The 143,477-nt window shown below is 38.8% G+C and overlaps 9 protein-coding genes and 2 long non-coding RNA genes across 25 annotated transcripts; 5 read left to right on the top strand and 6 right to left on the bottom strand.

The window, feature by feature from the left end:
* Positions 1–18,263: 18,263 nt before the first annotated feature.
* Positions 18,264–21,951, bottom strand: FUS9 (Ubiquitin-conjugating enzyme family protein). 8 transcript variants are annotated; one of them, XR_015206859.1, is made up of 7 exons: positions 21,374–21,611; positions 21,182–21,255; positions 20,704–20,851; positions 20,528–20,621; positions 19,639–20,081; positions 19,168–19,191; positions 18,264–19,051 (listed from the first exon to the last, which is right to left on the bottom strand). XR_015206859.1 is itself a non-coding variant. In XM_086581374.1 (6 exons), the coding sequence occupies exons 1-6, from the start codon at positions 21,567–21,569 to the stop codon at positions 19,045–19,047; spliced, it is 579 nt and encodes a 192-aa protein (XP_086437500.1). In that variant the 5' UTR covers positions 21,570–21,661; the 3' UTR covers positions 18,264–19,044. The 8 variants fall into 8 exon arrangements, 6 of the variants coding, with proteins under 6 accessions (XP_086437500.1, XP_086437502.1, XP_086437499.1 ...); XR_015206858.1 differs by having other exon boundaries at positions 19,132–19,191; XM_086581374.1 differs by lacking the exon at positions 19,639–20,081 and having other exon boundaries at positions 19,132–19,191; positions 21,374–21,661.
* A 20-nt stretch (positions 21,952–21,971) lies between these two features.
* LOC147484751 (glucan endo-1,3-beta-glucosidase 4-like) lies at positions 21,972–25,654 on the bottom strand. 4 transcript variants are annotated; one of them, XM_086581371.1, is made up of 7 exons: positions 25,517–25,567; positions 24,926–25,000; positions 24,353–24,476; positions 23,453–23,835; positions 22,582–23,194; positions 22,471–22,498; positions 21,972–22,359 (listed from the first exon to the last, which is right to left on the bottom strand). In XM_086581371.1, the coding sequence occupies exons 2-7, from the start codon at positions 24,968–24,970 to the stop codon at positions 22,221–22,223; spliced, it is 1,332 nt and encodes a 443-aa protein (XP_086437497.1). In that variant the 5' UTR covers positions 24,971–25,000; positions 25,517–25,567; the 3' UTR covers positions 21,972–22,220. The 4 variants fall into 4 exon arrangements, with proteins under 4 accessions (XP_086437497.1, XP_086437494.1, XP_086437495.1 ...); XM_086581368.1 differs by having other exon boundaries at positions 22,582–23,835; XM_086581369.1 differs by lacking the exon at positions 24,926–25,000 and having other exon boundaries at positions 22,582–23,835; positions 25,517–25,654.
* A 507-nt stretch (positions 25,655–26,161) lies between these two features.
* On the top strand, positions 26,162–28,250 carry LOC147484752 (axoneme-associated protein MST101(2) protein). Of its 2 annotated transcripts, none has more exons than XM_086581379.1 (5): positions 26,162–26,465; positions 26,545–26,637; positions 27,358–27,428; positions 27,521–27,607; positions 27,698–28,250. In XM_086581379.1, exons 1-5 carry the CDS (start codon positions 26,309–26,311, stop codon positions 27,962–27,964), a joined length of 675 nt encoding a protein of 224 aa, XP_086437505.1. In that variant the 5' UTR covers positions 26,162–26,308; the 3' UTR covers positions 27,965–28,250. The 2 variants fall into 2 exon arrangements, with proteins under 2 accessions (XP_086437505.1, XP_086437506.1); XM_086581380.1 differs by having other exon boundaries at positions 27,701–28,250.
* LOC147484753 (uncharacterized) lies at positions 27,983–30,309 on the bottom strand. Its single transcript, XR_015206860.1, has 2 exons — positions 29,884–30,309; positions 27,983–28,513 (listed from the first exon to the last, which is right to left on the bottom strand). It is a non-coding gene; the product is annotated as an uncharacterized LOC147484753 (long non-coding RNA).
* Positions 30,310–52,096: 21,787 nt separating this feature from the next.
* LOC147484754 (uncharacterized) lies at positions 52,097–52,809 on the top strand. Its single transcript, XR_015206455.1, has 2 exons — positions 52,097–52,370; positions 52,517–52,809. It is a non-coding gene; the product is annotated as an uncharacterized LOC147484754 (long non-coding RNA).
* A 1,881-nt stretch (positions 52,810–54,690) lies between these two features.
* Positions 54,691–56,784, top strand: LOC147484755 (protein HSH49-like). Of its 2 annotated transcripts, none has more exons than XM_086578068.1 (4): positions 54,691–54,845; positions 55,857–56,068; positions 56,156–56,210; positions 56,307–56,784. In XM_086578068.1, exons 1-4 carry the CDS (start codon positions 54,812–54,814, stop codon positions 56,411–56,413), a joined length of 408 nt encoding a protein of 135 aa, XP_086434194.1. In that variant the 5' UTR covers positions 54,691–54,811; the 3' UTR covers positions 56,414–56,784. The 2 variants fall into 2 exon arrangements, with proteins under 2 accessions (XP_086434194.1, XP_086434195.1); XM_086578069.1 differs by having other exon boundaries at positions 55,857–55,999.
* A 544-nt stretch (positions 56,785–57,328) lies between these two features.
* LOC147484756 (FBD-associated F-box protein At1g61320-like) lies at positions 57,329–58,457 on the bottom strand. Its single transcript, XM_086579808.1, has 3 exons — positions 58,008–58,457; positions 57,729–57,887; positions 57,329–57,640 (listed from the first exon to the last, which is right to left on the bottom strand). Exons 1-3 carry the CDS (start codon positions 58,455–58,457, stop codon positions 57,329–57,331), a joined length of 921 nt encoding a protein of 306 aa, XP_086435934.1.
* Positions 58,458–70,401: 11,944 nt separating this feature from the next.
* Positions 70,402–74,888, bottom strand: LOC147484757 (putative disease resistance RPP13-like protein 1). 2 transcript variants are annotated; one of them, XM_086576024.1, is made up of 2 exons: positions 71,601–74,888; positions 70,402–70,817 (listed from the first exon to the last, which is right to left on the bottom strand). In XM_086576024.1, exon 1 carries the CDS (start codon positions 74,469–74,471, stop codon positions 71,631–71,633), a length of 2,841 nt encoding a protein of 946 aa, XP_086432150.1. In that variant the 5' UTR covers positions 74,472–74,888; the 3' UTR covers positions 70,402–70,817; positions 71,601–71,630. The 2 variants fall into 2 exon arrangements, with proteins under 2 accessions (XP_086432150.1, XP_086432149.1); XM_086576023.1 differs by having other exon boundaries at positions 70,402–70,820.
* A 559-nt stretch (positions 74,889–75,447) lies between these two features.
* LOC147484758 (uncharacterized) lies at positions 75,448–83,069 on the top strand. Its single transcript, XM_086576022.1, is given in 8 exon segments — positions 75,448–77,702; positions 78,543–79,226; positions 79,756–79,944; positions 80,876–81,137; positions 81,140–81,235; positions 81,888–82,255; positions 82,368–82,604; positions 82,681–83,069. Coding segments are annotated over 8 exon segments (4,167 nt in total). The 5' UTR covers positions 75,448–75,626; the 3' UTR covers positions 82,936–83,069.
* An 11,236-nt stretch (positions 83,070–94,305) lies between these two features.
* Positions 94,306–99,612, bottom strand: LOC147484759 (uncharacterized). Of its 2 annotated transcripts, none has more exons than XM_086578163.1 (9): positions 97,615–99,612; positions 96,762–96,904; positions 96,552–96,666; positions 96,394–96,459; positions 96,207–96,295; positions 95,719–95,809; positions 95,408–95,632; positions 95,175–95,276; positions 94,306–95,054 (listed from the first exon to the last, which is right to left on the bottom strand). In XM_086578163.1, the coding sequence occupies exons 1-9, from the start codon at positions 99,172–99,174 to the stop codon at positions 94,518–94,520; spliced, it is 2,928 nt and encodes a 975-aa protein (XP_086434289.1). In that variant the 5' UTR covers positions 99,175–99,612; the 3' UTR covers positions 94,306–94,517. The 2 variants fall into 2 exon arrangements, with proteins under 2 accessions (XP_086434289.1, XP_086434288.1); XM_086578162.1 differs by having other exon boundaries at positions 96,762–96,922; positions 97,615–99,611.
* A 3,102-nt stretch (positions 99,613–102,714) lies between these two features.
* Positions 102,715–106,355, top strand: LOC147484760 (putative disease resistance RPP13-like protein 1). The gene is made up of 3 exons (XM_086579809.1): positions 102,715–105,329; positions 105,361–105,696; positions 106,216–106,355. Exons 1-2 carry the CDS (start codon positions 102,862–102,864, stop codon positions 105,665–105,667), a joined length of 2,775 nt encoding a protein of 924 aa, XP_086435935.1. The 5' UTR covers positions 102,715–102,861; the 3' UTR covers positions 105,668–105,696; positions 106,216–106,355.
* The last annotated feature ends 37,122 nt before the right edge of the window (positions 106,356–143,477 follow it).

Below are 143,477 nucleotides of genomic sequence, written 5' to 3' on the forward strand. Positions count from 1 at the left end.
CTATGTTTGCGACCCACTCTGGGTAATCGACCTTCTGGATGAAACCTACTTGTTTGAGCTTATCCACCTCATCGTTGATTGCTTTTTGAAAGCGTAACGACAATCTTCTAGGTCGTTGTCGAACTGGTTTAGCACCAGGGTTGACGTTTAATCGGTGACATCCAATGCTAGGGTCGATACCAGGTACGTCGATGTACGACCAAGCGAACACATCTTTATTCATGGACAGAAAATTTACAAGATGAGCCTTAAGTGTGGGGTCGAGGTTGGCTCCCACATAGACGAGCTTAGGGTCGTCTTCGGTTCCCGTGATTCACTTAACGCTCGAGTCGGTGCTTGGTTCTCAGGCGTTCGAAAAGTGCTTGGCCGGATGATTGCACTTTGGCAATGCTGGGCTGGTCTGATAGCTGGTTGGAGTGGCCGTAGGAGGCTGAACGCGTCTTACGGTTACGACAACGAAAGTCGGAAAATGACCGCCATTGCCGCGGACAAATAAATCGGGGGTAGTTCGGCCGCGACTCGGTGGTTGTATGGGATCTGGTGGTGCGAATTCGATACTTTGTTTGCACGTGGCCTTCGCCACTGGGGCGACCTCATGGGTTTGCGCTGCTGGTACGTTTGCTGCTTTGGTAGTGGTCGGGATCGGGGCTGGTGAGCGGAAGTTCTTGTTGGAGCCCCCAGCGTTCTGTCGTGGTGCGCTGGCTCTCACCTCAGCTACTAAGTCTTTGGCCATTGTATAGCTGGTGGGCTCGTTGCTGACGGCAATGGGAGGTTCAAGCGGTCTTGTTTGCTGTGATGATCTGGTTACAATGATGGGCCTCGAGCTGGTTGCTTCGAAGTTCCATCAGTCCCCTTGGGCCAGGAAAACGGATGACTTGGTGCAATGTGGACGGTACGGCCTGCATCTGATGTATCCACCGTCGTCCTAGAATGGCGTTGTAGGACGACTTGGTATCTAGAATGCTGAAACGCGTGTTGAAGCTGACCTTGTCTTCCCTGGAACCCACTGAGACGGGGAGTATGATGTCTCCTATTGGATCGGCCCTGGAGCCATTGAATCCGAAGAGGGGTGCGATGGGGTCTATGAAGACCGATTTTGGCAAGCTCATCTCTTGGATCGTGTGGTAGAACAAAATATCACAAGAGCTGCCGGGATCGATCAAAACTTCGCTTTGACGGTCCGGGGCCTCGATTTTGACGTGGACCACGAGCGCGTCGTTATCGCGGGAGGCAAACCTTGTTGAGGTCGGCCTCCGAGAAGGTGATGTCTCCTATTCCATACGAATCGCTGCGTGTGGCTGGTGCGGCTTGTGATGAGAAGTTGTAAACTTCATGGAGGGCACCTACGCGTCTTCTTTTTTCCCGCGAACTCGAGACGGGATCATCCTGGAGTGTGATCATGTGGATGGTTCTGTCGTGGTCGCGACCTCTTGATGGCTGACGGCGATCTTGGCGGGCCGCGTTCTCCGGAACGCCCCTCGGCTGTGAGAGGCGATTTTGAGACCTCGACGCTCCGTCGGGGTGGGGACCTGCTTCGTATTCTGCGGGCCATGAGTTTGTGGCGCAGATCGCCGTCAGGTATATTGGTGTATTGCTTGATGTGCCCAGCTTCGACCAGGTCTTGCAAGTAATGCTTGAACCCCCAGCATACGTCAGTTTCATGGCAATTGGCTCGATGGAACGCCGTAAAAGTAAAGGCCGGTCCAGGCGATCCTGGTCGCCTTATTATCTCAGTCGGTAGAAAGCTACCGCTTGATCTTCTCTAGTATGTAACTAGGAGATCCGGTGAGCACGGGCGAATTCCGATCATTTCTTGGTTTGGGTCTGGAGGGTTGCCCTTGTTGTCGGGGTCGTTTCCTAGAGGATGATGCTACCTCGTAAACCTCTCCTTCTTCTGCTTCTTCCTCTTCTTGGTTCTGCAGTTGCATAGCCTCTTGCAGCTTGATGTATTTATCAACTCGAAGCGCATACATTTCGCCAGCGTTTTTTTTATCGGTCTTCGGGAGCGATCCGTTAGGGTCGGTTCTTGCGGCGGGCAGCGGTTGTGAAAGCCACCGCGCGAATGATTCCTTGAGGCCGCTCTCCATGTCCGGGGAGTTTGTTTTGAACCGCTTAGGAAGGAGTCAGAGGTTTCTTCCTTGCCAAGAGCGAAGCCGGAAGAGTGAGTTGAGGTCACCCTTCTTACGCCCGTTTGTTATGCGATCGGCTTGCGAACGTCGGTGAGTCGTTCAAGCTTTTTACGGAGTCCGCCTCGGAGGAGAAGAACCAATCGAGAGTGGGCCATCTTTTAGACTTCGCCGGAAACAACCGCGAACGAAGATGGTCGATGCAGTGCTTATTTGTAAAGTGCAAGACTTTGAGCATAACGTGCTATGTCTTTCGCTGCTCGACAAAAGCGGCCGTCGTACATCGAATCGTGGTTGGACAAAGTCCGGAGGAAAGACTTTGTGAAGTACTTCAAAGAAGAAACGGAGATCGCGCGGTATGTTTTCAACATCTTTTGCACTATCCGAGTGGAATCTTTCTTGACCGCATTTTTGTCGAGCCTTTGGTTCAAATTTCGGTGATCCGTTGGATCGACGTTGATGGCGTCGTCATCCGTGGTGACTCCTAGTGGGTTCTCAGGTGTCCACTTGTGCACGGAGTGTGATGTTTTCTTGTCGGAGCTCGACTATTTGCTCGCTCAATCGTGTTCCTAGTTGGCCCCGCTAGATGATGGAGTTGAGCCGAGGCTTGCCATGCTTCGTGGGCTTGAGACTTTTGGTTTCTGGAGTTAGGATTTACTAGGTGGTTTCTCAAGAAATCGAGACCACAGACGGCGCCAATGTAAAGGTGTGATTTGGTTTTCCCTTACAAACAGTCTTTAGAGGACTGGATTAGGTTTTTTGGATGAGACCGAGTTCGACTTAAGAGCTTAACCGCCACGATCTTACTCTGGGTTTCTTAGGGGAGAGTAGAATCAGGTCTGGCGTAGTTCATAGGAGGGGTATTTATAGAGATTGAGAGTGTATCCTTGCTCTCCACGTGTAAAGGATGTCCTAAATGAGGGGTGGAGATTAGGATTGCACGTGAGAACTGTTTTCATAGGTCTGCTGTAATGATGTGGATTGGCAAATGCATACAAGTAGCTTGCGGCCGTGACCAGTGGCTGACGGTCAGGATATGTACAAGTACATCTTTAGTCATGATTGCTTATGGATAGGGGGTCTGCGTCACTTCCTAGCGTAGTTCGCATTATCTCGCTGACCGCCTCAGAAGGCGTTCTAATCGGTTCGCTTAATCACTGCGGTTCATAGGTCGATGTGTTATTTCCACCATGTTAACCGCGTGCTGGTTAGAGAATATCACTCCCCTACAATCAGCTAACGCAAATGACATCTGATATCCAACCTTTAAACCATACATCACGTCAATTTAATAAATATATTTTCCAACCAATCTTTCTTGTTACTTAAAGATCGATAAAGAATCTTTAATCCACCATAAAACCGAATTAAAGAAATCCAACCAAGAAACTATAATATGCTTCTATATATAACCCATCTTCTTGAACACCAAACCTCAACAAAATCAAAAAGATTATTGCTTCTAAGAATGGGTAAGAAAACATATTTCTACAAAAGCAGTTGTCTTTGTTTTGTTTTATTGGTACGAAAGGGTGAGACATTAACAGATGACATGTTTTGAGTATTTAATTCCATTATATTGTTGAAGCTTTGAAGGTTACTTGAATAGACTTTGATAGATTTGATATGGAGAAGAAGAGAGAAATTGGGTTTAGACTGTTGTAAATGTGAGCAATTTCAAGTTTTATTAATTGAGTAGGTCACTTCCAAATCTTCTCCCCAAATTCACGTGTTTTTCATGTGTGTTACTTTGCCACATGTTTTGAATCACACTATGTATAACACCCGTTTTTTTTTTAATATATTTACTAGTACAATAAATAATAAAAATAATAGATAAAAATAAAAAAGATAAATATTAGAAAGAGATAGGGTAAAAATGATAAACCCTATTTTCTATTTTTGGGGTTTTCAAAAAGGGGAAATAAAGATATGAGTTTGAATGGAAAAAGAGTTTTACAGTGAGACAAAAATAAAAATAAGAAAAGAAAAAAGAGTTTTATTGAGAGTAAAAAGAAAAAATTTCAAATGAGGAAAACCATCTTCTTTGCGCAACAGTCAACTTCCGTCTTTCGGATTCTTTTTTTTTCGAAAATCTAGCTGTTCGGTTAACAAACATTGAGTAGTCTGAACATGTTATTTTAAAATTTATTTGATTGCTAATCATATTTGTTAGTGATTTCCTTATTTGATATATTGGAACGTTGTGATGAAAATGTTGATTTGATAAAAAAGATTTAATTGTCATTCATGCAAACTCAAGCCTCGCTTGAGTAGGCATAAATATGGTTCCTCACTTTGGCTCACTGTGGTTAGTAATGGGTATGTTCTCTGTAGTCAATGGTGGGCGGCAGTTATATAAATTTTTGGAAATAGCTTCTAACACAAATCTTTTTTTTTTTTGTTTGTTACACTGTGATGGTGATGAGTATGTTGTATTATTAGATGCCAAATCTTTGTTTAATTTGACTCAACCTAAGTTGGTTATGTCAGCGAATAGAATTTCTATTACAAGGGTTTGGTTTTTGCTCCTGATGGTATTTAGGATTTTGTTTGGTGGTTGGAAGTGTTTTGTGCTTATGAGATGATCTGTATGGGTTTTGTGGGTTGTCGGAGGATGATGGGTAGATGTTGATTGTTGTTTGAGTGTTGTTGAAGCTTTGACAGGATCGTTAATGGCGTCGAACGTGATTTGTGAGGAGTGAGGGAATCAAGATTTGATGGTATAAGCATATTGGGTTTTTAGGGAGGAGTAAAACCGATGGGTTTATAGTGGAGTAGGGTTGGTGGTTGTGGTGGCTAATCCGGTGGTGGGGTGCGCTGGTGAGGAAGAAGAAGACTAGCGAATTTTTTTTTGTTTGGGCCTGGGCCGAAATTAGATTTGTAAGCTTGAGTGTTTTATTTTAGATTTCAAAAAGTTTATTTAGATTGGGCTTGGGAAAGGCTAAAGACTTTTGGCCTTAGTCTTTGGGTTTTTGGTTGGATGAGTTTAGGACTGGTTGACTGTTGTTGACCAGTAAACCCTTTGACTAGTTGACCAGGGTTGACTTTGACTAGTTGACCAAATTTGACATTTAACTTGGTTAAGATTAGGTCTAGGGCTATTAGCGTGCTTGGCTTTAGGCTAAAACTTTATATATATATATATATATATATATATATATATATATATATATATATATATATATATATATATGTGTGTGTGTGTGTGTGTGTGTGTGTGTGTGTGTGTGTGTGTACGTGTATTAACTATTATGTGAAATTTCCTTCTTATTATAATTCTGTTATGATATAATGATGCTATGACACTTAGACATCAGGAAAATTAATTATACGTGTCACCCATATCTTTATAACTCTCCACGCCTCCTGGTTGAAATAAAAAGAAATGTTTAATTATGACTAGTGAAGTCATAGAGGAAACCGCCCTAGAGAGGAACTAAGGTATTCGCCTTACGGGTTGGTTCTATTCCTCGAGTGTATGAGAATGTAGGTATGGATTTCTTGAATGTACGGGAATGACCTGTTAGTTTTATGCCCATAAGAGGCTTGGTTTTATGAGCATTAAAAACCCAGAGATGGCTGTGACTCACAAGTACGAATTTACAAGAGGGATATATGATATTTATGCGAGACAAATAAGTGTAAGAACTACGAAGGTTTGATTCCAATCTTGAAAGATTTGGATACGTAGGCAGCTTTGAGCAAAAGTGCAGCCACCATATTACATATTATATATTAGTTTTAGTGATAACTATATGTGTACAATGTTAGTATTAAATTGTGTACGTGATAGTGGTGGTTTAAAAAGGTATTCATTGAATGTGTCATGAATAACCTGTTGGTGTTATGATAGGTATTCTTTGAATGTGGCGGGAATGACCCAATCATGTATTCATTGAATGTGTCATGAATGACCTGTTAGTGTAATGATAAATGATATTTCCTAATATGCAAGACGAACTATGTGGTATCAATTAGACTTCAATGTCTTAAATGAGGTTTTGATTATGAATGGAAATTTGACTGGTTGAGATAAATCCTTTTATCGTGATATCTAACTCTGTTTTTGCAGGAGGGTAGGATCCGTTAATCTTGTATGCAGGGACGTAAATATCCTACTCTAAGACGACGTGCTAGCTTAAAGGTAAAGTGTATCAAACTCATATTTAAATAAGTTATCATATATGTATTTAATAAGTGGAATGTAAGTGGTATTTATATTGTGAGTTAATGTGGAAAATGGATTATTAGGATTTCGTTTCATTCTGAGTTTTCAGATAATTGAATAGGGTGACAATTGAGATAATTATATCTTGGAAAATTCCATATTTTAAATTTTCTGGAAATTTGGGGTGTGACACTCTGGTAGCCACATCAACGCTAAATTACCGGACAATGTCCTAATTATCAAAGTGCAAACTATTTGATAGTACAATGTAGTATAGTGTTTAAAAAATTGTATAGTAACCAAAGTGCAAAAAAAAAATATAGTACATTGTATACGATGCCTATTAAGTGTATATACTTCAACGGTGAGAATATTAGCACTTTTTTTTTTTTTTTTTTTTTTTTTTTTTTGTAAGAATTATGTGATTTAACCGAATCCCCCAATTTGTGACTCTGCTTTAGAGTAGGACCGTGTTGGACTTTATCTTGATAGGTTTAAATGAAATAGAGCCCATGGAGAAAATGGTTCACTACTTCATTGTTAGTTAGTGTTCCAAAAAACGCTAAGCGGTAGTCGGGCAGTGGGAGAGCGCCTAGGCCTTCTAGGCAGTGCCTAGACGGGCTAGGCGCTAGGCGGTTTTTTTTTCTTAATATATTTTATAATATATATAGTAATACACACCTATACTACAATAAATGAAGAAAATAATTTACCATAACTCAAAAAATAAATATGAACAAAGATACTTATTAAAAAAATGCGTAATAGTTGTAGAATATCGAATTCATATAAAAACATACTCTTTCTTATAGTGACATATAATTTACATTAGACTATAGTCTTTTAAACTCATTCAAATTTTAAGCATGCATGAGCCTTTAATTTTTGACATCTAATCATTAAAAAAAAAAAAAAAACTTGACTGGACCGCCTAGAGGCCGATCAGTCCGTTTAGACCCGTATAATCAGTCTACCGATTTTTTAAATGACTTGGGCCTAAACGAGTCGGTTGTGCACCGCCTAGCACCTAGAGAGTAGAGACCGCCTAGGCGGCTGTCTAGACCGATTTTTAGAACAGTGTTGTTAGTCATAGACAAGGTTTATCACCTCAATTTGGTAAATCTTTCTCAATAAAAAAAAATGGGCTCACATTCGGATGTTCCGCCTGGTCGAGTACTCGAGTACATGGAGGCATGGAGCCAATTGAGCCGAGTTTCGTTTCTCCGTAAAAGCCTATACCAACGGGATCAAAATAGGATTCTGGGGCGATCAGCCCACATTGAGCTGACCGGGCTAAATTTAACATTTGGACGGACCGGGGCAACTGATAAGCTAGTGCAGGTCCAATTGCATATGTCACGTGCTTGGCAAAAGACTAGGAGAATCCTCAATACAGTTTAGGGTTTTTTTATATTTAACAACCCACCCCCAAAAGTATACCCTCTTTTGACTTAACCTCCCCACTTTAAAAATTATTACTGATTGTTTCTCATTCTGTTTTTTGTGTGTGTAACAGACGTTGGTATTGGCAATATTGTTTAAAGTCTACAAAAGACTTAGAGCATCTCTAGGTGGAAGTATCACTTGCACATTTGCCTCCACAATTTGAAATTTCACTAAAAACTATTTCTATGTAGAGGTACATGTGGAGGTATCACCTGTCTAGCCACATTCGTGAATGAAAATTTGCAGTTTTAGATGGGGATGCGGCGCAACAGTGGTAGTGTCACGCGCCATTGCCAATGTCGCGTGTATTTTTTTTTTTTAAACTTTTTTAATTTGGCGCGACATTCCCACTGTCGTGTTTTTTTATTATTATTATTATTATTATTATTATTATTAAACTTTCTTCAACAACTTGGGGAGACATTGGGTGGTAGGTCCTACTCCAAATTTGCAGCTGTTATTTGCCTCCACCTAGAGTTGGTTAAAATTTGCGGATACTTGTCTAAAATTTCAACCTCAAACATGCAGGTGATACTACCACCACCTAGAGATGCTCTTAGGTTAACATGAAAATACTAGGCATTTTTTTTATAAGACATTCTAATCATTGAATCCTTTGCTACTACATTGTTGGGAGATTTCACTAGGAAGTCACACCTCAACCTAGTTACTTTCAATCCCAAATGATTTCTCTTGGAGCTCACACCAAGAAAATCACTCACCCAAGACTTTGGTAGTTATCACAACAAACTCAACAAAGCAAAACCACTAATTTATCATCACACATAATAAGCAAATAATAAATAAGGAAGTAAATACAAAGAGACACAAAGATTTAAGGTGGTTCGGTAAATGTTACATATGTCCACACAAGAGCCGAGTTTCCTTTATAATAAAGATTGGAGAGTTTACAAGAGGTAACTAGAATCAAGAATAAGATGCCTCACTTAAACCCTAGCTCAATAGAGCTCCCACAATTCCCATGAAATGAATCTCTCAAAGTTGTCTCAAAACCCTATTCTATTTCCTTTATATAGGTACACATAGAAAAAGGTGAGAAAATGGGCTTTGGGCCAAAATATCGAAACACTGTCAAAATTTCGGTAGGCATGAGCGTAGGGTGCACCCTGACCAAGGAATGGGCGAGTGCGGGTCGCGCCCCCTTCTTTGCTGACTTCTAGTGAATTCTGCAAGGCATGAGCGCAGGGTGCGCCTCGACCAAGGCTAAGCCGAGCGCAGGTCGCGCTCCCTTCTTTGCTGACTTCCAACAACTTTCTCACAGCATGAGCGCGTGGTGCGCCTTCTACAAGGCCAAGTGGAGCGCAGGGTGTGCCTCCTTCTCCAAACAAAAAGTCGAGAACGCGGCATCGAACACCGGAGCAAAGCTCAACGATTCCACAAACCCAACAATCTCCCACTTGGAACCTTCGAGATTCTGTATGCACATCACATCTCAATTGTAACAACTCAATCCAAATCCAATTTACTAATGAAACACTCGGCTCATCCATCATGGTCTTCAAGCAAGAAGACCCGACGAAGTTGAACACTTCAACTTCATCTTCACAACACCCCTACCATGACATAGACATGTCTCTGTGGTACTCCATGAATAATACAATATCCGTTTCACCGCTTCCCAATGATATTTGCCAAGGTTAGCCATAAACCTCTAGGCAACTCCCACTGGATGGGATATATCCGGGTGTGTGCAAACCATGTACGATCGCGTAGGGGCTTGTTGGAAACCATGCAAGCTCTTTCTCAGCTTGCGTACCATATTCTCTCTATCCTTATGTAGGAAACCCAACAGTTGTCGCGTGCAAATCTCCTCAACATGGTCACAATGGAGGTGAGCAGTTTTCATATCTAACTGCTTAAGATTTAAACCTTCTGCTACAACAATACTAAACACTGACTAAAAAGTATTTGGGGAGAATATCATTGCCATATATCTCTTGGAACTATCATGTTCCTTCTTGACTCGATACACCCATTTGCTATGTAGAGTCATGTCCTTAGGTACTTTGGCCAACTCCCAAGTGACACTAAAGAGGAGAGACTTCGTCTCATCATGCATAACAAGCTCCCACTAGCTAGCATCACCAACCTCCAATGCCGCATCATAACAATGAGGTTCACCATCATCAGTAAATAAATAGGTGGAGGGAGGATACTTCATGCTCGGTACAGTTTGCCTGGATAACCTCCTCAGGGCACGAGGTGGAGATGGACTTGGTGGCATAGTCTCTTCACCCGAGTCACTACTATCATTATATGACTGTGGAACTTCCACAACACAATGACTCATATCAGAGCCTTCCAACTCAACATACTCAGTGTCACAATCTGTAACCAGCTCCGCGGGCTGTGCTTATTTTTTGTCCATGTACAAAACCGTCTCACTGAACAAGGCATCTCTGTTTCGAATAATTTTCCGGTTTTGGTCATCCCAAAAATGATAACCAAGATCATCATCGCCATATTCAATGAAGGTACACTTGACATTAAGCTTACTCCTAGCTTGGTCACTAGTGTGCACATAGGACTCACACCCAAACACTCTCAAATGTGAAAGGTTCATATCCTTCCTGCTCCACACTTCCTCTAGAATCCTGAAATCCAAAGGTACTGACGGTCCTCAGTTGATCAGGTAAGCTCCTGTGCTAACACTCTCTGCCCAGAATTGCTCAGGCAAGCCTGCTAGTGTACGCATACACTTAGTCCTATCTGTCAGTGTTCTAATCATCCGCTTTGCGACCCCATTCTCCTGAAGTATCCCTCGCAAAGACTTTTCCATCTTGATGCCACTGTTAGCACAATAATTCTCAAAACCTGGATCAACATACTCTCCACAATTATCAGATCTCAGCTTCTTCACATTGAAGCATGTCTCATTCTCAACCATGGTCTTCCACATCTTAAACACTTCCAATACCTTGGACTTGTGTCTCAAGAAATAGACCCACACCTTCCTAGTATGGTCATCAATAAAAGTTACAAAATATAACTTTCCGCCAAGTGAAGAGACATTAGCTGGCCCCCAGACATTTGTATGAATCAACTCACCCTTCTTAGCTTTCAGAGTTTGACCCATCTCCTGAAAACTCACCCTTCTCTGCTTTTCAAATATGCAATTCTCGCAGAAATCAAAGTCCGTCGACTCTAACGGGAGTTTACCAGTGGAGTGAAGGACTTGCATTTCTTTCTCACTCATATGACCAAGTCTGCGGTGCCAAATATTTGGATCCGTTTTGCCATTTGCCATGGCATTCGACCCACACCCGTGTGTGGTAATGTAGAGAGTACCATCCTTGTCACCTTTAGCGACTATTAGAGAACCCTTAGAGACTTTCCAAGTATCCCTCGTGAAGATTGTAACAAATCCTTCACCAGCCAATTGACCCACCAAAATCAAATTATTTCTCAAATTCGGAACGTGTCGAACATCCCTCAATAACCATGTCCTGTCTTTCAACTTGACATGGACATCACCTTTGCCAACAATGGCACAAGATTGGTCATCACCAAGAAAGACCTTTCCACGGTCACCTTTGGTGTAGTTCTCAAAGAACTCTAGACTTGAGGCCACATGGAATGATGCGCCGGAATCTAAAACCCAAGACTCCTTATTGTTCTCCATCGAACATATCAAAGCATCATCTTCCACTTCAACTACATTAGCTTCTTGATTCTTCTTGTAGTTGTCATTCCTTAGTGCTTGGCATCGGTTACTATAGTGGCCAGGCAAACCACAATTGTACCATACAATGATACTATCATCTCTAGGCTCATCGCTAGGGGCATGAGAGTTCATTCTCCCCTTTCTATTTCTCGGTCTACCACGACCCTTGTGCACATGCATCCCTTTGCTCTCGGTACTCAAAGCCGAACCCGATGTCGAGGCCCCATTCGAACTCCTTTGAATTTCCTCCGCTAGTATCATACTAACAATATCGTCGAATTTCAACTTATTCATTCCCGCCAAGTCACTAATAGCCGCAACCGTAGCCTTCCAACTTGGAGGCAGTTGTCCTATTAACACCAACGCTCTCACTTTATCACTAAATGTAATCTCAACTGACTCCAATTGGTCTTTCGTTTGGTTGAATTCATTTAAGTGGTCCTTGAAGGAATCATTCTCCGACATTCTCATGGAGAAGAGCTTGGTAATCAAATATATCTTGTTCGCGGCCAAATGTTGCTCATACATGCATGAGAGTGCCTTCATGAGAGACACCGCCGTCTTCACATTTTTAATATTGAAGGCCACTGACTTTGAGAGACTCAATTGAATTGTCGCCAATGCTTTTCTATCTAGCAAATCCCATTCACTTTGCATGTAACTCGCTGGCTTCTCTCCCATCAAAGGTTCCATCAAATCTTTTTGATAGAGCATGTCCTCAATTTGCATCTTCCAATAGCCGAAGTTTGTACCATCAAACTTCTTTATCTTGTAGCTTTATTTCTTTGTCGGTCGTCATGAATTCCAATGAACCAAAACAACGGTGGAGACCCTCTCAGAGGAATTTCTACAAACATCTAGCTTCCAATGCTAAAGGTGGAGTCTTTTCCTCACACACAATGTATACACTGATTCAGGAACCAAGCTCCGATACCACTTGTTGGGAGATTTCACTAGGAAGTCACACCTCAACCTAGTTACTTTCAATCCCAAATGATTTCTCTTGGAGCTCACACCAAGGAAATCACCCACCCAAGACTTTGGTAGTTATCACAACAAACTCAACAAAGCAAAACCACTAATTTATCTTCACACAAAACAAGCAAACAATAAATAAGGAAGTAAATGTAAAGAGACACAAAGATTTAAGGTGGTTCGGTAAATGTTACCTACGTCCACACAAGAGCCAAGTTTCCTTTATAGTAAAGATTGGAGAGTTTACAAGAGGTAACTAGAATCAAGAATAAGATGCCTCACTCAAACCCTAGCTCAATAGAGCTCCTACAATTATCATAAAATGAATCTCTCAAAGTTGTTTCAAAACCCTATTCTATTTCCTTTCTATAGGAACACATAGAAAAAGGTGAAAAAATGGGCTTTAGGCTGAAATATCGAAAAACTGTCAAAATTTCGGTAGGCATGAGCGCAAGGTGCGCCCTAACCAAGGTATGGGCGAGCACAGGTCGTGCCCCCTTCTTTGCTGACTTCTAGTGAATTCTGCAAGGCATGAGCACAGGGTGCGTATCACAGCCCGAATTTTCTAAACAATTACAAAGTGAATATTTGAAATATAAATATCTCAAACATCACTCGGTTCAATTGTCTAACCCAGGCTATGACGGGGTGGATACAACACATGTCAAAACCTAAAACCCACATCATACAAGAATCAACTTAAATTAAAATAATCCCAACAATTTTCCACCATCACTTTATTAAGCTATCTCCCGTCCAAACAAAACATCAAACAGATTCTCTAAATAATAGTCCTCACTACCATGTTCTCATGTCATGCCGAAAATATAAACTACGTTATTACATCCTTTCAATAAGAATCAGACCTAATAAAAGAACTAACGGACTGCTCTAGGCAAGAATCCAAATCACATGCCCCGGTTCCACTGCCTTCCACCTATGTTCCCAAGAACACACCCACATTGCCAAAACAAAGCAAACATGGGTCAGCAAAATGGAATTTGTTGGTATGAGTAGACTAACCATATATAAACATTTCCAATCTTTACTTATCCAACTAACACCTTAAATATATCATAATATAATCATTCTTAGCTTGGAAGACAGGTAGTTCCGTCATTTCAACCGGTATAGTTTCTTCCCAAGCAAGACTCCGATCCCATCTTATTAACTCGTTATAATAACTTATTTTACTAACTAAGTAATTGAATTAAAACTTACCGATATCCACTGCTATATAAGGGTAGGACCGCGTCCCTGCACAAAATATTATTAAGTCATACCCTCCTGCAAAAGAAAGTTAGAAATTTTATATAACATATGTAGATATCCTATAGGTATTCAAATGTAAGCCCAAACACACTCGCATAATCAAATTAATTTCTCTTCTCAATTAATCAATTACTTTTCTTATACACCAACCTTTTAGTACCTACTCTACGATTTGCACTCCACACATTTGCCAAATCACACATTCCTGTGTGTCTCTCTCCCACCGAATACCACAATATCATAACCACCTCTGGGCTTTCATACACATATATATTTCACAGCCTCCTTGGGCACAAAACTCAGGTCATTCATGGCATATTCAATGAATACCTTAGGTCATTCCCGCCACATTCAAGGAATACTTATCATATCACTAACGGGCCATTCATAGCACATTCAATGAATGCCCTGGGTCATTCCTGCCACATTCAAGGAATACCCAACCCTACATTCCCGTACACTCAAGGAATACAACTAACCCGCAGGGCGAATACCTTAGTTCCTCTTTAGGGGGTCCAAAACAACTGGGTCATTCATGGCACATTCAATGAATACCCAGGTCATTCATGGCACATCAATGAATACCCATATATAACGCTAACGGGCCATTTATGGCACATTCAATAAATGCCCACCTAACATATGACATCATCAGTCATAAAACTCAATTCCAAAACTTGAGGCGTGGAGAGTTCTAAAAGGGTGCGGTAAATTTGTTTACGCATTATTGAACTTTATTGTATATATTATTTCAGAGAACTAAGGAGTATCTTGTTTCTTGTATTTTTGGTTTACGCGTTATTAATTTCATGGATGTATAAGTGTCATAACGTTGTGTATCATAAAAGACTGACATATCACAGAGTAGTAAATACACGTACACAAGTATATTTAAAAAGGTCTTAGCCTAAAGTCAAGCATGCTAATAATCCTAGACCTATCCTAATAGACCGAATCATAATCCGAGGTAAAAGTCAATTTTTAGGTCAATGGTCAAAGTCAACAAAGTCAACCTGCCAATTGTCAACAACAATCAACCGGCCAGTCAGCGAATCAACCAGACCTAAACTCCTCTAACCCAAAAGCCCAGAGACTAAGGCCCAAAGTCTAAACTAAAGTCCAAAAATGAAAATCTAAAGTTTAAAACATCTAAGCCCACATGCCATATTCCGGCCCAAGCCAAAAAAACTAAAAAGAAAACAACAACATGTTTTCTTTTCCTTCTTCCTCCTCCCTTCACCAGCACCTCCACCACCTATGCAGCCACCACCGGCCATCTATATCCAATATGAACCCAGCGGTTTGGTTCCTGGAGAAAAACCCCATGTACCTATACCAACAATTCGTGATTCCCTTATACTGTGAAAAATCGCTTTTTACGCCATTAACACTCTGTAAAGCTTCTATCGTCCCCTCTCCAGCACCCAATCAACCACCAACAATCCACCTCAACCCAACAACAATCTCACAACCAAATTCAAACAAAAACAATAATTCAAACAACACCAAAACTCAGGACGCCATTACTGCTCTGCAAAATCTTCAACAGCCCCATCTCACGACACCAACAACCATCAACCACCGTCAATACAATCAATAAGACGCATAGATACTTATCTAGTTCCACCAAGACATTTACAGTAATCATAAACAATTTATGTATTCATTTTATTTCAAAGGATTGGGGCAGATGTTCTGTAGACAATTTCGAACCAATGAAAACAATAGTTAAACCACATAATTTTGAATGGAAAATTTATCATGTGAACCCAATAGGTATTCTCCAATCTCTCCACATACATACAGGGTGAGTAAACACAGAAACTTAACATGAGCAGTAAAGCAGAAAACTGATAGCATTATAACTTTGTCGGTAAATCCAAAACATACTGTAAAAGTAATAAGAGTAAGAAATTTCATGTTTAAATGAATTGAGGTATTCTCTACTCACTTGTAGCGCGCTCCAACTATCAGCTAGGTCTCAAAAAAACTTCCTTTTCTGTTGTCAGTAAAACTCCCTTTTTTTCTTTCCTTTCTATAAAACTCTCGTTGTGTTTTTCCCCAAAAACTCTACGTGAGAATACTATATTTTTTTTTTTATATTTTTAAAACCTCCCCGAAAAACAAGGGTTGAAACTTATCTATTTACTTATGGGACTTTTATCCTTAAGCTGATAGTTATCATATCTTTGGCTTTATCTATTATTATTATTATTATAGGAAAACAAATAAAAAATACGAGGTGTTATAGTGCGCCTCGACCAAGGCTAAGCCGAGCGCAGGTTGCGCTCTTTCTTCGCTGACTTCCAGCAACTTTCTCGCAGCACGAGCGCGTAGTGCGTCTTCTACAAGGCCAAGTGGAGCGCAGGTGCGCCTCCTTCTCCAAACAGAAAGTCGAGAACGCGGCATCGGACACCGGAGCAAAGATCTACGGTTCCACAAACCCAACATACATACTTACAGAGTTTCAGTGGATATAGAAGCGAATCTTGTGAAGCGTAACAGATTAATAGGGTTGATTAGTTCTTCATTTGGCAATGCTAAAATCTTCTTTTGAACTTAAGTTCAAAACAGGGGACTGCTTAACGAATTTCAGCAGTTCTATATATGGCGCATATCATGAGATTATCGTATGAGTTTTAGTGTAAAGATCTTCACGAGATCTTCCGACAATTCGACACCAATGGTTGGAATCCAAGCTTATGGCCGAACTACAGTATGTTAGTGCTTTATGCGTGAGTGATTGCCTTGTAGAGTTATATTAGCTCATTTGGACACTCAGAATTCCACCTAAACTTAACCATACGTGCTAACAAACAAAATCATGGTTAAACCTTCTAGACGCACGACAAGGAGAATTTTGGCACGCCTCCTTGGTCTAATTAAGTTGGCCGCCTTCTCTTTCTCTAACCAAAAAACAAAAATCCAAGTTTGTATATAAACAAAACGTTCATCAATTCACACACTTCATCTCTACAATTGAGAGTCAGAAATAGAGAGTGTGTGCATATTAGTGTCTCCACTCACCAGCCGTAGCTATATAGTACTGAATTTTGATCTTCAAGAAGTATCAATAACATCATGGACAGCAGTAGATCAACTTCCAGGTTTGGAAACAGGTGTTTAACGATGGCGAAACAACAGAGGGCAAGATTTTATATACTCCGTCGTTGTATTGCAATGCTTCTTTGTTGGCAAGCGCATGCAATTCGTGATTGATCATTGATCATCAAACCACCTCCCTCTCTCTCTCTCTCTTTCTCCATATAACTTCTCTTGATTTGTACATATGTATCAATGAAGAGTTTTGACTCTTTGCTTCTAAATGATATCGGTTATTAACGTATATATTTTCTTCGAATGGTACTATGCAATACTCTGATCATCAAATTGTTTAATTTCGTTAGTGAGAATTGTATTTCTTTCAAGGCTATGGTGATAAAAGTTCATTGCTCAGAATCTCAGATTGTTTCCTCAGTTTCTAAGTTGGTCAACGACACTATTATGTAGAAAAACATGCACTGTTCAAAATCTCAAACGTTAAAATCCGGCATATATTGAACTGGATAGTATGAACGTGCATAAATTGAGAAAAGAGAGTTTACAATTTGCACACTGTTCAAATCTCAAAACCTTGAGATCTCGGCATATATTGAAGTATTAGCGAGCGATAACGAATTATCATGCCGATTTCTCAGATTCCAGCGGATAACATAATATATTTTGGCGGAGTCCCGACATCATAGGTTTCTATTTAATACTTCGAAATTGGAATAGGAGCGCACCTTCCCCAAGAGAAAAACAAAGAGGGAAGAAATGGAGATGGAGGTAGATAAGTTAGTAGCAGACTTTGGCGGACTATGTGATGACATTGATGCTACCGTGTGCGAGATTTTTTTTTTTTTTTTTTGGCAAACTTGTTTTGAATGAGATCAATAACTCTTTGATGCTGGCGGGTTCGAACCCCAGACTTATGGTATAATCACCCAAAGATTTTACCAACTTTGCTAGTCGATGCATGCGTGAGAGAGTTTGTATGAAGTGTGAAACATGAGGGAGGAGAAATAAAATCCGGTGAACATAAGAAAATTATTTTCTCTTTACTAGATGACCAATTTTGATTTGTGGTCGCTAGAGTTCTTAGGCTCCTCCACCAATGGTTTGCTTCTCCTTGTACGTTATGAAGCAAGCGGTCAGTTCATCGCACTTCCTCTACTTGATATCAACTGCGAAGGTATTCGTATTGGCATTGCTTTTAACAGTATATCAAATCCTCACTTCGATGTGATATGCATCAATTGGTGGGGTAAAGTGTCTACAAGATTTATGGACTGTTCACTCTTTTCTTTTGAAAACCAGGAATGGAGAAAACATCGAAGATTTATGGACTGAGTTCTTTCCTAAGAAAAGACTTTTTCAAGCTCATTAAATTGCCAAGAATACCCGAAGATGATTGGTATGCTGAATATAGTGCGTATTTGTGGCATTCTGGACATTTGCATTTTTGTAATAGCAGCTGGGATGAAATTTCCATATGGGCTTATGTCAACGACAATGATATTGCTGCAGTAACAGAAGATGATCAAGATGCTGATGAAAAGTGGCAGTTAAAACAGACAGTGAACTTTGATACCGTGCGGGATCAACATCCTGAGATTTTAAAAAATACTTCTAAATTGAAGCCTTGTGCTTTCGACGAAGGCCTACACATCTTGTACTTCGAAGGATGGTCTCTTCTTTCTACGAGACTCGAAGTTGGAAGAAAGTGTGGACTTCAGAATTCTTAGATCGTAAGTCCAAGCCCTTCACGGTCTACCCATTCGTCACCAACTCGGTAGATTTGCATTCAATATGTAAACACGAATCGAGTATTAGTATACATATACACTAGGCATAACTGCATAAGCACTAATATATAAGGGTGGAATTCGAGCTAAACAAGCCGAGCTTTACAATACTCAAGCTCGGCTCGCTAATTACACGAGCTTTAAATTGAACTCGAGCTTGGCTCATATAGTTAAACGAGTGAGCTCGAGCCGAGCTTAAACGAGCCAAGCCCAAGCCGAGCTCCGAGCCCTCGGTTATTTTACACTATAAATATGCTATTTGAACTAAACGAACCGAGCTTCATCAAGCTCATTTGTTACACGAGCTTTTATTTGAGCTCGAGCTCGGCTCATATAGTAAACGAGCAAGCTCGAGCCGAGCTTAAACGAGCCAAGCCCAAGCCGAGCTCCGAGCCCTCGGCTCAAATTCCACCCTTACTAATATATCGATTGTCACAGAAAAAGCTTAGGGATTTTGGTAGTAGTACCCCACCTCTACCAAACCATTTTTTTACCCACTGCTAACTTACCCAAGCCCACGATTCATCCTCTGTTAAGCACGAATATGGTTCTTTAAAAACAAACCAATATGGTTCTTTGAATGAAGTTGGAAGTAAATAAAAAACATACACCACAAAAAGACCAGACCGGTGATGAGTTACATACTTCGAAAACAGGTTCTGGCAATACCTATGTCAAAATGCAACACAATCTCAATAAATGGATGGAAAATACCAGATGTGAAATTAAACACAAAATGATAAAGTAAACAGCATTGAGAGTCATGCATAAATGGTCTTAAAGTACTTTCTGCAAAAGTTCGGAGAATGAAATGTGTTCTGTATTCTAACCCATTGAGACTCCAGATGTACTTCTGAATTAACAATTCCAAACTAAAGACCAAGATGCATATATATCCCCAATAAGACATACATAGCTTAAACATATAGAAGGAACTAATTGCCACCTTTCTACTACGAAAATGCAGATAACAATGATTGCATCAGAAGGAGAAAACCATAATAAGAAAAGGTTAGGCTTTCCTAATATTAGATCCTACATCTGTCCTGGAGTCCCAAATGAGAGTTGTGTTTCATTTTTGAGTATACGGTTCAAATTTTGGACACAATGATTCACCTTGCCCTTGAGCTTATCTGCCTCTGCACCCTCTTGCTTGCTTTGTTGAAATTGTGAGGGGGAGTGCCGCCACTCATTACCTAAGTCTTTGCTTCTCCATTGCACCGAGTTCGCTCAACTTCTGCACGTGTATTCAATCTACTTTTTTCCCTCTTCTTCCGGGTGAAGCTGTTATTATGGACTGTTGACTCACTCTTTCAGGCATCGATAGGTTTCCCTGTACTCTTTGACATGCCAAGATCATAATGCCAATTTACATGAATTGCACTCATTCACCATTCTGGATGGTTCTTACAGAATTTTACCATGTTATCTGCTCACTTATCAGGCTTAGAGAAAACAAAGCTGAAGATGAAAAATTAAGATTGCTTACAGTAAAGAATGTGGCAATCAGAATTTGATTAGCACTTAATCAATATCTGATACTCGAAATCCTGGAATGTCTGTTTCAGGTAGTTCGTCATGTTGAAAAGATCAACTCATTCTAGATGTTATCTGATCAATTAATATTGCCAAACACCTTTGAATACTATAGTCAGCCACTTAATTAAGTTTCATTAAGTTAGAATCGAAAATTGGTAAATGCTTGCAACATGTGGGATCACTGCCTCTAGTCTGATGTCACCCTCTTTATAAGCAGATTATATGTAAATTCCATCATATACCAACACTGTTTATTCTATGAAAATCACAGGCTTTGAATTACATTTATCATCTCCACACGATGCGTAGAACCATTGGCAGGACACAATATATCGCAGAGAAATACTTGGACAAAAATTATTCCTATTGAAACAGGACTCAACTATATACGTACATGGTTATTTCCCAAAACTAATGGTCGTAGTTTTGCTCTATTGAGTCTTTTAATTCATCTATCAGAACTTACCTAGCAAACCGCAGGGTCCACTCTGCAGCTATTTCATCGTGCTTAGCTCTGTTTTCCATATATAAGTGAGCAACGCCTGGGGTAAGTGGGTTATCTACAAAAAAGATAAATTACCATTACGATTCGAGAACATCCACAAGGAACATATTACAAATAAACATAACATAAACACCTACATGGTTCAGGATTGGTGATAATTGATCTGATTGCAAGTAGCACCTTGGATATTGTTAGAGCAGGACTCCAACTGTCTTTCAACATCTCCAAACTAATGTTGCCATTTAAATCAACATTGCAGTGATATATCCTAGTTTTAAAAACCACCTGCAGTGACTCACATCAACTGTCATTATACAAACAATTTATAGAAAAACACAGCACCACAGCAGGAGCAGAATGTAGTCCTCTGTGCACGTATAGTATTATTATAACCTAGTATACTCTACACAACGTCAACGTTATGGTCAAAACTGTACCAACTATTTGCATCTATAAAGCCAACTCCTCTAATAGTACAATTACCAGAATCAGCATCTTGAGTAGCTACATGTATTTTGAGTAATAAGGACATCAACTGTCATTACCCAACCAAAACAAAATAATAGAATGATTGAGCAATGTTGATAAATCACAAGACCAGAAAAATAGGTATACCTTGGGAGGTTTGAATGGATAATCACTTGGAAATGTGATATCAAGAAAGAAGACACCACCTTCATAAGGTGATCCTACAACGACAAAATTATATGTTAAGTTATATCCAAAGTCTCATAACGTATTCTGTCATCTCATCTGTTAAATTAAAAAAACTGATATTAAGTAGACATAAAATTAGTGAGTTAGTACCTGAAGGCCCCATGATGATGGCAATCCAGTTGTAGAGATTATCACCTTTAGGACCAGCAGAACAATCAGAAGGTGGGTAAGAGTTAAATTCAGACATCTCTTTTTGTATTCTTTTACCAGATGATGATACTGATGTTGTTGCTGACCATGATCTTCCTCCTACTATTCCTCCACTTGATGATGATATGTTCATCATGCTTGCTATCCTTGGGTATATTGGACGGATATTTATAACCGATAACTCCAGTGGGCCGTGTTATTGGGACCAGGATAGGCCCAAATTAGCTCGAAAGTTCTGGAAAGTTCGGTTGGTACATTTTAACTTTTATTTTGTTGGAGGTATGTAAAAGCATTATAATTCTCAGAAACAGGTAGATGTTAACGCATCTTAGATTCTTTAGATGGCTTTGTTTTGACACACTTCCAATCACTTCCTGTATCCAGTATACCTTTTATATGATATATAAAATTATAAATCACGAAATGTAACCACACTAGCAGATTCTTTATACCAGTGCATAACATGATACCGGAGAAGGAAGATCTAGGGAAACAAATTTAAGAAAAAGAAAAAAAGAGCCAATAAGCTGACACTTGATTGAACGCCCAGCATAAAAGGGACTTTGGGAAGTTTGATTCATTTGAAGTGTGTACAAATTACAGGTTGGGTGTTGTACAAAAAATCATCGATCAGAAATCAATCATGATAGACAGGGAATGAAGAACAAACAAATGAAGATTTTGGCACAGGCTACATCATTCATTTCTTGGGTGTTTCTCTTACTCTATACATGACTCGCATCACCAAGGCTCTGCCTTAATTGTTAAACCTTGGTCTGACTTTCTTTTAGAGTTGGCCAAAAGCAAGAAGAATGGCAGGAAACAGAAACACAGTCCACGAAGTTCGCTGCACCAGGCCCTTACTACTGGGGCTAGTTGGTCCGAATGCTGTAGGAGATGGCATGATCATTCCACCCGTCCCAGAACTGTTTCAAAAGATGAAATGTTTATGATTATGAATAAGAACAACTGAAGTATCAAGTAGGAATTTATCAATTGAAGGGAAAAAAATGTAAACAAGAAAATGAGTAACTCACCTTCCAGCAAAAAGGCATGAACCATGGCCTGTATGATAATCAAAATACACAAGTTTCAGTGTGCATAAAAAAAGGTTGGAAAAGAAGGGAAAAGAAAAAGGATGAACTTACTTGGATTAGCGGTTGTAGTTGTTGCTGTGCCATCAAAGTTACAGGTCCCGCCAGTGCTCTGTGCTCTATGAAAATAATCATTGAATGCATAAGAAGAATGGTTGTAGATATCGTTAGGTTCAAAACATGGCTGCCCATCTTGAATGGCACTGCAATTCGCCTGCCCTTGCCCACAAGCCCAATCCAGACCAGCCTTTAACGCAGTGGGATCTGCACCCGGTTTTGCCACACAGAACACCCCATTCCCAGATGAGTTAACTGTAGTTCCATCTGACGTACTTAAACTCAGTGGATATACAGAACTTCCATTTGTAAAAATCACACCCCAATGCTGCTCCGAAATGGGTCCCGGGTTCTTATCCTCGTTAAACAACTCATAGATGTAGGCGCTGATTGGTATTTGTGGCTGGCTCGGGGGGCCTGAACCATTGAGCACCCTCTTGATAAGGTTGTTGTTATAGGTTTCCGCATTGTCCACTGTAGCATCCGGCTCATTGCCTCCACCAAGCCAGGGCCAACCAGTTTCTGTCACAATAACAGGAATCCCTGAAACATTGAGGGCTTCCATGGAGTAAAAGGCAGCATCAACCATGGCGTCAAACATGCTAGCATACTGAAAAAGAGTGTTGGAATCAACTATCTGTTGGTTCTTCGGTAGTGTCTTAAAAAGAGCATAATCAATTGGGAAAAGGCCATTTCCTTCAACATAATCATAATAGGGGTATGCATTTAACATGTAAAATGATCCTGTGCTCTCCAGAAATTGGAGTAACTGGTACATGGTTGAGTTCCATGTCGAATTGAAGGAGGCGGTGGAAGGAGGGAAAGATTTAGGAATCACATCCATGGACTGAGGACTAGAAACTTTCACCTGGAAATTGAGGTTGGAAGCTACAAGAGCTCGATGTATGTAGTTCATAGCGGGAACCAGAACCGGAGCTGCATTTGGAATTGTAGTCAATACTTCACTGCCAACAGCAATGGCAGTTATATTGGTCTGAGGAACATAAGCAGCAACATTTTTTGTGACCCATGCTGCTGCTTTTGACGGGGATTGTCCAATCCCTAACACTTCTTCATTAGTGACACCCACCATAACCTCAATACTAGTGTTCGCAAGAGCATTAAGCATACCACGATCTGCATCAAAGAGCCTGACATGACTGATCTGATTAGCTTTCAGGACTGCTACAACCTCCACTGGTGATGGTAAGTTGGTGACATCGGTGCCAATATTTACTCCCACAAATGCACCTGCCAGTTAAAACCATGTTTGATTAAAAGTGCAGTAGAATAATGGGAACAGAAAGCAAAAATATAACAGTAAAAGTTAAAGAATAAATGATTAAAAGGGACATGGTTACATCACTGGTAAACTGATTTTCAACCAAAAGCTATACGCTGAAGCTGCATATTCTTGCAATTAAATGAATTTTAATCTGTATATGAAAAGTGTGTTGCACCACAAGTCCACAAGGCACAGCTTAGTAACTAAGAAAACAAGCACGACATGTAAGTCTGGATATGTTAATTTGGTTCTTTCTTTCAATTAAAAGTTTACACAACTAAAGCAAGGTTCAACATTGCTGAACTGCCAACTAATTATACAATGCTTACTTTCCTAGATACTAGTTACAGCTCTGATAATTGTTCACCTTGCCAAAAATTGTAAAAGACCGCATTTCTAGTACAATGGCAATATACACAACTGACCATATTCAACCAGGACATGAGAGTATAACTCAGTCAACACAACTACACAAGGATATACCTGAGGCATGGGAGAACATAAAAAGTAGGAGCAGTAATAATATTCTCCGCCAGTCTTCAGGCATCATTTGGCCGGCCAAGATACAACTGAGAAATTTGCAACTTGCCTTCACCGTTATATATAACTGGGGGAAAAAAGATGAACTTTTCAGATTTAACTAACATAAGAAATAAATACAGTAACATAGTTTAGTGCTGATAGTAAAGATTTAACTTTGAAAGCTGATAGTGAGTGATATCTGAAGATATGATATTAGACACTAGAGAAGTGAATCTACCGCTCTCTAAAACAGTAAAACAATGTAGAGATGATACTTGTCATGTGAATGTGAGTGTCCTGATGCACAGATGCTTGAACACAAGATTAAGTTAGTGTACATGGAGAAGCTGGTCCTACGTGTCAGCACATACTTAAACGTGGTAATTATACAATTTATGAAAGATGGTTTGAAAACAGCATTATAAACTGTGTTGGTCATAGAGTTTAGACAATTGATCTAGATATTTCCGGAGAATTCCGTTTCTATTTTATGGATTCATTTCAACAATGATCACCATTTTAAAACCTATTTACCTCACTATATATGAGGCTGAGTACAAACAAATGCGCATGTGTCATAGAGCAGCTCTAATGTCTTCAGTCTTCATACTGAATATATCACCACATTATCAGCCAACATTCATTCTTTGGTCATCCCAGTACACAAAAAGAAAAAAGAGAAAACATTGATAAGACAGATGGTTTAAGTGTTAAACTAGAGGCAACATTGTAATGTGCAAAATTCGGAGCCTAATTAAAGCTTATATAAATTGTATATCCCTCTAGCTTAGGATTTATTAACTGAAGCTAGTGTTATAGAAGAGGGTAACTTCTGAACACTTCATCAAACTTTTCAATAGCTAAATAGCTAGTTGTACTCCACATTTTCAGTTTTCTTGCTCAAAGTATAGCTAAAGATCACATTTTTCTCCTAAAAACAAGCAACAAACCCTTTTACCCAGAGAATACATAGTACATGACCCAAGCTTCAGTTCAAATCAGAACTAGAAATCCAACTAAACACAACAACCAATGGTACAAAAACCAACTACAATAGAAACACAAAACTAAATTACCCATATCATTAAAACTCAAAATACCCAAATCTAGAAAACAAAAACATACCTGATCCAACTTCCTTATGCAAACTCAGCTATATCAAGAGTTCAAATCTTGATACACTCCCTTCAAGCATTCATCACTACTTCAGCCAAAAGGAATCAAACCCAGCTCCTCTGAAAGCAGAAAATCTCCTTTTAAACCACCAAAGATGCCCACAGAAAAGCAGCTGCAGTGCCTCACACGTGGATGGAAATGGAGTATGAACAGCTCAAGTAGCTTATTCAGCTAAACTTCATAAAACCCAATGCTGGAAACTCTGGAAGTCATTAAATGACGCTAAGTTAATAATTATACTACTCTCTCTCTCTCTGTTAAACCCAACTTAATTTTCCATCTAAAAACCATGTTAGTAAAACCTCTGACATATTTGCTTTGTTATTTGTATTAGAGTGGACTACCACAGTTCATGTATGTTCCAGTACGCAAATCTATTTTTTAAGATTTTGTACATGTCCTCGAATCTATCGAATCTTGTCAGTGTTTAGACATGGGTTTATTAAAACTACTTTTTAAAGTAGTTTTGTTTTTATTTTGACTGCATATGTAAGTGAGATTTATTGACAGGGTTTAAGCACACTTAAGAATCTTCTTAGTGTGGTCACTTTAATTGCTGATGAAAAAGTCATCTGAAAAACAGTTCACCCAACACGCACCCACCACAAGTGTACCACATGCAAAAGACAAATATTTCATTACCTGAAATATCGTATAAATGCCAATTCGAAATGTTTATGTCGGCATTATAATAATAAAATCTTTTTACCAAAACCCAAGAAGGCTAGAACATAAAAAAAAATGGAGATTCCTCAACAGAAGAAGAGATTTCATTCTCGGCCAAACCGAAATCAAATTGATAACGAAGATAGTGTACAGGCTCCTATATGCAAAAGATTCAATTCTGATGAAGGGTGTCGTTTTGGTTCCAATTGCATATTCCAACATGATTTAGCTGGTAATTTTACATCTAGGCTTTGAAAAGATTGCTTTTTTATTTGTTCCTATGTTAATTTTTTTGTTGTATATTTGTTCAGAGGTGAAAGGAAAGAAGAAGACAATGGGTGAAGAAGTTATTCAAGTCAATGAACTTGATATAAGGAAGTTATTAAAGGATATTGAGTTATTGGGTAAGTTATCAATCATTCAATCTCCTTTTAAGAATTTCTAGATGGTTATTGTTAGGTCCAACGAATAGGTTGTTTTGTTGATTCCGGTAGCTCCAATGTTAAATTTTAAATTTTAGTATAATTTTTTTTATACTATAGCCCCATGTCCCCAGCCATCGTTTGAAGGATAACAGTCTCCAAAGAAGGTTCATCATACCTAATAGGCCTATAGTCTTAAGAAATACTAACTACCCTGTCAGCTGAATAACTCATACCTACGTTTTAATAGGGTCTTGCTCTAGTTATCTTGTTATTTAAAAGCAGATGTGCTGCCAAAAATCGTTTATGCTTTGTGTTACCCTGTTCTTACACAAGGCTGGAGACCTAAACCTCTAAGACAAATTGTCTCTGATCTATTCTAGTGATTTTTTTTTTTTTGTTGTAAATATTAATCCATGTAATGCTTGTCCTAGTCTTAAGGACTAAGGCATTTGTTGATATTTATTTAATCACCTCTGCACTCTAGGCATGACATGTTGAGCAGAGGACTGTACTTACCTGGACTAGTTTTATTCTTGGAACTGTTTCATTTTTCTTTAGATGTTGGTCACCCATGTTGTGATTTTATGTTACTCACGCATTAGATGTAATGTGACCATACTATCTTGAATATGACTAGTTTGAGGCTTGGAACTGTTTTATTTTTCTTTTGCTGTTTGGTCATATGTGTTGTGATTTTAGGTTCCTCACGCATGACATGGAAGGAGAAGAAAGCGTTGGAGAACAAGAAGGTAGTTTCCTTAGGTGGAAAGGTAAAATGTTTGTACCCTCATTCACTATGATTCTATTTCAACATGCAATTAAGGCGATCTGAAATTCCAAGTTCTGCTCAATTTTTGTGCAGCCGCCTAAGCAGCATAGGATTCCATTAAGTGTGGCAAGAGTAACCATGAAGAAACAAAAAGGAAAAGAGCAGAAATTGTTACAAGAGGTGATTTGCTCATTTTTCTTGAGATGTGTCTGACATTTTGTTGCCAATCTTAAACTTGGAACTGTTTTCTGAGTTCATTCTTTGATCTAGCAGGAGATGCTCCTTGGACGTTCTGGGGGAAGGGTTGCAAGTAGTTCTAACAAAGTTGTAGATAAGCGGAAGACAGAGGACAAGGTTCTCAGAGCAAGTGAGGGCTACTTCTCAAAAGGTGTCCTAGATGTGAAGCATCTACTGCAACACGACAAGATTAGAGATAATGAAAGCAATACACGGAAAATGGGTGCGGGGAAGAAGAAAAAGGGAGGTAAAAAGAAAGGCCAAACTAAGGGTAAGAAGGGTGGCAGAAAGCGCCATTAGGGAATTTGTAAGAATTAATGTCTACTTTAGTAGATTTTGAGCTAAACTAAGGAAGAAAATGAATCAGAATTTTACATCCAGGTTTTGAGTTCCCTTATATAATTATATCAGCATATGATAGAAACTCCTATCAAACTTCTTCCTGGATTGTAGAGTTTCCACATCTTGAGCATTGCATACCCAGAGTAGAAATGAAATGAACTTGCTAGCGGCTTTAAAGGATAATTGAACAGATAGGATTGTGTGATCAATTTTGTTTTATCCGATGCACCGAATATTTTGGTTATTATTGTTTGTTTATTTGTTATTGTTATTTGTAGTTTATTTATTTTCCCGACTCCCTGAGCAACGAGGCATTGCGTGAAATACTGAAATGTGAATGGTATCCTCCAGTGGCTAAGAGTTTCGTGGAGAAAAATAGAATATTCACGTGATAAGGCCTCTCTTACAACCCGTTTATCGATTACAAGTGTCTGCGTGACTGGGTTTGCCAATGTATTCCATCTTCATCTTTTAACTCTTTTGCCAATGCATTCCATCTATCTTTTACTGTAGATGTTCTTCATTGTCTGTGAAAATGATGCCCAAACCCTCCCACTAACAAAAGTTAAAAACCTCAATAAAAGAACATTGATGGAAACCCAACTAATCATAATTTAATTGAATTTAATTGCACATGTAGGGCGTTCAGGGTACTCAACATCACTAAAACTAGAATATAATTATATTGTTCGTTAGTTATGGTATACGCTTTTGTGTGATCTTCTGAGACTTCGAAAAGGGAGGGTTTAGTACATCTGTGATCTTTACATGTGTATCATGAGTTTCATACTTAATCCCACTTTGCAATCATAAGATATTTGTGGTTAGTTAATTCATGGGTTATTTAGGATTAGTTGGACCATCTAGATGAGCCAATTCCTACTTTCCCCATACTAGATGGCTAAAAAGGGTCTCTTCAAGAACACATGGCATGAGATATTATATGGTCTATGCCTCTATAAATAAGTTTCCTTGGGTCGTATTAAGTATAAATGAGTCTTGACATAGTTTGTCTGATATCATTATTTTCAAAAACAAATGTTCATGTTTTAATGAGTTGTTAGTTTTTTTCTGATTTTAAAACAAGCTTTAGATTAAAACGCACAGTCAAACCACGAGTTGCCCGAAACAAAACACTTCAAGATGTTTTGCATGGGGTGGGGGTCTATTCTAATTGTTTCATGTTACGATGGCAGGGGTATGTGGTACTTAACTGAAGGATAATTTATTCATAGCCAAAATTTAAGGTAAAGGGGAATTTTGGACCATCTATGTTCTTGAGTTCCTGACTGATCCCACATGGATGGAAAAAAATGGCATAGCAAAAGTACTTCAAGATGTTATTGCATGAGATATTATATGGTCTATGCCTCTATAAATAAGTTTCCTTGGGTCGTATTAAGTATAAATGAGTCTTCATGGAGTTAGTTTGTCTGATATTAGTTAGATTTTCAAAGATCATGATCACTTATGTATTTGCATCATGAGTTGTTAGTTACTTTTTTCTGATCACTAAAACAAGCTGTAGATTATCACACGCACACGCACACGCACGACGGCACGAAACAAAACACTTCAAGATTCTTTTGCATGAGATCTTATATGGTCTATGCCTCTATAAATAAGTTTCATGTTCACGATGGCAGAGGGTATGTGGTAACTAACTGAAGGATAGATATAGAGAGCGCACCAAAACTGTAATCCTAAAGCTAGAATTTTGGTCTCTCCTTGCCTTGACCACCTTACATGTAAGCGAAAAAAATGGCATAGCAAAAGTACGTTGGAAATAGTTTACTTCAATTACATCTTTGGTCTCAGCTGACTGTATTATTGAGGTGAGTAAGATCTTACAAACACTGTCGAACTCGGGATATTACCTGACTTTGTTTGGTGCGACATTATTGGCTTATGGCACAATTGGCTTGCTCGAAATGACAACCGGTTCAAAGGTAAGATGCAACTGCCTAGATGTATGTGTAACTATCAAAAGCAATGAAGCTTGCTCAAGATATGTTGGACTATCATTTGCAAGAGTACAGTTCGGTGAGGCTAAAGCTCAGGTGAACATTGCATGGAAGCAGCCTCCATACGGCTGGTTCAAACTCAATATAGATCGATCTTCTTTAGGCAACCCAAGTCCGACAGGTGCGGGATTTATAATTAGAGATGATAGTGGCATTTTCATGTGTGGCGTTGCATGTCCAATAGCTTTTGCTTCGGCTATGATGGCTGAATTTATGGCTTTGAGATGGGGCCTTCAAACTTTGGTTGCAATAGGAATCTCTCCGGTGGTAATTGAGATGGACTCTTTATCCATGTTATTCCAATTGTTGAATAGCGAAAATCATTTGAATTGGTTCCGAACAATGTTCTAGACATTATGGAGGACATTCGAAAGCTACTTCTACTTATTCAACCACCACACAAGATTAAAAGGACATATCGAGAAGGAAATAAAGCAACAGATGCCCTAGCTAATTATGCTGCTCAAATGACAAATGACATCCAACATTCATTGGAACTCTCCCCAGACATCAGGTCATTCTCAAGTAGCACGAACTTTAAGTTTTCGATCACCTAGCTTATCTTTCCAATGGTGGTTTGTCACTTTGATCCGGACTTAATTTTCTTGGTGCCCATTCAAAAATGTAATGACATCCGTGAGATTAAAACAAATATGGTTTACGTCATTCAGGGCTGTCCGTGTTTTAATAAGGCTATGTAGTCTAAGCCCTTGCATAGCCTCCAAAATAAAGCAAAACAAAAGGCCCATTTAGCTATAAAAACCCTGCTATAGTGTTAAAAGTCCATTTCCGGATAAAGAAAAAGGAAATAAAGGCCTGATTTTGTGGACCTTGCATTGGGCCCATTGGAACTCAGGGCCGACCCTGCGTTTAGTGCAACAGTAAAGCAATGAAAGGGATCGATATCCTTTAAAAAAAAAAAAAAACTTCTCTAATTAATTTATTTAGACAGCACGTACCCATGGATTATACTCTTTCTCGTGCATAGACTAGCTAGTAAGCTTTGGAGCATAACTGCAGTCTTCCATTTCTCAATCAACATAATGTTCAAATAATCAAATGTCTTGTGTAAATTTCTCATACAACGTTAATCCAATTCATGTTTGTATATTGTTGATAAATTAGAGAGAGATTTGAGAATATTTACTTGATTGATTTCTAAGGAGATTACAATTGTTTATATAGAGATTACAAGGTTCTAAAATAGGAACAAAAACAAATGGTGCGGTGGATTTCCAAATAGGACACGAGGCGCGGGTGTGCTCTAATTGTGCTTGGAATAGAGCGCGTGCATGCTATGCATTATGACGTGAAAAACAACTTATAATACTCCCCCTCAAGTTGGAAAGTGAATGTTAAGAACTCCCAACTTGCGAATTAATCTCAGAAAGGTGTCATTGCCGAGAGATTTAGTGAAGGCGTCAGCCACCTAGTCTGAGGATGGAACGAACGTAGAAGATAGTAACTTGGCATGTATCTTATCGCATAAGAAATGACATTCCAATTCGATGTGCTTCGTTCGTTCATGAAAAATTGGATTTTGAGAGAGATGGAGGGCAGCTTGATTGTCACAGAACATGTTCATCGGAGAAGGATGAAAGATGCCTAAGTCAGAGAGAAGATATTTCAACCATTGAAGTTCACATGCCAGGGTAGCCATGGAACGATATTCAACTTCAGCAGAAGAACGAGATATAGTGCTTTGTTTCTTCGTTTTCCAGGATATAGGGCTAGAACCAAGAAAAATGCAATAACCACTAGTAGAATGACGAGTGACAGGGCAGCCAACCCAATCAGAGTCACAGAAACCAGAGATGTGTAAAGAATTATTAGCGGATAAGAGAATCCCTTTGTTGATCAAACCTTTAAGGTAGCGGAGTATACGATGAGCAACATCTAGATGTGGAGTCTGTGGGGACTGTATGAAATGACTAAGATAATTAATAGAATAAGTGATATATGAACGTGTAACTGTGAGATATAAGAGACGCCCAATCAAGCAACGATAGACAGTAGGATAGATCCTTAAGTAATGTGCCATTATTGGTATGGAGGTTGATGTTTTGTTCCATAGGGAACTCAGAAATACAACCACCAGTGGTACCACAATAAGACAGAATGTCCAAAAAACATTTGCGCTGTGTAAGAAATAATCCTTCTTTGGAACGAGCCACCTCAATACCCAAGAAATATTTGAGATGTCCCAAGTCCTTGATAAAGAACTTTGCTTCTAAAAAATGCTTCAAGTTCTGAATGAGAGATGGATTGTTGTCTGTGATCAGAATCTCGTCCACATAAACAAGGACAAATGTAGAATTAGAACCACAAATATTAGTGAATAGAGAATAATCAAACTTAGACTGATTGAAGCCGGTAGTGATAAGAGTGGTAGATAGTTTGGCAAACCATTGCCGAGAAGCCTACTTGAGTCCATATATGGACTTATTGAGCCGACAGATCCTGTGCTCCCCCTGTTTGGCGAATCCAGGAGATATAGACAGTTTCATCCAAATCGCCTTGGAGAAAGGCATTGTGGACATCCAACTAATGAATAAACCAATGTCTGATAGTAGCAATGGAGAGAAGTAATCGAACAGTGACTAGTTTAGCAACGGGTGCAAAAGTGTCATGATAGTCTTGGCCTTCAATCTGATTGTAACCCTTGGCAACACGACGAGCTTTGTAATGTTCAATAGAACCATCTGAATGATATTTAATCTTGAAAACTCATTTACAACCAATAGGTTTATGATATGAAGATAACGGAACAAGAATCCATGTATTATTCTGTTATAAAGCTGCAATTTCAGCAGCCATAGCAGCTTTCCATTCTAAAATTTTGACAGCTTGAGAAAAAGATGTAGGAACAACTGAATAAGACACTTTAGACAAAAAAACTTTATGACAAGTAGAAATATTAATGTCAGAAACATAGAAAGCCATAGGGTATGGAGTGGAAGACCGTGTTACCTTAGAGTCCGATTAGATGAGGTTGGCCGAACGAGATACTATAGGTGCCTTGATGAGAGTAGGATAGTGATAATCTTTAATGAGAAGTGGTAGGGGTTTTCGCACTCTAGTAGATCGAGGTGAGGTAGGAGGATTGGGGTGTGGTGGCTGAGGGCGTTCCAAAATTGCGGGTGACGGAGCTATGGGAGTGGGAAGATTGTTAGGGTAGGAGGGCGCGGGCGCGCTCTGTTTGTACTGAAGCGAGGGTGTGCACGCTCTATCTACTGGTAGATTGTGAAGAGGGGGGCGGGCGCTTCGATTTGTCTTTGGATCGAGGCTTGAGGCTGGCGCTCCGTTTATTAGAAGATTGTGAAGAGGGAGCGGGGCGCTCAATTTGTCTTGGGATAGGGCTGGGCCCTCGGCCCATTGAAATTACATGAGAGGATTGAATGTCGAAAGTTTCATTGTCTGGGATGGGTAAGGGATAAACTGGCAGATGTGATGGTGGGGAAGATAAATGTTGATAGGGGAATACATTCTCATGGAAAATCATGTCAAGGGAAATATAAATTTTCTTGGAAAATAAATCATATATGCGATAGCCTTTCTGAGCATAAGGATAACCAATGAAGATGTCATGTTTCCTGCGGTGATCAAACTTATTTTTAATGGAAGTATTGTGAGCAAAACATAAACAACCAAAAACACGAAGATGGGCAAGAGTGGGAGGTGTTGTAAATAAAAGCTCATGAGGTGATTTGTCATTTAACAAGGTGCTAGTAATTTTGTTAAAGAGATAGCCTGCGGTGAGAATGCATTCACCCAGAAGGATAATGGGAGATGAGCTTGAAAACGTAACGCGCGTGCAACGTTGAGTAAGTGGCGATGTTTTCTTTCAACAATAGTGTTTTGTTGGGGAGTAGCAACTCAACTATGTTGGTGGATTACCCCATGTTTTGAAAAAAATTGTTACATGTTATGGGATATAAATTCGAACCCATTGTCGGATCGAAGGACTTGGATTTCATGAAAATGGTCATCAATTTTGCTATGGCCAGATATGAGTGAATGGATTGTAAAATGAAATTGAGTATGAACCATGACAAAAAAAGATTGTAAATGCATGACAGTTTCAGATTTGACAGTCATAAGATAAATCCATGTAGCACGACTAAAATCATCGACAATAATTAGAAAAAACGAGCATTGGAATAGGATGGTAAATGAAAAGGACCCCAAATGTCACAATGAATCATTTGGAAAGGTCTAATAGTCTTTATTGTACTATGAGAAAAAGATAACCGTGTTTGCTTAGCTTGCGGACATATATTGCAAGGAACATTATTGGAACTAGAAATGAAAGGAAACAACTTAGCTAAAATCTGCAAAGGCATGGAAAAGAGATGTCCTAAGCGATAATGCAATAAATTATTAGTGGTGGAGTTGTGGGATGAGCAAACGGGAGCTAGTTGGAGATGGTAGAGTCCCCCCATTAAGCCGTCCCAATCCATTCTTCTTCTTCAATAACTGGTCTTGAAAAAGGCAAGAATCATTAGTGGACGTGACAGAGATAGGGTGAGATTTGACTAGTTCACTAATGGAAAACAAGTTAAAATGAAAGGTAGGAACAAACAGAACGTTGTCAAGATGCAATAGAGGAAAGAGAATAACATTACCAACATGAGTAATTAAATGGTCTGTGCCATCCGAAAGTTTAAGAGTAGAATGTGTTAAACAAGTATGATAATGAGAAAACAGATGTAATGATGAACAAACATGATTAGTAGCACCAGAGTCAATGATCCATATGGATTTAGAAAAACATGAGAGAGATATACCTATCAGGTTTGCTTGTGAAGAGGTACTACTTGAATCAAGCAAACTGAGAAGTTGGTTGTATTGTTCTGTAGAGAAAACAGGAGAATTAGAGTTAGTAGCAACAGAATTGGCCTGTTGAGCAGGCTTGGGTGGATAACCGTGTAGTTTGTAATAGGTACCAATATGATGTCCAACTTGGTTACAGTGGTTGTAGAATGGACGAGCGCGTTCGCGCTCTGGTTGCCCTGTATCTGAGGGAGCGCGCGCTCGAGGCTATTGTGAACCAATGTTTTGCTGTGGAGGTTTAGACGGGCCTGATTTAGAAGAAGAAGCCCAGTTAGTCTTTTGAAAGTGGGTACTCAAGGTAGCAGCGTCTGGAGCAGAAGGAAGAGATAGTGCATGAATCTCTTGTTGCTTATCTTCCTGTCGGAATAAAGAATAAATCTTGGATATATGAGGAAAAAGATCCATTAAGAGAATTTGATTGTGAATGGATTGAAAATGAGCATCTAGGCCTTGCATGAATTTTATAGAATGACCATCTTCAATCTCTTTGGCAAAAATAGATGCATGACCACAAGTACAAACAAGCATAGTAGACAAAGAACTTAATTCATCCCATAAAGATTTAGGTAAAGTGAAGTAAACAGATACCGGGCGATTGTCTTGTTTGATAAGAGTGACAGAATCCTTTAGTTGAAAGACCTTGGGTGCATTAGTTTGTGAAAAACGGTCACCTAGATAATCCTTCCAGATTTCAGATGCAGAGTTGGCATGGAGGATGCTTCCACAGATATCTGGAGTAACAGAATTGAGAATCCATAAAGCAACGAGGTCATCACATCGCAACCACTTGGATTTTTCTTTGGGAGTAGTGGGAGAGGTGACAGAGCCATTGACAAAACCAAACTTATTCTTTGCTCAAAGGGCTCTAGAAATAGAACATAACCAAGTCGAATAATTGTCACCTAATAACAGAGGAGAGACGAGAATAGCCGTGGGACTATCTGAATGGTGGACAAAGAAAGGATCATCGGAACCTGGAGGAGAGTCATTATTGGTGTGTGAGGCATCGGCCATTTAGAATTGAGAGGAGGCAGAAGCTTAGAGTGGTTATGGTTAGCGTTTGGATCGAAATTAGGCTGATACCATGATAAATTAGAGAGAGAGATTTGAGAATATTTACTTGATTGATTTCTAAGGAGATTACAATTGTTTATATAGAGATTACAAGGTTCTAAAATAGGAACAAAAACAAACGGTGCGGTGGACTTCCAAATAGGACACGAGGCAAGGGCGCGCACTCTAATTGTGCTTGGAATAGAGCGCGTGCGTGCTCTGCATTATGACTTGAAGAACAACTTCTAACAATTGTAGAGGAGTGATATTTTGGCACTACTAAAAAAAAGACTTATGATGACGGCTTTTAGCGGTCATGAAACAGGTTTAATGACATTTTTTCATTTAAAAAACAACTGTCATTATAGAGCCCGTCATAAAAGTTAACAAAAAGCGTCATAAAGTTGATGACGGTTTTGGAAAAGCTAACATCAAAACTCAAACTTAATATGACAAAAATTCATTTATAAATGTCATAACTGGATCATTTTGCATGACATGTTTTACTTAACCGTCATAGTTTATTAGAAAAAGCGTCAAGAACTAAACCTTCGTTTATGATTGTTTTTATTTAAGTGTCACCCTGAGAAACAAAAGTGTCAAGAAATTAACACTAGAAGCTGCCAAGAATTGTCATGTAACATGACAGTTCTTTGGAAGCCACCATAACATTTTTCTTGTTTTTTTCCCCTTGTAAATCTGAAAATTCCTGTAAATTTGAAATTCCTGTAAACCAATACATTCAGACACCTGACAACTGGAGTCATTACGGAAACAAGAATCATACTTTTATTACCAACATAAATCATTCCAAGAACTTGTTCATATTACATAATTTATTCACGAAGAAAAAAATTAAATAACTCAAGCACTTGATTTAAAATCAAGTCTCATAATCTAACAACAATGCAATTTACATAACCCATCCAATAAATTGCTAATCAACCGATCCATCTAAAACAAACTTAATTGAGCTATCGTGTTATCTCATTTATAACCTAAAAAACAATATGAAGAAGAATGTGTTAGTTTAATTTATTTAATAAGTAAACTAAAAATTTAATCATATAACGACTTTACACAATATTAAAAAAAAATACACAAACAATGTGTTAGCACAAGTCAATAACTACTAAACGAAAGAGATACGATCAAGTATGATAGAGAAATAAAAGTTTAAAGAAATAACCCCACTTAAGAAGACTGGGATCATTCAAATATTGCAAATTTCAAACTAAAGCTTGCGCCTCCCAACTTGAAACCCTCCCTGTTCATTCCTAAGAGCATTAGCTATGCTAACTACTATGTCCAAGACTAATCGGGGCTTATAAATAATAACTAATCAGGCTACACCAAGCATATAGGCTTTTTTTAGTAGTGAAAAGACAAGATAAATGAAAACATGTGTCATAATATGTCATTTTTTTAGTAGTGAAAAGAAACCCAATAATGGTATAGTTCACAAAAAAAATTCACAATGATAATCTCAAAATGGAAGTACTAGGTGATTAAACTTCTACCACTACGCAAGAACTTCCTTATCAATGACATATGAAAGCAAGAACCATTTATGCTATTGTACACTAGATGAGCATTAAGTTACAATTAACACGAGAATGTAAAAAAGAAGATTATATAGTAAGAGAAACCCTTTATGAGCAACTACAACAAAGGCTCACATTGTTTGAAGGTGAGTCAGCTGATCACCTGTACATGTTGAAAGTGTGCAAACTACACATAATAGCCATTTATTTACATCAAAAACTCTAATTAATCTCGTACTATCCATTTCCCTACAAAAAAAATGTTGCAGTCCAAAACCATTAATATATATTCATTCCAAGAAATAATAAACATATAACAATACCACTTACAAAGAGATAACAACACCTTCAGCAGAGCATCCAACCATTTTCCAAGTACACGGATAAACCGAATTAATACCCCCACACATCTAGAACATGCAATTGACTAATAACTCTCCTAAGGCATAATATCATCCATAATGGTTCTTCATTACACAGAATGAACATCACACTGAAGATTCAAGACATATAAATTCATTACATGTTGGTGACTATTATAATATCTGGTTTGAAATTATAACCAAAACCAAAATTGCCCAACTAGATTTATCACAAATAAGGATTAAAAAGGAAATGATATACAAACCTGCTGACGCAAGAAAGACGAGCGATGTCACAAAGAGATAAGAGTTTGAAGAGACAGCAGATGATTTCATCTGGAAGAACTTGTGAGTATCATGTTTGCAATCTTTTTACCGAACTTATGATTTGTCTACGCGTCTATTTTTAAGCTTTCCTCTCAAGTCGACATACTTGGGGCTTTAAGCCCTTCTTTCTTGTGAACTTGTGACCAAGCTTTTAAAAGATTAATTTCTTTTAGAAATTTAATCAAACAGTTGGCATTCATTTTCATGAAGACTTTTTAGAAATCAAAGCTACCAATTGAAATAAAAACATACAACCTTAATTCGAACTTGATGATAAATTGAGAGAGTGATAACCGATGCTACTCCTTGGTTTTGCTTAAACTTCTACTTTTCCAAATCCAGAAACACCAGTGTTCTAGTTTTTCCCTCTCCTCATCAAGCTTTGCTTCCAAAATATAATAACAATATTAGAGATCATCAAATTTACGCACGGTCAGTAAAACTAAATTCATTAAAGGGGGAAATCAAAAAAACCATGCCAATTAGCAGGAAATGAAATGAAAAGGGTTAGAGAAATTAAGACATATATGGAGGCATACCTTGATCGATCCAAAGCCTTCCACTGCTATCGTTTCAATCTGTCAAAAACCCGAACAAAAATTCAGTACTGATAAGTGATAACCAATTAAAACCAGAATTTGAGAGAAAAGGAGGCGCCTTTTCTCCATGGCCAGATGAGAGGAAAAAAAAAGATTCATCGAGAAGGAAATGGTGACATTCTAAGAAGAAAACGAGGCGCCTTTTTTTTTCTAGTGAAAAATAAGAATATGAAAAAGAAAACTCACTTGTTCGCATTATAAGTCAGGGAAACATAGAGCCCTTGACGCTTTTTCTCTTTTTTTGGTTTACTACTTTTGTTTTTGGTGAGACATGCTCGAGTCTAGATCGAGCCTTGAGTTGTTGACGCTTCAATTAAACACACCAGCAACCCGTAAGTTTTTCACTTTTTCTTCTTGGGTATTTCTCTTCTTGCCTTGACCACTCTTGACGCTTGACTATAAAATAGAAGCACTAATTTAAGGGTCCCTGAATAAAATGTTAATCAACAAATTGTATTGACGGTTTAGGAACTATTGGAGTTATCGATTGTGCTAGAACCGTCAAAATAATTCTTGATGGGTCTATCTTACTCTCATAAAAATAGAACTATATCAGTTGATGGTTTTGCCAAGTACGTCATAAATTATTATGACACCTGTCTTGGTTATGTCAAAAATGGACAAAACCGTCAAGAAATTTTATTTTAAGTACTTTGATTTATTATATTGGTGACTTGACTGTTTTAGGAAACCCGTCAACAAATTACAAAATTTTCTTGACATTTGTGTTATACGCGACATAATGTTGCAACAACCGTCATAAAACCATCATATTTTCTTGACGCTTGTGTTATACGTGACATAATATTGCAACAACCATCATAAAACCATCATATTTTCTTGACACTTATGTTATACTTGACATAATGTTGCAACAACCGTTATAAATTTTTACCAAAATACCTATCTTGACGGTTTTCAATGTCTTTTTTTTAGAATAAAATTTTCAATAAAACCGTCAAGATAAATGAAAATCATGCATCATAATATGTCTTTTTTTCAGTAGTGTGGGTTTCTACGATATGATGTTGTGGATGGTTGGGCCGGGAATGGCTGCACTCTTTCTTAGGACAAGAGTTGCCTACGTATCAAGTTCCTTGGGTCAAACTTGAACCAACTCTTACGTAGTTCATCTCTCTTTACTTATAGATGTTTGAGCTGACATTCCTTATTTGCTCCAGGCCGTTGTCGACTATAGATCTATATTTTGTGCTATCTTGATAATTCGTCATTACTCCTAATGTTACAAAGTAAATGTCTCCTTGATTGGTATGTTGACTGAGCTCCAGGATCACAGTAGATCATTTACTTCCATATATGGTTGTATTTGATATTTGGGACGACCTAAGTCTGGGTTGTTGTTACGTCCTGATCGATGGCTTGGTACGAGCTAGTGAAGTACTATCTGGTGTGTGGACATGTGTGCTGTAGTGATATAAATGTAGAATGGAGGGTACTTACACAGCCCCCTTTATTTTATTTGTTCTTTGGACAGCTGTGGTGTGAGAAGAAAAGATAAAGTAAAGCTTTCAAACACGTGTCATACAGCTGGTTCGTTTGAATGCTTCTGGAAAATGTGCGGGAACTGTTAGATTTGGTCCATGGGCCCAAATCGCGGCGTGAGATTTGTGCCACTGAAGGGTTTTTGCGTGTGAAGACTTCTCATTTCTCATTCTATCAACACAAGTGAAAAAGTAGAGAAAAAGAAAACCAAAAATTCTTCGGCTTTTCGTCTTCAGGTGCGTTCTTTCAATCTAAAAATTTGATCTTTTATTTCCTTTTTGCTTTCGTAATGTCTATTACCAGTGATAGTTTGAGTAGGAAAGTTAAGTTGGATCAGTGGAGAGAGAGAACTGTGAGTGATGAAGATGGTGGTGTTAGGGCTCAAAGTGGAGGTTAAGCTTCATCGTCTTTCTCATTGGAGACAATGGCTGAAGAGGCGGGGACTAGGTTGGTAGGTTGTACAGGTGCTTTGAGAGAGGAGTTTGGTTGGGTAGACTCCGACCTGACTGTCTACGATCTAGGTGGAGAGTGGAGAGAGGAATATGTTTGGAAAGGATTACGTTCCTCGGGATGGGGGTGTTGTGATTTGTTATGGTCAGTTGAAAGCTGGGCTGAGGTTGTCGTTCTCCCGGCTTATTGTAGAGGTTTTGAATTTTTGTTAAAAAGCCCTTTGTCAGTTCGTAGGGAATGTTGAAGGGTTTTCTATGTGTTGGATTTGTTGAATGAGAGGGGTTATAACATCTATTTATCAGATATGCTAGAGCATTTCTCTATGAAGAGGTCGTTTGTAATGAACTTTAGTTTGCAAGTGGTGAAGGGGAAATCTGCTGTGATTGTGGGGGTGAGTAAAGAGGATTGGGGGCGTAGGCCGTTATTGGTTGTGGGTAATTATAGTCCTTCTGACTGGGCGTTGGATAATTGCACTATAAAGTGGGATGGTAGGTCGTGGTGTATGTATGGTAGTTGATATCTTGAACATTCTGACCACTTTATTTTGTTTTTGCAGAGGTTGCTATTCGTGGGCGTACGAGTGCCGGGCTATACAAAAGTTTGCTTGTTTGAGTTGGGAGGAGAAATGAGCTGTCTTGGGGGAGGTTGCATAATCTGGTTGTAAAACAGCGGTCGGGTTTGTCATTTCGTTCACATTTCAATAAAATTGCAAAATATTTCATCTCAATGATTTTAATTGGGCCTGTTGTTTGATAAATTCATTTTATTCTTCCTAGAACTCATAGACAAGTCTAATAGAAGAAAACTTGATCCCTAACATGTAGGGCTCATCTCTAAGCTCAAACATGCTAGCAAGTGGAACCAAAGCAATGACTTATCTCTAAGCTTATCACTTTGATCCCTAACTAGACACTACACCAACTATCATTTTGGGATATGATGTAGGTCTAGTTGTTCTTCCTAAACAACTTACCAAACCAACAACGAAGATTTTCCCTCATATGAGTTTTATTAACTCCCCAAACGAATATAATTCTCACTTTCGAGGTGAGTTTACGCTCCGAGATCACATAACTAAAGTTTTATTCTAATTAAGAAAATAAAACTGAATTAAAAACATTTTAATTAAAAACTGGAAATTAAATTCTTCATTACAGGAAAGCAGTAAACTACTCTACTCCTCTTGATGGAATGCTAACCATTCCATCGGAAAAACTAAAACTAGACCCTTCTATTTATAGTTGAATGGGCCTGGCCGCGGATCGAATCTCGAAATCTGATCCAACGATCTGAGATTTGATCACTATTCAACTTTTTGACTTTAAGGAATAGTAATCACTATTTGACACTATTCAACATTATTTGACACTATTTGAACTATTCATCTTTTGACTTTACAAAAAATTAAATAATAAAAAATCTAAAATATCTACGCCGTCTTGATGAATAGTGACGTGCTTGGCTTTATCTCTGATTTCAAACCATACGTCCATTTTGTAAAAACAATATACCGTTGTGTAGAGTTTTTCGCTACTGATCATTTTGATAGGTCATATGCTTCAATCGGAGTTAGGAGGCGGAAGATATCACCATTTGAACTTTCTCGATTTTGGAATTTGTTACAAGTCGGTTTGACCAAGTTTTGACCCAAACATGACTCCTTTGGCTAGCTCGGGAACTCAAGTTTGGATTCTTCAACTTGTTTCATGGTTCTCACGAGTCCATGAGCTTTCTTTGGCAGATTGGAGCTTTAAATGAGTTGATCTTGAAGATTTCAAGTCAAGCTTTATTCGTCAGTATTTCATAAATAAAACGCAGAGGTTACGTGTGTATTTTATCATTTTATTTATCCGAAACACAGGAAAACATGAAAATACAATTAATTTACATTTATTAAACACATAATTGACCCAAATATAATGTCTCTGCGGGGTTTAAAACACAATTTTGGGTACTTATCATTGCACATTACTTCAAGAAGTGCGGAGGAGAGAAGATCAACCGGAAGAAGGTTGAGCAAAAGAAGATAGCCCGAAAGCTAGTGTTTGATATCTCTGATTCTAGCTCAGACATTGAGATGGAGAGAGAGCGCCAAAGGAGAGAACCTGTTTCTAGAGTGAGAATGGTTGGAGGAGGCTCTGGTAGCCATCTTGTGTCCCGATGACCTAAGAGGGGGTGAAAGTGAGATGGGAAGTTGTGGTGGTGGGAGTTCGATCTGGGGGTGTTGGTGATGCTCCCGCTCCCTTTCGCAGGCCTCAGCTGAAAAGGCGTTCTGAGGTGGTTGAGACTGAGGGGGCGAAGAGGACCCGAACTGAGTCTGAAGAACGACCTGCTATGGTGGAAGGCTTCATCAGGTCGGGCTCCTTTGAAAAGGATGAATCTGAAGGAGCTGGCGGTGGATGTTGGGGTGGCTGATGCCCGGGGCAAGAAGAAGGCTAGTGAGACTGAGCCAACTGCCCAGAAGTGCAAGGGGTCGGGGAATGTGGCCCCAGGTGACAAGAGTGGTGATTCTGACGTTCTGGATAGAACGGTCACCTACTACGACCTCGTGAGTGGGTTGACGAAGCTAGTGAAGAATAGGGACTGCAGTTTCAAGTATTCACTAGTTGCGAATAGGCTGCTGGAGAGTATTACCCTGGATGGTGATAGGCACCAGCTGGAGACTGGGAAGGATTTGGAGGCGAACCTGAAAGATATGGATCGCTCCATCTGCTTTGTAAGTGTCCTTCCGATCTAAGCTTTTATTTTATGCTTTGATTTATTACTTTTTTTTTTCTTTGTTGGTTGTCAGGTCTTGGCCATGTATAGGAAGCTGAGGGAGATGACAACTATCTCCTACCTATACAAGAAGGAGATGGAAGTTGCCAAGAAGGCCTATGCTTTGGCCGTACAAAGAGAGGTGGGGCCGGGTTTGAAGTGGGAGGGGGTTTTGGGGCTCGGTGGGGGGAGTTGGCTGGGTGGGTGGCCTTGTTGCGGTGTCTCTTGACGAGGGTGGAGGTAGGGCATTGGGTTCTTTGAGTGCAAAAATCGCATGGTCATTCTTTGGCGAACTTCGGAATGAATCAACGACACAGTAGACTTGGTAGAGAGTGGTGATGTCTACGTTCTGGTGGATGATTAGATGGAGCTAGAACGTAAGTACAAAATCCTCAAGAGATCAGTTGAAAGTGGGGCTGCAATAGTAACTGTGGAAAGTACTATTGCAGATGCTAACGTAGATGATCGATCTACCCGGCCGGTGGAGTCTTTGCTCCTATTTTGCTCGACCAATGAAGATCTTTGCCTGTGAAGTCTTGAATGCAAATGGTGGTCCAGCTAGTAGCTCTGTTAGTGAAGAGGACTGCTAACTGGATCCCTTGAATGTGGAGAATCTTCCTTGCATCAACTGATTGTGCTCTTTTTGTAATGGATGAAGTGTTTGAACAATATTTTCTTTTTGCTGTTGATACTGATATTTTTATTTTTGATGGAGATGCTGAGGTCGTTTTCTCGGGATAACCTGGGGGCCTCTAGCATCTAACCAAATTTGTAAGAATTAAAAAATATTTAAATTACTTACCTGTGTACGACCTGATAGATGTGCGTAGTTGGCACCTAGGTTTCCTTGTGTCCTTAGGTGTGTGTATTGATTGAGTGGTTCCTTTTGGGGAAACTTCTTATTGATTATGGACTTATAATTAGCCTTTGAGTGGTAATTATAGTTGAGTCAAACTTAACCCTCTCAAAGGCCTTAAGTTGACTAGTGGTCCTTTTGGGGGTACCTTGGATTGTATTTGATTGATAATTAGCTTTTGCGTGGCAATTACAGTTGAATCATTTTAAACCCTGGCATTGGTATTAAGTTGATTTGCGATCCTTTTAGGGGACCGTGGATTGAATTTGACTGATAATTAATCACTGTGTGGTAATTATAGTTGAGTTATGCTCAACTCTGGCGTTGGTGGTAGGTCAGCCATTTTGATACTTTAAATCGGGCAACGATTGCAAGATGCGTGGTACTTATGTAATGCAAGGATAACATATATACGCAAAATGTTGATAAAATTTTATTCAATTGATTGATACATCCGGATCTGACTTATTGGTAAAATGCTTTAAGTAGAAAGATTCCAAGGTCGGGAAGCACATCGGGTGAGTTTTGATCCGATGAGCTCCATTTCCAACGACTTTGTGAATTATGTATGGGCCTTCCCAAGTTGGGTCAAGCTTGGCTGGTGCTAAGGTCTTTTTAAGGACTAGGTCGCCAGCTTAAAAAGATCTTGGGATGACCTTCTTGTTGTAAGATCGTTAGATTGTTTGGTGGTACCGAGCTAGGGATATTGTAGTTGTTTCCCTTCGTTCTTCTAGGAGGTCGACTTCTTTGGCTAAGATGTTGTCATTTACTCCTGATTCGACGATGTCAGAATGTGTGGTTGTAATTGTAAGCTCTGAGGGTATGACTGTTTCTATTCCGAAGCAAAGTGTGAAAGGAGACTCGTTGGTACTAGCTCGGGCTATTGTTCTGTATGCCCATAAGATGTTCTCGAGTTATTCTGGCCATTGGCTTTTTTTGCTCTCCAATTTCTTTTGGAGATTTTCTTTGATGGATTTGTTTGCAGCCTCTGCTTGGCCATTACTTTGTGCATATCTAGGTGTAGAAAATGCTTGGGTGATGCGCTATTTTTGTAGGAATGCCTTGACTTGTGTACCCGCAAATTGGGTTTCGTTGTCCATGACGAGGGTGTGGGGTAGACCAAATATTGTGATGATATTAGTCCATATGAAGTTGATGACGTGGACTTCCTTGACTTGAATGAGTGATATTGCTTCAACCCATTTGGTGAAGTAATCTGTGGCTGCAAGGACGTATTTGAGTCCTGTTTTCTTTTGTGGGATAAATGGTCCTATGATGTCTAGCCCCCACATATGGAAAGACAAGGAGCTGGCCATGTTGATCAATTCCTGTGCCGGACTTAGATGGTTGTGGCCAAATGTTTGACATTGGTGGCATTTAAGAACATACTTCTTTGCCTCAATATGCATGCCTGACCAATAATACCCTTGGGCGATTGCTTTATGAGCCAGAGATTTTGCCCCTGCATGGTTGCCACATTCGCCTTTGTGAATTTTGTCAAAGATGAGTTGGTCTTCGCGTGGAGTTATACACCTTAGGTGGTCCTCCTGCGGATTTATGGAACAATTATCTGTTGATCACGGTGTATCTGGGGGCTCGAAATTGTATGGCACGAGCATTCCTTACTTCGGCTGGGCGCTCGCTATGTAAGATAAATTTCAGGAATGGGCCTATCCAAGATTGAGTGATCTCTTCTTCAGATGAGGGTTGGAAGTCCGTGAGGCTGTTGATGTTTTCTAGTTGGTAGGCGGGCCTCTCTAGGATGTCAATTTAGACTGTGCTGGGACATACATCTTGCGTTTTCGAGGCTAAGAAAGCCAGGCTATTTGCATGCCTGTTATCCTCTCAAGGACTGTGTTCCAAGGAGAATGTTGTGAACGAGCTGATGATATCATTGACGACCTGGGCGTACTTGGCTAAGTTTGTTCTATTTGTCACATATTCTTTGGTGATCTGTTTGACAATTAGTTGTGAGTCACTGTAAGCTTTGAGATTTTGGACTTGTATTTGTTGTGTCATAAGGAGGCCTGTGATTAATGTTTCATATTCCACTGCGTTATTGGATGTTGCGAAATTGATCTTGATTGACTTTTGTAACTGGGTTCCTTCTAGTGAAGTTAACATAGCCCCCAGTCCACTACTGTTATTGTTACACGCTCCATCTATGTAGAGGTGTCATGTGTCTGGGGTGGTTGGTTGATGGAGTGAAGTGATGGACTCGAGTTCCCAGTTGACATCTTCGACGAGGAAGTCAGGAAGAAAATCAGTAACAACCTGACCTTTGCGAGACGTTCAGGGAACAAAGTTGATGTGATGCTAATGTAACACTAAGTGCATGTGTTAGCTCACAAACAATCAACTAATCGTTCTTTAACCAAGAAACGACGGAATAATTTTAATAAAATCACTGAATGAAATCGTCACAATTATCCTCAGCCTTTAAATAGGTGTCCTACCCTAAAATAAACAAGCGGTGAAGCCACCTAACCAATCCTACCAAAAATTAAATGAAACAAACGACTGTTCTCATAAAGCCCAAAGAAAAGCCCAGAGCGCGTGTGCGCTTGTAAGAAGGGTAACACTGAGCGCATGCGCCCTCGTACTACTATAACAGCCTCTAGCCCGGAGCGCGTGCGCGCTTGTCAAAAGGGTAACACTGAGCGCGTGTGCCCTCTTACTACTATTAACAGCCTCTCAAACTTTCACGACACCATCATATTCATCAAGGTATTTTTCAGCATTATGAATCTGCACTGTATCAGATGTTTTTCGAGTTTTTCAGCCTATTTGGCCATGCGGGCTGTTTTGTTGTTAGAACTCAAAACCTGTTTGATGGGTACATCTGTTATGACCTTGATGCTATAAGCCTGGAAGTAAGGTCAAAACTTGCAAGCAGAATATAACAAAGATAGCATTGTTTTCTCAATTGGAGAGTAATGCTTTTCTAAATCTTCCAATGTCTTGCTAGTGAAATAAACTGGTTTTTTGATTCCCTCACTTTCGCGAAAGAGGACCGAGCTGATGGCAAAGTCGGTAGTTGCAAGATAAAACCCCAGTGTTTCTCCTTCATTTGGTTTGGACAGGACGGGCGGAGTTGATAGGTAAGCCTTCAGGTCGTTGAAAGCTTTGTGGCATTCATCTGTCCATGTGAATGTTACGCCCTTCTTGAGTATTTGCAGGAATGGTCTACATTTGTCAGATGCACGTGAGATGAATATGTTGAGGGCTAAAACCATGCCAGACAGTTTGTGAATTTGTTGCTTGGAAGTTGGTTCTGGCATTTCTAGGAGAGCTCGTATTTGCTCGGGGTTTGCTTCAATGCGTCTTTGTAAGACGAGGTATCCCAGGAATTTCCCTGAGACTACCCCAAATACACACTTTGCTGGGTTGAGCTTCATCTTGTTTTGGTGTAATCTTTCAAAGGCTTCTTGTAGGTGAGAAATGTGATCGCCAGCCTTTTCGCTTTTGACTACCATATCGTCTATATAGACTTCCATGGTGTCACCCATCAAGTCTTTGAACATTTTCGTGACAAGTCTTTGGTAGATCGCACTGGCGTTCTTCAAGCTGAACGGTAGGACGTTGTAGCAGAACGTTCCTTGTTCGATTATAAATGACGTCTTCTCCTGGTCTTCTTCTGCAAGTGGTATCTAATTGTATCCACTATATGCGTCCATAAATGATAGAAGTTCATGTTCGCAAGTCTGATCTACCAGTATGTCAATCATTGGTAGGGGGAAGCTGTCATTTGGGCAATACTTGTTGACATTAGTGAAGTCTATGCAAAGTCGTACCTGACCAATTTTTTTAGGAACGGCTACAATGTTAGCTAGCCAGGTCGGGTACGCGACTTCTCTGATGAATTCAATATTTTTGAGCTTTTCTATCTCTTCGTTGATGGCTTTTTGAAATTTGAATTGAGTGCTAGTTTTCTAGGTCGTTGTTTGATAAGCTTTACAGTTGGATCTATATTTAATTTATGGCAAGCGACCTGAGGGTCGATTCCTGACATATCGATATACGACAAAACAAAAACATATTTATTGAGAGATAAAAATTTGACAAGTTATTTCTTGAGCTTGGGGTCTAAATCATCCCTTACATAAACAAATTTTGGGTCATCATTTGTGCCCAAATTGATTTTTTTTTCCTAGTTCAATTTGCGTTTGTTTTTCCTTGAGGTTGTTTGTTGCCAATGTTGGAGGGTTGGAAGCTTGAGGATCTTGCGGCTTTGGGATTTCTTTTGTTTGGACGACCTGAGTTTTGGTCGTGGTTGTTGCGCTGACTTGATTGCATCGATGAGCTTCTAGTTGGTTGCTTTTGAGCTCCATGATGCCTCGGGGTCCGGGGAACTGTAGGACTTGGTGTAAGGTTGATGGAACTGCTTGGATCTTGTGAATCCACCTGCGTCCTAAGATGGCAGCACGTGTAGAATGACTTGACATCAATCACGCTAAAACGTGTTGAAGTCTTGACCATGTTCTCTTTTTCTCCAATGGAGGCTGGTAGGATGACGTCTCAAATGGTATATGTGTGGTCTCTATTAAACCCGTAGAGTGGTGCATTTGACTCTATCATCACCGAGTTTGATAGGTGCATATCTTTGTAAGTTTGGTAGAAGAGGATATCGCAGGAGCTGCCTGGATCGATTATGACCTATTTAACTGTCCATCCGTTGATCTTGACGTGCACTACCAGGGCATCATTGTAGGGTAGGCCCTTGTTAGCAATTCACCGAATTATTTGCGAATAATTCGCGAATCAAATTTTTGAAGGGTAAAACGTATAATACTTCCGAATGTTTGAAAGATTCGCAATAATTCATGATTTTTTGCCTTGAAACGAATAATACGAAGTTTTGCTGAATTTTTCAAAAATTCGGCTCCAAAAAAAAAAAAAAAAATGAAAATTCGGTTGCGTTTTTGTTATTTTTTATATACTTTATGTCCTCACTCTTACTTTAAGTCCCTCACTCTTACATTTTTAGTGATAAATTAATCCAAAAGCTTTGCTTTTATACTTTTTGGACAATATTTAAATTGTCATGTCATGGTGTGTGTATATTTTGAAATTTGAACGGTAATTTCAATCTAAGAACAAATAAATGAAAGTACCTATGTGGACCATTCAATTGGTTTTAATATTTTTGCTAAATTGTTTAGATATGTTTGTTATGTTGTAAAGAATGACAACTATTATTAATATTTACTAACATAATATTATGAATTTTTGACTTCCGAATTTTTGCAACCAAACGTTTAAAATGTGTATTAATTAAACACCGCATAATTGTCGTATTACAAATTTTTGACCGTATCGTTTTTTTGAATCACCGAATAATTCACGAATTATTCCCATACCGAATTGTTGCCGTATCCCGAATTGCTAATAAGGGGATAGGCACACCTTGTCAAGATCTTCCTCGGTAAATGATATGGAGGTCGTAGCTTGAGAGCTTGTAGGAGTGATTACTTCAGCTTTGTGTGAGAGGTGGTAGATTTCTTGCAGCGCTCCTATACGCCTGCGCTTTTCACAACCTGAGGTTTCGTTGTTGGAGGTGTCTGTAATCATGTGGATTACCTTTTTCTCATCGTGATCAGAGGAATGTTGTCTCCTATTGTGCCTCGACCGACCTGGAGATTTAGATTGTCGTGCTGTTATGCTTTTGCTCTTTCTGCGAGTAGGTCGTTCATGGCTCTGACTCCTGCTTCTATTGCGTTTGGCATTCAACCTATGCCTGAGGTCGCTTTCTGGTAGGAACTCTTTCAGCTTTCCATCTTCGACTAAGTCTTGGAGGTAGTGTTTGAGACTCCAACATTCATCCGTGTTATGGTGGTGGAGTTTGTGGAAGTGGCAGTATGGACGTCCTGGTATTGCTATCACCTTGTTGATGTTTGGCTTAAAGTAAGGTATTGTATATATCTTTTTCAGGATATTACTTGGCGTCCTGCAGAAGTTGGAGAATTCTCTTTTGGTGTATGAGGGATTGTGGGAGTTGTTGCCCTTGTTGTTGTTGCCTGAGTACTGATTGCTTTCTTTGGGTTCCCGCTTGTTGCTTATTGTGAGGACTTCTTTGTCTTTGCGCTGGGCCATCCATTTTTCGTACTTCATGCACTTGTCAACTCTGTGGTACAGCCGTACATGTCGTCTAGGCGTTCTGGCTTGTTGCACATGAGAGACCCTGCTAGATCGGAGTCGTCTAGGAGTGCGTTGGTGAACGCAGAAATTGCGAAACTATCCTTGAGACCTGGCTCCATTGATAGGAGTTATTTCTTGAAATGTCCTAGGAAAGCGTGGATAGTTTCGCCGTGTGCTTGCTTCAGCTGGAACAGCGAATCTAGGTCGGCCTATTTTTTCCTATTGTGGACAAACTCTGCTGCCAATATTTCGGCCAGCTTGTCGAAGTTGTTGATTGAATCAGGAGTGAGCATGTAGAACTAGTCTAATGCTCCATCCTTCAAGCTGGCGGGAAAGGGTTTGCACTTTAGGTAGTCATAGTCTGGAGCACTGTAAAGCGCAAGGATCTGGCTAAAGCGAGCTATGTGCTGGCCTGGACATGAGCTACCGTCGTACAACAGGAACTTTGGTTGGATGAAGTCAGTGGGAGGCTGCTTGTCCCTAACTTCTGTGGTGAATGGTGACGCCTTGTATGATTGGAGCATCTTCTGAACGATTTGGGCTGCGTTGGTTTTTCGTCTGTTTTGTCCAGTCGTTGGGTGAGGTCATCAAGGCGTTGATTAGTGGTTGTTGTGAGGGCTGTGACCGCATTGTTGTCGATAGCGTTTGGAGTCATGTTGTTGGTGTTGGAAGTGGTTTGCTCGCACATAACTTGGTTATCTTGCTGGAGCGTGGTGAATGACTCGTGGAGGAACTTGACTTGGTCTACTAGAGCTTGAAGCTGTGCTTCCATGGTGGTTTTCTGACCAGCTTTGTGGGCTTGAGAAAATAGTGTGTGTGTGTGTGTGTGTGTGTGTGTGTGTGTGTGTGTGTGTGTGTGTGTGTTTTCCTCAAAGAAGCGAACCATCAGACAACGCCAATGTAGAGGAGTGATATTTTGGGTCTACGACCTGATGTTGTGGATGGTTGGGAATGACTGCACTCTTTCTTGGGACAAGAGTTGCCTATGTATCAAGTTCCTTGGGTCAAACTTGAATCAACTCTTACGTATGTAGTTCATCTCTCTCTACTTATAGATGTTTGAGCTGACTTTCTTTATTTGCTCCAGGCCGTTGTCGAGTGTAGATCCATATTTTGTGCTATCTTGATAATTCGTCATTACTCTTGATGTTACAAAGTAAATGTCTTCTTGATTGGTGCGTTGACTGAGCTCTAGGATTGCGGTAGATCATTTGCTTCTATATATGGCTGTATCTGATATTTGAGAGTTTGGATCGTTGTTACGTTCTGATGGCTTGGTACGAGCTGGTGAAGTACAACTTGGTGTGTGGACACGTGTATTGTAGTGATATATAGTGATATAAATGTACAACGGAGGGTACTTAAACATATTGTTAGAATTTGTTGTTTATTCTAAATTTAGGCAGAGTAGGATTGTTCTTGTTTGGTTATGAGAGGGATCCTTGACACAGTGACCAATGTGCTGGGATCCTAGGACTTGGGCAGTGCATATATAGAATAAGGGATCCCATAAAATAATTGCCGTCTTGAAGGTAAACAATCATTGTTCATACAATTACGACACGTTTAATGTACGCCATGGTTTTTTTTAGCACACAATAATATGCAGTTTGAATAAAGTGAATATGATACTGACCCTCCACTAAGCACTACAAAGTAATAAAAACCACAAATAATTGAGTCTTGCAGAATCCCGTCCTATTTATAGCCACATTCGGGTGTGGTTTTAGTATGATCTGGTGAGAAATACTTAGAGTTGGACCAGAAGCTTGCAAATAATCAAGGAAGTGAGGCTTATAAGAGAAGTGATTCTCTCTTATAAGGCTTTCATGGCTCAATCAACTATATTAATGTTAAAAAACATGTTTCCAAAGTCCTACTTGAGAACCATGCAACAATTCCAGCAAATCTTTCTTGTGTAAGTACCTACGTATAATTATTTCGAAAACATACTACCTTTTTCATCTCTTTTTTTTCGAAAGAAAATAGGCATCGACCCTGAGAATAAAATCAACCACCATATGTTGATGTAGTAAGAACTAACTCATTGTTATTTTATGACAGAAAAACAGTTGCATCAGAAGCACAAGCAGAACCATTGAGACAGAAGGAGAAGAACAAGAGGCCTGGTGTTCGTACAGGACAACCTCCCAAACACAACAACACTCCTACTGTAGAACTCAATGACCACAGCCCTGCTTTTGCTAGCTACAAAACAGGGGATGAGATTGGTGCTGTGCAGAAAAATCAGTAGATGTGTGGATGATGAGAAAGCATATATATAGTTGGTTAATTATCTTGGTTGTGTTAATTATATATAGACTATAAAGTGTGAGTGAATTCCATGATCTGTTTGAGTGAATTCCATGATCTGTTTGAAAAGAAAGTGATAGTTTGGCTTTGTTTTACCAATTGGCTTAAGTGTTGAAGCTTTTTTATATGGATTACATACAGCTTGAAATATATGTGGTTGGTTATTAATGTATGGGTGATAAGTTTGTATCTTTATTGCATGTCAAGACGTCAAGTAAAATAGGATATCCAATTTTTATAGATTTTTTTGTCATTCGCAACAATATCTATTTCCTTGTCAATGAGATTCTCATTGGGTGGTTGGACACTGGACAAGTTGTAATTTTAAGTTCAAAAATTTAGACCCAAACACATAGATTGACCAATAATTTCGGTTTTAAGCAGGATTGACAAATAATTATGGTTTTAGGACAAAAATGGGCTTATATCAGCATCTATTATTAATAATTTCGCTTTCGGGCTGACGTCAGCAAGTTATTTTTTATTAATACCAATTATAACCTTCTCTGATATACATGCAAACACCACTATACATATATGATATGCACTCCATGTGAATATCAATATGCACACACCATTATGCATGTGTATAATACACATGCAAATATCATTATGCATGTGTATATATGCATAATATCTGGCGTAAAAATATTATTACAATTGTGTATATATCACACATGCACACATATATCGGGTGTGTAATAAATATGCAAATACTACTACCACACATGCACACACCATTATGCATGTGTCCAACTAAACATGCAAACACCAATATGCATGTATAATATGCACTGCATGTGTCCAACAAACATATTAGTTTTAGTGCTCAGGCATTATTGCCGTCATTTTGTCGTTGATTGTCATCACTTTCTTCACCATTATCGTCTTCTTCTTCATGCTCATCATCAGTTTCATAATTCATAACTTCTCTTGACGTGTCATCATTATTCAAAACACTATGTGCATGACAATAATCATCATTCGGAGCACACTTCAACTCTGCACAGTGAGTTATTTCTCCACTATTATAGCAACATCGTAGACTCGGATCTATGTCTTCTTCATTTTGTTCTCTAGAAATTTTGGGTTTCAACTTCCTCCGACGATACATCTACACCAACAAACAATAATACGATACAAATGATTGAAAACTTCTCGAAAATTAATCAACTTTTTTAATGTAATAACCCTAAAAAATTTGTGATACTTCATTCGCTAATTCCACACAAATACAACACACATGCAAATAAATTTATGCATGCGTATTAGAACATGCAAACAACTTTATGCACGTAAATTCGTTGCTCAAATTAGTTGTAAATAAAAATAAAAATTTAATAACAACATGTCAATTACATACATATTTACATACAATAAAAATATAGATAAGATAAATCGTAAAAGCTAGGGTTTTACCTTTAATGGTAATTCATCTTTTTCATTGTATGCATTTTCATTTCTTCCCAAATCTTCATCATTATGTTGATCCGAACTTCTCATTCTCAAATAATTGTTAGAAATTAAGGCTTTCAAATTTCTTAAATTAACAAAGGTGGATGGTGAGATGATGTTCTAATAAAAATCTACAAAACTAACAATGGTGGCTTTTGAACTTTCATTCACTGAAGAAGAAACAAAAGAGTTTCCAACTGGTTCAAAAGAGGTTCAAAAGCAATAAAGGGTAATACCGTCTTTGCAACCGGTTTGTCCTGGAGCTTTAATTATTTGGGGAACCAAACTAGAAGCGAAATTAAAAAGCAATTTTGTCCTGCAGGCCCGTTTTCTGTTTTAAGTTTTGTGAATGGGAACTGCTGAATTGCCCATGGATAGTATTGAGTTAGGCCCAAGAAAGAAGGACTGCGGACTCCTGATGGAATTTGGATATAACTTAAGCCCAAGACTTATAACGTTCCTCACTCTTTCCCTCCATTTACAAAAAAAAAAGAAAAAAAGAAGCTGTGTTATCGTTTCACACATCACAATTTTTCTCCAGTTTCGTTTTTCAAGAAAATTCAACACCAAATTTTCTGATAACCATTAAAAATGAAAGGAGACCAGAATTGCATGGTATATATTGGTAAGAGTTTCATTTCCTCTTTTCTTGTATTCATCATCCTTAGTGGTTAGTGTTAATCTTTATAGTTTATAGCTTCATGTTGATGTTGATCAATGATCATTATGACTATCTGTGATTCTTGATACTTTTTATCATGTTAATATCGAGCATTAGATACTTGTACGAGTCATTTATTATGATTTCTTGATTTCGTTTCTGTTTTAGATTAAAATCTTGATACGATTTCCATCGTTATTATGATGTGAGTGACGATTTTTTGGCAAATGTTTTTCAGTTTCAAGACAATAATTCCACCCATATTGACATGTTAATCAGCACACCACCTTGCTACATGCCTACATGCATATCTATCTGATTAAGTTTTCAGTCCTGCATAATGTCTTTTGAAACTATGTTGCCAGGATCAGGTTGAACAACTAATCTCAAGATTCTCTCATCCCACAAATGGTGATTGGGAATTCACTTGTGTATAACGTCAATTCTATGATTCAAACCTCTTCATATCAAATACATGGTAGCAGCAAGGATTTCTTACCCAAAAAAAAAAAAAAAAAAAAATCTTTGAAATTCCTCTGTTCTTGATTTTTTTTCCCTCTTTTTAAGACTGATCATACGCTTCTGTATTGCTATGTTCATCGCCATCATCGCTAGATTCTCACACCATATCTTCTCTAAACATTACATTTAAAGGATAAATCTGCCTTTTAAGTTCTGCTGGTAGGTTCCTGTTGTTATAATTTTAACTCCTACGGATGAATTCATTGTTAGCTTGGTGTACTTCTGCTTTCATTTCCTGATCTGCCAAAGAAATGTTGCACAGTACATATCTTCTGCATTCTCCTTGTCCAGTAGTCTCTAACATTGCTAGAAATTATTTAATGATTTTCGGACTCTGTATGATAAATTAGCCTTCCAAGATGCTAGATGCTAATCATGCTATTCTCTTCGTCGTATCACTAATGTGATAATTGTTTGATCTAAAAGTTTACTTTGCCTTTATGCCTTCTACAGGTAACATAGATGACCATGTGCCAGAGAAAGTTCTGTACGAAATTCTTATCCAGGCTGGTCCTATACTCGACTTCAGCTTTCCTGTCAATCAGCAGACAAAGAAGTCGAAAGGATATGCTTTTGTTGCATATAAGAGCTCTGAGGTTGCAGATTATGCTGTTAGGCTATTCTATAATACTGTCGTTCTATATGGAAAGTGTCTAAAATTTGAAGTACGTCGTTAATTGTTTCAGAAATTTCTCTGTAATATTTTGTTGCGTTAATTTCAAATATCATCTGATCAAGTTTTTCATTTACAGCTCAATAAAAACACAATGGCCTTGTCTGAATCACCTATCCTTCCTCTGACTGAAGGTATAATAACCTCTTTTGATGCAATTAACTACAAAAGGCAATGCATTAAGGAATGACAATATGTGAAATATCAACTCTGGATGTTTTCTTTTTCAGATATGGAGGCTAATTTTACAATGAAGGATATCCGAGATACATTAGCCGAGATTGAACTGTTGCTAAAGAAAGCAAGGCGTATGCTGCAAATGCTGATGCAGAGATAAACATGATACAGAGTAGAGTTTCAGATGAATGGAGTACCCTCACGCTTCTCAAACATGAAATTTATGGTATATACTTCTATAGTTATAGGTCTCTACATCAGTTTTAGATAGCTATTTGACTAGCCAATACCACCTGATGAAGTAAGTCAGTTCTTCCTCAATATAGTTAAACATGTAAGTTGACAATAGTTAGCAAATACACAGTCGACCTTAATCTTGTTTCTGGGTGTAGTGTGTGTTTTCAGACTATCATGTCTATTGGACCTAGCTCCTTCTGTATCTCATAGTGAGGGAAAATGAAAAAAACAATATGAAATAAAATGATGAAAGCACCACTACATGTAGGTATCAATGCTAAAATGGTTTTGCTCTATGTTTCTTGTAGAGAATAGAGATCCAATTAGAAAAGATGTCTTGTATTGATGATTGGAAGTCATTTTTGCGAGTCTGCTCCCTTGGTTTTTGTCACTGTCTCCTTATTGAATCTTTGATACCTACATGTTGTGCGACCCATCGTCAAGTTAGAATACTAAAGTAATAGGAATACTGCACTCAACTTTTAAAACAAATAAATGTCATGTATCTAAACGTCTAGTTTATATTTAAGATTAACAGAGTTTCAAGTTTAGACTAGTTGAATGGAAAAGGAAAAAAACTAGTGAAAAATCGATGCCAAACAAGATTCAGAATCCAGTGAAGAATCTTTTAGTTTGACCGTGGTAGGTGTTAGCAAAACCAGATTTAAAATGGTCCAATCAATGCCTTTGTTACGCATAACTTGCTAGAGAGAGGCCTTAGTATATACATGACGCGATGCTTCACCTTATAACAAAGGATTGATATAGATGACTCAGTTAGATTTACAAATCGTTCATAATAAAATGCTAGCTAGCGAAGGAAATACGTTTCTTGCCCTCAAAAGTATTTGAGCCGTAGACCATTCTCCATGATAATTTTGGCAGAAGATGATCCTTTAGGTAACCGTTGCAGTAACTCATACTCCCCTGTCGTGCAAGCCATCATCGAGTACAAGAATAACTCTTCAAGAACAATAGCCTTATCGAACAAAACTTTTATGAGCATCATTTCTTCAGCTCGACCTGAGAACCCGTTCAGTCTAACAGTTTTAAGGTTATACAGCAAAAAACCATGACGTAGTCTCCCTTGCACACACTCTTTTTCCATAAATTCAGAAATCCATGCACCATGTAGACAAGGGAACCGAACCTGTAAAACAATCAACAACTTCATTATGAGTACACATAAAAAAAAAAAAGTTTGATAAGAAGATAAAAAAGAAAAAAGCCTCACATACATCAATTGTAACATTCTCCAGCACAGGACAACCACTGAAAAAATTGACGATGGCATATAATGTCAAGTTATCAATTATTTTGCCATCCAACTTAAATTGCTTGAGATTCTTGAAGACAATCGGTTCCCCTCTTTGCAAGTAGCACTCAGCATATATCAACTGCAGCAAGTACAAACAAGAATTAGTCAAATGCAATAATGAGGACAAGGTTTTATACAATACCTCAAACTATTATATTAAGCACGAAGCAGAAATATGCAGATGATTATGGAAACATACCTGAGGGAAATTAGAACCCACTGACAAAAACTGGACATGTGAAAAGCTTACAATAGACGGTCTCAAATCCTTGATAACTTGTTGTACAGGCTGAGTCCCTCTAACAAAACTTGCCAACGAAATATCAACAGTCACTAAGGAGGGAGCATTATCTACAAGCAACTTCTGGAGATAACCACTACATTGAATGTATCGAAGATTAGGAGCATTAGAAATTTCAACATGCTCTATACCCGAAACAGAAAGATTCCGAAGTGAGGGAATAGTCTTAACCTTGAGACACTTAATGAATTTACAGTCTAACAATCCTAACCTTTGAAGACAAGGACAGTTGGAGAGTAGTGAGTAAAGTGTACTGCAATCTTCTACTTTTGCGCGATTTAGATAAAGAATCTTAAGAGTAGGAAATCCCTTGAAATCTGAAGGAGGACTAAATATGCAACTTTTCATCCTCAAAATTTGTATTGATTGGCAAAGCAACAACGACAAAGGAATTTTTAAATATTCATTATGTTCTAACTCGATCGTGACATTGAGTTGTTGAACGTTCCTTTGTGCAGCAAAATCGATCCAAGCCTCAATGTGTTTTGATGGATTTATTTGTAAGTTTAAATTGATATGAAGCCGATGTAATTGTTTCGGCTTGTAAAGATTAATGCACCGGTTGATAGCTGAAACTTCATAGTATCCTTGATAAGAGCTATAGTTATTGGAATTAAAGTGGAAATCTAGATTTGGATTGAAGGTCCATTGATATCTCCATCTTTTAGAGAGCACACTTGTTTTAATAGAATCTCTCATGGATAGAAAAGATAATATATGGTGTTTGATTTCTTCGGGTAATTGACTGATATGGTCCATTGCCATTTTGAGTACTTGGAACTCCACGAACTTAAGAAAAGGTTTTTAAACTTACCAAGAAGAACAATATTTATCTTACCAAAACAGAGAAGAACAATAAGTTGTCTTACCAAGAAGAGGGAACCAACCGCTCTGCAGCTAGAGTACACCACGAATTAGGATTACAATTCGAATTTGTGATCCTTTTATACTAGGCATGATTTGTTAATATTCACACCCGTACAATATCTAAGGGCTCCTTTTTTATGTCTTCTTTTTAAAAGGGTTAACGAATATTACCCCCTACTAGACGAGCCAATTAAGATTTTCCCCCACTAGAAAATTAGGGTCTCCCCCCATACACACAAAAAAAACACGGTCAACCTAAGTTGACTTTTTTTTTTGTGTGTACTTAGGAGAGAGATCCTAATTTCCCCATCTAGTAAGGGGGAGATCCTAATTGGCTCATCTAGTGGGTGGGGTGGTAATACTAGTTAACCCTTCTTTTTATGTTAAATGAAAATTAAAAATTATTTTGTTGATAAATAGTTGAATTACATAGAGGTACAAACAGGGGCGGACCCAGCATTTCAACTCTCTCCGGGCTAAATAACGATAGCCAGAGTCTTAAACACAAAAAATAATAGATACATTCCAAAAAAACAACTGAAACACCAGAATTCACAAGTAGCCAAATATATATACTAATTCATCAAAATATCTGGTCAAGTTTGACTACAAATCTATTTAAAAAGCAAAACTACTTAAACGGCGTAACCCCAGATCACGTACCAAAGAACTAGTAACACCGGTTTTGCTAGATTCAATCCCTTGAAATTTGGGACAAACTTGTTTAATGGGTTCAATCCCTTGAGGATTGGGACAAAGTTGTTCAATAGGCTCAACTCTTTGGAGCTTTGAACGACCTTGATCATCTTTTTCAATAGTTCTAGCAACATTAGATGTCTCGGTTTCTTTTGGTTAAAAGAATGAATCTATCTTTTGCACTCCATTTGACATTTTAGACCTCTTAAACATTAAAATAAAAAAGTAAATAAACTCACACATTTATCTATAAACTCACACACTTCGATTCTAACAAGCACCAAAATTCAAATCTAAATAAGAAAAACAGTATATCTCGAACGACGACACATTAACACATAACATACAAAATTTCACAACCAGCGAACCATATCAACATTTCAATTTTCACATATCTAAAACCTACATTCCACCAAATCAAACAATGCAATTTTAAAAAAATAGCCAAAATCATTTCTTTCCACAATTTCACAAATCCACAGTAAGCAAACTAGCTTACACTAAAAAAACTCACCTCTTAAAACTTTATGCTTCTTCCTCAGTTAACTGACAACCAAACAAATAAACAACACTTTACTAATCTTATCAAATGGCTGCAAATAATCAAAACCAAAAACCAATTAACCATCAACATTTCATATTTTAAAAAACAAATGAAAAAAAATAAAAATAACATATATAATAAATTACCCGAGGAGAACGAATAGTAGAATGAGTGAAGAACGTGGATTATAATTAAGCAATTAGAATTATTAGTGAGGAATGAAGAATCAAGAGATATCGTCGGGTTGTTCGTTTGTTTATCGACTGTATTTCTATTCTTTTGTTTGTCGCTAGTTTCTTCTGTTTATCGTTGGGCTGGGCTTTAGATACATTGTACATACTAATTTTTTTTTTTACCCAAATGGACCTGGGCTGAAGCCTGGTGCAGCCCTCTCCTAGGTCCGCCCCTAGGTACAAAGAGGAGAAGCGCAAATTAAAAGAGCATGTACTATCCGTATACTCTGAAAAAGGCCCAAAATATCTCTGAGATTTCCGAGATATCGCCGATATATCTTGTTTTTTTGGGTACACGAGATGGAAATATTCGATATATCTCCACCGAATATTGAACCTTGTTTTTGCCGATATATATCACAATTTTTTATTTTTGATATATCGATATAAATTGTTGACTTTGACCGATTTTTATTAATATATCAACAATATTTCCGATATAATCGATGATATTTCCAATATAAATTACAATACTTTTGATATATCGATATACAAAACAAAATTTTGACTGGTCAACAAAAAAAATAAACAAGAAATAAGCCAAAAGGCCCTAATTCTAGTTTTTATCACTAATAAAACCAGCCGGATTTACAAATCATTGGTTAGGACAAGTTAGACGTCATAATCACTAATAAAACTGGTTTTTGGTTTTTAATCATTCAAAAGGACAAGTCCATGTGACTTGACTTTTTTTTAATCCAATTATACCCTTCTATGTTTCGTAGTATATAAGTCATTCATTTGAACTAGAAACAGAAAAATTGGAAAAACCATCGAGCGAAGCAAAAAGGAAACACAAGATTGATCATTTTCGATTGAAGATTAAAGCTGAATCTAGAGATTCTACATTTCATTTGATTCGATTTGAAGGTTTGTCTCAACTTTATTATTCAAATCGAAATTGATTCGATTCGATGTTTGTTTTAATTCATTTTATTTGTTTGTTGAATTAGAAGGTTTTTTTACTGTTTGTTTTTGTTAACTATCTTATTATTAATATGTTTATTTTGATTCGATTCGATGTTTTTTTTGTTCAATTCATCATGGATCTAACTTTTTGAGTATGCACTACCAACTGTGCATACCACATTTTTTTAATGATGTGGTTGGTTGATTTTGCAGTGCTATGGATTTAGTGTGGTGGGTGTTTTTTGTTATAAAGGTGGTTCGTTGCACATTCGTATTGGGTTGGAAACTTGTTTGGATGATCTTAAACGTGAATTGAGTGACAAGTGGTATGATTTGGGTTCGAATTCCTTTCATTTGTCTTTTTTCCGCGATGGCAATGACAACATGATTGAGACCGATGCAGAGATACATTCTTTGGCATGTTATTGCTTTGCGAAGAAAGAGTTAACTGTGGAGGTTAAAGTTGCTTGTAGCGTGCTTACTCTTGGTTGTAGTGTTCCTGCTCTTGCTTGTAGTAGTTATGCTCCAGGTGAATCTAGTAGCTCAAATTCGTTGGTGGTTGGTGCTTGTGGGAATGACGAGTATAAGACAATTGCTTGGGTGTATAATTTCAGTGGGGGTGTTGGGCAGAGGTTTGAATTAGGTGTGGCTGAATTTCGTTTGAAAGTTCTCGAGTTTTCTATTGCCACTGGATATAAGTATAAGTTCACTAAGAATGACGAGTGTAGAGTTACAGCTATTTGTGGGAAGTGATTGGAGACAAATTGTTTATGGTTAATCCATACCTCGGATAATTTTGGTGCATTTGCAATTAGGAAAATAAATCCTATTCATACTTGCGGGTTTGCGTGTAAAGACTATAATAATCCTCCAATGACTAGTAATCTTGTGAAGAGTTTGATTATGGATTCTGTAAGTGATACACCTTCAATATTGGTGAGGACGATAATTCATTACTTTAAAAAGGAGTATGGGTTGACTGTGAAGAAACATGTTGCCTATATGGGGAAACAATTGGCTTTAAAAGAGTTATATGGTGAGGAATGTATTTCTTACCACCAGTTGGTCTGGTATACAGAGGAGTTGACGAGAAGACACCCTGGAAATTGTGTTGATCTACAAATAAATAAAGAGACATGTAAGTTTGAGAAGGGTATTCATAGCCTTTGAGGCTTGCATTCATGGACTCAAGTATTGTCGTCCTATGGTGTATTTAGACGGAACATTCCTGAGTACAAAGTACAAAGGTTGCTTGATGGTGGCAACTGCGAAGAACGGCGATCAAGGTCAACATTTGCTATTTTAGTTCAATTGTTTTCCTTCTTGTTTACTGTCTGGGGTAAGGTATGCACATATGTCTGTGCACACCTTAACATTTTACTGTAAAAGTTGATACTGTGTTCTTTTATTTATTTAGGTTTATATCGTCTGGCCATGGGTGTAGTTGATGGTGAAGATGAGGCTAACTGGTATTGGTTTCTTGATAAGTTTAAAGGGGCTTTTGGATACTAGAGGAGGTATACATTTTTAAGCAATCGACACCATGGGTTGCTTGTTAACATTCCACTAGTTTTCCTAGGTTCGTATCATAGCTTCTGTCTTTGGCACTTGAAGAACAACTTGAGAGCTGCTTTGTCAAAGACTGATTCAGTTAGTAGACACTTAGTCAAGTTATTCTCCGATTGTGCATATGCTCCCACACACGACAAGTTTCAAGAGAAAATGATTAAGCTCCGGACAATTGGTGGTGATCAAGTGGATAGATTTTTAGCTAGAGTTCCTTTGGAGAACTGGGCAAATTCATGTTTTCGCGGTTCAAGATATGGGGAGATGTGCTCTTCACTAGCAGAGTGTTTCAATAGTTGGGTAAAAGACGAGCGTTTTCTCCCCATCACCTCCATGTTAGATCAAATTAGAAAGAAAATAATGAGTATGGCGACTGAACGAAGGAAGGATTCTAAGGGTTGGGCTACCATTCTTTGTCCTCAAATGGAACTGAAGTTAGCCGAGAGGATTGAGAAAGCACGGTCTTTGGATGTGATAAGGTTTGATGATTATGTGTTCCAAGTGATATCCAAGAATAGTGAGTATCGTGTTGACTTGATATCTAGATATTGCACTTGTAATAATTGGAAGATAGACGGTTTCCCTTGTATTCATGCAATTGCATCCATCTTGTGCAGTGGGGAATTTGTTTATGGCTATATTGATATTGCTTTCCACACCTCGTCATTTTATAATTGCTACTCTCACGGTATTAGTGCTATAGATAACCATGAAATGCCAAAGAAGATCCCCGACTTCTTTCAAGTGCTGCCACCAGATGTCAAGAGGGGTCCTGGCAGACCATGTTCTAAGAGAATTAAGAATACGGGTGCAATGTGCAACAAGCGTCATAAGTGCCGAAAATGTCATTCGACGGACCACCACAATCGCAAGACTTGCACTAGGGAAAAGAATGAAGACCAAAGGAATGAGGGGCAGTGGAATGAGGGGGAAAGGAGTGAGGCATTCTGATGTTGCAATTTTTTTTTTCCAATGTCAGTAAACATAGAGGAAGTTGCACATACATTCAAGTAAACATACATGATTCTCTATTGGATATTTTGTCAGAATTTAATAAAAGTTTATTTTAGTTTGTTGGTTCCATTTTTTTGTTTACGTATCTATCTTAGAATTTCATCTCCTGTCAGTCCATATTATTTTTGTATGTGAGAGGGTATGCGCAGTTTTCAGTGCACACTTGAAGGGGTATGCATGGACTTTAGTGCATACCCTCTTTTGGGTGTGCACTGATAGTTTTTGCCTTTTGGTGGTGGTAGTTCATCAACAAAAACTAATTGTCAACTACCACAATACATACACACAACCATCTCAAGCTGCATTGAAGCAAATCCATGAGGAGAGACAAGTAGTGTGGTTGAAACATTACCAGTTAATTCAGAAACAATGTATCCTCGTGACCGACATGGTATGCACCGAGATTTTTTTTTGTTTGTTTTGTACAAAACCACAACATGTAGACTTGGTTAATGCACAATTAATACTTATACTATATTCAATTGCATGAATTAAATTCATTAAAAGAAAAATATATAATGGAAACTAAAGATTGTAACATTCATTAAAAAAAGTACTTGTTTTCAACTTAAATTCATTATCCAACAAAAACATACATCAGTGGCACTTGAAAGTTGCAACTAACAATTTCATCCATTCGGCCAACATACATTTCCACAATCAAATTCACGTGTTCATTATCAAATTTCGCTTTACATTTTTGTTCTTTTTTTCTTTTCTTCATTTCTTCTTCTTCCACTCTTTCAACCTCCGACAAGAGTTGTTCCTCAAACTCTTTATTACAATAGGATTCCATTGTCTGTTGTGATAGCAAATTCCAGCTTCTTGGAGGGTCATTGAGTAAGTGGACTGCAAAGTCACCTCGCATCCAAAGTGCGTCTTCTCGGGTGAATTCTTTGAAATGATTAGGCTTACCTTTCACTACATATTCCATCAACATGCATACATACAATCCACAATCAGTCCTGCATTGCATTATAGAGAAAAAAATGTTATAATTTATAACAAAATAATAGTCAAAGAATGGTTTTCAAAAGATGCTAATTTCATGGATTATGAAAGTACTTACGCTGTTTCTTATTGAGGACAATCACCAGTGGCTATTTTATTTTCTTTAATGAGCTGAGCCATCACATTCCCCTCCCTTTGAATACGCTCATTAATGGTTTCTATTAGTTTCCCTTTCTGTTTTGCAACAAGTAATTTTGTTAGTTTTCAAACAATATGCTAGCGTTGTATATAGATGACAAGTCAAATTAATTGTTTCTTTTCGCATGTGTTTTGTAACTTACCAGCACTCTTGCAACTTTTCTTGTTTTGTTGTCTATGGCACCTGTCCTAGCAGAGTAAAAAATACTCCATTCACCTGATGCTCCTCTTGAGAATTCTAGGAGTAGCATTGTCCAATGGTTGTCAACATTTAATGGGATGCTAATGTAATCGACATCAAGCTCGATGGTGGTAATTATTTGCTTTAGATTGCTCTCTCCACCATTTTCTAGACTTTGCTGCTAAAGACATGTATATATGCATTATAATCATAATCAGATTGTGTTAAACCAAGTATGTTGTAAAATTTTAAAACAAAGTTTGGAGTCATTACCAAGGTGAGAGCAGATAAGATGCATGCCTCTGATTTTTCATCCACCTCTTTTTCAAGTTGCACTTTCCACCAATCAATTATTTGATATAATTAGTTTCAAGTTATAAAATATAAGTTACAATTGATACTATAATTTATTAGATGACTGTGCATCTTGTAGTATGCACTGATAACTGTGCATACCATGCTTTTTTCAACTCAGAAGAAAATAACAATCTGTAGTATGCACTGATAACTGTGCATACCAAGATTTTCTTTCAACTTTACCAAATGTAATACTCTAGCCTTATAAATACTCGATCTTCAATCATAAACAACTAGTATGTACATATAATATATAATTGACTTAAAACAACACAATCTTTCGAAATATTACTTGATAATCGATATCTTTCTCAAATAGGAGATCTACAATAAGGGACCCTGATATGAGCAAATCATCATTTTGCTATGTTGTAGTTCTGCAAAAGAATTAAAATTATGGAAATAAATACAAGCTAAAACAATAATAAGTTTTTGTTCATTTTAAGAATAAGAAAGTTGTAAAAGTTAGAGTATTTTAAGACTTACCCTTTTTCTCCATATTGGAAGAAATCCTTCACTGCCTTTTGTTGTCACTCTTCGAATTTAGGTAATATTTGGTTTCCCTCCAGCTTTGGTAGTGGCTCTCTGTCCCGATTATCGTCATCTGCTATTTTTCCTTTTGAATTTTTTGTTCTCTTTTTGCGATAATACATGATGTAGTATGGGTTCTTCATTGCTGCATTTCGTTTTTTACTTTTTATTCTCATTACAAATGAGTTGGGCACAATTTTTTTACTCTCATTTCCTCCTTTTTGAGCTTGTTCTTCCTTCGCAGCTTCATTAGCTTCCTCTTCATTTCTTTCATCAGTTTGTTGGATCAACTGCTTCACCATTTGTGAAACTATTTTCACATTTTTGCCATCATTTCCTTGTTTTTATTTTTCATTTTCAGCTTGTTCTGACTCTAGAAGCAACATAGGTCTGTCGTCTATTGCAAATCCCAATCCTCCACCTTCTTCCTCAAATTCTTGCTCATAGGATTTTATTTTTTCTTTCATTACATCCCTTTCAATCTCTAAAGTCTTTACCAATGACTTGTACCTTTGGATTTCTTCCTTCAAAACCTCATTTTTAACCTCCAATGCATGGATTCTATTTGACTCCCCGTCACTGATTTTTCTTTTCAGCTCGTTGTTTTCTTTCTCTAAGAGCTCAATCTCTCTCATAACTGCCTGAGTGTTATCAATCACCTCCAATGCATGGATTCTATTTGACTCCCCCTCATTGATTTTTCTTTTCAGCTCGTTGTTTTCTTTCTCTAAGAGCTCAACCTCTCTTATAACTGCCTGAGTGTTATCAACCACCTCCAATGCATGGATTCTATTCAACTCCCCCTCACTGATTTTTCTTTTCAGCTCGTTGTTTTCTCTCTCTAAGAGCTCAACCTCTCTCATAACGCCTGAGTGTTATCAACCACCTCCAATGCATGGATTCTATTCAACTCCCCCTAACTGATTTTTCTTTTCAGCTCATTGTTTTCTTTTTCTAAGAGCTCAACCTCTCTCATAACTGCCTGAGTGTTATCAACCACCTCCAATGCATGGATTTTATTCAACTCCCCCTCACTGATTTTTCTTTTCAGCTCGTTGTTTTCTTTCTCTAAGAGCTCAACCTCTCTCATAACTGCCTGAGTGTTATCAACCACCTCCAATGCATGGATTCTATTCGACTCCCCCTTAATGAGTTTTCTTTTTAGCTCATTATTTTCTCTCTCTAAGAGCTCAATCTCTCTCATAACTGCTCGAGTGTTATCAACATCTTCAAACACTTCACTTTGTTCTCCTCCATCCTTTTCATACTGCTTTACTTTCAACAATAACTGCTCAGTTTTAGATTTTCCCACCAATTGAACAATAACCTGTAACACGATTTACATTAATTAGTGAAAACTAATAATCCTTATGGTATGCATAGATGACAAGCAGTAACTTAGTAGTGTGCACAAATGTCAAGTGCATACTCTTGCGGTATGCACAAAAGTCGGTGCATACCACTGGATTACCCTAAAATAAATAGTAACTTATGGGGTGGTGTGTGTGCACAGATGTATGTGCATGCCCGAAAGTCTTTGAAAACTAAACAAGCAAGTATTTAAGTGGCTTATAAGCAAAAGGGTTAGTTGTGATAAAATAATTGCAATACGTACCTTGTCTCCCTCCAATGAGTTTAGAGGGAACTTTTTCAAAGCCTTATCTAGTATGTGCAGATCCCACCTTGCACAACTCGGCGTTACCTCTTCTTGGCCTTTAACTTTCCCTACTAGTTTGGTGTGCTCTCACAGCCAAAACTGTAATGTCCACAACAAAAACTAAATTAGCAAATGAAGTAAACACAAAATATGTTGCAAGGAGTATATAAACAGAAGAAACTAAATTTTGTTTTTACCAAAAGTAGTAAAGTACATCCACTAAATGCCCTCTGCACATTATACTCATTTACCACTTGATGCTTCAATTCCTCCAAAACTGCTCGTGCCCAACAAAACTTGTTCATAATTCTAAAATCTTCCACACACTCAACTAAGTATTTGGAGACCCTATAGCTTGAATTAGCGAAGAGGATGGTAGTAATAACATATAAGGAAACAAGCCTAGCAAAGTCATCATGCCTATGTGCATCTGTGCTCACCAATGTTTGTTTAATGCCTGCTAGAATGTGTTTGGATTTTACTTCTTTTACTCCACGAAAATACTTTAACATGAACCTCGACTGCATGTTTGTCTTCAAGTGTTGATGATTACAACTCGGCTCTAGGAATCTCTGTCCTTGAGGCAGCCCAAGAATCAAAATTGTATCCTTTAAAGTCAAACTAATCTTCTTTCCTCCAATATCAAATGCATCATCATCTAGGGTGTAGGTTCTAAGGATACTAAATATCTGTTAGGAGGACTTTTAAGTACTTCCTTTGACAATTTTTCCACTGTAGAATGCGGTAAAGATATTCCAAAATGGCGTTTCTCCATTAACATCACGTATTCCTCTGTAATCTGTGGCCTATTTTCTTCAATTAGTTTATACATCCATTTGAAACTGCTTCTGCATTGTGGCGGCTTTGCCTTAGGCTTTTTCTTCTCGAGCACCAAAACTTCTTCCTCTTTTTCTGTTCTCTTATTCCTTTTGTTGCGAACCGGTTTTGTCTTCTTCCTATTGTTGCCACTAGATTCCATCTTCTTCCTTTTGTTCTTTAACTTCTCCATCATGTTTTTCCTTTTAAGTTCCTACATAAGTATTGAAGAAGCATTTATTTAAAAATTGTAAGCAAAACAATATTATAAATCTGATGTATGCACTCATAAATGTGCATATATACCATGATTTTTTCAACTGAGCAAAATAACAATACAAATCTATAGTATGCACTGATAACTGTGCATACTATGAATTTTTTAACTGAGCAAAATAGCAATGCAAATCTATGGTATGCACTGATAACTATGCATACCGTAAAATTTTCAACTGAACAAAATAACAATACAAATCTATATAGAACACATGCAGATTTGGTGCGCACGGTTGTTAGTGCATACCAAAATTCGGGTGTTCACGAATTTAGGTATGCACAACAGTGCGTGCATACCCAAAATTGTCACAAGAACACATGAAACAATTTAATTTTGATGTATATCAAAACGAAATGAAAAATTGAGATGCAAATTTGTTACCGCGAGTGTTTCTTCACTCTCAATTTCTTCATCATCATCATCCTGAAAACCTTCTTCCACTTCATCAAATTCACTCTCTTCATCGTCATTTTCTGTGTCATCTTCACTTCCAGCATCTTCGTCATCTTCTTCGCCTTCTAAATTTTCTACAAATTGTGTGAAATGTTCAGCATAATAAGCTTTACCTTCCAGCACAGTAAACTTACATGAATCTATTCTACAAGCTTTCTCATTATCTTTAGTTTCTTCTTCATTGATCTCTTCTTGTTCTTCTTCTTCACCAAAAAAATGACCAAAAATTACTTTTGATTCCACATTGTGAGAAAGTTCTTCAATTCCGTCATCATTAGCACATTCAATCTTCTCACTTTTAGATGAAGAAATTGATATCTTCGAGTTCAATTGTGGGTTTTTAAATTTGGGGAAAGTTTTTTCGGTATTTTCAGTCGCACTCTCGAATTTGGGTTTGGGGTTTTGTTTTGGGATATTTTGTGGTATATGAATAGGGATAGAATCGTATTTTTGGAGAATTGTGGGGCAATTTGAGTCATTCAATTCCAAAGTCAACTATTGTCCTAAATAGTGTTTTTGAAATTACAGTGGCCTTTTGGGTTTATTATTTCGGAATTTTGTCATTTTCAGTTTTGTCCCCAAAAATAAATATCTCCAATATATCTCGTTTTCTTGGGTACACAATATATTGTGCGAATTTGATATTTTGGTCTTTGCTCTAAACTGATGTTCATTCACTCAGTCTACAAGGCTATCTAGAAGCATTTAAGGTTTTTCCCTTTTCCATTTATTTGGTTGGTTTCTATTGACGTTTATGCTTAATTTACTCTTACACAGTTCACATATTTGGTTTAAAATTTAAATTCGAGATAATACGAGGTTAATGCAGATAGAGAACAATGAAAAATATTGATAAGATAGAAACAAGTTGCAGGGAATCCTTTAAGTTGAAGTTGAAGTTGAAGTCTTCTCTAGCAAGACTGTGTGCCGAAGTGCGGTCCTGTCTTGTGCAGTGATTGGTGCGACTCTTGAGTCCTATGGACCCTCTCCCCTTAAGTTCAGAATAGTATCAATGTGTTAGGATTGCAAATGTAGAACTGGCTAAAAGAGAACAGTCTATCTAGCGCTTATGGTCATAGAAATGATAACCACATGAGTATGAGAATCTGAAGATTACATAGACATAACAAAAAATTGCTTAAAAGTAGAATATTAAATAGAAGAAAGTAGCTAAATTCAACAAAATTGGTTGCAACCATTAATTTTTCCTAGTGTGGACGATGTAGTCAGCTGAACGAACATGGAATGATATTCAAATCACTGCTCAGTCTGAGGATCAAAATGACACAACAAAGAGAGCTAAAATGTTCAACATACTTCACTGCAACCTTTTGATTATTCACGTTCTAAAATCTATAATAAATCGAGTGAGATAGACTCCAGAACACTTCCTTCCTCTGCAGATCCAAGTCCACACAGCATGCCATCAAGCTCATAATACGCACAATGCTCTGGTTCCTACTACATTGGGAAAAAGAATATGTAAAACAATGTAGAAATTAATAACGAAAAAGCCAGATTATGCTTACCAACTGTAATTTGCCAACCCTGCATCCAACACGCCATGATTTTAAAATTTAGAAGTACTACTGATATACTTTACTGGAAATAACTTACAACCTCAACAACAAGATGGATGAATGGTTATAATAATACACTTGGCTGCCACCTTGAGACAATGTCCTTTTCAGGTCAAGACATGCTCGCTTGACGTGTGCAACTTTGTTTTCTTCAATTGTGAAAGCCAAGAAAAATTGGCTGGTTTGGAAGTTGAGAATGGCTTATTATAGCAAATTACACCCACTTCTACTCCATCGGCATAGAGTGAATGTTGAATCAGGGTCGACGTGACATCATAAATGGTCTATATAAGCAAATATGGATAGTAGGGCTAACTATTTTGACCCAGAACAGAAAATTCAGTTTCATGTGAAGCAGACTTCCTGAAGTTTTTAAGCTCTTAGCGTTTTTAAGTTGATGATGAAGGTGGACTCTGCTGCTTTATAACAAAATTGTATGTAAATCCAGGAGCAACCCTGTGCTCTGTTGCAATCCAACTATCGATATCTGGACACCATTCTAACATCATGAATTGCAATTGAATCGATACATGATCAGCATGCCAGTTATAGAGCCATATGTCCGCTTAGACAGGCCGTTAATAATTCAAATTGCATAAACTAACATGCAGATCTCATAATGAACAATGCATAATTTAAAAGCTGTAGTAAGTTGTAATACCTTTCAAACTCAAAGTCCTCCATTTCATTACTATATGTCACCAATCTCTCTGTAGGGAATGTGCTTTATCTTCTCCCAGTCTTGTCCTCCATCTCTTCTGCATCGATCTTCCAGCAAGGGACATTCCGTAATAATCAGGGTTTCGATTGAACTTGATAGCCCTTCATCCGGCATGAAAGGAAGCTTAGTGCAACTTTCAATTTCCAATTTCTTTAGGGATCGAAGATAATGAAGTGATGGTAGCATAACCATCTGAGGACATTCGATAATGATAAGTTTGCAGAGGCTTTCCATGTCCTTGTTACACAGTCCAACCCAACGTTCCAACTTGGGCATTTCACAAATTTCTAGAGTCTCCAGCGATTGAAATCCCACATCACAACCAATAAATGTTTCACCAATCACTGTCAACTCGAGCATTCCAACAATTTTGAGGAACTTCAGCTTTGGAAGTTTGCCAAGAGGAGGGAGAAGACCACATTTTTCACAATCGTACAAGGAAATACTCGTAAGTTTGGAAAACGATGGATCACTCACCCATGTTGGAAACATTCTACCACCATACCTTCTCAAAGTTAGCTCTTTCAAGCTTCCACAAGGTTTAAGCTCCTTAAGAACATGCTCGCTATTGCCATCAGCAGTAGAGGTCCATTGCAATTCCAAGATGTCGAGATACTCCTTGTCTGCCAATTTGGCTTCCACAGCTTCTTCGATGTTGTTCACCTTCTCGAGCTGTTTAATGCAAAGTGATCCTCGAATGCTATTCATGTCCTTCAATTCCATCAGTTGTCCTCTCTCTGGACCAACAATAAATTCCCTTACTGTTTGAAGACCAGTTAACTTTCCAATTCCAAACGGCATGGAAGTTAACTTACTGTTCCCGCCCAGCTCAAGATGTTGTAGGCTTTTAAGCCTACCTATGCTCTTTGGTAAACATAGAAGCTTTAAACAGTTTCTAAGTCTTAATGTCTGCAAAATACAGAGTTCTTTCACATTTTCGGGTAACCATTTGATGAATGTATAGGACAAGTCAAGAAAACGAAGATGTTTCAAATTACCAATATCTCCTGCCAACTCCTCAATATGAGTACCGCTCAAATCCAACAGGCGCAGACGTTCCAATTTCAAGAATAGATCATTTGGGACTTCTCTGATGGGGGACTTATATTTAGCTAATAGTAGAAAGGTTCGTAAACCCTTACAGCCATATGAAACCTTAAATGTCGTCGTCCGGGTAAATTCACAAACTAGTGATAAATGTCTTGTTGCTTCATCGATTCCCGGGTCATTGATCTTCTCCATCCTTAAGAACTTCTTGCCAGAAACTGTTTGAGCAAACTCACGCACTGCATCATGCATGTAGTACTTTCCACCTATCACTTGGAAAAATGAGTTCCTCCATAAGTGATCAAAGTAATCACTTCCTGCGTCTTGTATCATTTTCCTTTCTCCTTCAGGTATGATGAACCCTTCCCCCATCCACATTTGGACTATTTTATCCCTCTCAAAGTCATAATTTTGAGGAAACAATGAACAATATGCAAAACACTGCCTCAAATGTGAAGGCAGAGGATGATATCCACTTCTAAGATCCGGAACTATAAAGTCCCATATCTTGCTTTGCAGAATTTTGTTCCACTCATTTTCATCTACTCCGACGGAATGTAGAAGGGCTCCTAGAGTCTTGGCTGCCAAAGGTAACCCCTTGCACTTCATTGCTATTTTAATCCCAATTTCGTTTAATTCTGGAACTGTATTTAGATCCGTGTTCCCAAGTGCTTCTTCTTTCAACAATGACCAACAATCTCCGTCCAACAAACACTGCAAATGATATGGCTTCCCTGCACTGACCAACTTCGAAACCTCAAGACTTCTAGTGGTTACGATGATTTTGCTTCCTTTCAGTCCATGCCGCAAGGGTTGAAGCAGGAGCTCCCAATCATTCTGTTTCTCAATCCGCAAATCATCCAACACAAGCAGGAATTTCTTATTTTGAAGTAAACTTTTCAGTTTAACTTGAAGGGAATCTAAACTCAAGAGAGCCTCAGCACTTTCGCCATTGGCGGCAGCTTCAATCATAGACCTTGTAAGCTTCATGACATCAAAATCCTCGGTAACAGATATCCACATTTTCAAATTGAAATGTGCTTGCTGCTTAGGGGAAAAAGGAAACAAGTTGAAAATTTTCTTTGTCCGTTGATGATAGACATAGTCGTGGTTGTACAGGAGCTGAGCGAGTGTCGTCTTCCCAACGCCTGCCATACCAACAATAGGAACAACAGAGACAACATCATTTCCCTTCCTAGATGATTCCTCTGACGGCGACGAAGCAAGTAATATCTGTTCTACATTACTCTTGTCAGCCTCCCTACCGAAAACACGGGATTCATCAACAAAAGAAGTGGTCTGGAGCTTATACTTTACTGTATCATGACGGGTTCTGCGTTGTGATAATTCCCCCAACTCCCCCAATAAACCTTCCAATTTAGCTTGAATATTACTCAAGTTAGGCGCTGAGCTACATTTAAAGAGTGATGAGAGCAACTTGGTTACCTGATCCTGATTCTTCTTAAGCTTCCCTCCCTCCAACTTGAGAATTTTAATTGCAATCTCATCTACTAAGTCATCTGCATCATATGCCACTTGTTCAAGATCTTGCAGCAAACCTTTCCATTCCATGTCACTTAATAACTGCTTCTCCTCTGCTTCATGGATCAAGAATTGGACTCTTTTCAAAGTCCTTTCTAGCTTTTTCAGCTTATCATCAAATTCTCCAATTGATTTATACACTGATATCCCCAAGTCAGCCAACTTTTCAAGCAGGACTTGAAGAGATGCAGATACAAACGAAGCAAAGAACCAATACACCATGGTGTCTTTGTTGTTGCAGCCCTGAAGGCCGGATGCTACTTAGTCCAGTTGGCTGCAATAGCCCATTTTCTGGTGGTCATAGAGCTTTTGGTTGGTGATGTATGGTGATAGGAGTGCATCACTATATATATATATATATATATATATATATATATACCATTGACTGACTTTTGATAATGATTAAGAATATGATCCGACGGTCTAACCCAAGGAGAGGGGAGGGTGAGGTAAATAAAAACATTTTGCAATTAGGAGAGATACCAAAAAACACTAAATATTTGAACCAAACCAACACCAAACAATTTTGCAAAACCATACGACTTATCTAAAGCTGGCGAGAGAGATTTGATACAACACTAAAAAAACACAAGTGTTTGCAACATAAGTGTTTTTTTGGTATTTTCATCAATATGTGTCTCTCTCATGAAAAAACACCAAATTATTAAAAATTTGGTATCTGATGCTTAGGATAGCGTTTCTCCTAAAATGCCCTAAGCAACGCACAATGACCATTAAAATATATGGGGACGTGTATCTCAATACAAATCCACCAATACCAGTTTGTGTTGTTGCTTTTTTATAGAATAAAAATGTGTGTTGTTGACAGAGACGTGCACCCCGGACTTGAATAATACCCTCAGGAGTCGGGTCGGCCGGTCGGGTTCGGGGACATAAATATTTGACACATAATTTGACTCGCGGCTCTGATAGGCCTCCACTCCTTTCACCTAAGATTAACATATTCGAGTGTTGATATATATATCTGGAATCTAGAGTTTGGACAGGAGAAGTGAATATTGATTGGAGGAGGAAAAGGAGATTAGGCGAAAAAGAAAAAAATATTGAAGGAAAAGAAGATGGTGGGATCCCAAAAAAGAGTCGGCTTGGCTGTAGCCGTTTTCTATCGTGTTGGTTGTCCTCATGGCCGAACCCCTTAATAGAACGAAAGGGCGAATTGGACTTGAATTAGAATATAGTCTAAAACCAGTTATCAAAAAAAAATAGTAGTCTAAAACTTTAAGGAACATGGAAATATGCTTTTCCTTGTTGCTACTTCTGACCGCACATCTCTCAAGACTTGTAACTTGTCAACTTGTCTACTATATCTTACATTCTTACCAAACCATTAGTCTTTATCATCATCTCAAAATTTGAATGGAAAGTAATATGCCAGAGATGTCTATGCTGGACTTGGCTGAACAAGTAGTTGTTGAAGATAACAAGGATGATACAGATATGGAAATTGTATATGATTCCTGGGACATGCTTCATAGCATGTGGAAAGCACTTGTTTCAGATAAATCTCTTGATGGTGAAGTTATGTGGAGTTGTATTAAATTCTGCTACTTGTTTCCAAAAACTCATGAGTTCAACAAGGATGATATAATTCAGCTTTGGATTGCCGAAGGTTTTATTCCAGTTACCCACATAAGATTAGAGACTACAGCTGGTCTTTATATCGAAGCTTTACAAGAACTGTCTATTTTTCAGTTCTCGTTTCTTGCTTCGACTGGCGAACCAAGGTACAAACTCAACCCCTCTATTGTTGATCTCTTTGAAGAGCGGCACTCAGCACTCGATGAATATTATAGAGTAGATGATGGTGGAAATTCTTGTATTTCGGAGAATACTCTGCATTCTTCGTTTCGTGATAGTATTGATCCAGTCACTCTTAAAGACTTGTTCCAAGCTAAGAGTTTATGCAGTCTGATGATACTCCATCAACAAGGATCCCACATTGAACAAGTCCCTCGCGACCTTTTTTTAAGCCTACGGTCATTAAGGGTACTTGATTTTAGTCACACAGGAATTACCGAATTGCCGAGCACGATACGTTATTTGAAAGAGCTTAGATATCTCAATCTTTCTGGGACTCATATACAGGCATTGCCTAACTCACTGTGTAGCCTTTCCCAAATGCAAACTCTGAAACTCAGAAATTGTGTCAAGCTTGTAAGTTTACCCAAATGCATAAGGAAACTTATAAACTTACGACATCTAGAAGCTGATGTAGCATCTCTAATGGTTTCAATGCCACCGGGACTTGGAGATTTAACTGAGTTACAAACACTACCTGCCTTTGTTGTTGGTAAAGAGAATGGATGTCACATAACTGAGTTGCAGCACATGGTGAACGTTCACGGAACGCTTCACATTTTCAGGCTCGAAAACGTATTTAGCTTTGAGGATGCCAAGGAAGCAGCTTTAGATCAATTGAAATATATACAGAAGTTGGAGTTACAATGGTCTGAGTTACACGATGGACATGAGATCCTTGAGAATCTCCGACCTCATATTGAACTTGAAGAGTTGCAGATAGTAGGCTATGGAGACGCTAACTTTCCGACTTGGATTGGTGACCCCATTTTCTCCAAACTTACAACCATTACTATACATGATTGTAGAAAGTGTGAACTACTTTCACCGTTAGGGAAGCTGCCTCTCCTGAAAGCTCTATCCGTAAGTAAAATGCATGAAGTTAAAGTAATTAATCATCAGTTTTGTGGTAGAGACATGGATAATGAAAGTCTGGACTTAGAGAGACTCGATCGTGGAACTGTATATGAGAATCTAAGTAGCTATAAAGCATTTACGAGGTTAGAGAGCCTCACACTTAATGAAATCCCGAAGTTAGAGAAATGGACTGGAGTGGTAGTAGGTGACTTCCCTCAGTTACAGAAATTGAACATTTTTGATTGCTCTAAGCTTATCACTCTTCCACAACTCTCACTCCTTAGTTCCCTCAAGAAATTAGAGATTAGACTGTGTCCTTCACTTGAATCATTCCCAATGAAAGGACTGCCGAATTCGCTTCAACATCTTGTGATCATAGACTGTCCATTGCTAAAAGAGTTCTGCCAAAAGGAACAAGAAGAACAATGGAGAAAGCTTGTACATATTCCCAATGTATGTGTTGATTATCTACAAATTTCTGCGTTAAGACATTCAGAATTTCTACAAAAAGTGTCAGCCCAGCGGTTGGGAAATGAGCTAGCCAAGCCTTCTGAGACTGAGTCAGCTCAGTTGTCTGAGATAGAGTCGGCGCAAGCATTGGAAATTGAGCCAGGTCAGCCTTCTGAAACTGAATCAACTAAGTTATCCGAGGTTGTGTTGCTGCAGAGGTTGGAGATTGAGACAACTCAGCTTTCCAAGACTAAACCAAATCAGCAATCGGAGATTGAGTCAGCTCAATCTAGCCACAACATGAGCCAACTTTCTACCAAAGAAAGAGTAAGATTGTATAACTCATTACTTCCTTTCTTGTGAAGGCATTGCTATCATCATCTCTATGTTTTACGATAGGGAGATTTCTTTGTAGTTTGGTGTTTTTCTTTACCAAACTGCAAACCTTGAAAAAAAAATGAGGACTAGTGAATCTTTCATTTTTACTTTCCTATGTCCCCACAACAGTGCTAAATATCTATAACTTGTATAATCTGTTCACTGATGTTGTGCCCACCCCATATGTCGGTAGGCAAATGCCTACCTTGTCTGTGACCTGCGATCCCGCTGAGGGGATGTGTTGTCGGACTTCTCTCCACCCCCATACATGTGCGGTAAGGGTGTGAACCTAGTACCTACCATCTGTTTTACTCATGATCCGGTTGCTATACATTGTTCGGGTTTCTGGAGTCATTTTTTGTCCATAATCCCTTATACAGAGCGTCATCGTGGTTTACTAATAGGAATCCTGTTATCCTAGTGTAACACCATGAGATCTAGATATATGGTAAGTCGGTAATACTACCATTCTTGAAGCCTCAGGTGTTCGTGGGTGAGGACAACCCAATTAACTTGATACTTTCAATGACTACCATTAAAAAAATCGAAGGTGTGCCTGATAATAGCCATCCGTGATCCATCAGACTCTTCATATAAAACATATTCGCCAATACCAATTAGTGTTCCCCCCTCCCTTAAAGTTCTCTATAGATTAATTACTGGTGTCTGGGAGTATAGTGTTGGTTATTGATATATAAGTAGTTGGCTTTAATTTTATACAAAATTTTGATCTGCCATTTGATGTGGATTAATTCTGGATTGCCCGTTTACCAATTTCTTTGATTATAGAGTTGGCTATCTCAGTGGCACCGATTGTACAAGTTCTTGAAGAAGGCACAATCCAAATTGCGGTTTGCACAGATGAGAAAGGCGCAAACTTCTGTATCAACGGGAGTCAAGAAGCTGTCCATACCATGTTGGAAGCCTGCTGTGGAGGGTGAAGAAGGTAATTTGAAAAGCAGATACGACATTGGCCGAGTTGACGGGCTGCTTTGCCATAAGGATTTGGGGGATGATAATAAGGTAGAATCACCTATGACAGTTACTCGAGCCAACAACTTGTTGGAGGATCAAAGCCAAGTTGAGTCAGGACCTTTGAGTTTAGAATTTTCGGCGAGCATGTCAGCACAGCGGTTAGAGACTGAGCCAGCCAAGCCTTCTGAGATTGAATCAACTAAGATGTTCGAGATTCTACCCGCTCAGCCTTTGGGAATCGAATTAGCTAAGCGATCCGAGATTGAGTCAGCACTGGTGTTGGAGGCTGAGCCTGCTCAGCCATCCAATACTGAATCACCTTCTCGGCATAGATTAGCTCAGCCTTCTGAGATTGAGTCAGCTCAATCTAGCCACAGCATGAGCCATGTTTCCATTACTGAATCAGATCAGCCTTCCAAGACTAAATCAGCTATGCACTCCGAGATTGAGTCAGTTCAATCTAGCCATGACATGAGCCAGATTTCTACAAATGAAAGGGTACGCTTGTCTAACTCATGAATTCTGTCTTATAGAGTTATTTTATTGCATTACATTCAGTAGTCTATTATTCCTCCGCTCTCTTAGACGAGGACGCAAAAAGGGTCCCTCAAGGGGGCGTCTGGGGATCTTAAGGTGATGAAAGGTGGGTTACCATCCTCTCAAGCCAAAAGAAAGATTGTTATCATAATTATTAAGTTTTATGATAGTAAGTTTTATTTGTCTGTGTTTTGTTGTTTTGTTATCATAATTATTATGTTCCTCTGAACGCAAAAGCATTGTTCTCATAATTACAGATATACTTAACTATTTGACTTATCCAAAAAAGAAACAAATGATAGTAAGTTTTAAGTTGTTTGTGTTTTTCTTTACCTACTCATAAGTCTTGGGTAAACGTTGCTACTTAAACAGAGAAAATGCAGTTTCAATTAAAAAAAAAAAAAAAACTGAAATGCTTTTGGGACATTGTTCAGTAGATAACCATGGCTATATTTCTGAGTGGAAACATTGTAAATATCTGTTGAAGCAGCCTGATAAAGATGCAGCTGTGCCTACATTTGGCGAGTGGGATGAGACTAATCCGGCATCAGATGATGGATTCACTGTCATCTTCAACAAAATAAGGGAGGAGAAACTGACTGGATCAACAAATGCAGTAGCCGAGCGAGACGAGCAGTTTTACTCTGTCGAACACAAGCAAGATAACAACAATTCAACGGTATGAAGGTTACTTTGCTCTTTCATGTGTTTTCAAAGTGACTCAATAAGAAAGCCCAGTACGGATGGAAAAAAAAAATCCCTAGGGTACCTTCGTTCTTTTGTTTGTCTGACTCTCTGTCAACACGCCAGGCCAGTTGCTCTCTAGCCGAACCTAGAAGCTTTTTATTTAATAGTATATATAGATTTCTACAACGTATATGGTCTGTTGACGAGTATCTACCCGCCCTGGTAGGTAAGTCCCTAACTGCCTAACATGTTTGTGACCCGTGATCCCGCTGAGGGGAGTGCTTTTTGACTTTGCCCTGTGTGTGATAAGGGTTCTATGTGACCCATGCATGATCCAGTTTGTATAACATTGTTGGAAGTTTTCTCAGCATGAGACTTTTAGTAAATTGACGTAGATTTCAGATCATGAGATCGCTGGAAGCCTGGAACAACAAAAAATATATGCAGAGCAACCTCTAAGATATTACTAGTGTATCCAACAAACTGTCATTTCATCATACGCACTAAACCCTGTAATGCGTAACTAAGTAGTATGATGCGAAATTAGAGTGTAATACAGTTTCAGGAAGATGATCCAACATTGTTCAAACATCAGATCTTATGGGCTTTATATGAAAATTAAATTAACAGATGATACGTATATTTAAAAGTTTGAATTGCACAGCAAATAATACTTGACAATGTAATCATTCGATGTATCATTAAAAGCATCATCATATGCATGATGATAGCCATCGACTAGACTCTTCATACAGTGAAGTTTTTGCACACACCCAATTTTTTTTTCTTTGAAGATATCCAAAGAGTAGTGGTGTCTGTGTTGGCTACCGGTATATATAGTTTCAGGAAACATGATAGTAGTTTGCTTTAAATTTAAACAAGAGCTGGATCTGAAATTGGGTGTTGATTTTACTTTGGATCAGCGGTCCAATTGGAATTGTGCATGGATGAGAGAGGCGAAAACTTCGGTATCATCTGGAATCAAGAAGAAGATCATACCATGTTGTATGCTTGCTGAAGGTTATTATTCTAATAGCAGATACAGCAGTGGCCGAGTTGACAAGTTGCTGTGGTCTATGGATTTGGGGCATCATTTTAATGGAGAATTCTCTATGGCAGTTACTCAAGCCAATAACTTGCTGGAGGATCAAAGCCAAGTCGAGTCAGGACCTTTGGGTTCAATGAATTGAGCCCATGAGGAACATTTGTGGGGATCTATGATGGACATGGAGGACCGGAGGCTGCCCGCTTCATAAACGATCATTTGTTCAACAATCTCAAGAGTATGTTATTCCTCCAATCACTTCCTGATGAAGTATGTACTTTGATGAAGTACTTGTTACTACACTTGATCTAGTATTAGTTCAATAAACAACTCACTGCATTAGTATGACCACCTAATCGAGCCTTATTCAACCAATTGAGTTACAGTTGGGAATACTTCTTCATGTTCATGAACATCTTGTTAAGTGATGTATGTATAGGCAATGATAACCCTTCCAGATTATTTGGTCCAGAATGTGATGGCGCTGGTAGATTACATGCTTATTCCATAAAACTGAGCATCTTCCTTGTACATGTTATATATATTTTACTTCCGTTCATGTCTTTTTCAGTCTTTCCCATTGCGTTTCCAGAACCGTCAAGACGTTTAAGCTGTACATCAATACGTACAAGTCTATCTCCTTAGCCAATGACTATAAAGCTTTCCTTTTAATTTGGTTAACTGAAAATGAGGAAAAATTATCACTACGTACATATGGATACTATCCAAGAAAAGAACTCAATCTTAAAACTTGTAAAACTCTCATACTAATTTTGGCTGGACAATCACTTTACTCTATGCTCTATCTTGTTATTTTGGTATTTGTTTCAGTATCAATAGTTAGGAGCTCTGCTAGCTGTCTTAACAATTTAACAATTTATATGGTGCAGAATCCACATCGAATCATCGCAATATGTCAGCTGACGTTATCCGTGAAGCATATTCTGCAACAGAAGAGGAATTCCTGTGTCTTGTACAGAAAGAGTGGCTCATTAAGCCACAAATGGCAGCAGTGGGCTCATGCTGTTTGGTAGGGATCGTATGTGCTGGAACACTATATATTGCAAACGTCGGGAACTCTAGGGTGGTTTTAGGGAGATCAGAAAAGGCAAGCATGGATGTTACTGCTATCCAGTTGTCAACAGAGCATGATGCAAGTATTGAATCTATTAGAGAGGAGTTGCGCTCACTGCATCCTCATGATTCACAGATAGTTGTTTTAACACACACAGTTTGGCGTGTAAAGGGTATAATAAAGGTGATATCTCTTCTTATTTTTTATCCAATATTTCAATCTAGCTTCTAATGAATTCTTAATCATCATTAGCCATAATCTCAATGAAAGGTTACTGAATCTCTGATTCTTGCAGATTTCAAGATCCATTGGTGATGCTTATCTGAAGAGGGCAGAATTCAACAGAGAGCCTCTGTATCGGAAGTTTAAATTACGTGAACCCTTCCAGACACCAATCCTTAGTTCTGAACCATCAGTCTTAGTCCAGAAACTCCATCCCCAGGATCAATTCCTTATATTTGCGTCTGATGGTCTATGGGAGCATCTTAGCAATGAACAGGCAGTCAAAATTGTCCACCGTCATCCACGTAAAGTAATATTACTATCTCTTGTTACTGTTTTTTCATGTTGTCGATTTGACTATTCTTATTGAGATTCATATTCTGTAGGGGATAGCAAGGAGACTTATTCAGGCGGCATTGCAAGAGGTGGCTAAGAAAAGAGAGATGAAATACTCAGATTTGAAAAAGATTGGACGAGGCGTGAGAAGACATTTTCATGACGATATTACCGTTATAGTTTTGTTCCTGGATTCTATCCCGTCAAGTACAAGCTCCTCCTACCATAGTTCCAACATTTCAATTAGAGGAGGTGGAAAGTGGTCCGAACTTGGATTGGAACAACCTAGTAAATTAAAACATTGAACAATACTTTGGTAGTTTTTGACACGTCAGATTCAGTTGTAACTAACTCTAACAGATTCAGTTATTTAGTTGTATAACTAGCCCTGAAGACTCTAGTATATAATTATAATCATATTTTTGATTTTGAGTCCTCATCTCATTATGGTATCACAGCTTGAGATGCTCTAATGGCGATCCACTGTTAAAGAAATTCTTCAATTCCAAATCAAATCTCATTTTCATCTTTTGATTCTTCTTTGAATCTCAATCTTACTGTGTTTGGTTAGTTCGTCTTTGAATCTTGTTCTTAAAATCACTCACAATCTCCATTAATGGAAACTTCAGACACTCAATCTTCAAATAATCACACAGTGACATCAATTAATATCACACATTTCATTCCTATTAAGCTTACAAATGACAATTTCCTTCTCTGGAAATCTCTGTTTCTTCCAATTCTTCCAAGCAACAACTTACTTGGATTTGTTGATGGTTCAAATGTTTGTCCCCAAATGTGTTTAATTGATGATTCTGGAAATGAAACTATCAATCCATTGTATCTTTCTTGGCAAAAGAGTGATCAGACATTACTTATATCTGAAAATCTTCTACCATATGTTATTGGCTCCTCAACTGCTCGACAGCTTTGGTTGGTTCTTGAACGAAGATTCTCATATATCTCAACTTAAGAACAAGTTACAAGCTCTTAAGAAAGGTTCATCTACCATGTCAGATTACTTACAGCAAGTAAAGCAAATCTCAGATAACCTGATGGCAGCTGGAGTTATTACTTCTGACAGTGATTTGGTAGATCAAGTTCTTCGTGGACTAACTCATGAATATGACTCTTTCTGTACTTCTATAAGATTGAGAACTGAAGATGTTTCTTTTGATGAACATTAATGGTTGTTGTTAAGTGAAGAGATAAACATTATTGATAGACAAAGGGTGATGCTTGATTCTTCCTCCCAAGCATTTGCAATGAATTTTAACAATTCAAGTTTCAATACTGCAAGTTATAATGCTGGTCGTGGAAGAGGCTCTTCTAACAGAGGAAGAGGAAGGAACTTTAATAATTCAGGAAGAGGCTCAAATTCTGGAAGAGGTTTTAATCCTATGCAAGGGTCTGGCTCAAATTCTAGTTCAAGTGGTTGCTTTCATTCAGTCTATGCCACAAGGGCTGAAGCAGGAGCTCCCAATCATTCTGTCTCTCAATCCACAAATCATCCAACACAAGCAGAAATTTCTTATTTTGAAGTAAACTTTTCAGTTTAACTTGAAGGGAATCTAAACAGCCTTAGCACTTTCGCCATTGGCCGCAGCCTCAATCATAGACCTTGTAAACTTCATGACATCAAAATCCTCAGTAACAAATCCACATTTTCAAATTGAAATGTGCTTGCTGCTTAGGGGAAAAAGGAAACAAGTTGAAAATCTTCTTTGTCCGTTGATGATAGACATAGTCGTGGTTGTACAGGAGCTGAGTGAGTGTTGTCTTCCCATCGCCTGCCATACTAACAATAGGAACAACAGAGACAACATCATTTCCCTTCCTAGATGATTCCTCTGACGACGACGAAGCAAGTAATATATGTTCTACATTACTCTTGTCAGCCTCCTTACGGAAAACACGGGATTCATCAACAAAAGAAGTGGTTGTGTATTTCTAAATACTAGTGTGTGTGTGCAAAGTGGAGGAGATGAACAAAGAGAGCTCTCTCTACTTCAGTGCATAGAAGATAGTCCCACATTGGTTATCCACCACTAGCAAGTGAAGTATAAGAGACATTCCTCTACCATAAGGGCGTGCCGTTAGGGTACAAATGTTTTTGTGTGAGGAAGGAGGACTCACCCAAAGCCACACGCGCGCGCCCCCATAGAGTGACTTCAATAGAACAAAACCTAGCCTAATACGCGCCTTGGTTGTTCCTTGTTACTGATGTCCTTGTCTCTTTATTGTTTTGTAAATCAATACCCTCAGTTTTCAAATCATTAATTAGCACATGAAAATCATGGATTTGAGACGTTACATCTCTATCCTCTCTCATCTTGAACTTTACAAAAGTCCCAACAATATATTTCTGAGTACCAGCATCCTCTATTATGTATTTTTTTGTTCAAACTCTCCCATATAGCATGTGCATTCTTATTTGAACAATAAATATCAAAAATTTCATTGGACAAGGTACTCAAAATAACATGACGACATACCTTATTCCCATTGAGCCAAGCAGTGTGATTTCTTTCTAAATCATTAGAACCCTCCATGGGTGTTATATCAGTGAGATATTTTGCATAGTTGAGTACATCTAGGGCTGTGAACACCCTTTCTCTCCCTCGCTTGAAGTGTGAACCGTTGAAGGATTCAATCTTTGATACATTGGGCTATTTGCGAGCATTCAGTAGAGGTGCAGCATCTCTCATAGTCGAAGTAACTTTCATGACTCCATAATTGGTTTCTTTGTTCGGCGTGTCTGTTGGTGTAGACATCTTGATTCTTTCCTTAAGATTGTTAGATGCGAATAAAGAAAACAATAAAGAGATAAGGACAGCAGTAACAGGGAACAACCAAGGCGCGTATTAGGCTGTCCTTAAGGAAAGATTAAGCAAGTAAGTAGAAGCAGATTCATTCGTATTACTAATAATGTTGTCAAGTACATTCAACATGAAAAGACTACTGTTATTACAATAACCTTTCCCAACAAAACTCTCATTCTTACTTAGAACGAACTTGTCACTCTCAAAAGTTACCTTGACGCCAGCTTTTCCAAGTAATGACATAGAAATCAAATTCTGATGAATCTCAAGAACATGAAGAACATTACTAAGTGAAAGGGTTTTCCTGAAGTTAACTTCAAAAAAATCTTGCTTGTTCCCTCAATAGGAACATACCTTGAGTCACCCATATAGACCTTATCATCTTTCACTAGTATGTAGTCTAAGAAGGCTTCAACATCACCACAGACGTGGCGGGTGGCACCAGAATCTAGTACCCAGTTCTTCTTCCCAGTGGCCAGAACACTTGTGACACTACAGCAGCAATTATATAATCTCCCTCAACTAAATTAGCATTGGGAAGATCATCAGTGTCTTTAATTTCTTGTGCCTGCACTGAAAAGCCCTATGTCCAGGTTTACCACAAACATAACAATTTCCATTGCCAGTACCACTCCTTTTAAAAGAAGTGTCTTGACCTTGAAATTCTTATTTTTGTTGTACTTTAGCTTTTTAGAGGTTTTGTTGGATTTGCTGGGATTACCTTCAACGATATTGGCTTAGGAATGGAATTTCTTAGACAACACCTCATCCCGAGTCTTGTTCTTTTCCTCTATGTGAATGTGAATGATCACATCCTCAAGAGTCATCTGTTTATGCTCATAATAGTGCTGCATATAGATTTTTAGTAGTAAAATCTGATAATAACCTTGTCGATGCTAACACTATTATAGAGAGTAAAAATGTTTATTTCTTTGAGAATATGTTTCCTTTGAAAACTGGCATTGAAAGGTTGATTGCTCCTAGTGAACAACAATCAACAGATCCTGAAATTTCTGAACAAGAAATTCGAAAGAGTAAAAGAGATAGAAAATTCACCAATTTTGGTGATGACTTTTACATGTTTCTTCTTGATGATGATCCTGTGACGTATAATGAGGCAATCAGTTCTCGAGATGCACCTTTCTGGAAAGATGTTATAAACTCATAACTAGATTCGATTATATCTAATCATACATGGGAGATAGTTGATCTACCTCCTGGGGCGAAACCTATACGTTACAAGTGGATCTTCAAAAAGAAACTGAAGCTAGATGGTTCCATTGATAAATACAAGGCTAGACTAGTAGTCAAGGAATTCTCCCAGAAAAAAGGCATTGACTATTTTGATACTTATGTTCCTGTAACTAGGATTTCTTTTATAAGAGTTCTAATGGCTCTAGCTGCTATTCATAATTTATTTATTCATCAAATGGATGTAAAAACTGCATTTTTGAATAGTCATTTTGATGAAGAAATATATATGATGCAACCTGAGGGTACTATAGTACCAGGGAGTGAGCACAAAGTATGCAAATTAGTTAAGTCTTTATATGGGTTGAAACAAACGGCAAAACAATGGCATGAAAAGTTTGACAATGTCATGATGTCCAATGGATATCAAATAAATGATGCTGATAAATGTATTTACTTTAAATCTTTTGATGTTAATACATATGTGATTATCTGTCTGTATGTGGATGACATGTTAATTATGAGTCCTAGCCTTGATGTTGTGAGAAACACCAAGATGTTCTTATCCTCCCAATTTGAAATGAAGGATTTGGGAGAAGTTGATGTGATTCTTGGAATCAAAATCATCAGAAACAGTGATGACTATACGCTTTCACAAAAACATTATGTTAAGGAGTTTTTGAAGAAGTTTAACTGTTATGATAATAAGCCTGTGTCGACACCTTATGAGGCAAGTAGTGAATTTCAGAAAAATTATCAACATAGTGTCCTTCAGTCTAAATATGCCCAAATTATTGGTAGTCTCATGTATTTGATGAATTGCACTAGACCTGACATTGCTTGTGCAGTTAGCAGGCTAAGCAGATACACTCATTGTCCTAACAAGGAACATTAGAGTGCGTTAGAGAGACTAGCCAAGTACTTGAGAGGAACAATGAATTATAGCATATGGTTTAGACAAACTCCACCTGTGATAGAGGATTATTGTGAGGCAAACTAGATATCTGATTCTCATGATATCAAGTCCACTAGTGGTTATATATTCACCCTTGGTGGAGGTGCAGTTGCTTGGAAATCTTCTAAGCAGACCTTGATAGCTCGTTCAACAATGGAGTCCGAGCTTATTACTTTAGATAAAGCGAGTGCTGAGGCTGAGTGGCTTAGAAATTAACATCTTAGCAGATCTTCCTACTGGTACAAAACCGTCTCCAGCTGTACCTATGCATTGTGACTGTCAGGCCGCAATAGCAAAGACATAGAGTAAATTGTATAAGGGGAAAAGCAGGTATATCTGTCTAAGACTACAGTCTATAAAGCAGCTGCTGGAATCTGGAGTTGTGGCTCTAGATTATGTGAGGTCAGAGTTAAATTTGGCCGATCCTCTTACCAAACCGCTTCACAAGAGGAAAGTGGTTGAAACGTCGAGGGGGATGAGACTTTTTGCCTAAGATAGAGGGCGACACTGATAGCAACCACCTATGTGATTGGAGATCCCATGAAGTAGGTTCAAAGGGAAAAACAAGTCACCTAGTCGCTCTGGTATGCTATCGTCCTTTTTGAGACGTCCCACCCTATGACTAGATAGTATTTTTGTATACTTTGTATAACTTGAATTGCAATGAGTAAGGATGAGTTATTTTACTCTTATTGGAATCCATAGTCCATTTTATAATGAGATAGTGTATTTTAACTGCAATGTACACTTGATGGATATCCACCTATATGAATGTAGAACTGGGTCGGTTCTTATGGATATTTAGGCTTGTATCCTAGAGCATTCATGAAACACAGGTAGCGCAGGGGCAAAAAAACGCAACACCGTAGAACATGCATATAATGAAAGAGCAGTGTAGGTGCATGTGATCTATTTTACTACAAGGGAATGTTGGTTCAAAGATTTTTTTAATCCACTACTTTCACGTATTATAAGACATGTTACCCTATGACTGGTTCAAGCCCGTAAAACACTAATATCTTATGTATTGTTTTTTCGATTCTCTCTGGCATTTCGTTAATAACCCATTTCTTTTGTAATATCCTATTCCAAAATAGTGGGGGACTTTTAGTAGTATTTTAAAATAGTGGGGGATTGTTGGAATCTCTTGTGTATTTCTAAATACTAGTGTGTGTGTGCAAAGTGGAGGAGATGAACAAAGAGTGTTCTCTCCACTTTAGTGCATAGAAGATAGTCCCACATTGGTTATCCACCACTAGCAAGTGAAGTATACCGAGTCGGTCGGCTCGGGCTCAGGCTTACTGTTGTGTCTAGTGGGTAGTGGATTAATCAAGACCGACTGCCTATGACCGCGTCCATAGAGGAACTGACTTCAATAGAACAAAACCCATCAAGAGAGACAAAATGACCTGTCCTATTCTTCTTCTCTTTAGCACACCATTGAATCCTATGAGGAAGACGTCACTGCTGTCTTTCTGCACCACTAAAAGGGGCGAAATCTTTCCTTAAAGACAGCCACATCACGACACGTTCTGCATTGTGATAACTCCCCCAATAAATCGTCCAATTTAGCTTGAATATTACTCAAGTTAGGCGCTGAGCTACATTTAAATAGTGATGAGAGCAACTTGGCTACCTGATCCTGATTCTTCTTAAGCTTCCCACCCTCCAACTTCAGAATTTTAATTGCAATCTCATCTACTAAGTCATTTGCATCATATGCTACTTGTTCAAGATCTTGCAGCAAACATTTCCATTCCATGTCACTTAATAACTGCTTCTCCTCTACTTCATGGATCAAGAATTGGACTCTTTTCAAAGTCCTTTCTAGCTGTTGTGAATCTATGAATGCGGAAACAACGTTACCCACAACAAACGGATCAATCCTATACAAAGATTGATCCTTCTTACTAGACAAGACTTCAACACCCTCCAAGTATTATCCCAACACTTCTCATTGACAATTTAACAAGCATATAAAGTAAAAGATAATAATGCAAAAGAGAATCAACTACAAGACAAGGATATATCGTGGTTCGGCAATTTGCCTACGTCCACACTGGCGAGATCCAAGCTTTACTAGATATCCGGAGTAACAGATTACAAGACCTCTCAATTCACTCACAAAGAATGAACACTCAACTCACTAAGAATTTCTCTCTTACAATCTCTCTCTTTCTTTCTTTTTGGTTTCAGCACGAAATTCACCGTTTCGGAATTTTTTCTGAAATAGTATAAAATAGGTTTTTTATGTAGAAACCTAACCTTTCCAAAACCAAGAAAGAGAGAGATTATAAGAGAACCTTGCTTGAAAGAGCGAGATGTTTGTTGTCTAATGCCAGTCTAGGCAAAGAGTATTGGGCAGATGCAGTGTCCATGGCGTGTTACCTGTATAATAGGTCACCAGTTCCAGCTATAGATTGCAAGACACCTTATGAGGTGTGGTCAGGTAACCCAGCTGATTATAGTAATTTGTGAGTGTTTGGATTGACTGCTTACTACCATGTGAGGGAGAGCAAGCTAGATCCTAGAGCTAAGAAAGTCATATTCTTAGGCTTCACAAATGGGGTAAAGGGATACAGATTGTGGTGTCTAGAAGACCACAAGTTCCTTGTCAGCAGAGATGTTACGTTTGATAAGACTTCCGTGTTATCTTTCAGTAAGCCGGAAAGAGCTGGGCAGAATGGTGAGTCTATAGAAGTTCAAGCCACTGAGCTTGAGTTGTCCGATGCAAAGAGATGTTGGTTTGGTTCATGATGAGGTACCAAATCATGGAACCACACAAACAACGAGGAAGAAGAGCAAGAGCATCCGCGAACTTGTATTGGCTGACCCTAGGCCAAAGAGACAAGTTAAAGAAGTGCACAAGTATGGGAACGAGAAGCCGGTGAAACACTATGGTTAGGTGGATTTAGTGGCATATGCACTGAATATTGAAGATGATGAGCCAGATAGTTTCAAGGAAGCTGTTAGAGATGCTCATTACAGAGATTGGTTGGTTGCTATGCAACAAGAGATGGAGTCTCTTGATAAAAATCACACATGGGACCTAGTTTAATTGCCAAAGGGCAAAAGGACTATCGGCAGTAAATGAGTGTTCAGAAAGAAAGAGGTCCTTCCTAAGTCCGACAGTACTGGGTACAAGGCAAGAGTAGTAGCAAAGGGTTTCTCACAGAAGGAAGGAGTCGACTACAATGAGGTATTTTCCCCGGTGGTCAAACATACTTCCATTCGTGTGTTATTGAGTTTAGTTGCTCAAGCCGACTTGGATTTAGAGCAACTTGATGTGAAAACTGCTTTCTTGCATGGGGACTTGGAGGAAGAGATTTTATATGAGACAACCTGAAGGGTTTGTTGTTCTTGAGAAAGAAGATCATGTATGCAAATTGAATCGGTCATTTGTATGGGTTAAAGCAACCTGTGCAATGGTACAAGCTTTGACACATTCATGATGCAACATGAGTACACCCGAAGTAAGTATGATAGCCGTGGTCTACTTTAGAAGGCTTTCGTGGTAATGACTTCATCTATCTCTGGTTTATGTGGATGACATGCTTATTGCTTCCAAAAGCATGGTGGAGATAGACAAGTTGAAATCTCAACTTAGCTTTGAGTTTGAGATGAAAGACTTAGGTAGAGCCAAGAAGATCTTGGGCATGGAGATTGACAGAGATAGGAAGAAGCGACGGATAGTTGTATCTCGGAAGAAATACCTTCAGAAAGTAATTTCACGATTTGGTATGGAGAATGCAAAGTCGGTTTCTACACTTTTAGCTGGGCATTTTAGGCTTTCAACTAAGTTCTCTCCTAGTTCGGTGGAGGAACAAAAGCATATGGCTAATGTTCCTTATGCAAGTGTCGTGGGTAGTTTGATGCATGCTATGGTGTGCACGCCTTACACATTTCAAGCGCGATTAGTGTTGTAGCGGTATATGGCAAATCACAGGGAAGCGACATTGGGAGGCGATGAAATGGGTACTAAGGTACTTGAAGGGTACCTTGGATGTGGGATTAGCTTATGGTGGAGGCACTTGTTATGTCGGTGGGTTTGTGGATTCCGATTATGCGGTGATCTAGATAGAGCGACGATCGACTCTTTGGTTATGTGTTTATGATACATGGTGCACGGTTAGTTGGAGGTCTATGCTTACATACTCTGATTACTCTATCTACTGAGGCAGAGTATATGGCAGTGAAAGAGGCACTATGGCTTCGAGGTCTTCTAGATGATATGAGTATTGAGCAGAACAGAGTTGTTTTGTATTGTGATAGTCAAAGTGCTATTCATTTAGATAAGAACCAAGTTCATCATGCTCGGACAAAACATATTGATGTCCGTTATCACTTTATACGGGATGTCGTTGAGGATGGTGATGTAACACTTGAGAAAGTGGACACCCATGACAATCCTGCTGATATGCTGACTAAGGTTGTCACCGGAGTTAAGTTCCAACACTGTTTGGACTTGCTCCAAATCCTACATGCTTGATAGAGCCCTTTGTGGGCATGGCCGCTTGGCGCTTGACGTGAGTCTTCCTTCTGCCGGATGTGTTCCTACCGGATGTGTTATTCTTTGGATGTGTTGGCTTGGTTTTATATGTTAAAACCTCACCGAGGTGGAGAATGTAGAGAAAAAGGGAATTTTTTCTCTTTTTACGTTTTGAGCGACTGGCGCCTCGGATGGGCGACCCGCTTTAACCTCCAGTGTTTTGAGCGCACTCAAGGCTCTCAGATGGCGCGACCAGCTTCACCGATTTCAAGATCTAAATTCACCGTTTTCGAATTTTTTCCAAATAGTATAAATATAGGTTCGTAGAAACCTAACTTTTCCAAAACCAAGAAAGAGAGATTATAAGAGAAAGCAATGCCGTGTGAGTTGAGTGTTCATTCTTTGTGAGTGAATTGAGAGACTTGTAATCTGTTACTCTCGGACATCTAGTAAAGCTTGGAACTCAAGTAGGTGTGGACGAGGCAAATTGTCGAACCACGATATATCCTTGTCTTGTAGTTGGTTTCTTTTTGCATTAATTGTTTTACCTTATATGCTTGTTATTTGATATTGAGAAGTGTTGGGATATTGCTTGGAGGGTGTTGAAGTCTTGTCTATTGAGAATGATCGATCCTTGTGTTGGATTGATCCGTTTGTTGTGGGTAACGTTGTTTCCGCACTCATAAAATCACAACACTAGCTTTTTCAGGTTATCATCAAATTCTCGAATTGACTTGTATACTGATATCCCCAAGTTAGTCAACTTTTCAAGCAGGACTTGAAGAGATGCAGATACAAACGAAGCAAAGAACCAATACACCATGGTGTCTTTGTTGTTGCACCCCTGAAGGCCGGATGCTACTTAGTCCCGTTGCCTGCAAGAGCCCATTTTCTGGTGGTCAAAGAGCTTTTGGTTGGTGATGTATGGTGATAGGAGTAGCATCACTCAAAATATATATCCACCTGACTTTTGATAATGATTAAGAATATCCTAGTTTCCAACCAAGGAGGGTGGAAGGTGAGGTAAAAACATTGTGTCACACAACTCATCTGGAATTACAGCACAGAGTGTGGAGAATATAAGCAACACGCAACTCATCTGGAATTACAGATTTACAGCACAGGGTCCCCACCTAGGAGTTAGTTATTTCGACTCACTACATGAACAATTACATGAGTTACGTTAGATTTGCATTAAAATACAAGCAGGATGCAGGATGTATCTCAATACAAATCAACCAATACCAGTTAGTAGGTCCGTTTGTATTTGTCAAGTGTGTTGCCTTCTCAGTAGTCGGTGTAGCACGCACCCCAATAATCTATACTACTTATTAAGGGAAAGCCTTAAAATGCGGCTATTTACCAATATATCCCCATACTTTTAATGCTAAAAATAAAATGTAAAGGGTAAATTAGACATTCCCACTTTAAAATCAGTTACACGCACAAAGAAGCAATCAATGGTAAACAACCCCCCTCCCCCCAAAGAAAAAATCATAAGTCAACAATATCGGCTGAAAGTTAATCTGTTTGTCGATTCACAAGTTTCTGCTTACTGGGTTTGCCAGTGTATTCAATCTTTATCTTTTAACTCTACCGCAGATTTTCTTCGGTGTCTGTGAAAATGATGCTCAACCCTCCCACTAACAAAAGTTAGTAATTGAACATTGATGAAAAGCCAACTAGTCATATTTTAATTGCACATGTAGGGCGTTCAGATTAGATACCAACATCACTAAAACTAGAATGTAATTGTTCGTTAGTTATTGCATATAAGCTTTTGTTTCTTCTGAAGACTTCGAAAAGGGAAGGTTTGGTACATCTGTGATCTGTACATGTGTATCATGAGTTTTGTAGTGAAGCCCACTTTGCAATCAAATGATATCTACGTAGTTGAATCATTCATAGTGTGATTTAAGGAGGCGGGGAAGTTGTACTCCTAATGGAACATGTTCCCTAGTTCCTACTGATACCACATAGATGGAAAAGAGCGGAAGAGAAGTCTCAAAGATTTTTTTATTGGTTATCAAACGTAAAAGTACATTCCTTGAGTCTAAAGTTTAAATGAGTCTTGATGGAAATGGTTTGTCTGATATCGGTTAGATTTTCAAAGATCGTGATCAATTATGTATTTGAATCTTGAGTTGTTAGTTACGTTTTTCTGATCACTAAAACAAGCCTGTAGATTGTCATACGCACACGGCACACACACAAAACAAAACACTTCAAGATGTTGTTGCATGAGATCTCATATGGCCTATGCCTCTATAAATATGTTTCATGTTGAGGAAAGATGGCAGAGAGTCTGTGGTAACTAACAGAAGGATAGTAATGGAGACACATCCAAAACTGTATTTTCACTATTTTGGTCTCTCCTCGCCTTACGCCCTTACATCATTACATGTAAGAAAAAATAATTGGGCAGTAATTTTACAAGCTTACTTGATTTAATAATCTTAATTGGAAATTTGAAGGCTTATCCCTCACACACCCGATTCGGGGTCCAGCTCCAGTTGCCCAATTGCGTGACAACTGCTTTCCTAATTGATAAGATACCATACCTTTCTCTGAAATAGGAATCAATTCCTGAAGGCTTATGTATTCTTTGTCCTCACGTTCCCCACCAAACAATTTACGCTTAGAAACCATATAATCCTTGTCTTCCTCTCCATCAAGTGAGTCGGTTTCATAACCCTCAGCAAGTTGAGATTCCTGCGAGTTAAGCTTGTTGCCTTTTTTGGCATAATTGACTGACCCTTTGAGTATATCAACAGCCTCGGGGTCCATTTTTAGTACTTTGGGCTTGCGTAAAAAAGCTTTGGGCTTTGCTCTTGCCCGGGTTACTTTTTTGGGCTTTGCTCTTGCCTGTTCGGTCTTTATATTACGGGCACTGATATCCTCTGCCTCCAAAACTGTCTCACCAGCATTTTTGCTTGATCTTTCTTGATCCTCATTACTGGGACTTATCTGAGTAACACGAAAGAGAAAAGTTTGCATCAATGCTGTACTTTACTACACTTCATTTTTGCCATACAGAATTTACTGTCTGATCTATAAATTGTAGAAACAAACTTCACGTTTCCTTACCCTGACATCAGTAAGATCAATATTGTGTTCCTTCAAAAAAGTAATGAATTCTTGAAAGTTTTGTTCTGTTGGGCGATAATGTCCACTGTGAGGCCAGACTGCCTGTTTCAATTAAGGAAACAAAGAATATATATATATTTAACAGTCTACAACGTGCACAGTAAAGCCGCTAAGGCAATTAGCATATGATAATGAAGAGTTTAATCAAAACACATTTGAGTTTTATTATATACCTTTAAGACACCATTTTCAACTACCAATTTCCCAGCTGCTGATGTTGCTCCTCCAGCTAAAAAACTTGAATGTTGAAAAATACCTTTTCTCTTCCGCCCAACATACAAAGTTTTGGATGTGCTGAGAACAAACATCCATTTGGCATCCATAGTGTCAAGTGGTTCTCCGCCTTGCTTGTAGAATTTTCCATCTTCAACTGTAACTTCATAAGCTTTCCTTTCTATCTGCAAGATGCACCAAATTTAAAATAAGTATGCATTCCTTCACTTTGAGAAACGAAAGAGTGCTTACTGAATCATATAAGACTCACCGGGTCAAGATACTTAATGCATTGTTCTATGAGCCTTGATCGAGGACATTCATCAACAAGATTGACTTCCTTCCCATCTCCAATATCTAACCTGAACTTATCATATAGCAAGTATGAAAGTGACCTTGCTGCAAATAAAGGGACCATGCTGCAAATCTATTTCTTACATTGATATTGTATGATCAGATTTTCCCACTTCTGGTGTCCTAAGCCTCTCTCTCACTCTTTTTTTCTCCTCTTCTTTCTTCTTCTTTTTTCTCTCACCTCTTTTCTCTTTATACTCCATAACTGCTAACCGTTTCTAGATTCCACGATCTCCACCTCTCCCTTCCCATGATTGCTAACCGTCCACTACTGCCTCAAGTGTCGCGGCCTGTATCCTATGCTCTCACTCTCTGGTGCCTTAAGTTACCTCGGTCTTTGGGACATGTCATCCTCATGGTCATGAATTTGGTAGATACAGATATGAAAGTGGTTATTAAACTTACCAATAAAAGAAGGGCTGTTGACTCTCAGAACGAAGCCAAGTAAGATAATAGTATTGAAGATTATGTCCGTAACAATGCCGTGGATCAATCTGTTAACAACAACAACAACAATAGACTCTAAAATCAACCCATGAACAACAATATAAATAAGTAAAACAGAACATCCGTCCATGAAACTGAAACTTACAGCCTCAAGCCAATGTTGTAGAGCAAGTTTTTGAGCTTTTTCATCCTTTGATAAGCCTATACCGACCTGCAATAAAAAGAAACGGTTCAGGATGTTGGACATGTTGAATATAGCAAATTATATTAGCAGAAGCCATACAAATTTGCTTAGAGGTTTACCCGAGACGCTCTGGTTCTTGCCCTCGACCAACGAGAAACAGAAGTTTCAGTGTTTTCAATGTCAAAGAAAGATAGAGAACTCCTTTTCAGCTCAGCACAGTCCAACAATTTTGACCTATGACATACAAAACTGCTCATTAAAATTTCAATAAACAAGGAAAGTAATGTATACAAATGCTAAACAAGTGGTGAGATTGTGAGAATACACACCACTGTTGCTCCACAAGAACTGCAAAGTCCGCTAGCTTCCTTCTGGTTCTGAAGCTTTTGTAAACTTTCTGCAATAGAAGTGCAGCTTCATATTCCACCTTCAAGGATCCTTCGGATGATGGAGTTGGTACTAATTTTAAAGCCTGCCCATGTTGAGAACTCTGCTTAAACAGAGAAGAGACATATTAAAAAAGGTAAAAAGTATCCAAATCACTTGAACTAGAATAATTAAGGTAACCATACATATCCATTCTCTCACTTGTGAAAATGATAACCATACATAGTATTAGGTTCAGATCATGTCTGTCGACTAAAAATTCCCCTTGCCTTCTGGCACTAATGACTGCTAGGCACGCTCATAAAAATCAGGGGCATATGGCACACCCGTGTTTTGACACTTAACATTTTCGCCCTTTGAATTCCAATAATACCAAATTTCTTTAACCAGGCCCGTAGAGAAGATATTACAATTCTTCAAAGTTTTAGCAAAAATGAAATTACAAATTCCCCTTCTCACATCAAGACAATGCATTATTTGAGAAAAAAAAAAACCAACCACCACTTATCCATAGTCCAAACCATCTCCTCAGGGGAAGGATATAGGCAATCCTTTAGAACCACTCCCATAGTCCCATGTACACTCCCGTGTAAAAGGTCTACCTACCACATGAGTTAAGGGTAAAGATGATTCAGGAAGAAAAGGTGTATGAATTTAATAAGTTGTACAGATTAGTATTCTCATAGCTTTTTCACAGGGTTCGGAGCTCAAATATATATAGGAATAATCTCACAATGTACATTAAATAATAACAAATGATGTAGAAGGGATAAGCGTTGAGTTAGATGAACGTACTCTTCCATGTGCAGAAAGATCGCGTATGTCGTAGCTAGACTGAGCTGACTCAATACCAACATATGATGATTGAGTCGACGGGATCTCAGACAGCTGAGTTTTCTTTTTCTCTCGTTCTTCTTTTTCAAGAAATCCTAAACTTCTGACCCCAAGAAAATGTTGGTAATCAATCCATATATGGCGAATAAGTTCAACCTTGCCGCATTGATGTCCTTCTTCCTTGAGGCACCATTCTTTTAGTAATGGACAGTCTATGATAACAAGGTAATGTAGCGAATTTGGTAGTCCATCCTTTGGGTATGATTTAAGTAATGGACAGAGTCTAACCTCTAATGTTTGAAGTGAATTGAGGAGTGAAAGTTGTGGAAGAGCTACAAGCTCAGAACAACCAAATATATTGAGCTTTTGTAAGTGAGGGAAGTCACCTTCCACCATTCCAGTCCATGTCTTCAACTTTGGCAGTCCATTAAGTGTGAGGCTCTCCAACTTCGGAAATGCCTTAAACGCGTCATCAGCACTTAAATCCTCATAAGGCGTTCCAAGATCAAGCTTCCGTAAGTATTCCATACTTTCTAATTCCAAGTCTCTGCCACAAAAGCGATGATCAATGATCTCAACTTCATGCATTTCGCTTATGGAGATAGACTTAAGGAAAGGCAGCTTCCCTAATGGTGAAAGGAGACCACACTTTCTGCAATCATGGAGAGTAATTGAGAAAAGTTTGGAGAAATTGGGGTCCCCGATCCAACTAGGAAACTTGGCATCACCGTAGCCTACTATCTGCAACTCTTTGAGTTTTGTATGAGGTTGGAGACTCTGAAGGATCTCAAATCCATCTTGTAACTCAGTCCATTGCAACTCCAACTTGTCCAGATAGTATTTTCGACCCAAATCCGCTTTCTTAGCCTCCTCCGAGCAAGATACATTCTCAAGCCTTAAAATGTGAAAATCTCCATGAAGGTTCACCATATGCTCTAATTCTGTCAAGTGGCACCCATTCTCCTTACCAACAACAAAAGCAGGCAATGTTTGTAACTCAGTCAAATCCCCGAGTCCCGGTGGCATTGAAACCAATAGACGTGCTACATCGACATCCAGATGTCGTAGGTTTGCCAACTTCCGCATGCCTTTCGGTAAATCAACAAGCTTGAAGCAACCGTTGAGTTTCAAAGTTTGCAATTCGTGAAGGCTACACAGTGACTTTGGCAATGTTGTTACTGGAGTCCCCGAGAGATTAAGATATCTCAAACCTTTCAAATTCCTTACCGAGCTCGGCAGCTCCATGATGATTGTGTGACTAAAATCAAGAACCCTTAACAATCGTAATTTTAGAAAAAGATCTTGAGGGAGTTTGTCAAAGTGGGATCCATCCTCATGGAATATCATTAGAGTGCATAGATTTGTAGCTTGGTACAAATCATTAAGAGTCAACGGATCAATACTATCGCGACACGAAGAATGAAGAATGGAGAGTTTTCTCAGAAATATAAGAATTTTCATCGCCAACTCTAAAGTACTCATCCTCATGCCGATCAGAAAAGAAATAAACAACGGATTCATTCAGTTTGTACTTTGGTCCACCATTCACGTACTGAAAAACAGTCATTCTTCGAAACGTCTCAAATAAGACAGCAGCAGTGATTTCAAGTTTTTGATGGGTCTCGTTCTCGAGTGGAATAAAGCCTTGAGCTATCCATAGCTGGATTATTTCATCCATGCAGAATTCATAATCTTTTGGAAACAAGTAGCAAAACTGAAAACACATCCTCGTACATTTCTCATTAATAAATTTCTTATCTAAAAGGTTTGCTTCCCACATGCTTTTAAACATGTCCCAACTACTATTGTACTCACCAGAATCTGGGTTAGCCTCCCCTGCCCTTGTTATGCCTGCCATATCAGTTTCGCTCAAGGAAGGCACTGTTTACTTTCCCTCAAGTCGATGGAAATCTTATTATGATCGGGTTTGGGACGTGTGGTCTGAATTCTGGCTTTTTTTTAGCAATTATTTAAGTTTGGAGGACAGTGACACCTTTCTTTCCTCTAAGTTTTACGAAAGGAAAAGAGTTTAAAATTGACCAACCACTCATTTTACCGTGGAGAGCCAAGTAGCAGTCTAGCTCTAGCACTATCCTAGCTAAAACTTAGTGCCCTAAACCCGAATTTATCAAACAAAAAATAAAATAACAATGACAAAAAATTAATTATTTGTCATTCAGACAGGTATTGTGGTGGGCAGTAATTATTTTTAAAACTGGTTATCAATAAAATTTTCACTTATTAAAAAATAATTAATTAAATCTTTTCAATGGTTGACAGAAAATGTGGAAAAAAATGCCTTTTTTTCTTGAGTTTGAAATCTTATAGCCATTTGGTGAATTAAAGAAATGTGAAAAATTAAAAAACAATAGGCATTCTTAGAATTTGAATTTTTAGATCCATTTGGTGAATTCAAGAAAGTTGCAAAATGGAAAACAAATTCTTTAGGTATCTGTCAAATAGGGAAAGCAACTTCTGAAGAAAAAAAAAAAAAAAAAATGTTTTCTTCCTCTATTGTTTTGACCAAAGTTTGTAAACTTTTTCCAACAAAAATAGAAAACAACCAGCACAATCCACAAATCAATTGATTTCACCTCAAGATAATCTCAAGTTTTTAATTTCATTCTCATTGATGTATAGTAGTTGATGACATGTCATCTAGCGTTAGACGCGATATAAAAGTTTGATGGAACATAAAAGAAATTAATTTTAATTGATACTGATGAATAATTACAGTTTTCATCATAGAAACTAAGGTACCCTGGAAGCTATTTATATAGAAAAACCTTCTTAAACACCTAAAAACACTTTCTTAACCTATCTACATCATAATATTAATCTTCTAAAACTATTATAATTTATAAATTAGACAGCAATTTTTATTCGTGAACTAAAACTTACAAACGACCGAGTATTTACAAATTGAAAAAAAAAATGGCATTCATATAAAAGTGGAGATATGTGTAGTTGGGCCAGTCTACATGTATCTCGAGGTTTCATGGCATATATCTTACTATATTAGAAAAATATAGGGTGTGAAGAATAGTGGTTTTGTGTCACAGGGGTAAATAAATAATTTTGTTTAATACTTTATTATTTTTTGTTAAAAACAGACTTAGAATTTTGAATATAGTTTATTTTGTCATTTTGTAAGATGATTGTCATTGATGTAATTTTGATAGCCCAGGTCACCACTAGTTTGTGCTTCCGCTGTTTGTTGTATTGGTGGCCGGCTTGTTGATTCAAGATAAACTTTAATTGGAGAACCAGTGTTACTTGATCACAAATGCAATTCGGCCAAGAACTCAACTAAGAATATAAATAAAGAGCTAGAAGATAAAAATACTAACTAACAAAGGCCAACTCATAATTTACAATGGAAAGCAAAGATTCAAGTTTAATAACTCAAAATCTTACAAAATCCAATAACCCAACCCTATCAAATTTCAACAAATAACCAAAAAGTCCAGCTTCAATCTTTATCAATCAATCACAAATATCAATAAATCATGTTTGGAGCATGTCTTCTCAATTCAATTTTACAAGATCCGAAAAAATCGGGTTATTGCCGGAGAATTTCATGAATGGTTAAAAAAAAGACTTTGCAACTCATCCGGATGGAGATGGAGGGAAAATAGAAGGGGGCTGATTGCTATTTGGAAAAGTTATTGAGCAAAGAGTCACAATTTGACTTTGTCAAAAAAACAGGCTTGCACGTCATTTGGTAGAATTTGCTGGTGCATGTTCTTAGGCTGAGTCCAATGGCTCATCATCCCTTTAAAAGTAGTGTTAAAGTCAATAAAGTAGAAATTTAAAAGTAGAAATTTAAAATCGATAAAGTAAAATTTAAAGTCGATAAAGTAGAGTTAAAGTCAACATATTTTATTTTCTATTCATTTTACTCTCTATATATATAGAGTAAAATGTAGATAGAAGAGAAAAATTCTTTTCAGATATATACATAGAAAAATAATGATAGAGAGAAAAATATGTTGATTTTAAATTTCTATTTTGTTGACTTTAACTCTACTTTATTGACTTTAACACTACTTTTAAAGGGATAGGGAGCCATTGGACTCAGCCTTAGTACGCATAGTATTACTCCATATACATGATGCTAGTATTATTAATACACATTGGAGGTTGAACCGTTGATAAAAGTATTCACGTAGGAGTGAACAGAGGAGTGATATTTGGCTCCTAGTGATATTCCCTCCAACCTATCCCAATCAAGAAGCAACACCTGTTAATTTTATTGGAATCCAGCTGATAATATATTTTTTTAGATTTGCACTTTTAATTTTACTCTTAGAATATTGGTCAACAATTCTTTTTTTAGTTTCTTTATTTAATTAAAAAATTCAATAATTATCATTTGAGCAGACTAGTTTGATGCATGTGGTGACGCACATGTTTTTATACCCAAACTAAATAATTGAAGACAGCATGATACTATTGTAAATATAGAAAAATACCATGAGCAAATCCGTTTGACTAAGAGTTACAAATCACAGGATAAACAAATATTATAGTACTGTTGAGGGACTGTAGCTCAGGATCGGAAATTTTAAATTAGTAAAAGATTTATGGGAAATTATTCTATTCATGAGTCGGCGAAGATGAAAAAAACACATTTGAAGTATCATTTATTGTTTTTTTCAACAAATATTTAAGATTTTATCTTTAAAATTTAACGAGGGCAAATTGGTAAGTTTAGGAAAAATGCGGTTATTGGTAGTTGGATTTCGAAATATTATAGCCATGTATTGCTTTTTGATTGGGCTTGGAGCCCTGGTAGGAAATATCACTAGGAGCAAAAAAAATCACTCTGAAAAGAGGACTTTTCTATATCCACAATCCACTTACACGATTTGCATTTTGCACCAGCCATTTAGGCATTTGGTAAGAACTCAGGGCCGGCCCTGACACTAAATGTGTGTAAGAGTGTAAGACTGTAGAGACTCATTGGTTGGATTTTGTTAATTCTTATCAAAGACTTAAGAGAAGCTGTAGAGACAAGTTGACTTTCAGTCTTTAATTTCACTGATGCTTCTCATATCTCAATTCCAAACAAGCCAAAAGCTGTTTGAGTAGATGCTAATCACCTTATCACCATTCACCACCAGAAAATGGGCTATTGCAGCCAAAATGGAGTAAGCTTGCCTTTAGTTTAGGCTTGAGAGAAGAAGGGGCGAGGGGATAGAAAACATGGTGTATTGGTTCCTTGGCTCCCTTGTGTCTGCATCTCTTCAGGTCCTTCTTGAAAAGTTGACTAATGGGGGAATATCAGTATATAAATCCATTGGCGACGTTGATGGTAAGCTGAAAAAGCTGGAGAGGACTTTGAAAAGAGTCCAATTCTTGATCCGTGAAGCAGAGGACAAGCAGTTACTAAGTGACATGAACTGGAAAGATTTGCTGCGAGACCTTGAAGAAGTAGCATATATTGCAGATGACTTGATTGATGAGATTGAAATTAAAGTTTTCAAACTAGAAGGTACGCAAGATCAGGTACGCAAGTTGCTATTGTCTTTCTATAAACGTACCTCAGCACCAAACATTAATGACATTCAAGATAGATTGGATAATCTTTTGCTGGAAGTGGGAGCTCTATTGCAAAATAGGTGTCGTAACGTGATAGAAAGTGATCTGCAAACTAGTTCAATCGTAGATGAATCCCGAGTTTTCGGTAGGGAGATTGATAAGTGTAATGTAATAAATATGATACTTGCTTCTTCGTCAAAGGAATCATCCAAGCAAGGAAATGGTGTTGTTGTCATTCCCATTGTGGGTATGGCAGGTGTTGGGAAGACCACACTCGCTCAGCTTGTGTACAACCATGACTACCCAGGGACAAAGAAGCTTCTCAACTTTTTACCCTTTTCAGGCAAGAAGGCTCATTTCGATTTGAAAATGTGGGTTTCTGTCAGTGAAGATTTTGATGTCGTAAGGCTTACAAGGCGTATCATTGATGAGGCTTCCAATGGGGAAAATACTTGTGAAGTCTTGAGTTTGAATTCCCTTCAGGTTAAACTCAAAGCAATTGTGCGAGATAAGAAATTTCTACTGGTGTTTGATGACTTGCGGAATGAAAAGCCAAATGAGTGGGACCGCCTTCTTATACCATTGAAGTATGGATTAAATGGAAGTAAAATTGTCATAACCACAAGAAGTTTTGGGGTTTCAAAACTTGTCAGTGCAGCTCAACCTTATCATTTGCAGTGCTTGTTGTCGGAAGACTGTTGGTCAGTGCTCAAAGAAGAAGCCCTTGGAAACACCGATTTGGACACAGTTCCAGAATTGAAAGAGATTGGGATCAACATAGCAGTGAAATGTAAGGGGTTACCTTTGGCAGCCAAGACTGTTGGAAGGTTATTACATTCTATCGGAGTTGATGAAAACGAGTGGAATAAAATTTTGGAAAACAAGATATGGGACTTAGTAGTTTCAGAGCTAAGAACGGGTTATCATCCTCTGCCTGCACATGTGAGGCAGTGTTTTGCATATTGTTCCCTGTTTCCGCAAAATTATGAATTTGAGAAGGATAAAACAGTTCAAATGTGGATGGGCGAAGGGTTCTTAGTACCTGGTGAAGAAAGAAAAATTATAGAAGACATGGGGAATGATAACTTTGATCACTTATGGCAGAAGTCGTTTTTCCAAATGGTAGGTGGAAAGTATTACATGCACGATGCAGTTCGCCAATTGGCTCAATCCGTTTCTGGAAATAAGTTCATCAGGATGGAGAGGACCAATGACTCGTGCATCCATGAAACTACTCGACATTTATCACTTGCTTGTGAAATTATCCAGACAACGACTTGTGAGGCTTCCTATATCTGTAAGGCTTTACGAACCTTTCTGCTATCAGGTAAATATAGACCTCCCATCAAAGAAGTTCCAAATGATCTATTCCTAAGATTGGTACGCTTGCGAGTGTTGGATTTGAGTGGTACTCATATTGAAGAGTTGACAGGGAGTATTGGAAATTTGAAACATCTTCGTTTTCTGGACTTATCCAATACGCTTCTGAAATGGTTGCCCGAAACTGTGAAAGAACTCTGTATTTTGCAAACATTAAGACTTCAGAATTGTTTAATGCTTCTTTATTTACCAAAAAGCACAGGTAGGCTTAAAAGTCTACAACATCTTGAGCTCGGCGGGAGCAGCAAGTTGACTTCTATGCCGCCTGGAATTGGAAAGTTAACTGGTCTTCAAACAGTAAGGGAATTTGTTGTTGGTTCAGAGAGGGGCCAACTGATGGAACTAAAGGACATGAACAATATTCGAGGATCACTTTGCATTAAACAGCTCGAGAAGGTAAACAACCCAGAAGAAGCTATGGGTGCCAAATTAGCAGACAAGGAGTACCTTGACGTCTTGGACTTGCAATGGACCTCTACTGCTGATGCACGCAATAACAAACATATTCTTGATAAGCTTAGACCTCATGAAACACTGAAAATTTTCAGCTTGAGAAGGTATGGTGGTAAAATGTTTCCGGCGTGGGTGAGTGATCCTTCGTTCTCTAAACTTACGAGTATTTGCATGTATGAGTGTGAAAACTGTGTTCTTCTTCCCCCTCTTGGCAAACTTCCAGATCTCAGATCCCTCAAAATTATTGGAATGCTTCATTTGATAATGGTGGATGAAACATTTATTGGTCTTGATATAGGGTTCGACGCTGGAGACTCTAGAATTTAGTGAAATGCCTAGACTGGAAAGTTGGGTTGGAATTCGTGACAATGACATGGCAAGCCTTCGTGAACTTACCATTTCCGAATGTCCTAAGATGGTTACTCTACCATCACTTCATTATCTTCGGTCCTTAAAGAAACTGGAATTTGACAACTGCCCTCAACTTCCATCGTTTCCAGAGGGCGGACTATCAAGTTCAATTGAGTGTCTGATTATTACGGAATGTGACTTGCTGGAAGATCGATGCAGAAGAGATGGAGGACAAGACTGGATGAAGATAGAGCACATTCCTTGCATAGAAATCGGTGACATATAGTAAGAGAAGTGGAGGCCTACGTCTTAGAGGTATCAAAACTGGCTACTTCTTTGAAACTATGTGTGCAATCTATTATTTTGGAATCTGCATAAAAGATGGTCTACGCAATTCGAATCTTTTTAACGTTCTAATGAAAACAAATGTATTAGCTAACCAAGAAGGGTTCCCAGAAGACACAAGGGCACACCACAAAAAACTTGCTAATAAGCCAATTTTTCTGTTCACTTGGGCAATTAGGAAAACAAAGCAGGCCTCCTAAAGATGCACACATCAAGGAGGCCATGTCTTGACCTGAAAATGGAAATGTCTCAAGCTTTGTGGTGTGGCCAAAGCGTATCCATATAATGATATATTTGTTCAACTAGCTGTAAAGATTGTAAACTATTTCCAGATAAGTATTTCAACAGTAAAAGTCTAAAGATTTTATTCTCTAATTGTGTGTTTGATGCAGGATTGGCCAATCATAGCTTGTAAGCATAATCCCCCTTTTGTTATTTATCATTTATTCTAATATCTCTGTTTTATTTCTTTTTTTTTTTCCAACGTAGGAGGAACCAGCTCTCACTATTCAAAGCACCACATACAATCATGGCTTGTTGTGGATTCGATCTCCCGAGAAAAGAAATGATCTGAAGTCTAGTCACTCGATTTATCAGTTCTTTCAGATTAGAAATTGTCAGAAGGCTGTAGTCAATTATGTTAAACATTAGTTATTTTTGTTAATCGATCTTCAGACTGAGGATGACTAATCCGAATAATGGTCTATGTTAATTTGGTTCCCTGGGAAAAAAATAAATAAAAAGTTGGGATCAAATACGTTGAGGCTTTGCTGGTTAGTTTGTGTGGAGTTAATAACTTAATATATCATACAAAGGGACTGAAGGGGATTTCACCAAACGTCTTAGTTTATTTTTAACTTATTAAGCTAATTTTACTTTTTTGGTTTCATCTTCAGATGGATAGTAAGTTGTTTATTTGCTTCTCATAATACTTTATGCAACTTTATATGGAGATATGTCTACCCAGAATAAAGTCACATTGGTTTTTCAGTACGATAATTCCATTTTTAACACGGAACACAATGAAGCTCAAAAAACTGCATTAGTGTTAGACAAACAAAGTTCCTGTAACAAGTCTTTATGGACCAGGTGGAGGCGGTTGGGTCTACTCAAAATGGAGCATCAACAAGAGTCTTTGGACTAGGTTCCCTTCAGAGTAGATGAGCCTTCAGGCTAGCTAGGGCCTTTCAATATAACTGGTGTGGGTCTACCTTAACCCTCTAAATATTTTTTTAAAAAAAACAAAAACAAAAACAAAAAAAACAAGGTTCCTGTTAGTCAGTTACGCCACACCGTCTCCCCCTTCTACACAGTTATACATGTCCACCTCAAAACCTAGTGGAAACTGTGTGATATTCCTGATTTCCTTCTATGTTCTATACGACTATACCATCCTTCATAGGAAAATAAAAATAAAAATCAATAACACTTTGAACTTGCTTAATTTAGACACTTCACCAGAAAACTTGGAAATTACCCGCCCATGTGCTGGTAGGTACTAACGACCTAACATGTCTGTGACCCACGATCCAGTATTTTTGGACTTTGTCCTGTGTCTACTATCAATAATTCAATACTGTTTTCAACAAGCTGTTTACATTTCATCATAAGCACTAAACCCTGTAATACGTAATTTAGTAGTAAGATGCGAAATTAGAGTGTAAATGTGTAATACAGTTTCAGGAACATGAGATCTTATGGACTTTCATTAAAAATTAATACTTTAGCAGTATATATTAAAACAAACAGAACATATTGGGCGGTATATGTATAATTACATACACAGAACATCAAATAATACTTCACAATGTAATCATTCGACGTATCACTAAAAAGCATCAGCATATGCATGATGATAGCCATCACGCGACCAGACTATTCATACAGTGAAGTCATTTGTGGTGTTGCTGCCCACTTCATAAACGAACATATGTTCAAGTGTTCAAGTGTTCAAGTGTTCAACAATGTCGAGTACGTTCGTTCTCCAATCACTTCCTGATGAATTTTGTATTTTGATGAAATATTTGTTACTACACTTGATCTAGTATTAGCTCAATAAACAACTCACTGCACAGTATGGCCACGTAATCGAACCTTATTACACCAGTTGAGTTACAGTTGGGAATACTTCTTCATATATGTTCATGAACATCTTGTTAAGTGTATTATAAATCAGTGCTGTAAGTATAGGCAATGATAACCCTTCCAGATTGTTTGGTCCAGAATGTGATGGGCGCTGGTAGATTACATGCTGCTTATTCCATAAAACTGAGCGGCCACGTAATCGAACCTTATTACACCAGTTGAGTTACAGTTGGGAATACTTCTTCATATATGTTCATGAACATCTTGTTAAGTGTATTATAAATCAGTGCTGTAAGTATAGGCAATGATAACCCTTCCAGATTGTTTGGTCCAGAATGTGATGGGCGCTGGTAGATTACATGCTGCTTATTCCATAAAACTGAGCGTCTTCCTTGTTTATGTCATTTTCAGTCTGTCCCTTTGCGTTTCCAGAACCTTCAAGACGTTTAAGTTGTACATCAATACCAGTCTATCTCCTTAGCCAATGACTAAAGCTTTGCTTTTAATCTTGTTAACTGAAAATGAGGAAAAATTATCACTACCATACGTACATATGGATACTGTCCAAGAAAAACAACTCAATCTTAAAACATGTAAGACTCTCATACTAGTTTTGGCTGGACAATCACTTTATTACTCTATGCTCTATCTTGTTATTTCTGTATTTGTTTCAGTATCAATAGTTAGGAGCTCTGCTAGCTGTCTTAACAATTTAACAATGTATATGGCCCAGAATCCACATCGAATAATTGGAATATGTCGGTCGACGTTATCCGTGAAGCATATTCTGCAACAGATCGAAGAGGAATTCCTGTGTCTTGTACAGAAAGAGTGGCTCATTAAGCCACAAATGCCAACAGTGGGATCGTGCTGTTTGGTAGGGATCATATGTGCTGGAACACTATATATTGCAAACGTTGGGAAGTCTAGGGTGGTTTTAGGGAGATCAGAAAAGGCAAGCATGGATGTTACTGCTATTCAGTTGTCAGCTGAGCATGATGCAAGTATATATTGAATCTGTAAGAGAGGAGCTGCGCTCACTGCATCCTCATGATTCAGAGAGTTGTTTAAAAACGGCGGAGTATGGCGTGTAAAGAGTATAATAAAGGGGATGTTTTCATCAGATTTGTTTCTGATATCTCTTCTTAGTTTTTATCCAGTACTTTAATCTAGCTTCTAATGAATTGAATTCTTAATCATCATTAGCCGTAATCTCAATGAAAGGCTCCTGAATCTCTAATTCTTGCAGACTTCAAGATCCACTGGTGATGCTTATCTGAAGAGGACAGAATTCAACAGAGAGCCTCTGTATCAGAAGTTTCAATTGCGTGAACGAGAAACCAATCCTTAGTTCTGAACCATCAGTCTTAGTCAGAAACTACATCTGTAAAGGAGCGTTCTGGTTTGCTCTTAATTACTGTAGAAAAGAGGAGGAAGGGTTTGGTTTTTTGGTTAAACCGAGGTCGCTGATGAGAGAGCTGCCTACGTATCTTCTCTAGATTTCTTGTGAGAGAAGAATCAGGTCTGACGTAGTTCCATTAGGTGGTATTTATAGACTTAAGGGAGTGTAGATCTTTTGGACACGTGTACCCTCGTGTACAAATGTAGGGTGGAGATTACGAACGTGTGTTGAGTAAACATTATTAGGAGTTGTACGCTGATTGGGAGTGGATGAGGTAGCCCGTATTTCCCGGTGATGGGATGTAAAGGTAAGATTTTGGTGATGATTACATATGGTGGGGTGTGTTTTTATCCGAGGCGTTCAGTCTCCAGTCTTCTGCCCGTCTTGCGATGTCTTTGGCTAGATTTAAGCGTACCACCTATACGGAAGGAGCTGCTCACAGGCCGGTCTTGGAGGTCGATGTCTTGAGTTCGCTTATGCTTCGCGCGTGTGCAACTGCTCACAGATCGGTCTTGGAGGTCAATGTCTTGAGTTCGCTTATGCTTCGCGTGTGTGCTGTTCCTTACTGGGGATATTGCTCCCCCACACAGCCCCCTCTCAGTAGATTGGTTGTGTCCTTGGAAGCGATCTGCTGAGAGAAGAACGGAAGTTTGTGCGGAGCATGAGCGAGCTATGGTGAATGCTCTAACTGAGGGGCCGCTAGGTTTGAACCTTGTAGTATGATGGTTTGGCGGGAAAGAAGAGTTAGCCTGTGGCTGGCACGTGACAGAATCGTAGCAGTTGGAAAGGAATCGTGTCGCCGCGTTATTCGGAACTTTTGAAAAGACAGGTCCCTAGACACGTGTGTGGGCTAGATCATAGGCTGTAATCATAACTTCTTGGTAACTGAACAGGCGGTTATGCAAAATCAAATTTGGGATAACCAAAAAGGCATTTCCAGCTTCCTTCTTCCACAAAAATGCAAGCTAGGGTTCTTCAGGTGAGTGCTTCTGTTACTGTTACCTTTTCCTTTTCACTTTGCTTTCTTCTCGTTCCAGTGCGATTTGTTAAGTTGGTAGGGCAGTGTTAGGTTGTAGGGTTTAAGCTTGAGTAATCTGATAAAAAAGGAAACGGTACAATGTCTGACTCTGATGATACTCGCTCGGAAGAGGTTCGGGAGATTTCACTAAGCTGTGGGGAGTATGAAGATGATAATGAAGAATCGTTGAGTGTTGGTGTTCGGACTGAGTTGGATGAGGAAGTTAGGGTAGATGAGGGTAATAGTCGATCTGGGTAAGAAGGTGACGTGGTAGTACGTCGGGTCGAGGGGGGATGACGTCAGCAAGTGAGTTACCCCTGAGAGCGATAGATCATCATGCTGCGAGCTCGTTTCCCGAACTGAGGGCAGCTTATGGGATCAATGTTCCCGACCTGGAAATATACGAACCCAGGCTGAGTGAAAACGTCCGTAGCGAGGGGTACAGGCCGCCGAATGGTGGAATAATCATCTGTGAAGGTCAGCTGAGAGCGTACATGCAAATACCGTTCTCGAAACTGGTTTGTGACTTCTTGAGTCATTGTGGGAAGTCTCCTTGTCAGTTTGTTGGTAACACTTGGCGACTATTTAGGGTGTTCGACCTGTTGAATGCGAGTGGGGAGTACCACATAGGGATATCCGACATAATAGAGCATTACGTAATGAGGCGATCTGGTAACCTGAACTTTAGCTTGCAGACCATGACGACGCGTTCTGCTGTGATCGATGGTGTAAGCAATGAGGCCTAGACAAAGAGGCCGTTGCTACTAGTTGGCAACTACTGTGCTAGTGGATGTAGGTTGCAAACTAGGATTTGTAACATATCCGGTGGGTAGGAGTGTCTTTCTTTTGTCGCTTTACTGGGTGATCGACTGTTGTTCTAACTGGCCCATCTCTTTGTTTTGTTTGCAGACTTTCCTATGAGGACGCGAACTGATCGTGGGGAGATAGAGAAGTTCGCGCGGTTGAGCCGAGAACAAAAACGAGCTAAGCTTCCCGAATTTGCTCATTTCTTTGAGGAAAAAGGAGTACCTGCGATCTGGGAAAAAAGAAAGGTTCAAAAAGAGCGAGCTCGGGGTCGGACAAAGCGAGTGGTGATGGATAAGCGTACAAGTGACTTGATAACACGGGAAGACCAAGACCGGGCGCGTGGCGTCTCGAGGCGACCCACTGGAGGTGGTGCTACAGGGGCTGGTGGTTCGAGCTTCCGTCCTGAAGGGCTAACAATTGACGCTCCTGTTGAGCTGGAGACGGTGGTCTTCAATGCTCGTGTAAGGGGCAGGTCGAAGAAGAGAAGAGCTGAAGTGGCTGAGCCAGATGGCGCTCGAGTTGCGAAAGTGGTGCGACATGCCCTTGGGGAGAGTTCTAGTGGAGGGGGCGGTGCTAGCGGTGGTCAAGCATGTGCTGTGGTTAGTCGCCGGAGTCGGGCGCGACTGGAGCAGGTCATGGATTTGGCCACCTTTGGTGCGGGGTCTAGTCCGTCTCAACAAGGGCGAGAACCCAGTCCGCTGGCGAAAGCGAAGGCTCCCCGCAAAGCGAGTGGGAAAGTTGTTATGGGCGCTGATGAGTTAGAGGCCCAGTTTGTGTACTTGGATGACAACGGAGCGCAGCGAACTGTAAAGCGAACTGATTGCAGCTTCAGGTCGAGTAAGGTATCGGCTTGTCTGCTGGAACAGATCGCTCTGGACGGCAACCGTAAGGAACTTGATGAAAGAGGGCTGGCTGATAACCTAAGGCGGATGGAAGTCGCGCAATGTCTGGTACGTGGGTTTATCTCCCTTTGATATATCTTGTTTACTTGTGTTCGCTGTTGTGACTTGGTTATATATGTGTGCTACTGCAGCTTGTTAGTGGGTTTCAGAAGTTGAAAGAGATCGCTCAGTTCGCAGAAGCGGATAGAGAATCTGTGGTGAAGCTATCAGAGGAGCTGAAAAATGTGCAAGATGCCGCTAAAATGGAGCGTGAGGAGCTTGAGGATCTAAGGAAGGCACATCAAGCTCTGAATCTGGCGAAGATGCTGAAAGATACCGAAGCGGAAGATCTGAGGCAAAAACTACAAGGAGCTGAAGGGAACGTCCTGGCAGCGACTGTGGAAATTGGAACGCTGAACGATTATGCCATTCACTGCAAGAAGGTTGCTCAGGATGCTACGAAGGCCTATGACGACCTAGATGCTGACTTTGGAGATCTGGAAGCGGACTACAAAGCTTTGAAGGAGGAGCACGCACGCTGCATGTCCCGTACCTCAGTGGAACAGGTGCAAGGAGATGTCGGTGGGGCGCTTGCCTCTTCATTGGTCGTGCCAGAGGCCGTGGTATCGCAAGCTGAAGCTGTTGCGTCGGATGTGCTGATGAGTTTGGAGTTGGATGGTGTATCTATCGTGGTGGATGGGAGGGATGCTGAAGTCGATGAGTCATTTGTGCCTGGAGAATTAACTGTTGCGCCCGGAGATGGCGAGTTGTAAGTTTGTTACATGTTTCTGTCAGCTTATATACTGTGATACAATAGAGCTGGTTTCCTGGGGTAACCTGGGCAGTTCGTCTTTCTTGTGTTTTTGTACTATTATCTTGAACGAGCTGGTATCCCGCACTGATTCGGGGTAACCATGTGATGATGATGATTGCTTAGCTGGGTTGGATTTCCTAAGTAGTCTCAGCAACTCGGCTAAAGAACGAACTGTATGTCAGAGCTGTTAAATCAGGTCGTTGTTTGCTTACATACTATGCTGGATACTTGTTTCGCTTTTGTGTGTTTCCTATAATGTTGATACCAGATCGTTGTGACCTGTGCATGAGATGGAACGTCAGGTGTTCTATTCATCGTTGCGAACGGAACTGTTCCCTCACTGGTATGACACGTGTAAGACAGCGAGCGGCTCAAGGAGCGCAATTATGGCGGACAGCTTGCCTGACATTTGGCGTCTCAAGGCAATTATGATGTGCTTTGGAAAAGACGTTTACTTGATAAGTAAAACTGTTCGTAGAATATCAAAGGTAACTGTTTGGGTCTTTGTTTTATCTTCTCTGCTCCTTAACACTGTGCATTACCATTGTCGCTGCTTCTATAGGTATCTTCGCTTTCCTCTTTTGAACGTATCTTGCTAAGAACAATCTTGTAGACGTCTTTAACTCCTACTGTATCTTCTCTGCTCGTAGGTTTGAGTATGGCAGGGTGCAGCAAGTACGGTAAAGGAAAAGGGAGTATGAGAGAGACTTCGCCTCTGGTGATGGAGGAGATAGAGTTCGATCCTCACGTGCATGGAGATGGTGGGAAGTGGAAGGCTATTTCGGTGGGGGCCAGGGGCAACAAACGACCTAGAAGAGCTGGTCGTCCGGCTGGTGGCATTGTGATTAGGTCGCCACAGCGTGTGGGCAATGCTGACGATGAGGTTGCGGAGCGTAGCGATCTGAGACAAAGTCACCGGGTCGCTGGTGAGAGTTCGTCCCCGCGATCTGGGGATGTGGGGAGCGAGTTCTACTACATGGGGAAGACGGGGAAGAAACGTACAGTGAAGCGTTCAGACTGTAGTTTCCACTCGGCACCCATAGCGACTAGCCTTCTGAAGGGGGTCGTGTTGGATGGTGATAAGGCGGAGGTGGAAGATGAAAGTATGGAGACGCTGCTGGGGACGATGGATATGGCTTCTTGTTTGGTGGGTCCATGATGCATTAAGCTGTTGTGTCTGTTTCCAAGTCAATTTGGATCTTTTTAACTTTGTACCCGCAGTTTCTTGCAGGGTATGATAAACGAAAAAGTCTTTACATTCAAACGCGAAAATGATGATAGCCCGCGATGTGGGCGGGCGCATGCGAGCTGCATGGAGAGCTGAGAAGAGGAAGTTAGAGGTAATGACCAACAAGTATCAGAACGCTGTTGCCGAGAATGCTGCACTGGTTACGGACATGACTGATCTAGAAAAGGAGTTAGCGAAGGTGTCCACATACGCCAAGAAGTGTCAAGGGGTAGCGCGCAAAGCAAAGAAAGCGTACACCCTGGCCTGTGCCGAATATGCTGCGCTGGACGAGAAATATCACGTCCTGAAGAAAGCGGCTGAAGGCGAGGAGCAGGAACAAGGAATGCGGGTGATGCTGAGATCTGCTCGACACATTGCTTCTACAAGTGCAACCCCACAAGATAAGCATGTCTTAACTGATGTTTGATGGTGCACTCTATAACACCCCGTGTTTTTATTCTTTGTTTTCCTAATAATAATAATAATAGAGATAATAATGAAAATAGATAATAGATAAAACAGATATAGGATATCCAGCAGTTACGGACGGATAAAAGCCCGTAGATAAATAGATAAGTGTTGTCTTTGTTTTTCAGGGAGTTTTCTCACGTAGAGTTTTTGGGGAAAAACATAGCGAGAGTTTTATAAAAAAAAACGGGTTTTTACTGAAAGAAGAAAAGGAAGGTTTTTCTGATAGCTGGCTGATAATCGGAGAGCGCTACAGGTGAGTAGATTAGTTTTTCTATTCACGTCTAACTTTACTGTTCAAAGATTCCACTCATTGTTTCTGCTCTTTCTGTCATTATTATTCGTCCTGTTGATGTGAAAACTTGTTAAACTGTCATTATTAAAACTGGTTAAACTCTGGTTAAACTCGAAAGTGGAATTTAACTGTCGAAGCTTATTGGGCCCGATAATGGCGGCGCGTCCTGTTTTTGTTTTGGTTGAACTATTCTATTGTAGTTGAACTTTAATGGTTGTGGTGTGATTGAATAAGGTTTGGTTGTGATTGTAAAAGTGTGGGTATGAGAATTGATGTTTGTGGGTTCTGTAGAAGCTTGGAGGGGTCGTCAATGGAGGCGCCAGCCTCTTAGAAATCGTCCTGTACAGTTTATACTTTTGGGGTTGATAAACGTAAAATGAATAGTCTACCTACGAAATGAACGATGAATTCAAAACGTAAGTAAACTAAACTTAATGATGCTATATGTTTATCAAATCTTTCTACTCTCAATCCTATGAGATATAGTGGAGTAGATAAGTTCGTTCCACTCCTAGTGCTCTAGCATGGATGTTTTCTAATCTAACTAGTCGTTTTTAAGTCTATGAGAGTTTCGACGAAGGGAATTATACTACGATGCAACTACCCAAAGATGCAACTAGTCGGTTATCGAACTAAGGGAATGCTACGTTGATTCTATGATAAGGAGTTAGAGGGGATTGATTCCACCATAACTCAACTTAATCCACTAACGACGAATAAATTAAGTAATCGAATTGAAGCGCCAGCGAGAACAATTGGTTATTCCTAATCCCTAATTATACATGGCATTTCTACCAATTATAACTAGCATGTGAACAATTAAACCCATTCTCATGGTGAACTAATCATTTCTAGAGTGGAATAGAAAATCGGCGACTCTACGATAATCGGACTCAAGCTTTCATCAAGGCTTCACTGACCCCCTCTAATGGAGGTTTAGCCTTGAATCATTCCACAATCATTTCCATTTATATTAAAACTAAACATAATATAAAGCATTGAAATTTATTTAATTAAACAATAATGAAATCTAATTTAATGACTAAATTGAACTAAGGACATGAATTGAAATTAGATCTAGAATTGGAATTGACAAAAATCGAAATGGATAAAGAATACTACTTTATTGATCTAATCAAATGAAGAACAAGATTCAAAGGTTTAATCTAATAAAGGGATTTGAAACTAATTAAAAGAAAACAATTAAATCTAGATCTAGAAGCTATTTTAATGGCTACTTTCTATTCTAAGCTATGAACCCTAATTCTCTACTAATTAATCTACCATTAACAAAGACTTAAGCTTTTGTTCTTATACATTCAGATCCAAAATTCGTGCATGGGCTTGGAGCCAGGGGTTTGGGCGGAGAATCGGCCCAAAAATGATTCTTTTCGATCCAAAAAGGCCTCTTCAGCTGCAGTTGACTTCCACAGACTTTTCGTCCACTTCTGCTCCTCTGATTGGGTCAAGGCTTGGACCATTACAAAGCTCTTTCGAGCTGGTCGTTTTGACATAAGGTATGCCCAATTCAGAGGTCTGAGTCAAAGATACGGCTTTTCGGAAGTTCTGGCGACTTTTCAGTATCTCGCTAAAGTGGTACATTTACGCACATAATGGACTTTGAAGCCCGAAATGCATAAAAACGCATAATCAGTGTTAACTCTTACTTATTATTCACATAATTGGTCTAACGGTATGATTATTAAGGGGTTAAAACTACGGTTTGGGCTCTTATCAAACCACCCCAAACAAACATTTTGCTTGTCCTCAAGCAAATATGAGAAATTAGAATAAGTGACCAAAATGGAGTTCTAACTACTCGTTTATTTGAGTCGCGATTGCATTGACCATATGCAACAAGGCCTTAAACCACTAGGAATTCCCTAGTGGGCGAAGTTATAACCTCGTGAGAGTTTTCCGATGAAGGTACTCACAAACTTCATCTATACTACTGGCGACTAAGAAAATAAAACTATTGTTTCCTTATTCATGCTCAACTATCTATACATCTCTCTAGCAATTACATAAGAATAACCAGTCAAAACCCTAAGTTAATATATGCATAATAATCAATCATCTACAATAAACATATATCTGATGAGTAATCTTATCAAATGTTTAGCGGGTTTGTTTTACGAGAACTTCGGAATAAGCGTCCTTAAGTAGGGTTCTCACAATAATAGTCAAGAAACAACACTCTGATTTTTTGCACTCAAGTTTTCGCTACTCGATTATGCGGTGGGCACACTTTTTACTTACAATCTCAATGACAACAAGGAAGCGGGGTCAATCAAACACATCTGCCACTTACTATCACACTAACCTATTCCTAATTGAGCTAGAGGTCTTTTATTAGGTGTTACAGGGGATTAGGGGATGGTTTAAGAAGGAAGGAAATGGATATTCAAAGGACAAGTCCGAGATAATAGAGTCTTGGTATTATGTAACTTAGAGAAAACCTTGTTATTTTCTTTTGCTTCTATACTTTGTTTCCATCCTTAGCCATATTTTTTTTTTTTTTCTTTGGCTTTTTGACTCCTTTTTATTCTATTTTTTGGAGTTTTATTTTATTTTATTTTTTTTTTCTTTGGATGGAAACTTCTTTTCTTTATTTTTAAAGCAAGTAACAATTTTTGTTTACAGGGTTTTCTCTTCTTCTTTTACGCTCATTCTATTCTCGGACTTATTCTAAATTGGGTAGTTGTTGATTTATTTTTTTTTTTTATTTTGTTTTGTTTTGTAGCGGGGTAAAGGAATTGTGGTGTATGGAAGGCTAAAGAAAAGGCTCGTGAGTGGCGACTAGCGGAAAATAATTCATAGGTTTGAATTTACGGCTATATCGATCCAAAGAGCGGCCTAAATTCTCACTTAGGATATGGTTTAGTGATCAAGCAAGTGGACGTGTGATTTCTCTATCGGATTTTACTTCTCCTTGTGTCATTTCTCAAATGTTTAGCTCATATAAGGCTTTAGGCTATATTCTCCACGGATTTGTAGAATAAGTACTTTAGCCTAGATTTCAGAAACTTCTTCATCGCTAACAATCATAGATACTCATGTAATATATTTATAGATAGATGCAAAGATTATTACCTCATATTAACCTAAGTTTCTAACAATTATTACGTGCAACAACTATGTGAGACTTCTAGATTGTTAAAACATGGAGAAAGAAACAATACCAATATTCCTAAGTGTATAGCATAATTTTTATTTATATATTTGAATTTTTGAAATTTTAACTAGAAAACAAGTGCACATTATACATATCTATATCCTAAGGATGTCTTAATTACCGCGTGTTTCTATGCCCCCCAAAACAAAAGCATGCTTTGTCCTCAAAGCATTTGTAAATAACGAGGGTAGGAAAAATACCATTGAAGCGCGTGAAATTGAAACATCTGCAAAACAAGGTTAGGGCGCACTAATATAGGAAATAAAAAGCGCCAACTCTATAAGAGTTCTACCCATTATGGGGTTAACATAATTAAATTGCTTGGGACATAAGCGGACACTATGAGAAAATAAAACTTACCTCCACTCCGGGTTGTTATTAAGTCATCTTCGTCATCCCTACTTCTATAAAGAAGTGAGGTTCCTCAGCGATCTGCCATGCTATGATAATTTGCGGGCTTCGCCATTTATCATCTATGGTTGCTAACCTATTAAGTGCCACTTGGTCGATGGGGTGTAGGGTGCAACACGGTGAGGTTAGATTCGCCACCCATGCCAAGTCATTGCGGAAAAGATCGAATAATACTATTGGTGGGTCTGGCCCCGTGTCTACCTTAATCGATCCGTGAAGCGTGTACAAAAAGCAGGAAAGAAACATAGCATAATCGTGAAATTAAAACGGGCATAAGAAGGTACTTATGCCTCATGGTATAGGCTCGTGCTAAACTAGACATCAAAGTCTGGGAAGGTCATAGAACCCGGCGTCCGTTGGCTAAAGCAAGGAAAGCGTTGCAAAGTAAGTGGCGTCATTCACGGAAGAAAAACGCCATTCCCTAAAATGTTTAGCATTATCCAAAACATATGAGTTCTATGTTCATGGACGGACGGGCTACCAAGGCGGCGTTATAGTCCCTTGGTCCTCAATCTGGAAAATGCCTGCCCCGTAAGCCTCGCGGCAGAGACTTCATAGGTGTAGACATGCATATTATCGACCCGATAGCACCATGGGTCTTGTATCTCGGAGGGCATAGCAAGTCCAAGAACAAATGCTAGCAAGAACACGGTAATCTCCATTGGTTCATCGTCAATGTTGATGGAGAACACTTGTTCTCCATCCGGTCTCAAAGAAAATGCAGTTATTATAAAAATAATATGCAAGTCTTTGGAGAATAAAGTTGACCCGGTGCTTACCATAAGAGGTTCCCGGCCAGCGTATGTGATCTTCCCTCATGAAACCAAGCAAGTAAGTAGTGCTTTGGAACAAATCTTCGAAAAGGCGTTCGGTATCAATATTGGAGATGTCATCTCAAAATTACGCTTTGGAATAGCTGCGAATGATCCGGATACTTACGTGGGCGGGAAAATTCTGGTCGAGAGAAGAAGTCAGGCTGGCCTTCAACTTAGGGCGGGCTCTTTGTATTTTGGAATTCCAGTAACTTAAGCTGGTCGCATTCGACCAAGAGCCTTGGGCGCTTCGACCAAATTTTTCTCGACAGAATTTTTAGGGAGCTGAAAGGCCGGCCTACTAGCGCTTGGCGCTCCGAGTTCTGATTTTGTGAAAATGGAGGCGAAGCGGGAATCGGCGGGTGTGAAGGGTGAGTGATAGAGTTTAGGTGTAGTGTGAGTTGTGAGGATAGATTGTATCAAGTTTATATAGGTTTAAAGTTGCTAGAATGGATCGGAAAGTTGCCAAAACTAATTCGGCGGTTCGAAATCCTAAAATTTCCAAACTCGAAAGCGGAAACAACTCGTATCACGGATTCTAATTCAAACCCGATTATCTCTTATTTGGATTTTATGGACTGAATGTACCTATTTAATCTAGATTTCATCCTACAATGATTCTCAATCATAGATATGCCTATCTGCCATATTTTCACCTTTTACTCCATGATAAATTTCTAACAGGGTTTTATAAAAATAAAGCGTGAAATGATCAAACCACCCCCAAACAAGTTTGGAAGGTGGGATTAATATGAAACAAGCACACAAACTGAAAATAACCCCTTATATTAAAATTTTCATTCGAGATATCACTACAAAATTCACATTCTTGAAATAAAAATTACATTACAATAAAGACAACAAAAGTAAATAAAACAACAACTACGAAAACATAAATAACGGGACTATCACTCTTCATCCTCTCTAAACACCTGCGCCATTTGGTGGCGAGGGCACCTGAACTTCAGTGGTGGCTCCCACGGCTCGAAAGGTCAAGAACGGTCGTCGCCCGTCGACGGCGCTCATGCCTAGTAATTTTGTGTCCCGAGGCCCGAGTCGTATGAGGTGGGAAGCGTGCTAGCATCTCTACTTAAACCGGCGTCGGGCTTCCATCTCACCGCTTTGCTCCCGTCTCATCCTCCCTGCGGGTGCGGATCTCGAAGTTGTGATGAATGGTGCCGTCGAAGTCCGAGGTCTGAGGTCTGAGAGTGTTGAGTGAAACGATGCCCCTATGAAGCATAGCCAGCGCGGCCAAGATCGGACGACACCTCACGGAAGGCATCCGGTATCAAAGCGGGGTGCCATCCCCCTCATCCTCCTCCGGCTTCATCCTCATCTACCCCTGCGCTCCTCCTCCTGCGGCCGTTCCCCTATCCTCGGGCAATTTCCGGACTTGTTGGACACACTCCCCTATAGATACGCGGGTTCCCGCGCGGGGTAATGTAAAATCTCTCGAAGCGGAGTTGCCTTCATTTTCAGCATGATCTTAGTGATAAGCCTAACAGGAAGAGGTGCCAACGACCGTCCGAACCTCCCCGATCATGTTAAAGAAAACTCCGGGATCTAAATCGTACTTCCGCTCTCGAGTATCCATAGGGCGATGGAGGCGGTCGGGCGATGTCGACCTTGTCCTTTTGCCTGGGACATTCCGACCAATCCATCGGGTCAGTAGCCAGGTTGGTTGGTCCTCGAGAAGCCTGGCAATAATGGGAGTTTGGATTGTAGCTCCCATTGATGGCGATGCGCCATCAACGGCCAACCCGTCACAACCGGGGATCTGTAAAAGCGGCATCAGATTGATTCTAGGCGGAATGCCTAGAATCTCAACCAACGACCGTAGTCAACTCCCTCCTCTTCTTCTTTCACCAACACAAAAATCTTACTCCCCTCCACTCCTCGGTGTTATAGAACCGTCGACCAAGTCCCCATTGATAGAAGTCCCGGTCGAGTACCACCTGACTACTCCAGTCTCTACTAGCCATTTAAATCCGCGTAAAAGCGGCGAAATGGTCGGCGATGAACACTTTGCTCTCGGGAATAATTCGGCGTTGTTGAGCCATCTAGTGTTTGGAATAAGAATTGGGGGTTTAAATAAGATGTGGTGGTGGTGGTTTTACTTGACCGACTTGAAGAACGATTGGAGGTGGTGGAATGGTGGCGGCAGCACCAATTGGTTTGATTTTTTAGGTGGTTTTCGAGTTTTAAATTGGTGGAGTTTGTTTTGATTGGTGTTTGCAAACAAAATGGGTTGGGATATGATTTTGGAAATTGGGTTTATGGTATTTCTTTTTAAATTTTTCTTTTCTTGGTTTGGAAGAAGGTAATGGCGGTGGAAGATGAAGAAGCAGCGATGAACTGTTCGTGAGAAGGTAAAGAAGCGGCGCTTCTCCATGGGCTGGTCGGCGCGAGTTGGAGCTAAGCCCAAAATCGAAATTTTCGATTTTTCGATTTTTCGCGAATTTCAAATCAAAATTCCCGCCGTTACATGTCGATTTTTGTGAATGAGATATGGAAATGATCAAGAGAGAATTTCCTATCCAATGATCCATAAAACACTCTATTCCGACTTCGGATGACATATGAGATAGTGGAAAACGCACCGAGAAGTCGTGCATGACGTAAGTTATGCGAGCGAATGAACTCTAAATTAATAGATCATGTCAATCCGAATTGTAATACAATAAAACGGCCTAAGCAACTCTAATGGGACATAAAACATTTAGTACGGAAACACGAACACCCCACCCCCAAACAAATTTTTTACAAGATTTTTAGAAAATTTGCTTTTAGCAGTGGGTCTTTTAAAGTCAGATTCCCGAGACTTCGTAGATTACTATGTTTATTTTTATTTTTTATTATTTATTTTAGTTTTAGAAGGAAAAACAATAAGCAATAAAGACATAATTCACACCATAGAGAAACATGACTCAAAAATCCGAGAAAACATGCAAGAGTGGAAAACGTGAATTATGTGAACCGTGGACTTAGGATCCGGTACTTACAGCCACACACTCCATAAGGAGGGCCCGGTTACCTTAATGGTGCACTCACCAATATATTGGAATGAAAGGAAATGCACCAACACAGAAATTTGAGTCGTTTATAGTCAGATACTCAAGACTTTATCTAAAACATATGTATGAACATGCAGTTGATCATATATCAACAACCGAAATAGTTGTGGATCATTCCATAAATAAATATCACAGCAAACATATCCAAATACAATGAAACACCAAGATTTCCTACGACTCGACCCTAGTGGAATCCAAGCGAAGTTGGGTAACCTTATTGTGTAACCTATCATGCACCTTCTTTTTCATTTTGAATGAGTGGGTGTTACAGTAAATAAGTGTGGAAAAGTGAATGGTTGTGGAGAATATGGTAGATATGGATAAGTTCTAGAAAAGACAGCTGCATATAACAATGAGGATTTGGTTTTAGCACCGGGAACTTCATTCATTATGTGTGTAAGGGACTGTCTCAATTCTGAAATGAAGGTGTCAAATAGTTTGTCCTTACGAGTATCGTTTGCTTGGGAGGATTTAAAAAATTATAGAGCAATAAGAAAAAACGGGGATCGAGTGCAAACTCGGGGTTCCTTTGAAAGGGTGGAAGGAGGGGAATCGAGGTGGATGTTGTGCGAGTTAGTTCTTGATAGGGTGAATTGTCACCTACGAAGAAACTCATCAAATTCCTCATCAAGATTGGTCATATCCATTACTATGGTAGTCCTCTACATCTTTGAAAGTTATCTATCCGTCCTCATCAATAATATGTGTATCGACTAGTGTAGGAATGAAAATGTTGGAGTCGACTTTCCAAAGGAAAGAATTTTGGGCATATGATCATCATGGAGCGTGTTGTTGAAATAATCTCGGCAAGGCTCGATCATGCTAACCCTCTCCATCCATAGACGCCGAATCGTATGCTTGTGTCCTTGTTTTAAAACATTGACTTCAATGACAAGATGGCCAAAAAGACATGGACATTGAACCATCACGGCAATTAATGGCGCGATAGGCATTTGCCAAGAAAGGGGCCCTAAAATGATCGGAGACCAGTGGTTAGCGACAGTCGTAGGACTACAAAATCGGTGGGATAGTAGAAATCGAACTTTACCAACACATTTTCGACTACACCCTTAGGATACTTAATAGACCCGATCGACTAATTGCAACGTCATTTTAGTGGGTTGCATCTTGTCTGAACCTATTTATGCGTACAAATAAAATGGGGAGTAAGTTAACAGCCCCAGCCCCAATAAATAAAGTCGTCGATAGGAATCTCTAAGGTGCATTATGCGAGTAGACGACCGAGGGGTCCTTGTACTTAACAATTCCATTATGTTCGGATAAGGTTGGGAATTGTTACTGTTAAAAGCGTCTTTTGGTATATTTGTCTTCGCTAGTAGTACCTGATTCCTTAAGAAACTTAGCATGGTGTGGTAGCTTTTTATAGCTTCGAGGAAAGGAAGGTTTATAGTTAGATTCTTGAAAACATCCCTAATCTCCTCGTAATTTGTATCTCTAGTTAACATGGCTAATTTTTGTGGAAACGGTGGTTTTGTCGATATTTAGCAATGGTATCACCGGATGTTTAACCGTGGCTTTTTGTTTCTTAAGTTGTGTTATCTTGGGACCTCTACTGGGTGGTAGGCTCTTGAGTTTCTATTTCAAATTATCTAGTAATATAGGTGTAGGGGCTCTTGGTGGGGTAACTATAGGCATAGTTACTTTGTTATCAACCACTCTGCCCGGGCGGAGAGTGGTGATGGCATTTATCTCACTACATTTTCAAATTCATTACTAGTATTATCCGTTACCTCAAAGGCTGTGTTTGTTGTTTTAGGATTAGGTATTCGTTACACGAAACACACCTTTGGTTTGGGCTTTATCTTGAGCCAACCATTGTTGGGTTAAATTATTTACGGATTGTAGAAGCCATTGGTTGGATTGAGCCATGGTTTGGAAAAGTTTTGGCTCGCTTGTATAAAGGTGTCAAGGCGATCCGGTTGTGTGGGTGTAGTAGTCACGGTGGTATTCTTTGGAACTATTTCCGTGAATTATTTATTGGTGGATTTTGATAGTTATTATTTACCTAACGATACCTCTATTAGCATTATAATTATTATAATTACCTTGACCTTGTGCTTGACCTTGTCGGGTTGCACTTGGTTGTTATAATTATTAAAATTACCGACCATCGCGTGTAGTGGAGCTTGGTTAAAGCTCTGGCGTTGGCCTAACATATTGATGATTGTACCGCGAGGTGTGGCGTTTTGGTTATTTCTCCAACCGAAATTGGGATTTTGTCTCAAGGCGTTAGGTTCACTATTAATGGAACAAGCACTCGCTCATAGGTTATAGGACGATTGGGATTAAAGGGATGCTTTCGGGGCTCAACAGAAACTACATGGATTTGAATTTACATTCATAGCGGGGATTGGCTTTTGTTTATGTAAATGGCATCTACCTTTTTAGTGAGGATTCAATCGAGTTTTAAGCTCGGGATCGATTTAACCTCAAACATCTTGGGTAGCCTTAAGCGTGGAAGAAGAACTAGGGCCGGGGATATCATCGCTACCCCGGGTTGTTATTTTTTAGTTTGGTCCTCTAAAATTTATAAGCCTCAGAGGCTCCTTTACTTAAGAAACTACCCCATTCATTTATCAAGGACTTCTTTATGGTGATGTTGAAGTCCTTTGAAAAGGCACGAACTAACGTGTCTTTTGCTAAGATTATAGTGTGGACACTCTAAGCGAGATCGGTGAAACGATTCCAAGCCTCACGAAAATGTTTCATGAGGATTTTGTGAAGAAATGAATCTTAGAAAGCATCTCATCCGTCTTTAGGGGTGGGTAAAATGTTCCATAAACAATTTGAACAAGTTTAGCCCAGTCCAGAATTAAGCCAGGCGGTTAACCAAAGGCGTAGCCTTATGGAACGGGGTGAAAGGGGAATACCCTTTAATTTAATTTGTTCGAACCAACCGTAGGATGGTGGAATGTTGTTAGGACTTGTTCGATCCCTACGCGTGTCTTTGGTAAAAGGTTTTTTTTTGTCCAAACCATGAAAAGCGGGTAATAAATTAAAATATTTGGAGGGATTCGAAATCCCCATTTGGGTTTGCTAAACGATGCAAGATTTGGGGCTATCGCTCAAGGCTTTGTAGAAGTCCGAGAGAGAGGAGTCTCTTTTCTTCCCCGTTATATGCGGGTATGGTGTGTGTGATAGTAGTTAGAGGTGTAGTGTGTGGTATACTAGATAGACTTGATTGTTGATGTTGTTGTGTATTTACGTTGGTGTTTTGTGCGACCGGACCTTAATCTCATGCAAGACTAAGTCGAGCTTAACTTCACATGCAACACTCCAAACAATTTCTGATATACTAGTATAAACCTCTAGAGAGAGGAGATCTGCGAGGTGTGGAAGAAAGGAATACCGTTGATCTTGCTTAAACTTATGAATAGCGTCTTGTTTCTGGCGTGTTAAGTGTATATAAGAGAATAGAACACCGAAAAACTTGACAACTCGAAGTTCAAATCAAGCTGTGGAAATCACGGAAATTGAGGAGAAGGCGGCGGTATCTTTAGCTCGTCAAGGCAAAGTCGAGCTCCAGGTAAGATAAGCGCCGGTCTCTCTTTATGTGGCCTTTCGATCGTAAAGCGAAGTCCGATAAATGGCGAATTGGTCTCTCTTTTTCCGGCCTCGATGTATAAGCGAAGTCGGTAATAAGATAGCGCGGGTGGCGCTCTCTTTGCAAAAGGCTTCGGTCGTTTTCATGATGGAATTTTTCCAAAGCTGGAAACGGCAACCACGGTATGAATCAAACAAGGGTGGGTGGGTGAAATGGGACTTAGAAATTACTAATTCTATTATGAAAACAATGATAAAGTGCAACTAAGATGGCAATGGCCATTTGATAAGCGTAAAATGAATAGTCTACCTACCGAAATGAGCGATGAATTCAAAGCGTAAGTAAACTAAACTTAATGATGCTATATGTTTATCAAATCTTTCTACTCTCAATCCTATGAGATATAGTGGAGTAGATAAGTTAGTTCCACTCTAGTGCTCAAAGATGGATGTTTTCTAATCTAACTAGTCGATTTTTAAGTGCATGAGAGTTTTACGAAGGGAATTATACTACGATGCAACTACCCACAAGATGCAACTATTGGGTTATCGAATACTTGGGGAATGCTACGTTGATTACCATGATAAGGAGTTAGGGGATTGATTCCACCATAACTCAACTTAATCCACTAACTAAGATAATCGTCGTAATCGAATGAAGCTGCTGGTAGCGAAACGATTTGGTTATTCTAATCCCAATTATACATGGCATTCTACCAATTATAACCAGCATGTGTGAACAATTAAACCCATTCTCTTGGTGAACTAATCATTTCTAGAGTGGAATAGAAAATACTGACGACTCTACGATAATGGGACGAAGCTTTCATCGAGGCTTCACAACCCCCTCTAATGGAGGTTTAGCCCTGAATCATTCAAGAATCATTTCCATTTATATTAAAACTAAACATAATATAAAGCGTTGAAATTTATTTAATTGCTTGATAATGAAATCTAATTTAATGACTAAATTGAACTAAGGACATGAATTGAAATTAGATCTAGAATTGGAATTGACAAAAATCGAAATGGATAAAGAATCTACTTTATTGATCTAATCAAATGAAGAACAAAGATTCAAAGGTTTAATCTAATAAGGGATTTGAAACTAATTAAAGAAAACAATTAAATCTAGATCTAGAAGCTATTTTAATGGCTACTTTCTATTCTAAGCTATGAACCCTAATTCTACTAATTAATCTACCATTAACAAAGACTTAAGCTTTACATTTTATGTCTTTTTTGGCATCCCTAAAGCCATCATCAATGATGGCGGAGCGTCATTTTATGAGTTGTTGCTTCTTTAGTTAAAAAATCGAGGAGTTACCCATAAGGTGACAACTCCTTATCATCCATAAACTAGTGGCCAAGTAAAAGTCTCTAATAGGGAAATTAAAAAAAAAAATATTAGAAGCGACAGCCAATCCCTAATCGGAAAGTTGGTCTAAGCGTCTAACAAATGCCTTATGGTATCGGATACGACTTTTAAAACTCCTATAGGAATGTCCTTTAGACTTGTGTTTGGAAAACCGTGTTACTTGCCCGTTGAATTGGATCAACTGTGTTATGTGGTTGTCACGAATTTCAATAGAATTGGAAAACAATATTGTTTCCAACTCTTGATTTTTCGAGGTGTGGCCTTTACTCTCAACTTCAAAACCCATAACAGTTTAAATATCGCGGAAAATTTAAAACCAATAAGAATTTAACATTAAACAAAAGTTTTCTTCATTACAAAACTTCACAAATAAGATTAGGTTACAACTCTCCTTTCAATAACTATTTAATTAAAATTACAAATGAAAATACAAAAACATTGTCTGGTGAATATCTATATCACCTCAAAGGAAACTAAAACATATCACGAAGGAAATGCAAGCTAAGGCCTGGCAACCTTCTTCAACACTAAACTTTGTCAAGACTTATCAACTATGTTCATTTAATGAACACACCCGATAAACAAACATGCAAATTAGGTTGACATTATAAAAATTTGGTGTGAGTATCTAAAATACAACATATATTTATACATATGCATACACAATCCATAAGGCGAGTTGGTTCCTAGCTTCAACTTCCACAACTAATCTGACATTCTTAACTCTGATAAGTAAAGGCGGGTAGTTCCTCACTGAGGAGCCTTAACTTCCCACTAACCACATAACAAACCATCATAATAAAAGACGTTTAGTTCCTCCATGAAGCCTTAGGTTCTAACTAAACTAATAACCCGGTGAGCATATTCTATACTTTTGGCGTTTTATGCTTCAATTCTGAGTGGATTGGATCTCTTGAAGTAATTAGTTTGACCCACATACGCAAAACCATACACAATCATCTATCTAAAGATACATCATTAACCAACACATTACCATAATTATATTAATTAAGGCTTTCTTTGCGTGTCCTAAAATCACGTCATTATCTATATCTTACCTAGTTTTCCTGGCTACCACAATTGCTTTCCAGCGCCAAACATGTACATCCACATGCCTCCTCTTACATAATGAACCACTCCGTGCGTAACTTACCTAAAGCGGGATGCGCGCACGGGTAACCCTCACCGAAAGCCATTATGTAAAATCTTTATTATATCTGACATAAAATATCAGCGTCTTGTTCTAATTTTCATGACGGAATAATCAAGCCACCGATTCGGCTCTGCCGAAGGGCCATTGATTCTTTGAAGCGCCCGGAAAGGGCCAATCATATCACATCGCCCATCACTGGGCCAAATCTCATGAGTTGGGGTAGCTAGATTCTAGGATTTTCGTTATGTAATTTATTCAAGTGTCATACATTCATGTCTCATAAACATTTCATTATATCGCGTGCAAGTCAAATGCCTTATTGCACTAAGCCACAATATTTGAGAAATATCTCAATATATCTCATAACCACTTTCATTCTTTCCGTGCCAATATATTATTGCACTAAGCCACAATCCATGGGAAATATCTACAAATAATGTACTACCTCCTAGTAGCATATCGAGAGATAAAATAATGGGCGTTTTTTGAATATTATGTCTCCTAACATTTCAATCCTCGTCGCGTGTCAAAAATACACAACCTCAACGTCAAATCTTTCTTAGATAATGACTAACCAATTATCTGAGGCTTACGCATCATTTTAACATTTGATTTGTCCATAAAATTATATATAAACAATGTAACACAATAAACGATCCAGCGGTCGAAGGCCAAACTCAATAGTCACCAATCCCAAGCTGGGGTTCATCCAATTAGGTCCTAATCCAACCTAACGAAAACAAAACCCGAAACCAAGGCCCAAGCCTTTTATAACTGGCCAATGAATTCTAAAAATAACTTAATCCCACAAAATAACTTAAGCCCCAAAATAACTTAAGCCCACAAAAATAACTTAAGCCCCATAATAACTTAAGCCCACATCTAAACAAATAACTTAAGCCCACAACAAAATAAAAAATTGAAAGTCCAAACCAAAGGAGCGGAACCCATTTGGTTCATCTTCTTCCTCACCGGTAGCATCCCTTCCTCACCAACACCTCCACCACCGACTTTGCCACCACTAACAAACCATTTGGTTTTCACCCTCGACAAAAACCCCATCTTTCTATACCTAAAAATGTAATTCCCTCACTTCCAAAATCCGTTTTTCGACTCCATTAACGTTCCTTCAAGCTTCCACGGCACTCTCGGTCCCTCCAACACACCTACTACAACTAACCACCGGTCAACCAAAACCCATACAACCCAAAACAACCAAAACAACACTCCACCAACCAAAACAAATAATCACCTGCATCTAGAACAAATAGACCAAGCAATTTTTTTTTAGGCTCGCGCCGTCATAACAGTCCCTTTAGAGTGCCGACAGTTCTATAATCTTGAGTTTCAATAATCCCTTAATCAATACATCACCAAGGAACCATTTTAACTATTATTGACCAAGGACTTGAGAATAAACTAGGACCAATCTTGGTGAAAAAATTGAGCAGAGAAAGCCATTTTTTTTTTTTCTTATACTAGTGAAATAGAAAAATGTAACTACCCACCTTAATTAACAGCTTGACGAATTCCTCCTAGTCCGAGTTGTCGCGCTCCAACGCTCGAGCAAACAAGCCGCCTCCATTTTTATTACATTTTATTATCTAAGAACCCTATTCTCTATAGCGGTATGAATATATATCGGGTTTGAAACCTAAATAATCTGATTTCGGGCCCGTAAGGACCCACATATTCTAAATCCAATCCGATTGAATTTTAAATAAATAATTAAATTAAATTAATTAATAAATAATTACGTATTTTAAATACGAGTTACATGTGGGCTATAAAAGCACGAACTTCAATATTGATTAAGAGGGTGTCAAGCGCCAAATTGCAATTAAATGAACTTGAAGAAATCTGTATCGATTCTTATGATCTCGCGAAAGATTATAAAGCTAACATGAAATGTGTTCATGATAAACAGATTTTACGTAAAGAGTTTGTAGTTGGTCAAAATGTTTTGCTTTACAACTCACATTTGCATATTTTCCCAGAGAAATTAAAAACCCGTTGGTCTGGTCCTTTTTTGGTTACTAAAGTCATCCCTCACGGGGCAATCACGTTGGTAAATCTCAATGACAACAGTACCTTTCAAGTCAATGGCCAACATTTAAAATATTTTCATGAGTTAATGTCCCCAGATGTGGAGAATGTCCCTTTACATGACCCTGTCTATGAGGGCTGACCTTTGATGTTTGGTGTACTTCTTTTTATTTCCATATATTGGCAAGTACACCATTAAGGTAACCGAGCCCTCCCTTTGGAGTGTGTGGCTATAAGTACGGAATCCTAAGTCCGTTTAAGCCTTGATTCAAGCTTTCTACTCTTGTATGTTTTTCTCCTTTTGAGTCGTGTTTCTCTCTATGGAGTAATTTACGTCCTTATTGTTTTATTGTTTTCCTTTATATTAAACCTTATTCATAAAAAGTAAAAATATTAAAACCCTATAAACAAGAATCTAGTAAGTCTCGAATCGACTTTCAAAGACCCGTTTTAAAACAAATTTTTCTAAACTCTGTTTTCAAAAATTTGTTTTTTGGGGGTGTTTGGTCTTTCCATTCTTGATCTCTCAACTTCTTATTCTTGTTGTTTATGCGTTTAGTCGTTACTTTGATTCGGGTGACACTATCTATGAATTTAGATTCCTTTTGATCACATAACTTATGTCATTCACACTTTTTGAGGCATTTTTCATCTCCTTATATGTCAACCATGGTTAGATTTGAGTTTTTATAGATCATTGGATTGTATTTTTCTACTGATCATTTTCATAGCTCATTAAGCTAAAATCGGATGTTAACGAATCGGAATTCTAGTTTTTAAGTTATCACGAGGCATAGGATAGGATGGGTATTACAGATTTGTTTTGGGCTTGGGCCAGAAATTTTAAAACCCTACAAGGTCACATGCCCCGCACGTTACTCCCTTTTAAAAACCTCATGCATTTTTTTTTCTTCTCTTCCTCGCCTCCATTCTGAGAACCTTGCTGACCAAAAAAAAAAAACTTTGGCGTGCACTCCTTTTTCGGATTAACTAAAGTGCGCATGCGCCCTTACCTCTACACACCTCCAGTTCCAGTTTCAACCAATTTATTTATTCACTATCCCACACCTTACCTTTACCACAATTTTCGAATCCAGATCTCAATGGCTCCTAAAACCCAAAAATTCTTCCCCGAACAAGTTTTTCGATTACCGCGGTTTACCCGCTTCTTCAATACCAAAATCGATTAGGAAGTGGGAAGGGTTGTGGTATTCCACGGATGATTTTTATTTCCTGGATTTGGTGTTCTCTTTTTACAAGAAGAAGGTGATTAATAGTGGGAGGATTTTATGGATGTGAATGGTAGTCGGAAGGAGTTGACTCTGGCCGGTGTTGGTGAGATTACGGCATTGAGCAAAGAGATATCGTAGTCACCACGGGAATCTCATCTTGGGGAATCGGTCTGTTGATTACGCCGAAGCGATGTTGGAGGGACGTTACAATCCTGGCTCACATTGTGTTCATCAGACGTCTCTGAGAAGAAACCAGCTGGCAGTGGCTTAGTGGGTTGGTAGGAATGTGATTGCCACTACGAAAGCCAGTAACATCAATTTGAGTTGTCTACACATTCTCTGGACCCTTCAGAACAGAAGGTATGGGTTTTTCATCATTGAAGAAGGTATGGGTTTTTCATCATTGAAATTATGTTACATGAGATTATAGCAGTTGGTGAGCTTATCGTAGCTTTCCCTACATTAATCACGAAGATTATATTGTATTGGGGATGTGTTCCGGAGTCGAGTAAGGTTCAGTTGAAGGTGCATGAGAATGCACGTATTTATCGGGAGTGTACTCAGAAGGAGTGGAATTTGTCTGAGGTTTTGGCTGCTGAGATGGAAGCGGATGTGGAAGAGGAGGAAGATGCAGCCTGTTTTGATGTAGGAGCTTTGGAAAGGGCACTACAAATCGGATATAGCCCATGTCTCATTACTTCATCGTGGCCAGCAAACTATCCATAACCAGTATGAGACGATTCGTATAGGCCAACGTTCTCTTAGTGACCTCTGTGAGGTTATCCAGACTAGGCAAGGTCACATTCAACGTAACCAAGAGAACTTTAAGAAAAATATTCAGTTGCTCGGTGATAGTCACGGGATCTACAGCTAATATGGAGACTCTTGCTCCGGACTCATCGGGGAGCATTGGGAAGCCATATATATATCTTAATGGAGCAACAGAGTCGCGTTTTAAGAAGAAGTTCTCTACGATGCACCTTTATCATGATGGTTCTTCCTCCCTTGACTCGGGGAAAGGCGTGGCGTCGTCGGCGCAGACGATGGCTCGGCCCCTTCCTCATCGTGGCTAGTTATTTTGTATTATTTTCAAGAAATTTATCTATTTTAGTAGAATGTTTTTATTCCCGGTTGTTTAGTTAAGTAGTTAATATTGGATTATGTAAAGTGGTTGTTATTTGAATTTTTCGTTGGTTTAATTTTTTGTCCAAGCATGTTATCTATTTTTCATGAATCCCACCCTTCCGACTTGTTTGGGGGTGGCATTATTTGTTTAGCATTGTATTTTGCCATATCCACATGTTTTTGGAATTAATATTACAATATTTAAGGAATATAGTTATATATAAGCATACTGCTAATGTGGTGTAGCTAGAATTAGCTACTGTTGTTTGGTGCAACCTCAAAGGTTAAAGGCATTGAGATTGCTATTTTGATAGGATGTTTAAAACCATTTAGAATTGCTACTATGAGCCTGCTCTCGGCTGCTTCTATTTTGGTTTTAGCAACCCTTTTCTTATTCCATCTCTTTCCTTATCACACTGCAACTCTCAATTTCATACCACAGGTCTTGCCAGACGGCGTCGCCCTTATTTTGCATTAACCGCGAGGCCCACACCCAACTTCGGTATTGCAGATTTTCCTTTTGTCGGGAAAAGAGCAGCCAGCGCCACAACATAAGCCATTCCGAAGGCGCTTCGGACTTCAACATACCTCCTCAGTTCTTTTTTCACGGTTTTATCGCGATCACTTCCGGGGAGTTGAAGGTGTGTTTGTTTACTATGAAATCTCCTCAAATCATACGGGCAGTCCTTTGAAGAATTGCTCGAGAGTGACACCTATGGGTATTGGTTTCAGAACTTGATTATCTGATGCGGATGGGAGCCTCTCTTGGTAAGTGCTTGATGAATCTTATTCTCCCCGCACTTACGCTTATTTCTATGGTAATTGTAAGTTCTTTTATCGACCAGATGGGGAACAAGTGTTCTCTGTCGACATTGATGTTAAAACAATGGATTTAAGCAAGTTCTTGATAGCCTTTGCTATTGGACTTTCTATGCCTGCTGCCCAAGACTCATGGGGCTATATGTTTGACAATGTGTGCATCTATAATTATGAGAATTTCCATGAGACCTATAGGGGATTTTTCGTGTAGAGGACTAAGGGAAATATAACGTAGCCCTTGGTAGCCTGTACATTAACATAAACACTATTATGTTCTTTATCATGCTGAATATCTTAGGGGAATGACGTTTTTCTTCTGCGAATAACGCCACTTGTGACGTCTTCCTTGCTCTAGATGAGGGACGTATGTTGTATGAGATTCCCGAGACCTTATTATCTAGCTTAGCACGAGCCCATAGTATGAAGCATAAGTACCTTTTTATGCCGATCTTGGTTTCCCGCATAATGCTATGTTTCTTTCCTGAGTTCTGTACCTGTTTCACCGATTAGGTTAGGGTTGACATTATGAGACCCACCAATTGCATTATATGCTCTTTACAGGCTATGATTTGGCGGGGTGGAGTCTACAACCTCATTGGGTTGCACCTTATACCCCATCAGACCAAGTAGGGCTTAACATATTAGCAAAGGTAGATGATAAATGGCGTGAGGCCTGGCAAATTATCATGGCTTGGCAGGATGCAAAGGAACCTCACCTTTTTTTTTTTTTTTATAGAAGGGGAGGATAACGTTTAGTACTGGATATGAGGTAAGTTTTACTTTCTGTTAGTGTCTGTTTATGTCCTAAGCAATTAATTTTTGTTATTCCCATAACAGGTGGAACTCATATATGAGTTGCGTCTGTTTTTCTTTACCTATATTAGTATGTTCTGAATTTGTTTTGTAGGTGTTCTAAAATTTTTACGCATTTCCATAGTATTTTCTATCCTTCTTATTTCTATACTTCAAGGACAAAGCATGTTTTTGTTTGGGGGTGGCATAGAAACACGCGTAATATGTATTGTGTGTGTGTGTGTGTGTATAATATGCACTTTGCTTTCTAGTAAAAAAATAAAGAAAAATAATAAAAATTATTTATACTATGCACTTAGGAATATTAGTATTGTTTCTTTTTCTATAATGATAGTATAGTCTAGAAGTTTTACTTTAGCTCTTAAATTAGAATAGTTTTTAGAAACTTAGGTTAATATGTAGGTAATAGTCATTGCATCTTTCCATAAATATATTGCATGAGTATCTATGTTTGTATTGGCAGTAAGTTTCTGAAATCTAGGCTAGTATACTTATTCTATAAATCCTGTGAGAATATAGACTAAAAGCCTTATATGAGTAAAATATCTGAGTAATGACACAAGGGAGAAGTAAATTCCGAATAGAGAAATTACATGTCCACTTGCTTGATCACTATACCATATCCTAAGCGAGAATTTAGGCCCTTTTTGGATCGATATAGCTAGAAATTCAAACCTATATGAAATTATTTTCCGCTAGTCACCTCTCTGAGCCTTTATTTAGCCTTTTCATAAACCACAAATCCTTTACCCTTTTGTAAAAATAAAATAAAAATAAAATTAGCCTACCTATTTTTGAATGAGTCTGAGAAGTAGGATGAAATGAAGAAAAGAAAAGAGACAGACCTATGGAAAACCAAGAATTTGTTAGTTGCTTCAAATAAGAAAAGAAAAGATAGTTTCCATCCAAATGAAAGAAATAAATAAATAAATAAAATAGAAAGTTAGAACTCCAAAAAGCTAAATCAAAGGAGTCAAAAGCCAAAAGAAAAAGAAAAAAAAAAAAGGCTAAGGATGGAAACAAAGTGTAGAAGCAAAGTAAGAACAAGATTTTCTCTAGTTACATATTTTGAAGATCCTATTATCTCAGACTTGTCCTTCTGAATATCCATTTTCTTCATTCTTAAACCATCACCTAATCTCCGTAACACCTAATAAAGACATCTAGCTCAATTAGGAATATGTTAGTGTGATAGTAAGTGACAGATGTATTTGATCAACCTCGGCTCCCTTGTACATCATTGAGATTGTGAGGAAAAGTGTGCCCACTGCACACTGGAGTGAGCAAAACTTGAGTGGAAAAATTAGAGTGTTTTTGTCTTGACATATTTGTGAGGACCTACTTAAGGACGCTATTCCAAAGTTTCAGAAACGGATCTGTTATTCCATTTCATAGCATAATTCATTATATATATATTTATCTATAGATGATTTGATTATTATGCATGTATTAGCTTAGGTTTCAAATTGATTATTCTGTATTCATTACTAGCGAGATATATAGATATTTGAGAATAAATAAGGAAACAGTAATTTTATTTCTTAGTCGTTGTAGTATAAATGAAGTTTGTGAGTATCTTCTCTGTAAAACTCTCATAAGGCTATACCTCGTCTACTAGGGAATTCCTAGTAGTTTAAGGCCTTATTGCATATGGTCAATGCAATCGAACTCGACGAAACAAGATTAGTTAAAACTCCATTTTTGGTCACTTATTTTAATTTCTCATAATTACTTGAGGACAAGCAAAGTGTTGTTTGGGGGTGGTTTGATAAGAGCCCAAAACTGTAGTTTTAACCCCTTAATAATATTATATTTAGACCAATTATGTTTAATAATAAATAAGAGTTAGTATTGTTTACGTACTTTTGTGTATTTTAGGTACTAGAGTCAACTATGTGACGAAATATGTCACTTTTGTAAGAGAAATGAGCAAAGGTTGGTTGCTAAGAAGTTCTATGGTTAAAGCCCAAGTTTCAAGGAGAAAAAGCCTTTTTAAAGCCCAGTCAAAGCTGAAAAGTCAAAGTCAACGCGGGCATAAATAGAGCATAAAAGTCAACAGAACTTCCATGGTATTATCTTTGGGCCTTGGACCTTGGAATTAGGCCTATTTTATGTCAAAACGACCGGCTCGGAAAGAACTTTCTAATAGTCTAGGCTATGATCTAATAAAAGGAGAAAAAGTGGATGAAAAGGCTATTGCAATAAATTTCAGTAGAGAAACCCTTTTTAGATTTAAGTAATTAGGTTTTGGGCTTGATTTAATGGCCCAAAACATAGCTCCAAAGCCCATGCACGAAATTGTAAACCTAGCCCTCTCCTATATAAAGAGGGACTAAGGCAAAACTCTAACTCTCTCTCCCATTAGATAATAATTTAGTTTTCTTTTTAGTTTTAAACCTAGTTTATGTTTTATTAGCCTAACCACCATTAATACAATTCAAGTTATTTTTCAATACATGTATTCCTTTAAATTTCGTTCTTCTTCTTCTTATTATTATTTCCATGATAGTCTAATAAACCATAGCTAAACCTCCATTAGAGAGGTTTGATTGAAAAACTTTGATGAAAACTTGATGTGTTAGTATAGAATAGTTGTATTAAAGAGCTTGATTCTAGAGGTGGTTCATTCACCATGAGAATGAGTTTCAACTTCCTCTCATGTTAATTATTAGTTGGTTAGAGATGTCATGAATAATTAGGGATAAAAGACCAAACCTTTATGTTGAACCTTGTGTGAAAACATAAAGATTAGGGTTCAACAAACTCCATACTAGCATGTTAGGGATTAATCAAGGTGGATTGCAAATCTACCTAATTTCTTTCATATTCACATCACAAATATTTCAGTCATAGTTTAATTTAGAATAATATTCACTCATAGTTATTACCATATTAGTTATATTTAGAATCATTACTCTCATATTGTTGAATTGATAATCACTAGTAGAATTAGTTATGTTCTAAGAGATTAGGAGTGGAGCAATTCGACTCAGTTTTATTATATGATAATCGAGAATAGAATTTGATAACAAAAGTCTAAAATCATAGTTTACTTCTTCCTTGTCTTTTTTAGCATAAGTAGGAGTAAACACCTGTTTTTAGTATTATCATACCTCTGGGAAGTCCGTTTCCAACCTTAAAACTTCTCTTTTTATCGATCCACCTCTCTCGGGATAAAAGTGATTGATAAGGTCTATCCATCCCCCTTCCATCTCTGCGGTTTGGAATACCCATTCCGACTCCTCGGTGTTTGGTTTCTCCAACCTCCCTACTTTTATTGTTCTTTCCTCGGATCTTGGGATCGCCACTGCTACTTAAGCTAAGGCGTCTGCGTGTTAGTTTTTGCCACGACCCAAGTGTATGAACTTGATCTTTACAAACTTCGCAGCATTTTTTTTTGCGCAAAACCTTCTAATATTTCACCATTAAATGGCATCGAGCCACGAATCCTCCGTTTGCTTGGCACACTACTAAATTTGAGTCCGAGTATATCGTCAACTCATCTATTCCCAAATCCTCCGCCATTCTCAATCCCACTATCACAACCTCATATTCTAATTCATTATTCGATGCCACGAACCCAAGTTTCATTGTTTGTTCCATTCTTGTATTATCAGGGGTGACCAACACGACACCTATTCTGCTGCATGCATCTGTAGCAGATCCATCCACGAACACTCTCCATCTGTTCCTCGATTTTATCCCATGGGTCTAGATGATCCTGATCTATATCATGTTCGGACTCCATGACCATCTCTTCCCCCCACGGGGATCTTTTGCCGGGAATTCTGCCAAAAACTTTGCCATAGCTTGGGCTTTTTCTACTGTCCTGACTTGATATTGGATTTCATAAGAGCTAAGCATCACGACCCATTTTAGCATTCTCCCAGACTTCTCTACCTTTAACGCTTGTTTGAGGGGTAGATTCGTTACCACCACTACCGAATGTGATTCGAAGTATGGTTTCAACTTTAGGGCGAAAGATCCGGTAGCCAAAGTCTTTCTTCTCAATTCTATCGGGTATATCTGCATCCAACAAAGTTTTGCTCTGAAAATACACTGGCTTTTCTATTCTATCAACAACTCGGACGAGGACTGAGCTAACCACATACTCTATGACCCCCAGATACAGATACAATTTCTCCCCCTACTCTGGTCGTGACAACAAAAGAGCCTTGCCCAAGTAACTCTTCAGTTACTGAAACGCATTCTCACATTCCGCAGTCCATAAGAAATCTAGTGTACTCCTCAGTAATCTATACAACGGTCTACACTTATTTAAAGAATTAAAAATGAATATGTTTAATGTCGCGACCCTTCCCGCTAGTCGTTGTACCTCTTTGGCGTTTGAGGGGGATGACATTTTACCAAGGATCTTATTTGTTTGGGATTTGCCTCTATTCCACGGTGGTAACAATGTAACCCGGAAACTTCTCGGTGGTCAGCGTCGGCTCCCAAATGTGCTTTATTATCCTTATAATCTTTGCATTACAACCCTTCTTCGTTTAATGAAAAGACAACTCATAGCTTTTATTGCCTTTTTCAGGTACAGAGAAATTCAGACCACTTATCATAAAAGCTGCATCTTAGCACCAAAATGAGCCTTAATCACGCTTATTATGAAGACCAGAAGCTACTATGAAAAAGTGCTAAAAAAGTCAAAATCAAAGTCAAAGGTCAAGGTCAAAGGTCAAAGCCCTCAACTCAGAAGACCAGAGATGGAGGTCCTTAGCACAAAATATGGCATTCTCTAAAATCTAGATCAAGAAGAAATCAAAAAGCAAAAGGAAAAAGCAAAAGCATAAAGTAAAGGATGAGGTGTCTCAAATGTAATAGAGAAGGGCAAATCAATCAAAAGCATAAAGTAGGGGTATATAAACTAAAAATTAGGGAGAGAGAATGCACCTAGATTTAATCTAGTGTCATGTAGGATTTATTTTTCTAGTCTTTTTTCATTCAAGTCATTTTACTTTATTATTCTTCATTTCAATCTTGTTATTTGCTTTGTTATTCAATCGATTAATCTTCTTTATTGTTGTTCTTTGTTCCAATCTTTCATTTCAATCCTTTCTTTCAAGTTCATGTTATTTTAATCTTCAAAACAACTTAAACTTTCAATGTTCTTCATTCAACTAGAAACTAAACAAGTCCTAAAAAGAAACTACCTTCCTTTCTTCTAAAACTCCCAATCATTTAACTCCAAACAATCTATGGTGAACCTCACTTCTAATATTTTGAAGATACACACCACAACTACTCTTCAACTTCACTGAACGTGCACTTATCTGGATTAAGATTCAGATTATGCATCCGCAGTACGCTAAATGTCTCCCTCAGACCTTCTAGGTGTTCTTCCTCAAACATGCTATTTTCCACCATGTCATTAATGTAGATTTCGATTCCTTTTCAAATCTTGCCCTCAAACATCTTTTCCCCCAATCGCTGGAAAGTGGCCCCAGCGTTCTTTAAGCCAAAAAGCATCCTCGTGTAACAATATGTACCACCTTCCACCACGAAGGTTGTCTTATCCTGATCCGGTCCATACATCGCGACCTGGTTATATCCCATAGATGCGTCCATGAAAGAAAATATTTTGAATCCTGCTATTCTATCCACTAACTAATCTACTCGCAACATGGGATAACTATCTTTATGACACTCTAGGTTGACATATGTGAAATCGACACACATATGTACCTTGCCATTTTTCTTTGGCACCGCGACGATGTTGGATAGCCAGTCTGTGAATTCTACCGCCCTTATTATTCTCGCCCCTTTTAGTCTTGCAACCTCCTCATGAATCCCCTCCGCATACTTCAGCCTAATGCTTCTCATATTTTGCCTCACAGGCTTTGCATCTGCATTCATGTGTAAGTGGTGACATGCAAAACTTGGATCTAACCCTTTGATATCCTCAATTACCCATGCAAAGACATCTTTATTCTCTGACAAAAACTGTACAAGCTTACTCTTCCATTCCATCTGGTAAGTTGGACCCTATTGATGCAAAATTTTCTTCATCCCCTATCCCCAAGTTCACTATTTCGATCTCATCGAGGCTCTTCCACCCATCGAAGGCTCGCCTCCTCTTCCATGGCGGCACTCTCAGAAGTTGTTATGTGGACATCTTCCCTCGTCCTCAAGCCTCTCCTTGTGTGTCACGCGGACCATACCTTTCACCGTCTCGATGGCTATTCTTAGCCGCCACTTGGTCACCGGACTTCATACATTCCCATCGCGGTGGGGAATCGAATCACTTGATAATACGTCGACGGTATTGCTTTCATCTCATGTATCCAACGCCTCCCCAGAATTGCATTATACTGTGAGTTTGAATCCACCACCATGAACCGGGTGAATCTGATCCACGTAACCCATTGTCACGGGTAGCAAGAGTTCTCCCATGGGCTCAGTCGTACTTCCATTGAATCCATACAAGTTGGTCCATGAAGGTTTCAGATGTTTTGCATCGATCTTCATTTCCTCGATGGCCTCTCTCAACAACAAGTCTACTGCACTACCGCAATCAATTAACACCCTCTTTACCATGTACTTACCATTATTTACTATAATGACTAACGCGTCTTCATGGGGGGGAATCGACAGCTTTGAGGTCTGCGTTGGTGAATACAATTCGATCCCTTCCATCCACTGACCATGAACTTGGCCACGAGGATCCTATTACCTCGTTGACCTGCTGAATACTCGCGATTTGCCTTATTTTCTCTTTATGGGCATTGTGACTCAAAACCTCTCCGCTGAAAATCACATTGATTGTTCCCATAGTGTCCTACCCTGAACCAATACCTGCTCATCTTTCTGAGCTCCCATTATAAACTCTCTCAGCATTCCCTTCTCTATCAGCCTCTGAATCAACCATTTCAATGCGTAGCAATCATTAGTGTCTTGATTCCATATCTGGTGATATGCACAATATGGTTTACTCGGCATCTCCATTGGTGTGCTTCGCGGTCCCTCATAACCCTAAAGACTTTTGATCAAAGGCAAGATCTCACTCAGTGGCTTGTTCAGTGGTGTCCATTCCAACTCGCGGTATGGAATAAACTCCCTCTCTACCTCTTTTGGGTCGCAATGAGTACCTGCGATCACGCGCTATTTCCCTCTCTAATGTTTTGGTTTTCGATTGATCTTCGCTTTTTTCTAAGGATAGTCTTGCCTTCCCGACCTTCGGGATCCTTATGCATTGTATCCTCATACCTTATGTACTTTTCTATATGGGGATACAAATCGTTACAAGGTCGCGATCTCATTCTTAGCCACGGACTGATGTACTCCCATTCTTGGACATAGACCTCTTTTAACCGCAGTCCTTTCATCAATGTTCTCCACCTTCAATGTTTCGGCCTTGAATCGACACAATAAGTTCCTCACTAATTCTGCATATCTTTGCTTAACGTTGAACAATGTCGCGATGTCTGCCACCCGCCTTTTTTTTATATATGAAATGGTCTATGAACACCTACTCTAACTCTTGAAAACTATTTATGCTCCTTGACGGCAACCGGTAGTACCAGTCCGACGCCCCCCCCCCCCCTTCAGACTGGTCGGGAACATCATGCACCACAGCCCATCAAATCGAGCTTCTTGCCACAAAGGCATTTACTGCCGAAAATGGTGAATGTGATCCGCGGGATCTCCTTTGCCGTTTTATCTTTTGAATTGGGGCTGATTGAAACGCTTCGGAACCTCCGAGGCCCAAATGGTGTTGGCCAGCGGGTTATGGTTTAGACCAGCCACCACTTGGCTAGCCGCTCTTACTTGAACCCTCGTCTGCTGAAGATATGCCTCACGATCGTTGGTCATCATCTCCTTAACTTGTTCCATTATGAGGCCGGTCACCAGGTTTTTTACCAGATCTGGCCTTTCTTCTTCATTATCCGACCCCTTGCTTTTCCTACCCTATTTTTTCTTTCTCTTCTGAGTGCATGCATCATTCTCCTCTCTCAACCGCATGATCTCTTCTTGCATCAGCCGTGTCTCCTCTGATGCCAAACCCGATGTTGTTTTCTCTCCTCGATCTCCCCCTTCATCACTCGCCAACTTCTCGTCTGACTTCTGCACTACTACCTTCTTTGGTCTACCCCTTCATTTTTTTTACTATTGTTTCTATCTCTCCATTGCCTTTTGCTTTCTCGTTCCCCACAGATGGTGCCAAATGTAGTATCACATTTCTCTTACTCTTCACTCTCTTCTCACTTTCTCCTTTCTAATGGATTTTTGGTCTCTTTCTCTCTTTTTCTCTTTATACCCCCGTCTCCTTTCATCTTAGTCATCCACCTGTCCCCTCATCTCTCGGTCTCCCTTTCCCCACGTGTGAGTGTCTCTACAACATTCCCTCTGAGTTAAGCGGAATGATCTTGTACCATGCAAATTAAGCGTATCTTGCATCGGGCTCATCCTACCAATGATCTTACACCCCGGATTCTACCACCTCATCTATCACCATGGGTCTATAGTCTTTCCGGCCTCTTTGGAAAAGAGAATAATTTAGGTTTAGTCCAGATGAGGGGAAACCAAAGTTAAATTTCAAGTGTTCCCATAAAGTAACGGATATTTATGTTACTTCATTAGTAACGGTAATAAGCGTTACCAACATGAAATTGCCTCATTACAAAATGGTTGTTACGGTGTAGTATATATATCTGAGAGTGACTCTCCTAAACAGATTGGAGGAAAAAATAACTCTCTTAACCAACTTTTTTTTAATCACTCACAAAGGCGGGTAGATGAAAGTTTAAGCATACCCTTAACAAAAATTAAAATGGCTCGGGTTAGATAAATAGTCAAGTATACCTCTAACGCGAAATAATAAACGGCCGGCCTAACCAAACGACCGGTGTATATGGTATTGTTCATACCTCAATATAATGTATGATCAATAAGAACACCTATTGGAAGTATGAACAATCATTGTTCATACCTATTTGGGTTGTTCAATTCATACCTTAACATAAGCTATGAACACTCATTGTTCATATGAACAATCATTGTTCATACCTATTTGGGGTATGCCTCAACATAATGTACATACCTATTGGAAGTATGAATAATCATTGTTCATACCTATTTGGGTTGTTAATACCTTAACATGAGCTATTGAGTGTTCATATGCCAATCATTGTTCATACCT

Source organism: Coptis chinensis, chromosome 8, assembly GCF_015680905.1.
Source record: "Coptis chinensis isolate HL-2020 chromosome 8, ASM1568090v1, whole genome shotgun sequence".
In the NCBI taxonomy this organism is placed as follows: Eukaryota; Viridiplantae; Streptophyta; class Magnoliopsida; order Ranunculales; family Ranunculaceae; genus Coptis; species Coptis chinensis.

Excerpts from the sequence above, each read along its gene's own strand:
- FUS9 (XM_086581373.1), bottom strand. The coding sequence starts at position 21,569 with ATGATGAACATATCATCATCAAGTGGAGGAATAGTAGGAGGAAGATCA. Across the intron at positions 20,852-21,181 it reads ATCCATTCAAACCTCCCAAG|GTGGTTTTTAAAACTAGGAT; the intron begins GTATACCTATTT and ends GAGTCACTGCAG. Across the intron at positions 20,622-20,703 it reads TATCACCAATCCTGAACCAT|ATAACCCACTTACCCCAGGC; the intron begins GTAGGTGTTTAT and ends TCTTTTTTGTAG.
- LOC147484751 (XM_086581368.1), bottom strand. The coding sequence starts at position 24,970 with ATGACACATGCGCATTTGTTTGTACTCAGCCTCATATATAGTGAG. Across the intron at positions 23,836-24,352 it reads TATGTTCTCCCATGCCTCAG|GTGCATTTGTGGGAGTAAAT; the intron begins GTATATCCTTGT and ends TTTAACTGGCAG. Across the intron at positions 22,499-22,581 it reads AACTACAACCGCTAATCCAA|GCCATGGTTCATGCCTTTTT; the intron begins GTAAGTTCATCC and ends ATTATCATACAG.
- LOC147484752 (XM_086581379.1), top strand. The coding sequence starts at position 26,309 with ATGGAGATTCCTCAACAGAAGAAGAGATTTCATTCTCGGCCAAACCGA. Across the intron at positions 26,466-26,544 it reads ATTCCAACATGATTTAGCTG|AGGTGAAAGGAAAGAAGAAG; the intron begins GTAATTTTACAT and ends ATATTTGTTCAG. Across the intron at positions 27,608-27,697 it reads AGCAGAAATTGTTACAAGAG|CAGGAGATGCTCCTTGGACG; the intron begins GTGATTTGCTCA and ends TCTTTGATCTAG.
- LOC147484755 (XM_086578068.1), top strand. The coding sequence starts at position 54,812 with ATGAAAGGAGACCAGAATTGCATGGTATATATTG. Across the intron at positions 56,069-56,155 it reads GAAAGTGTCTAAAATTTGAA|CTCAATAAAAACACAATGGC; the intron begins GTACGTCGTTAA and ends TTTCATTTACAG. Across the intron at positions 56,211-56,306 it reads TATCCTTCCTCTGACTGAAG|ATATGGAGGCTAATTTTACA; the intron begins GTATAATAACCT and ends TTTCTTTTTCAG.
- LOC147484756 (XM_086579808.1), bottom strand. The coding sequence starts at position 58,457 with ATGAAAAGTTGCATATTTAGTCCTCCTTCAGATTTCAAGGGATTTCCT. Across the intron at positions 57,888-58,007 it reads TGGGTTCTAATTTCCCTCAG|TTGATATATGCTGAGTGCTA; the intron begins GTATGTTTCCAT and ends TACTTGCTGCAG. Across the intron at positions 57,641-57,728 it reads TGGAGAATGTTACAATTGAT|GTTCGGTTCCCTTGTCTACA; the intron begins GTATGTGAGGCT and ends ATTGTTTTACAG.
- LOC147484757 (XM_086576024.1), bottom strand. The coding sequence starts at position 74,471 with ATGGTGTATTGGTTCTTTGCTTCGTTTGTATCTGCATCTCTTCAAGTC.
- LOC147484759 (XM_086578162.1), bottom strand. The coding sequence starts at position 99,174 with ATGAATCCGTTGTTTATTTCTTTTCTGATCGGCATGAGGATGAGTACT. Across the intron at positions 96,667-96,761 it reads GTTCTTGTGGAGCAACAGTG|GTCAAAATTGTTGGACTGTG; the intron begins GTGTGTATTCTC and ends TGTATGTCATAG. Across the intron at positions 96,296-96,393 it reads TACAACATTGGCTTGAGGCT|ATTGATCCACGGCATTGTTA; the intron begins GTAAGTTTCAGT and ends TGTTGTTAACAG.
- LOC147484760 (XM_086579809.1), top strand. The coding sequence starts at position 102,862 with ATGGTGTATTGGTTCCTTGGCTCCCTTGTGTCTGCATCTCTTCAGGTC. Across the intron at positions 105,330-105,360 it reads TTTATTGGTCTTGATATAGG|AATGCCTAGACTGGAAAGTT; the intron begins GTTCGACGCTGG and ends AGAATTTAGTGA.